A 144,179-nucleotide genomic window follows, 5' to 3' on the forward strand; every position below is an offset into this window, starting at 1 on the left:
CACTCAGCACGCACGCTGTCTCCGGGACAGTTCTACCGCCTTCCTCAATTCCTCTCAGCACAGCGCCACCTGCAGCTGCATCCACCGAACCACCTGCAGCCTGATTTCTACAGCTACTCTTGTGGAGGTATCTGGGGGTCTAAAAGACCCCAAACCCCTCCTCTGCACTTAAAAGCATTCAAAACGCTAAGTTTGGCTGTTTTGAATGCTGTACGTTTTTTTAATTCGGCGCCGCCAGTACCCGGAAGTGATGTCATGACATAATTTCCAGGTACTCGGCGGCGCCGAATTCCAAGAAATGGAGACCCGGTCAGACGACGTTGGCAGTGAAGGTAGGATTCCCGGAAGGCAGCGCGGGGGGGGGGGGTAATGTCCCCTCCCTCTCCTTGGAATGACAGCCGAGCGGCTTCTCAGCCGCAACGGTTGTCATTACAAGACAGCCGACCGTCGGCTATGGACACTGGTACTGGGGTGATGCCTCTAGCTGCAGGCATCACTCCGGTACAGCACTTTCTTGAAATATCGGTAAATCAAAATGCAGATTCCAATATATCGGGGAAAATGCATATCGGCCCCCGAAATATCAGAGTTGCCGATAATCGGTCGATCACTAATAAATATCTCCTAAACTTGCACAGTTAAGGAGATTTTTACTGTTTACTGCCTTGATAACGTCATTGGCGCATGCGCTCTGAAGGAACGGCCGCCCCTGTCGTTTCTTTAGAGCCCTGTGCCGTGATCAGCAGGTCCCACACGCATTTGCGGGAGTGGTGTCACGCGGCTCCAGCCAGTCACACAGCCGGAGTCTGCAAATCCTGAAGGAAGACGGGCGAAGATAGATGCGGGGCTTCTTTTGCAGGTACAGTGTTTTCAAAAGTATTCACCCCCTTGGAATCGTGTTTTATTGCCTCACAACCTGGAATTAACAGGGATATGCATCATTTAATTTACAGAACATGGCCACCACTTTGAAGATGTTTTTTTTTTTTTTTTGTTATTGTGAAGCAAACAGATAGGACAAAATAACAGAAAAAGTCAATGTGCATAACTATTCACCCCCCTAAAGTCAATACTTTGTAGAGCCACCTTTTGCGGCAATCACATCTCCAAGTCGCTTTGGATAAGTCTCTATGAGTTTGCCACATCTTACCACTGGGACTTTTGCCCATTTCTCCTTGCAAAACTGCTCCAGCTCCTTCAAGTTGGATGGTTTGCGCTTGTTAACAGCAATCTTTAAGTCTGACCACAGACTTTCTATTGGATTGAGGTCTGGGCTTTGAATAGGCCATTCCAACACATTTTCATGTTTCCCGTTAAACCACTCAAGTGTTGCTTTAGCAGTATGTTTGGGGTCATTGTCCTGCTGGAAGGTGAACCTCCGTCCTATCCTCAAATCCCACACAGAGTGGTACAGGTTTTGCTCAAGAATATCCCTGTATTTAGCTCCATTCATCTTTCCCTCAACTCTGACCAGTTTCCCAGTCCCGGCTGCTGAAAAACATCCCCCCACAGCATGATACTGCCACCATCATGTTTCACTGTGGGGATGTGTTCTTTGGGCGATGTGTTGACTTCTCGCCAGACATAGCCTTTTCTTTGATTGGTGAAAAGTTCAATTTTAGTCTCATCAGACCAGAGCATCTTCCTCCATACATTTTGGGAGTCTCTCACATGCCTTTTTCGCAAACTCAAAACTTGCCATTTTGTTTTTTGCTGAAAGTAATGGCATTCTTCTGGCCACTCTGCCATAAAGCCCAACTCTATGGAGCATACAGCTTATTGTTATCCTATGTACAGATACTCCAGTCTCTGCTGTGGAACTCTGCAGCTCCTCCAGGGTTACCTTAGGTCTCTGTGCTTGCCTCTCTCTCTCCCTGATTAATGCCCTCCTTGCCCAGTCCATTAGTTTTGGTGGGCGGCCGTCTCTTGGCAGGTTTGCTGTTGTGCCATGTTCTTTCCATTTGGTTATGATAGATTTGATGGTGCTCCTGGGGTTCATCAAAGATTTAGATATTTTTTTTTAACCTAACCCTGACTTGTACTTCTCAACAACATTGTCCCTTACTTCTTTACAGAGTTCCTTGGTCTTCATGGCAGTGTTTGGTTAGTGGTGCCTCTTGCTTAGGTGTTGCAGCCTCTGGGGCCTTTAAAAAAAGGTGTGTTTATGTAATGACAGATCATGTGACACTTAGATTGCACACAGGTGGACATCATTTCACTAATGTTTTCTATTTCTAAAAAATAGTTTTATGTATATATTTTTCTCATTTCACTTCACCAACTTAGACTATTGTGTTCTGATCCATCACATAAAATTCAGATTAACAAAACATTGAACTTAAGGCTGTAATGTAACAAAGTAGGTAAAAAGTCAAGGAGGGGTGAATACTTTTTCGAAGCACTGTAAGTGTCATATAATGTTCTGGAATGTGATGCACATTATGCCTTTACTTTGCAGGTAAGAAAAAAAAAGCAGTGTTTACTACCTCTTTAATGCATCTATAACATGGGTGTGCACGGGCACACCCTAATCACTACACCCCTCCCCCTTGGTGCCTCCTCCCCTACCTGGCAGTGCTGCTGGCTTCTCTCCTCTCCCTCTGGTTGCTGCAGGGGATGCTTCAGGATGGAGAGCGGGGGAAGGGGCTAGTAAATATGTAATTTACAGGCCCCTTCCTTTTCTAAATGAACACACTTACTGTGTCCATAACTGAAGCATAGTAAACAGTTTACTATGCTTCCATTTGTGAATGAACATGAAGCCACTCAGCACAGACAACTTCCCATTCATTCACTGCCCCATGCAGCTGAGTCTGCAGAGAAAGGCATGTGTCTTTTGAGCTTTGGGAGGCACGCCCTAATCCAATGGGGTGCGATCGGTGGTGCGGTGTGTCACTCTGACATACCGCATCTCAGATCCGGGTAAAGAGCCTATGACGTAGGCTATTTACCATGTGACCAGCTGTGTCCAATCACAGCTGGTCACATAGTAAATAGGAAGTGCCGTTGATCGGCTTTCCTCAAGTTTTGCTCCTAACAGGCGCAAGTAGAGGAGAGCCAATCGGCGGCTCTCCTGACGGGGGGGGGGTGTCTGTGCTGGTAATCAGAGCATTGATTACCAGTGCAGGCCCTTGGGGGATGCCACTAAAGCCACCAGGGATTGCCCACCCATGGCCACCAGGGATGCCAATCAGTGCTCAGGGAGCCTCATCAGTACTGCCCATCATTGCCATCTATCTGTCAGTGCTGCCCACCAGTGCCCATAATTGCCATCTATCAGTGCCGCCCATCATTGCTTATCAGTGCCACCCCATCAGTGCCTCCTCATCAGTGCCTTTCAGTGCGGCCTCATCAGTGATCATCAGTGCAGGAAAAAACATATTTTTTTACATTTTATAACACAAACAAAAAACACCTTTTTCCCCCATGGGTGACAAGGACAAGCAATTTGATTGGCCAGTTTTATTGGGCCTTTAATCTGCTTTTGTCCTTCTGGGTGACAGATAATGCCCCTTAGCCATGGACAGCTGCAGTCATAAAAACCTCCCGAAATGTAGTAATATGCATTCTTTGACTCCTAATTAGGTTGGCCCTCAAGACCCGAGGTGGTCTTTTATTAAAATTAACCTATCTGCCCCTTTGATGTAGAAGTAAACCTGGTTTGGTCAGTCTCTGTTTTGGTCAACAACGAGATCCTTTTGAAATGCCTAATTAAATAAATAACTATTCCCAAATACCAATGTGGCCTTACACAACGTTGCCTTCCTAATGATGTGTTAAATGGACTTGTCACCTGTCTGTCCTAGAATGTCTGTCTGTATGTGAACTCATCACAATAAATGTATGTGTGTATATGATATATACACACACAATATATGTATACATATAATATATATACACTAGGGCTGAACGATAGTCGATGTGATATCAACTATCGTTCTGCAGGCACGGGCGATATTCATATCGCCGAAGCCACGATATTTAGGCATTAGGCAGAGCGGGGAGAAGTCGGGACTCGGGGGGAGGAGGAGGACTTGCAGTGACTGCGTCCGTCCCACACTTCCCTCCCAGCTCTGCCTCCAGTATCCAGCCGACCATTACTCCGCCCTGCTCCGCCCATTGTCTCTCCTGGCTGCATCGGGGGCGGGATCAGGCTGTAATGTTTTTCAATGGAGAGACAATGGGCGGAGCAGGGCGGAGTAATGGTCGGCTGTTGACTAAGAGGGAGGGCTGGAGTATGGGGCGGATTGCATGGCGGCGGAACAGTGTTTGCAGCAGGAGATGTCCGGAGCATGGCGGAGGAGCACTGCGGGACAAAGGCAGCTACCGACAGCCCGCTTCCTCTACACTCTGGCTCCGACAGAAGGCTCAGGCGGGATAAGTTCTAGGAGTGTGGTGGATCCCCTGGCAGAAAGCTGAGCTCTGCTAACTGATCCCTCCTCCGGAGACTGTCTGGAGAAATATCGCGATATATATAGTTAAAAACGAAATATCGCAATATACTTTTTTCCCCAATATCGTGCAGCCCTAATATACACACACATAAAATGTACTACACAGAGGTGTGCGGGATTATGCAGCATGTCTGCAGTTTTCTGTAAAGCTCCGCACCTAAACTTCAAGCGGAACTCTGGGCAAAAATCTTTTTACATGTCGTTATTGCTCCTTTCCTACCTTCACTGAATGTTAGCCATCTTTTGGTTCACTCAGTAGTTGCTGTGAATTAGTCTGTTTATTTTTATATTAAACCGTTTAGAGCCCATTCACACTAGCGCGACTTGTGAGGCGACTTGTGTGCCCTCAAGTCGCCCCAAGTCGCTTGACATAACAGAAGCAATATTAATCAATGAGTGCCGTCTTAATTGGCACTACTGAAGTCGCTCCGACTTCAGAAAAGGGTCCTGTACTACTTTGAGGCGACTTGTATCCGACTTGTCCCAAATACTTCAATGGGAGTCGCCTCCTTATCTTAATTGAAGCGACTTGTTATCAGACTTTCCAGGAAGAAGAAAGAGATTAGCCAGGCATTCCCCACATTGCAGCCATGCCTATATGATATATATATATATATATATATATATATATATATATATATATATATATATATATATATATATATATATATATATATATATATATATATATATGTAATGGTATATATATATTCCATTATCTCTGCTTGGTCTGTGTAAGTGGCACTGGTGGACACTGATACGTGGCACTGGTGGGCACTGATACGTGGCACTGGTGGGCACTGATACGTGGCACTGGTGGGCACTGATACGTGGCACTGGTGGGCACTGATACGTGGCACTGGTGGGCACTGATACGTGGCACTGATATGTGGCACTGGTGGACACTGATTTGTGGCACTGATACATGGCACTGATATGTGGCACTGGTGGGCAGTGGCACTGTTGGACACATACGTGGCACTGGTGGACACATACGTGGCACTGGTGGGCAGTGGCACTGGTGGACACACACGTGGCACTGGTGGACACATACGTGGCACTGGTGGGCAGTGGCATGGTGGACACTGATACATGGCACTGGTGGGCAATGAGGAAATGAGTTAAAAAAAAAAAACAGAAAAGGGGAATTAGGTCACAACACATCATATTCTGATTGGCCAAATATAAAGTCGTCTGTCATATAAGTCATGCAAAATAATTCACAAGTCTCGCTGAAGTCGCGGTAAAATCGCGGTAAAAAGTCACTCCGACATGGGGCGACTTATGGTCGCAGCAGGGTGAACTGGCTCTAATTCCCAGTGGTTTCCTGTTTGTAAGATCAGTGGTTGCTATGCCTTGTTTCCCCCCCCCCCCAGCCACTGGCCTTGTCACAGCCCACTTGTAGTCCTTTTTCTTTTCTTCTTTCCTCACTAAAGTGGGTGGACTTGGGAGTCCTGGTCTGTACCGGCCACCAAGGCAGTGTCCTAAGAATTAAAATTGAATAGCTTAAGTGGCTGTAGGTGGGATTGCTATAATCCCTAATTTTGTAACCAAAAATTATATGCTCATTTGATGGGATTTTAAAGGCCATTAACCACTTGCTGGCCGCCCGCCGCAGTTTCACTGCGGCAGGCTGGTTCAGCTGCGCGAATCGACGTAGGGGTACGTTGGTTCCCATAGGGGTACGTCGGTTCCTGAACTCTTGCCCCCACGGCGGCGGGTGTATGAAAATATAAATCAGGGAGATCTTGGCTCCGTGATTTATATTTTCATAGACCCGCCGCCGCTTTTACATTTAGTAGCCGAGATCAGGGAAGTCACAGGGGTAGGAGCGGAGATGATTTCATGTTGCAGCCGAGATGTTTTAATGTAACCGCGGCAACAGCTGATGTGGTGTAACGTTACAACACACTACCGTGAAAATTCCCTACCCTCCGCAGCTTCGAGCATGCACACTGTTAAGCTGCTCAGCTGTTCAATGACGTAGGTGCACCGGAAGTGACGAGGGTAGGGTTTTTTCACGGAACACCGGTTCACATTTCTGCGATGCGGGAACGCTGCGAATATACAGCGTGTTCCCGCATCGCATCTGCACCCCTGGCAGTTCCTGCCATATGCGATACGCTGGGGGTGTCAATTAAAAGTTAACGACACCCCCAGATCAGATCGCATATTGCGATCTGAAAGTTCGCACAGAATCGGATCGCACTAGTGTGGACCACCATGCGATCCGATTCTGCTGAAGGGTCCTGTGCGAGTTGGATGCGATTGTGGTGCAAATTCATCCATACAAACTGTATGGCTGAATTTGCACTGCCCAGAGATCGCATGTAATTTTAGGAGCAGTGCGCTCCAAATTACATGCTATCTGTGATCACACAAATGTGAACCGGCACTTAGGCCCCATGCACACAGGGCGTCAGAAAAAACGAGCTGCAGAGCCACTTCTAACACCAGAAAAAAGCAGCTGTAAAAACGTGCTTTCAGTAGCTTTTTCCATTGGCGTTATTGCACGTTTGGCCACGTCGCTTTTAGCAGCGTTTTTTCTGCCTCCATTCAAAATCAATGGTTCCCTATGGGAGCCTATTGATTTGAATGGAAGGCGCATCGCAAGTCGGATCAGGATGATCCGACTTGCGGTGCGACTTGCGCTGTGAGAATCTTGAGGGGGAACCCCACGCCAAAATGGAAAAAAAATGGCGTGGGATTTTGAATGGAAAAAAAAAACGTATAATGTGGCTTAACGCACGTTAAGCAACGTTATTCAGCCTTTAGCAGCGTCAGACGTTTTTAAAGCTTGATGCTGCAACTCCAGAACGCACTAGTCCTGTTTTTTTTTTTTGCAGCTATTAAACGCCTATGCCACTTGGAGATCCTAAAAGCTCTATGTGTGCATGAGGCCATAGAATAACATGGATGGGCGTTCTGCAGCTGCAAAAAAAAACGTCTGACGCTGCTAACAGCAGCTGCAACGTTGTGCATGGGGCCATAAAAGAAGGTCTTATAAAAACATATACAATTTTGTGCATAAGAAACCAACAACAAATATCCATAATGAGTCTACCAATGAAAGGAGTGCAAAGAAGTAATATTCCCCAACTACTTGCTGTCCAGTTCCATTGAGGGTTGAAACAGCATTGATGTTTTCCAGTGGTCGGGAAATCCATTGCGTTTCAAAGTGCTGTATTGAGGCAAAGTCTCCATCATACACACCCACTTTGGGGCAACTAAAGAGCTCTTTTCTTGGCGAGTTTGAACTGTGCAATACATGCGGCAGAGTCCCACTTTTAAATAGTCTGCACTTTAGAAAAAATTCTGACACTGTCCATTGCTCTACTGCCCCACTGACACCATCCACTGGCCCCCTAAAAGCATTTTGGAAAAAAAAAAATACTAAAAATTAAGTTGTAAAAATAAAATAAAAATAAGGAAACGTTGACACCATCCACTGCCCTACTGACACCACACACTCTGTCTTATCTGATAGTGAGGATGCTTCCTCCACACCTGTAGCTGCGCACGAAAAGGTGCTGGTGGACGCACTGATTGTGTCTGTGCGTGAAACTTTAAAAATGGAGGATGCAGCTGAAGCTGCGGTGGAGATGGCTGTCCCCTTTGGCACTCAGAAGTGTTTCCTTATCCCTCCTATTTTCACAGATTTGACGCAACATAGTGGTTCCTAAATGCTTTGCAGTGAGGTACCCCTTTGAGGAGTCCCTCCTTAAAAAATGGAATGTTCCACCGATGATCAACCCCCCCCCCCATTTCCAGGTTGAATAAGGCGACTATGATTACGGTTGAGGAATCGCCAAATCGCCATCTTCTAAAGATTCAGCTGACAGAAAAGCGGAAACTGTAGCCCGCAGTAAGTTCACTGTTGCTGGTTCGGCGCTTACTTTACTATTGCCCTGGAGTTAAAGACTCTGACTGAGTGGGCTAAACTTTTGTGACCTGGAGGGTGAGCAGCTTCCCCCTGCCTTTGCTGAACTGGCGGACTAGTTGGTCCAGGGGCTGCAGTTTATCTGTGATGTCTCTTTGGATATGGCTCCCCATATTTCTAGGCTGTCCGTTTTGGCAGTGGTACTTAGACGTGTATTGTGGCATAAATGTTGATCTGCAGACCAGAGCTCTAAAAAAACCTTTGACTGATTTACCTTTTCAGGACGATCACCTGTTTGGGGTTTCCCTTGACGACATCATTAAGAGTCTCACAGGAGGGGCAAAGAGTACTTTTCTTCCGCAGGCTGGTAAGGGTAAGGAACCTTGTAGCAAACGTGGCCCATCCTCGGCTCACAAGAAGTTTTTTCTTCCTTCAGGATCCACCGACAATGGTTCAAAACCTTTCAAGTCCTCGGGAGGTTCCAAGCAGCCCTGGACTGGCAAGCCAAGAGCGGGATTCTCTTGCCCCACGGACAAGGCTCATTCAGCATAAAGGTGTGCCTTCACCCTTGCCTGGGGTGGGGGATGTCTTTCTTGGTTTCCGGGCCCGTGGACCTCCTTGGTACAAGATAAATGTGTCCATGAAGTGATACGGTCTGGCTACAAGATCAAGATTGTTTTTACCCTCCAGAAAGGTTCTTTCCTTCCAATGTGTGTCTGTCCTCAGACTGATTTGCAAGCTCTCCCTGGGGCGGTACAAGACCTGCTGCTTCAGGGATGTGATTGTCCTGGTTTTGGCCTCGGAACAGTTTCGGGTTTTTTATTGAAACTTGTTCACGGTCCAAAAGAAAGAGGGCAGGGTGTGTCCGATTCTGGACCTCAAGGCCCGGAACTGTCTTGTGCGGGTACAGGCGTTCAGAATGGAGTCCATTCGCACGGTGGTGGCATCCCTACATCAGGGGATTTTCTTGCCTCTATCTACATCAAGGATGCTTACTTGCACATTCCAGTATGTGCGCGGCACTAGCGCTTCCTCCTCTTTGCTGTAGGAGAGGAGCACTATCAGTTCGTGGGGTTACCCTTTGGTCTTGCTTCTGCTCCTTCGGCCTTCATGAAAGTGTTGGCCCCGGTTCTGGTGTTGCTATGTCAGCGGGGGATTGCAGTACTGGGCTACTTGGACGATCTCATCTTACGAGCGGAGTCTTGCGCTGCTCTGGTGGATGTGGATATCACTATACAGACCCTGAGGGAGTTCAGTTGGCTTCTGATTTACCAGAAGTCTGCTCTGCTTCCCTCCAGAAAATTGGATTATTTGGGTCTGAGTCTAGACTCCACTCTAGCCAGAGTGTTTCCTTCCTCCAAATAAACTCCAAAAGTTGCATGCTGCAATTCACTTTCTGCTGTCCAGCAGACAGCCATCCCCCCAGACTTGCATGCTGGTCACCTAATGGTATCTACCTTCAAGGCAGCTCTGTTTGCACAGTTCCATACAAGGTCCATGCAAAGGTAGATCCTGGTATGATGGGACAAGTGTCCGAAGTCTCTGGACAATCAGATCCAGCTGAGCCAGAAACCAAAGGATCTCTGGTCTGGTGACTTTGCTCTCTGCCTCTTTGATAGGGCAAATTGCTCCTCCCCTTTGTATTAGACAATGGTCACCACGGATGCCAGTCTGTCCAGGTGGGAAGGTGTCCTGGGTCGGAGCTCTGCTCAGGGTGTTTGAACACTGGAAGAGTCCAGACTGCCGATTAAATGTCTTGGAACTCTGGGTGATCAGTCTGGGCCTGGATCACTGGATGCATAGATTCCGGGGCTTCCAGTGCGGATTCAGTCAGGCAATGCCAAGGCGGTGGCTTCTAGCAATCACCAGGGCAGAACAAAGTGTGTTGGTAGCCCTGGAAGTAACCGGCATTCTCTAGTGGGCAGAACACCTCATTCCAGCCCTCTCTGCTGTACACATTCCAGGAGTGGAAAACTTGCAGGCAGACAACTGGCAGGCGGGACTATCTGTCGGCAGGCGTTGGACCAAGGGGAGTGGTTCCTTCATCTGGACATTCTGTTGGCGTCCTGGCTCAACAGAAAAGTTCAGAGGTTTGTGGCATGGTCACGGGATCCTCTGGTTGCCGCTACAGATGCTCTGGGGGCTCCGTGGCCCCTCCTCTCAAGCTTCTGCCAAGGCTCTTGTGCAAGTTTGAGGCAGAAGGGATTCCGGTCATTCTAGTGGCCCAGAGTGGCCTCGCCTGTTTTGGAACGCCCACCTGGTGCGGCTGGTCACTGATGTCCCTCGGAGACTGCCTTTCACTGAGGATCTTTTGTCCCAAGGGCCAATCTTCCATCCTGCTTTACAGTTGCTTGCTTTGACAGCTTGGCTGTTGAAAGCCAGGTGCTGAAAGACAGTGTCCTGGGTCAGTGATTCCTACACTGCTGAAAGCTAAGAAGCCTACCTTCTAGGAAGATCAGCCATTGTAGGTGGAAAGCATACATCTCGTGGTGTGAGTTGATTGGTGTTCACCCCTTTTTCAGTGGCTCGGATCTTGACCTTCCTTCAACGGAGTTGAGCAGAATTTGGCCTTGAATATCATCAAGGGTCAGTTGTCAGCCTTGCAATCTTCTTTCAATGACCCTTGGCCATGCACTCCCTAGTGCGTACCTTTAGTCAAGGGTTCGTCATCTGACTCCACCGGTGCATTCTTCCTTGGCATCTAAACTTGGTGCTTTCAGTTCTCCAGAAGCCTCCCTTTGAAAATATTTGAAAAAAGATTCCCCTGCTCACAATGTTTTTTTGGTGGCTATCACCGCTGCTGACAGGGTGTCGGAACTGGTGGCAATATCCTGTCGTACTCCTTACTTGGTAGTAGTCCATATAGATAAGGTGGTTCTTCACTCATGTCCGTCGTTCCTAAAGTGGTCTTTGATTCCCATTTGAATGAAGACATTGCGTTGGCTTCCCTGTGTCCCAGGCCCAAACATTCTAAGGAAGTTGTGTTGCATGCCCTGGATGTGGTTCGGGCGATTTGGGTGTATCTGGCAGCTACAGGCTTTTCGGAGGTCAGACTGAGGTCAGTTGTTTTTTGTTGAGCTCCTGGTACCTGATTTGCTATTTTTTGGCCTTGGGCTTTTTTTTATTGTCCCAACCCTCATGTTTTGGCACTGCTTTGGGACGTCCTAATGGTTCAAGAATCCTGGAGAGCTGTGTCTGTGAATGAACAAAAGAGAAAATGGGATTTTGACTTACCGTAAAAGGAAGCAGGAAGAATCGGATGGTCAATAGCAGGGGGTGATTGCGGCGGGTGAAGAGGGAACAATTACAAGATTCCATCTCTTGTATGTGTCTCCCTGCAGCTGCTGAAAGCCAGTGGGAGGGAGAGGAGAAGCTCGCTATCAGCAGCTGCAGGGAGAAACACACAGTAGATCGGTCCCACCCCCCTGGCCCACTGACCCCTCCTAGTCAGCATCTGCTTCTTCCTGCTGCCCTTCCTTATCTGCAGCTCTGCAGTTGAGACACCGTAACAGACAGTACCTCTCTGCTCTCCTTTCAAATGCCTGTCACATGGAGTGCAGAGCGATGCTGTCTGTTTCCTTTAGGTTAGGTGCAGGGCTGTGCGGAAAAATGGAGACATGATGTATAACTCTGCTCAGCTCCGCAAACATCACACCTGCGCTTTCATGTAAACCAGACACATTGGAAACAATTGTTTTCTATGTGTCTTGCAGAGATTTTCGCTTTTCTAAATATGCAGATCCTTGCATATGGTGTGAATGAAGCCTAAATGCCTAAAGATGCATATGTGTCCATAATGATGATTTATTTCCCCCTTTGTTTAAACGTAATTTACACACTTACAAACGTGTATACTTGCATTTACTGTGTAAGCGTATAAAGCACATGTTCTTCGATGCAAATTTTTGGATTCTGTAAGGCTCGGTTCACACTGGTGCGATGCAGGAACCCTGCAAATCCACTGAATCACCAAATCCAGTGAACAGCCACGCAATCTGATTCTGGCGCGGACCAAAAAAAGGGTCCTGCACGAGTTTGGTCCGAATGTTATGCAAATTCAGCCATACAGTCTGTATGGCTAAATTTGCATGGCAGACTTCGCATGTGATTTGCACAGCAGTGCGGTGCGAATCACATGGGATGTCTTAACATCGCTTTAGTGTGAATCGGCCCTTATGGATCTCAATGCAGTGTATGTTTACGCACCACACATACAGCAATGCCCCTGTGTTCAGATCATTAAAAGAAAACGTGGGATTTTATTCCTGTGTGCATGAGGCCTAGAGGTACTGATATCCACGTATAAGTCCAGATATTCAAAATAATATAATTGTGTTTTATTCCGTACTGTATAGAAAAGTTAGAACATTGCAATTTGCTATAGACCGTATCTAAACAACATGCACTAGTGGAGGAAAAAAAACACATTTTTTTTTTTAAACCATGACATTTATTGCAGGAGTTTTTTTAATTGTCAATTCCATATGGGCACATAGGAGGTAGCTATATTTTGAACACATTGCGCAATCAGCACCTTCAAGGGCCCAGGCAATCTAAGTCCTAACATATTAATATCAAAATATATTCACTTCAATTCAGCGTCCTTCTTCCTTCTTTTTTTTTTTTTTTTAAATGTAAAAAAAAAAAAAAAAGAGGTTATGCTAGCCATGCTTACGTGCTCTGTGCAACGCATTTGAACAGAAAGGTCACTTACTTCCTCTTCTAGCAGACCTGTTGGCTCTTCGCTCCTTGCAATTTGGGTGCTAAAGGAAGTACCCATGCAACACACACCAAGCAAGCTGCTCCCCCTTGCTCCTTCTTCATTTCAGTTGGAACAATGACAGCAGAAGCCTATGGTTGTGCTGCCCTCAGTTTCTCCTGTGCAAGCTAAAAATGGGTGGAGCGGTGCTGGAGCAGGATTCTGCCCCAGAGTGGTGACATGGAGCCAACTAAGTGTTTAAGGGTGGGGAGGAGGAGGTAGGAGAGACTTTAAAACCATTTTCAAAATTATAAAAAAAATACTGTGTACATAATGATTTTACTCTTCCTTAGAAAAAGTGTTGTAATCCAAAGAAAAGAAAAAACACTGTGTTCTCCCAGCCAGGGCAGCTACCCTCGCCCTCCCACCAGGAGAACACAATAGCTCTGCGGGAGAGATTCCTGTGGTTGCAGGAAAGAAAATCGCTCCATCTGTGGCTGGCTTTAAATCATGGTTGGATGGTTGCAGTTGTGTGTGTATCCTTACCCTTGCTTTGGAGATGCCCACTGCATGAGTGGTGTATTGTGGTGTATTGTGCTTGTACTTTTCTTACCCAGGCATACTCCTTCTTCAAACTATTTGGCCCCTTTCACATGAGAGATCTTATAGGGACCAGCGGTCTGTTTTTTAGCTAGATCAGATGTGACCCTCCATTCTCCTCTATGGGCAGTTGGATGTAAACAGACTTTTGTTTACGTATTTGTCTGGCTACCTCCAGGTCCCACCTGGCAAAAAAAAAAAACCCAGAAGGAGATCTGTTCCCCCTCCTTGGAATCAGAGGGCAGTCTGTCTGTTTACATCCGGCTGCCCATAGAGCAAAGTGGCTGTGTCCATGTCCCCTCTGCGTAAGCGGAGCAGACACGGACGTCTCACCCGGCCACTCTGTTTAGCACGGGCATCAGTGGATGGATCCCCTTCTGAGCAATACAGGATCCGGCCCATGTGAAAGAGGCCTTTCTCTTTCAATTAATCATTTTTGTTTAACCGTCAGATTGTCATTGATCATTTGTACCTGTTTGTTTTTTTTGTTTAGAGTCCAATTGAACCTTGAGTCTAACTACATTACACGTGCATCAAAACAAAGTGATCTGAACGTAAATCTCTCTTACAGTCCCTTTTTACACTGGGTGAACTCTGTCAAGTGGACATGCCTGCTCAGCGGGGGATCTGTCCACAGAGCAGGTGGATGACAGGCCCGTGTCTGCTCTGTGTAGCAGAGAGGACACGGACACAGCTCACTGTTCTCTATAGGGCAGTCAGATGGAAACGGACCGCCTATCCGTTTCCATCGGACTGTCGTCCGATCCGCTAGACTAATAGGGAATGGATCCCCATCCATCTGTTTTTGGCGGCCCGGATCGGATTACAACGGGTGTCAGCGGACACGTGTCCATTGACATCCGCCGCTCAATAGAGAGCAGTGGATGGTCTGATCGGTCCGTCAGTGTGAAAGGGGCTATAGAGAGCAAAGCTAGTGTGAACGAGCCCTTAACCACTTCAGCTCCTGACGATTTTACCCCCTTCATGACCAGGCCAGTTTTTGCTATTTGGCACTGCGCTACTTTAACTGGTAATTGTGCAGTCATTTAACGCTGTACCAAAACAAAATTTATATCATTTTCTTCACACAAATGGAGCATTCTCACCACTGGGTTTTTATTTTTATTTTTTGCAATGTAAACGAAAAAAGACTGAACATTTGGGAAAAAATAAATATTTTTTATATATATATATATATATATATATATATATATATATAATAAATTTATTTTTTTTTACTTTCTGCTAAAAAACATATTCTGAAATGTTTTTTTAAATTTTGTCTTTAACTTTTGGAAAACATTTATTCCATTGATTGAATTGCGTGAAAGTTATAGCACCTACAAACTATGGTATAGATACTACTGAGGGCTGTGATCAGTGACTTATAATGGGACAGCGATAGTGCGGCAGACAACCTGACACTAACGGACGCTGTGGCCTAACTGCCACTGACATCACCAATTCTAATAGTAATCGTAAAGCATTGAGGAATCGAATTGTTTCATTGACAGGATAATTGAATCGAATTGTGAGACCAGTGAAGGTGCGCGCCTTTAGTAGCCAGGCATTCCAAGAATTGGGGGTGGTTGGACTCTGGAAGATGTGACACCTAAGCACCTGCAGGTGCCTGCTATGTTTAGATAGCATTTGCTTTGGTTACAGTTTTGCTAAAAAGCAAAACTCTTTTTTTGTTTGTTTTTTGAACACCTGTCAGGTTTGTTTTGCTGTCTCTGGGCAATTCTATTACTAAGCCGGTAATTATACCATGTTTGTTATTTTAAATAACAAACACCTTTAAGTATATGGTCGATTTATGCCTTTTAGCTTGTTTGAACCCTCTTTTTCTACTGTATATAATGAGTTGCTCTTTTATTTTTTAAACTGTAAAGTTCTGTAGCAAGAGGTAAGTCTAGTACACAAATTTTGAGAGACGTCAGCCGGTTCAATAAAAACCGGCTTGTGTGTATGAACGTGCGCGCTGGAAAACCAGCGTCCGACCGACTCCCGATCAACCCTCTCAGCCAATGGTTGAGAGTGCTGACTGAAGGGGTGGGGGTGGGGGGCATCCCTCTGTCAGGACACATTAGCTCAGCAGGTGAGATTGCTGTACAAACATCGGATTGTTAGTACAGCAGCTGCGACCGGAGCAGTGCGTTTTTTTTTTCTTGGTTGAACGTAAAAAAAAAAATGGTGTGCACTAGGCTTTAACATGTTGTCTGCTGGCAGCACCTTGGAGAGACCAGACCAGAACACAAAGCAGTGGCCTGGCTCTCCAGGGGTTTGACATGTAATGTATTGTGATATGGTGAACTTACCATTTTAATGTTTTGTAATTAGCAGAAGGCCTCATGCACACAGGGTGTTTTTGCAGCCGCTTTTAGGAGCGTCAGACTTTTTTTTTTTGCAGGTTAAAAATTCCCCTCCATGTTATCTTATGGCCTCATGCACACACAGATGTTTTGAAGCTGTAAGTGGCATAGGCGTTTTCAAGCTACAAAAAAAACCCAATGCCAGTGCGTTCTGAGGACCGGCGTTACAGCTGTAAAAATGTCTGATGCTGCTAGAGGCTGCTTAACGTTGCCTATACAGTGTTAAACCACGTCGCACGTTTTTTTTTTTTTTTTTTTATGTCAAAATCAACGCTTCCCTATGGGAGGGCATTTATTTGAATGGAAGTCGCATCCAAGTCGGATCAGGATGATCTGACTTGTGGTGTGACTTGCGATCTAAGGATCTGGAGGGGGAACTACATGCCAAAATGGAAAAAAACAGGTGTGGGGGTCCCCCCCAGGTTCCAAACCAGGCCCTTCGGGTCTGGTATGGATTTTGAGGGGAACCCTATGCAAAAAAAACAGCATGGGGTCCCCCCCCCCCCAAAATCCATACCAGACCCTTATCCAAGCATGCAGCCTGGCAGGTCAGGAAAGGGGAGGGAATGAGCGAACAGCCCCATCCCCTCCTTCACCATACCAGGCCACACGCCCTCAACATGGAGGGGGAAGGGGTGGGTAGAAGCCACACACCGCTTCAGGTGGAAATGCCTTCAAAAATCCTCGCAGTAACATCACAAGTGCAGGGTGCAGGCTCAATGTGCAAGCCATATTGAACAAAAAGTGTCTCTGGACAGCCGCACTCCAATGCAAATATTTATTGAGAAGAGAATAAAATACCACAGCATTCAGAGGTACAATCAGACACTGACGCGTTTCACACTACTAACGGTGCTTAATCAGAGCTATAGTGTGCATTACTAAAACAAGTTATATGTAGATAACAAAAAGCTCCATAATGTGCATAATTCTTTGAAACTAAATCAGATGCACCTAATTGAACAAAAGACGACACCCACAGGCTGCTCAAACAATCAATGACCAAACAATTTAACCCCTAACTGGGTCGTCATTAGGTCACATATCACTTTGCTCTTTGGCAAACCCGGGATTGTATAAAAACAGAAATAAATGAAAAATTATAAAAAATGTAAAACTGTAAAGCCTGCTGCTTTTGTATATATATTTACTTCTGATATATAATATTGGGGATCAGATCACACAAGACTGCTGCTTTTGCATATACAGTAAAACCTTGGATTGCGAGCATAATTCGTTCCGGAAGCATGCTTGTAATCCAAAGCACTCTTATATCAAAGCGAATTTCCCCATAAGAAATAATGGAAACTCAGATGATTCGTTCCACAACCATTTATTCATAAGTCCTTCAGTTTATAGTCCATATAAAAAGATTATAGCATTGCGATAGGTTATATAACCATAAAATGTCCATCCATAAATAGCCCCTTCCACAAGGGGATTAGAAGCAAAATCCAGTAGGAGCTACAGAGTATCAAAGAGAAGAGAGGCGCCTCTAAGTGTAGCAATATGGTTCAATTTAATGAAGGTACAACATTTAGCAACTCACATGGTTAATGAATAAAACAGGCACATCTAAGTATGCAGGCATCCGGGGTAAAGCTGTCCACATGGACTATCTTCTGCACCACCGGCTGCCAGTCTGTAATCCTGACCGGGAAGACCACCCTGCAGTAAAGGGATCTGAAAGCGAGGGGCAGCATGGAAGGGATGACGTAGATGGCGGTGCGGAGGATGGTCTATGTGGACAGCTTTAGCCTGGATGCCTGCATACTTAGATGTGCCTGTTCCAATCATCAACCATGTGAGTTGCTAAATGTTGTACCTTCATTAAATTTAACCATATTGCTACACTTAGAGGCGCCTCTCTTCTCTTTTATACTCAGCTGTGACTTGAGGCTACTTGTATATCAAGACATCGCTTGTAAACCAAGTCAAAATTTATTTGAAAATTTTGCTTGTCTTGCAAAGCGCTCTTAAACCAAGTTACTCTCAAACCAAGGTTTTACTGTATTATATTTACTTCTGATATATAATATTGGGAAATGGCCTTGGCTGGGGATCACACATGACTGCTGCTGATATTAGTTTACTGCTGATATAAATATTGGGGACACTGGTCTGACTGGTCCCTATCTCTTCTCTTACCTTCTCTTCTCAGCTCCGTGTGGGACAGACAGCAGGGACTGACAGTGGCAGGCTCCTCTGCTCTGTGGGTGGAAGGAGGAAATGAATGATGTCATGTTGAGGTGCCATGCGCCGCGCGCAGCACCTCATTGGCTAGAAGCAGTGGCACCTGGCCTGGCACACTGCTGGCATCCAGGCCGCAGCCTAATCCTTTTTGCGAGCTGGATTGGCTGCGAACATCAACCAATCTGGATCGTGCACGCTCCCAGTCAGCACAGGTGACCGCGAGGCTCGCCTGCACTGCACACTTGCACAGTGACAGGCGGACACTCCACAGCAGTATGCCAGCGGAGCCGTGGAGTCTCCCGGTGCCAGCAATAAAATGATCATCCTGTGCACACAGGCAGAGCTGAAGGGGTTTGGGAAGCCGGACCGGGGTGCACCCTCCCTAGGCAACAGTGCGCCCCTAGGCGGCTGCCTAGTTTGCCTAGCGGGAGCGTCGGCCCTGCATACAGAGAGATGCATATTAATCAATATTATAAAGTGAAAATGTAGTCATCATTAACATAAAAATAAATACAAATGTAAACTTAAATACAGGCGCACCCTTAAATATTTCCATAGCCCAACCTGCATGCAGGAGGGAGAGAGAAGTGTGTGTATATGTGTATATATATATATATATATATATATATATATATATATATATATATATATATATATATATATATATATATATATATGAAAAGATTTATATATATGAAAAAAACCCTCTTTTCATGTTGATGAGGACAAGGGCCTCTTCCCAACAACCCTGGGCGGTGATTGTGGGGGTCTGCGGGCAGGGGGCTTATCGGAATCTGGATGCCCCCTGTAACAAGGGGGCCCCCCCACATGCGATCTCTGTGATCGCACTAATGTGAACCGGCACTAAGGGTCAGAGGATAGGCAATCCACCGATCCCATATTTTCTGAAATGTTTTCTTTTCCTATTCTCAAAGGTAAGCTTATATAGCGGAAGTGAGTCATTGGCCAGTTTTAACCACGGAGATCTTGTTAAAGATATTGATCCCTTCCATGATAATAGAGGGGACTTCTTTCCATAAAAGTAAAGAATACAGAGCAATCACCTAGCACTAGGCTCTGCTAGATCTGCATACACCCGCGACATGACGTTAGGGTCCCTCTTGTGCTGCCAGCCACGGAGATACCTGACAGGTAAGCCACCGATCCCGTTCCCCAATTTTTTTCCCCCCCACGGCTTCACTTCTCCCTCACCCACTTTTTACACCCAAGCACTCCACTTCGACTCTTCACTTATATTCCTCACATCACCTTACCCCTGCCATACAATACCACCTTATCCTCTGCTATCACCTCATGGCTTTGGCTCCCCCTCTTCCCCTTTCCCTCCCCCCCTCCTCTTTCCCCTCTCTTTTCCCCCCTTCCCCCAGGCCCCCCCTCCCCCCTTCCCTTTTCCCTCTCCCCCATTCCTTCCTCCCCCCCCTCCTACTTTTCCTCTCTCCCCCCTCCCCCCTTCTTTCCCCTTTTCCTCTTTTCGGTTCCCCCCCTCCTTCCTTCCCTTCCTCCCCATCCTTCGCCCCTTCCCCTTCTTTTCCTTTTCCTCCCCCCCCCCCATTTTCCTACCATTTTCCCTCTCCTACACTTTCCTCACTTTCACTTGGTCACTTCCCCCTCCTCACACATCTATCACACCAGCCCTTCTTACCTTATACAATATCACATATGCTTCTCATTATGGGTAGCCTACACGCTACACTTTGAATACTTTGTTATTTATATATACACAATAGGTATGGAAGGTCCCCCATCACATACACACTTACCTGCCATGGACTCCCCCCCCCCCCCCCCCCTCTGACTGCTGTCATACTGGGACCCTTCAGCTCCCGGGTTAGACGAGATGCACCGCTGCCCTACAGGAGTGTATTTTTGCTATTTGAGCTCCGTTGATTTGTGAGTATACAGTACTCCCTTTAGCTCCCATTTTTTGATTGAATCCTTTTATTCTAATTCCATCCCTACTGCAGACTTTAACATATCATTATTTTCTATAGAGATACCTTGAACGTATTGGTCTCTGAGGAAGGGAGATGTTGCTCCCGAAACGCGTCAGACCACAATGTACATTCTAATAGTATCAATTATGGTATTTTTCATCAAGAGGATACACCAAGATGCATACCTAAAAAGTTGTGAATATATCATTCATGTCATATGCCATTCATATTTGAGCCTTTGAGCCATATCATGTGTCTTTGAGCATATATTGCCATGTTCACAATGCAATAAAATGTTATGTTTTTATTCATATACTGTGCATGTCATTATTTCCAGCCACTGAGCACTACCTCATATAAAGTCCCACGGGCCATTTTTCTTGTTTTGATATATATTTAGGGATGGAGGAGTGCTCTGGATGAAACCAGACCATTACCCCTTTTTTACCCCTTTAGCACTAGAAGGGATGGCCAGATCCCCAAAGATTCCCAGTGGGCTTGTCTCTATTTGCATTTTCATGAATGTTCTTAGGGCCAGTTCACACCAAACCATGGTGCAGTAAAATTGCTTTCCATACGCGTTTCCCACACCACGTTCAAACCACACTGCACTTACGATCTGCTGCAGTTGTCAGGCAATGCTAACACTCCAAAAGCAGGTCACAAACGCAGTGCGTTTGGTTCACTGAAGCGCATGGTAAAGAAGTACCATTGCAATCCAGTTACTTTGCATTTTTAAAGTAATGCATGCACTACTTTTTGCTGCAGTCAGCGCAATTTCAGCTCAATCAAAAGAATGGGATGAAGTTGCGCTGCCCCAGGATTGCATGTGAATTGCACAGGAATGCACAGCGCGTCCCTGTGCAATTCCTGCTGGGAAACGGCCCTTATTGCAGATCCCATATTACTGTATTACCCAAACAAAATTCTGTAACACACTAAAACGTGCAGTGTGTGTTTGAAAAATCCTGCCTGCCAGATACATTCTACTGGCTCTTTTTTTATTACAACTAACCATTGTACAAAGATGAATTCAAACATTGATTGCAAGTGGCTGAATGCCTGCTGAAAGATGGCTGAATACCTGCTGAAAGATAATCCAATAATCTTTAGCACAGACATCCAGTTCCTAACAAAAATATTAATAATAAAAACATTGTATTTAACTTGTTGTCATGTAAGCATTCAAAGCATAGAAATATAAAGAGTGATGGCCACACTGCTTATATGTAGTCATCTAAAAGAAGCACCCCCAAAATGTTTTTCCCCTCTAGTTCTGACCAATGCTGTACCCCTAATATTGTACTCTATTAGAAGATTATGTTTCCATTTAGAAATGTTGAACTGCAGTTTCCGCTACTTAGACCAATCTTCCAGCAATCCCAAATCCCTTTTCATGTTACAAACATCTACAGGAATAGTATCTACAAGTACTGCTGCACACTCTGTTATCATTTTTTTGCCATTATCCCAAAAAAAACTCCATATCTGAAAATGATGTATATAGCTGGGACTTTCATAGGCACTAATTGACCAATATAGCATTATAACAAAATAAAATCGCAAGTTACTTTATTAAACACAAAGATAAAAACATGTAATCTGACCAATTTAACAGCATTGTTGTAGTGTGTTCTTGCACCTTTTACTAAATAGACACTAATGTTGATTTGTTGAGATATATGGGATACTGTATGTATTGAGTAATTTGTCTTTATTATTTTGATCTGCAGTCTTTGCTGTCATCCACCATGTTTGTCCTAGTTGAAATGGTGGACACTGTACGGACAACTCCTTGGCATTTTGAACGTAAACTAAATGACTCCATTGCAGAAGAACTAAACAAGAAATTGGCAAATAAGGTAAGCAGAATTGGGTTTAAAAAAAGCAAAATCGAAATCTTCATAAGTAAACATTTTTATATGACCTATTTTGGGTTTTGCATTCTGACAAATGATAGAACTGTTTAGTCATTCTTACTAAATTAATAAAGCAAATGTATATATCTAACCAGGCTACATACATTGTCTCTAATATACAGTAGCTCACAAAAATTAGTACACCCCTAATATTTTTGGAAATATTTTATTATCTTTTCATGTGACAACACTGAAGAAATTACACTTTGCTACAATGTAAAGTAGTGAGTGTACAGCTTGTATAACAGTGTAAATTGGCTGTCCCCTCAAAATAACTCAACACACAGCCATTATTTCTAAACCGCTGGCAACAAATGTGAGTACACCCCTAAGTGAAAATGTCCAAATTGGACCCAAAGTGTTAATATTTTGTGTGGCCACCATTATTTTCCAGCATTGCTTTAACCCTCTTGGGCATGGAGTTCACCAGAGCTTCACAGGTTGCAACTGGTGTCCTCTTCCACTCCTCCATGACTACATCACAGAGCTGGTGGATGTTAGAGACCTTGCGCTCCTCCACCTTCCATTTTGAAGATGCCCCACAGATGCTCAATAGGGTTTAGGTCTGGAAACATGCTTGACCAGTCTATCACCTTTCCCCTAAGCTTCTTTAGCAAGGCAGTGGTCATCTTGAAGGTGTGTTTGGAGTAAGGTGTGTTTGGAGTCGTTATCATGTTGGAATACTGCCCTGTGGCCCAGTCTCCGAAGGGAGGGGATCATTCTCTGCTTCAGTATGTCACAGTACATGTTTGCATTCGTGGTTCCCAGTGCCGGCAGCACTCATGCAGCCCTAGACCATGACACTCCCACCACCATGCTTCACTTTAGGCAAGACACATTTGTCTTTGTACTCCTCACCTGGTTGCCGCCACACACGCTTGACACCACCGGAACCAAATAAGTTTATCTTGGTCTCATCAGACCACAGGACTTGGTTCCAGTAATCCATGTCCTTTAGTCTGCTTGTCTTCAGCAAACTGTTTGCGGGCATTTTTGTGCATCATCTTTAGAAGAGGCTTCCTTCTTGAATGACAGCCATGCAGACCAATTTAAGGCAGTGTGGTCTGAGCACTGACAGGCTGACTCCTTCAACCTCTGCAGCAATGCTGGCAGCACCCATACATCTATTTCCCAAAGATGACGCTGAGCATATGCACTCAACTCCTTTGGTCAACCATGGCGAGGCCTGTTCTGAGTGGAACCTGGCCTGTTAAACCGCTGTATGGTCTTGGCCGCCGTGCCGCAGCTCAGTTTCAGGGTCTTGGCAATCTTCTTATAGCCTAGGCCAGTGATGGCGAACCTTGGCACCCCAGATGTTTTGGAATTACATTTCTCATGATGCTCAGCTACATTGTAGAGTGCATGAGCATCATGGAAAATGTAGTTCTAAAACATCTGGGGTGCCAGGGTTTGCCATCACTGGCCTAGGCCATCTTTACGTAGAGCAACAATTCTTTTTTCTCAGATTCTCAGAGAGTTCTTTGCCATGAGGTGCCATGTTGAACTTCCAGTGACCAGTATGAGAGAGTGAGAGCGATAACACCAAATTTAACACATCTGCTCCCCATTCACACCTGAGACCTTGTATCACTAACCAGTCACATGACACCAGGTAAGGAAAATGGCTAATTGGGCCCATTTTAGACATTTTCACTTGGGGGTGTACTCACTTTTGTTGCCAGCGGTTTAGACATTAATGGCTGTGTGTTGAGTTATTTTGAGGGGACAGCAAATTTACACTGTTATACAAGCTCTACTCTCACTACTTTACATTGTAGCAACGTGTAATTTCCTCAGTTATGTGACATGAAAAGGTATAATAAAATATTAACAAAAATGTGAGGGGTGTACTCACTTTTGTGAGATACGGCGGTATGTTAATAAACATGTGCTTGTATGTATTGACAGTCAAAATTACTCTGTTTGGTGTATCCACCATTTGCTGATGGAGAAAGCCAACGTTGTAACATTATTTAAAAAAGGGCCGAGACATGTATACCTGGAAACTACAGACCAGTCAGCCTAACAACAATAGTGTTTTGGAGCTATTGGAGGGGATGATAATGGATCATATCCAAGAAATTGCAAATGAAAACAGTATCATTGTTCTTGCCAGACCAACCTGTTAACATTCTATGAATAAGTGAGCTGCCACTTAGATAAAGGTAGGCCTGTGAACAGGGTATACCTGGATTTTGTGAAGGCACAAAACCGTCCCCCATAAATGTTTACTTTACAAACTGAGGTCTGTAGGCATATACCATAGAAAACTGGTTACAGGGGCATGTCCAAAGAGTGGTGAAAAATAGTAAGTACTCAGAATGGACTGATGTGGTAAGCAATGGACTGATGTGGTCTGTCCTGGGAGCAATTCTGTTTAATTTATTCAAAAACGATATAGAGGTTGGTATGAATAGCTCAATCTCAGTGTTTGCTGACAATACAAAGCTAAGCAGTGCGATAGCAAGATGTGGAACCCTTACAAAAAGACCTAAATAAAATAATGGGGTGGGCAACTACATGGCAAATGAGGTTTAATGTTGAAAAATGTAAAGTAATGCATTTTGATGCTAATAACACAAACGCAAGTTACTTGCTAGGGGGAGAACCTCTGGGGGAATCCAGGATGGCAAAAGATCTGGGGGTCCTAGTAGATGACTGGCTCATCAATGACATGCAATGCCAAGCTGCTGCAAGCAAAGCACAATATTAGCATGCATCAGAAAGGGGATATACTCCAGAGATAAAACAATCATTTTATACATTACCCTTCATGAATATAGGGTAAACCCCAAAACTCTTGGGTTTCAGTTACATTTTGACTATTGAAACCAGATTAAAAAATAGATATCTTTTGGTTTACAAGCATGTAGGTAGAAATACATGTTTGGAGACTACCACAATCCCATTACATAGTTTTTGTTCCAAAACAATTGCTCTAAATGGCTAAGGACTTGTAATACAATTTATTTGTTTCACAAAGGGTGGGAACTAGCTAGCTAAAGTTTCTTTGAAGTAAAATCTTGATTAAAATTCAAAATAGTTGTTCACATAGGCTCGTCTCTTCCAGTGTTCATTTGAGGAAAAGGCCGAGATAGCAATCTGTACAGCTGGAGGTGTAAATGGCATTTGAACAGAACATCTGTTACACAATAGGACTTCTAACCTATACATGCAATATATTTGCTTAATCATAAATACATGTTTGATAATCCTAAATAATTAATAAAGAAAATGGGTACTCCATTTACCCGATTAATACATTTAGAGACAACCATAATTGTTTTTGTTTTTGATAGCAATTGGTAATTTTATACATCAAAATAGCATTAATTTGATCATAAAATATAATTAATAGATTGCCGATGTCCTAACGTTCCATATCCAGATAATTGTTTGGTTTAGGAAAGATAGCTCTTCCCGGAGATGCAGCCTAACTTGTTGGGCAGTTTTCCTTTACCTAACTGTGAAGCTATTCATAGCTTGAACAAGTTGAGATCTTACAATAGTACTGGACAGTCTATCCAAGCTGAACTGAATGAATCCGTGCGTGGGTGAAAAAAAAAAAACTCCTCACCAATAGCAGGCAGCCAGCACTATACCCTGATACAGCTTATACCAACATAAGAATGAGTGAAGCACTACAAATAATAAATGCAAGAATAAAAAAAAAAAAGAATTGTGAATTCACACAGTGCATATGTTACACTCACATAAAATCATATGAAGCAGTTTTGGTCTTTATAACTATGGTGACAGTGCAAATGAACACTATCATATAATATGTACAAAACAGTATATCTAACGTTAAATATCTTTATCTTTGATATTATTCATTTTCTGGCTAGCTGCTTATGTACCTTAGAAAGTCTTATATATTTTTTTTTTTTTTTTTTTTTTCCAAATTCCTTTATTTGTAGCAAAGTTTCACATATGTAACATACATGGTTTTGTCAGACTACAACAACAATAAAACCGTTTATTACAAACCGTAAGACAAAAGCGTATAAAACAACCATATCATCTGGATAAACCTTTTCATGGGTTTACAGAGTATGTGATAAGTTTATATAGGGCAGGAGGCCCAAGGAAGTTCGGACCGATTGGTCTCTGACTGAGTTAATTATATGTTTGATTATATCATGCAAAGGGGGGGATAAGGAGTGGAAGAAGAGAGAGAGAGAGGAGGAAAAAAAAGGGGGGGGGGATTAGAATCTGGCAGAGAACGCTTCCCTTCTCCTGTAATTCGGGGCAGCCGCCGAGTTTGGGTGTGTGCGGCTGAGGGCCGGTGATACCTATAGGCAAGGTAGGCGCCCCCCTAGAGTGCAGATCAGTCGGGGGTGCTGTGCTGGCATGCTACTGGTGTGTTAAGCTCTGGAGCCAGCGATGTTTGTCCTCTGGGACTTCTGGCCGGGTTCAAAGGCGCAGATGCGGGCACGGGACCTGCGGACTGCGGCTGGCATGAGGAAGCGAGCCAGGGCCACCACTATTTGTCTTTAGGCCAGGTCCAGACGTGCACGTGCAGGCCTGCAGACCACGGCTGAGTAAATAGGTAGGGAGGCGCCACAATAATCTCCACCCTGCCACCTTCGTATACATGGGCAGGGCAAAGGGGGCGGAGACAGGTGGCGGAACCAAGGGGGACAGCAAAATGAGGTTTCTCCTAGGGTGTAAAAAATCCTTGCACCAGTCCTGCAGGTATGCCTCAGTGCCCAAGAAGTGTCGCCATGGCCTTCACTTGTCTCTAAAGCATTCTTCAGCATTGTGTAGGGTAGCAGTCAGCTCCTCTCATAAGGTGTATTACATTGATTTTGGAATACCACAGACCTCTAGTTGGTGGTTGGGGTTGTCTCCATAGTGCGAGTATACATGCCTTTTGCAGCGTTAAGTAACTGCATTGTAAGAGATTTTCTTTATTTCCGGAGGGGACCCTTTGGCAGGTGATGCAGGCACGCCGCTGGGTTGCCCTTTACATCAACAGACGTCAGGTGTTTTATAGTGGATGCCACCTCATCCTAGAAAGGCCCCAAAGCAGAGAAAGTCCAGAAGGTAAGGAACAATGTGCCCACCTCCAAGTTACAACAGAACTCAGTGGTTTTGTTGTCCATCTTATGGAGTAGGGAGGGTACTCTGTGCCATCTTGAGAGAATTTTGTAGCCAATTTCCTAATATTGGTTCGCTATGGAAGATGTATGAGCAAGCAGGAAAATTTTCTCCCATTGTTTAGGTGTAAGTTTTAGATTTAAGTCGGCTTCCCAGTGGCGGCGAAATGTCAGTTGTCACTCATCTACCGAGGCCATTAGGTAGCTGTAAAGCACGGCTGAGGTATATCTGACCGGTTCGCCTTTTCTACATAATGTTTCAAATGGAGTCAATGCCCGAAGGACATAGTTCACTTTCTGAAAAGACTGTAGAAAGTGTCTTAAGTTGGTTGGTGCTTAAGGCATCAAGGCGGGGTTCCGAGAGCTTGGATATATCTGCGAGGGATGGGATTTCCCCTGTGGCCATACGTCCACGACTTCCCTTGTTGGCACAATGCCCTAACCCTACTGTTGGTGAAGCTGGAGGTGAAATCTGGGTTGCCAATAATGGGCATCATAGGAGACGGTAACTTCGCTACAGTTGTGGAGCGGAAAATGGCTCTAGTCTCCTTCAAGGTCACGTCAATCAGGGGGTGGCTCTGTGTGTCCCCAGGGGGCAGGGAGGTAAGCCAAGGGGCTGACCTGAGGGGAACAGAAACATCCTCTATCTCCATCACTACCCACTGCTTAGAGCCTCTGTTGCGATGCCAATCCACCACCCTTGAGAGATGTACTGCATGATAGTACTTAAGCATATCAGGGAGGCCGATTCCCCCTCTATTGTTGGGAAGCGATAAAATCTGTAATTTTATCCTCAGGGATTTGTGAGACCAAATTAAGTCTCTGAAAAGGGACCGTAACTGTTTAAAGAAAGTAAAGGGAATGCTAACTGGCAGCGCCTGGAAGACGTATAGAAGCCTGGGGAGAACAGTCATTTTCAGGGAGTTACAACGGCCAAACCATGTCATGGTTAAAGAGTGCCACTGCTGAAGTTCCGACTTAAGTTCTTGGAGCATGGGTAACCTATTTGCCTCAAATAGGTTTGCAAGATCAGGTGTAATGTTTAACCGCAAGTATTTTATCGATTTATCCACGCAATGGAACAGAAAGAAGGGCTGCAAATTATGAACGTCATGGTCTGGGATTGTGATATGTTAGGCAGCGAGAGTTGTGGATTGGATACAAAAAAGATCAGGTCATCCACATACGCTGCTACTTTGTGATGTCCTGGAGGCTTCAGTATCCCGACTAATATTAGGGTTGCTTCTGATGGAGCAAAGAAAGGCCTCCAAGGTCCAGATGAAGATCAGGGGCGACAGGGGAAATAGGACAGGGTGGCATGCATGAAATGCCAGGCCACCCTGTCAAAGGCCTTCTCAGCGTCAGTGGAGAGCAGGAGGAAGGGTTGCCTCCGACATGTGTGCGGCATGAATTAGGTTAAAAGCCCTTGTTGTATTGTCTCTTGCCTCACAGGAAAGCACAAACCCCGCCTGATATAAGTGGATCCATTTCTGGAGATGTGGGAGAAGCCGGTTTGCCAGCACAGCACTTTGGCGAAGAGTTTCAAATCTACGTTGAGTAAAGCAAATTGGCCGGTTGTTCACGCACGGAGCCGGGTCTTTCCCTTCGTTATCGGTGAAAAAGAAGCTCTCAAAGTGACCACTGCCAACTGTCCGCCTCCAGCCAGGGAGTTATAGACGGCCATGAAATGAGAAATCTGCTTATCTGAGAAAGTGTGATAATATGCCAGTGTAAAACCGTCGGGCCCTGGGCTTCTGTGGTTTTGTCTGTCATACCAACTTGAGTTCTTCTGTGGTAATCACTCTTAAGGAGTTACTGATTCCTGCCGGGAGCGTAGGCATCCCTGAGGATCGTATGTACTCCCTAGATAACATCATCCTGTTTTCGGTAGTCTCAGGGGACAACTCGGTATGTAAGTTATACACACCCCTGTAATAATCACAGAATTCAGTTGCTATGGACCTGGATGTGTGAACCGTCATTCCCTGTCTGGTGTTAACGTGTGGGATAAAGGTTTTTTTCTTTGGTCTACATAAGAGTCTTGCAAGCATAGAGCCAGGTTTATTTGAGCATTCAAAACCGTGCCGTTTGGCCCAAGCCAGAGGCTGTGTGGTCTGTTGGTAAAGTAGGCCATTTAATTCCTCCCTGACCTTCAAGAGAGCCATATGATGGGCCTCTGCCAGAGATCTCTTATGTAAGGAATCCAGGGTGTGCATTTGAGCAAGCAGCTCATCAACTCGCTTGTGTCTCTCTCGCTTCTTCTGAACACCTATGTGGATCAGGGTGCCCCTGATCATGCATATGTGCGCTTCCCACATATGGATATCGGATTCTGAGTCGAATCCACATTCTCAAGGAAGAAGTCTGCGAGGGCCTTTTCGAGTTCAAAGTGAACTTCTGGGAGCTGTAATAGAGATTCATTCAATCTCCAGGTTGGAGGTCTGGATTAAGCCTCTCCCAACGTCAAGGTTAGGTGAATGGGAGCATGATCAGAAAAGGAGATGAGGTCAATTCGGGAGGAGGTGACGGATGACAAGTCTTTGTGTTGGATCATAAAGAAATCTTTAGGGTGCATAATTCTCCATTTGTCTACCAGGTTTAGCAAGGCCAATTCATATTTCAATCTTTTAAGGTGCGACTAGGAAATATGCGATGTGCCTGTCAAAACATCCATTAAAGGCTCTGAGGCAAAAGTAAAGTCCCCATCCATCAAAAAGGTACTCTCTTGGAAGTCTAATAAGATGGGGATCAATGGTCTAAGGAAATTGAGATGATCCGAATTCGGAAAATAGACATTAACCAGAGTAACTGTGATATTACCAATTTTCCTTTTCAGAAGCAAATAACGGCCCGTGGATCAGCCTGTTCCTCCAAAAGGTTCCAGGGAATAGTTTTGGCAATTAAAATGTTGACTCCCTTCGACCTGGAAAGAGGCGAGGGGGCGTGATACACCCAGGGAAAATCCCAGTTGTATAATTTAGGCACAGCTTCACACTTAAAGTAGGTATCATGCAAGAAGACCACCTGAGAGCGAAGCCTCTTCAGATCCAAAAGGAGCCTGGACCGTTTTTCAGGCGTGGCTAACCCCCGGATGTTGAGGGATGTGAATTTGATTCCGTGTTCAGGCCACCGAGACACAGAGGCCATGGGGGACACCATCCTGCCTGAAAATTTAAAAGGCAAAATGCAGCGGGAGACGTGCGGTTGGGGAGTCCTAATATATACACATCATGCACTGAAATAATCAGTTGGGCTCAAGGGACAACCCCGTGATACGTCACGAAGGACAGGGGCCCACTTAAGGTCGCCCCCATGAGTCCATGTAGAGAAATATTAACCACACCGTTACCTTAGCAAACGGCAACATGTACTATAACTATAATAACTAATGTATTCAGAGTCCATGTCCGCCCATGGGGACCTGCCACGTCCTCCTGTCAGTGAAATATGATGACCCCAGCATGGACATGGAGTCCCAGCAATCCCGTACACTGTGGCACAGTGATCAACTTAGAAGAAATAATGATACTCCGTTAAGAACAAAACTAACTGTGTGAATATGAATGCAGCGTGTATTTTTTGCATCCTGTTACCATTGTACTGCTGTGATGGTGATCACGTGATGCACTAGCCCCAGTGTCCCTGATCACGGCCACGCCAGCCCCGGTGTGCCTAATCACGGCCACGCCAGCCCCGGTGTCCCTGATCACGGCCACACCAGTACCGGTGGCGAAGATAAACGGCACTTCTTTGTTAACAAGTGATCAGCTGTGATTGGACACAGCTGATCACATGGGTAAACAGGCACGTCATCGGCTCTTTACCAAGATCGGGGTCGCGCTATGTATTTGCGATCGACAGGCTGCGCACCCCCGTGGGCGCGCGACCACGGTGAGACTGGGCGTCATCAGCCAAGAACAAGACGATCCCACCTGCTGCCATTTGTCCGTGGCTGGAGGTGGTTAATATAAGATGAACACTGATACACAGTGCTTTATGGGTTTGCTCTAAAGAGAGCAATAAAGAAGGTTTTTTTTTTTTTCAGACTCCCTTTTATTATACCATAGGGCTTTATGAACAGGATTAGGCAGGGAGTAGGAAGGAGGTATATGGGTAACTAACTCTTAGTACTGTGTGTAAATTTGTAGCATTATCTGCTGAGCTATGTACACAGGCTTTCAAGAAAAGCAGGTAGGGATAGATGACTTGGTAAATATTTGTTGTAGTTAAAGCGGAGTTCCAGTCATTTTTAAAGTTATTAAAAGTCAGCAGCTACAAAAAGTGTAGCTGCTGACTTATAATAAACACACTCACCTGTCCCACGATCCAGTGATGCACCTGCCCGAAGCCTCGCTCCTCTCCCTCGCCTTTTCCTGGCATTGTTATCACAAGTGTGGGCACCTGGATGTGACAGCTTGCAGCTTCACTGCCGGGTGCGCACTGCGCATGCGTTAGTCTTGCTGCGCCTAATCAGTTGCCGGGTAATCTTCTGGGACTTGTGACGTGTCCCAGAAGATTGCAGGGAGGGAGGGGGAGAGGAGGGCTTCCGCTCGATCTGCCTATGCGGCCCGAGCAGAAGTGGGAATGGGTACCTGTCAGAACTAGGTACTCTCTTCCCCCCCCCCCCCCCCCCAAAAAAAAAGACATGACAAATGTGACATGTAAGGGGGTAAGGAGTGCTTAAAGTGGAAGTTTCACTTTTGGGTGGAACGCCGCTTTAATAGCTGAGGTTTTATCATACCCTATTTTCCCATGCGAAATTTAAAAAATTGACGGACTGCATCTGTATTTGTACATACTGAATAGTGATATCTAAAATTGGTTCAGATATTGATTTATACAATGTAGTGAAACCTATTCTTTCTAGGTTGTATATAATGTGGGTCTCTGCATCTGCCTCTTTGACATAACAAAGCTGGAAGACTCCTATATTTTCCCTGGTGATGGAGCGTCTCACACAAAAGGTTAGTTCTTAGCATTATTATTTTGTGTTCTTGCCCTTCAGAAACCAAAATGAAGCATAGAATTATTTACTATTACATGAGTTTTATTCTACTGTTTTGTGTCAACTTAAGTTCACCTTACAAATTTAAGTTTGGACCTCCTAATTGGCCTTTAATATGCGGCATACAGTGCTTGACCAATGTGGCCGCGCATGGGAATGAAAAATCTATCCAAACAGAGTTTTCCATATTCTGTGGGAAGGATTGAAATTTGTTTGCATGTGGTTGCAATATCCAAGCAGAAACCAGTCGTAAACAAAAATACTGGCCAGTACATGCCACTTATGTCTCAACTCCTTTGGGCTAGTAATATGGCTCCTTTTTTTTTTTCGTTTACATTCTTTTTATCTACAGGGATGGTTGTTTTTATGTCCACCAAGATTCTGGGAGATGGGGAGAGGAGCTTAGAGAACAAAACAACAACCATCCTATTACAGGTAATGTGTGACATTGTAAACTCAAGGGGCTTAGTAGTAGTCGCAGATTCAGAGATACCTCAGTCTTAAAACCTTGGTATTTAAAGCCATGGTGTTTAAGTAAGCAACCATGAAGCAGGATGGTAAATCAGACGTTCAGAAGATCAGACAATCTGGAAGAGTCCACAGAGTGTCTGCTAGGAATCTTACCAGGTCAGTGTCAGAGAGTAGAGAGGGTATTAGCTGTGCTTTAGTCTGAGGTGACACAAATTTTTCTAGAGAAACCAGATCCAGTCTTGCTGGGCTATGAGGTGTAAGGAGCAACCATTCACATACTTTCTATGTGTGTATGAGGTGACCGTGCATGCACCATCCACAATGGGAGGAGCTATGCACAGTTTTAAATCTGGCATATTATTTTATTTGTGCATGGTAAGCTGGTTTCTACTAGAGCTAGTAGTTGCTGTAATGAAGCTGCGCATGTGAGTGTACGACTTTATTAATGTATTGTGAAGGTCCAGTTCATATAGATGCTGTTGGTGTGATAAGACCTTAAAGTATAAAGCTAATTGTTATCTTTTGTACTACCTAGTGGCGCTGTCCACGAAGTACACAACTTCCTAAAATACAGTTGTGCTCATAAGTTTACATACTCAGACAGAATTTACGATTTCTTGGCCATTTTTCCGAGAATATGAATGATGACACAAAAACTTTTCTTTCACTCATGATTAGTGTTTAGAGAATGGAAAGAAGGGATTGGACTTTATAGGCACCAGTATTAAAATTGTATATTCTTTATTGAAAAATTCACAAGAACACATTAATAACAAAAACACAAAAGAGGGATATAAAAAGACCAACATATATACATAGATTGCAATAAGGCGGCAAGGCCTCAAAACAGTTGTGCAAATCGCATAGCCTGTCAAGTCTTAATAGTTGTAACAACAATCACAAGTAATACAAAATGACCTGTGTTCATGAGGCGGCCCTGGAGAAGGAATGACCGTCTCCAAAAGGTCGTCTGTACAGAATGAATACACAGATGTTAGGTTGAATCCCAGCTGCCCTACATGTTTCGCTTAGCCTAGTAAGCTTCTTCTGGAGCATATGGTGAGAACAAACATCTGAGAGAGATTTCAGGTGAAAGAACCTTGTAATAAATCAAGCCTTAAAGGCTGGAAAGGATAACGAGGGGGGTCGGTACGCTGTAGTTGGAGCAGAGAGCCTAATAAAATTGCCAGGAATAACATAAGACAAGGTACTTCATGTAACATGAGTATAGAACAAAGTAAGGGCTCGTTGTTATGGGAGTCCGATCCCAAAATGGGATAGTGTAGAACGGCCGAATGGAGAGAAAGCCCCGGCCTGCAGACCCAAAACAAGGACAGGAGAGGTGAATACACCTCATATGCCTAAGACCCCTGTGTGTTCAGGCATGTATATGCTACCGCTACAGCGACCGTATGTATACCCCCCCCCCCCCCCCCGGATGGGGATACCGCCATTATTAATATACTCATGTTACATGAAGTACCTTGTCTTATGTTATTCCTGGCAATTTTATTAGGCTCTCTGCTCCAACTACAGCGTACCGACCCCCCTCGTTATCCTTTCCAGCCTTTAAGGCTTGATTTATTACAAGGTTCTTTCACCTGAAATCTCTCTCAGATGTTTGTTCTCACCATATGCTCCAGAAGAAGCTTACTAGGCTAAGCGAAACATGTAGGGCAGCTGGGATTCAACCTAACATCTGTGTATTCATTCTGTACAGACGACCTTTTGGAGACGGTCATTCCTTCTCCAGGCCTGCCTCATGAACACGGGTCATTTTGTATTACTTGTGATTGTTGTTACAACTATTAATACTTGACAGGCTATGCGATTTGCACAACTGTTTTGAGGCCTTGCCGCCTTATTGCAATCTATGTATATATGTTGGTCTTTTTATATCCCTCTTTTGTGTTTTTGTTATTAATGTGTTCTTGTGAATTTTTCAATAAAGAATATACAATTTTAATACTGGTGCCTATAAAGTCCAATTCCCTTCTTTCCATTCTCTCCACTTTGCAACTCAGGATGTGGCACCCTTAATTAACCCTCCCTTTTGTGCTCCTAGACACCCTGCGACCTAGGAGCGCACATACAAATCGTTTTGCATGATTAGTGTTTGGCTGAAGCCATTTATTATCAGTCAACCGTGTTTACTCTTTTTAAATCATAATGACAACAGAAACTACCCAAATGACCCTGATCAAAAGTTTACATACCCTGATTTTAGTCTGATAACATGCACACAAGGGGTTTGAATGGCTATAAGGTAACCATCCTAACCTGTGATCTGTTTGCTTGTAAATAGTGTGTATGTATAAAAGATCAATGAGTTTCTGGACTCCTGACAGACCCTTGCATCTTTCATCCAGTGCTGCAGTGACGTTTCTGGATCTGCGGGAAAAGGCAGTTGAACTGTATAAAAAGATGTCCAAGGAATTGAGAATGCCAATCAGCTCTGTTCAAACTCTAATCAATAAGTGGAAAATGAGGGGTTCTGTTGAAATCAAACCACGGTCAGGAAGACCAACTAACGTTTAAGCCACAACTGCCAGGAAAATTGTTCGGGATGGAAAGAAAAACCCACAAATAACTTCGTGTGAAATACAGGACACTCTTAAAACTTGTGGTGTGGCTGTTTTCAAGATGCACAAAAAGGAGGCACTTGAAGAAAGATGGGCTGCATGGTCGAGTCGCCAGAAGAAAGCAATTACTATGCAAATGCCACAAAGTATCCCGCTTACAATACGCCAAACAGCACAGAGTCGAGCCTCAAACCTGGCACAAAGTCATTTGGAGTGATGAGACTAAAATTTAGCTTTTTGGTCACTACCATAAATGCTACATTTGGAGTCAACAAGGCCTATGATGAAAGGTACACCATCCCTACTTTGAAACACGGAGGTGGATCGCTGATGTTTTGGGGATGTGTGAGCTACAAAGGCACAGGAAATTTGACCAGAATTGATGGCAAGATGAATGCAGTATGTTATCAAAAAATACTGGAGAAAAATTTGCATTCATCAACCCTGAAGCTGGGCATGGGACGTACTTGGACATTCCAACATGACCATGATCCTAAACACAAGGCCAAGTCAACCTATCATTGGCTACAGCAGAATAAAGTGAAGGTTCTGGAGTGACGATTTCAGTGTCCTGACCTCAATATCATTGAGCCACTTTGGAGAAGATCTCAAATATGCCGTTCATGCAAGACAGCCCAAGAATTTACAGGAACTGGAGGCTTTTTGCCAGGAAGAATGGGCAGCTTTACCATCTGAGAAGATAAAGGGCCTCATCCACAAATACCACAAAAGACTTCAAGCTGTCATTGATGTTAAAGGGGGCAATACACAGTATTAGGAACTGGGGTATGTAAACTTTTTTGACCAGGGTATTTTGGGTAGTTTGTTGTCATTTATAATTTAAAAAGAATAAACACAGTTGATTGGTAATAAATGGCTTCAGCCAAACACTAACCATGAGTGAAAGAAACATTTTGTGTTATCATTTATATTCTCTGAAAAATGGCCAAGAAATCATAAATTCTGCCAGGGTATGTAAACTTATGAGCACAACTGTATATTAGTCAGTACCCCATCTAATATTTTTGCATTTTACACCATGTTCTTTTTAATAGCTGATTTTGTGTTTACCACATTTGAAGTATTTCTGTGTTTTGGAGCTCTTGCTTTTTATGTGAGCATTTGATTCCATACCGGAGTATTTCAGAAAAGCAATGGTTCTTCTTTTTTTACATTAGTCTGAATAAAAGTAAAGTCTTGGTGCCCTAAAGGCATAATAATCTATGCCTCATTGCATTTTTTCTGTTCCTGTTATGATCCTGCTTTTCATGTTGGCTCCTAACTAGTAGTTGTGATTTTATTTCAGGTGGTACTATGTATTTGATATTATGTTTTATTTATATATATATACAGTAGCTCACAAGAGTGAGTACACCCCTCCCATGTTTGTAAATATTTTATTATGTCTTTTTTCATGTGACAACACTGAAGAAATGACCCTTTGCTACAATGTAAAGTAGTGAGTGTACAGCTTGTATAAGTGTAAATTTGCTGTCCCCTCAAAATAACTTGACGCACAGCCAATAATGTCTAAACTGCTAGCAACAAAAGTGAGTACACCCCTAAGTGAAAATGGCCAAATTGGGCCCAAAGTGTCAACAGTGTGTGTGGCCACCATTATTTTCCAGCACTGTCTTAAATCCTATTAGGCATGGAGTTCACCAAAGCTTCACAGGTTGCCACTCGAGTCCTCTTCCACAACTCTATGACGACATCCCGGAGCTGGTGGATGTTAGAGACTTTACGCTCCTCCACCTTCTGTTTGTAGATGCCATACAGATGCTCAATAGGGCTTAGGTCTGGAGAGATGCTTAGCAAGTCTATCACCTTTACCCTCAACTTCTTTAGCAAGACAGTGGTTGTCTTGAAGGTGTGTTTGGGGTCATTATCATGTTGGAATACTGCCCTGCGGCCAAGTCTCCGAAGGGAGGGGATCATGCTCTGCTTAAGTATGTCACAGTACATGTTGGCATTCATGGTTCTCTCAATGAACTGTAGTTCCCCAGTGCCGGCAGCACTCATGCAGCCCCAGGCCATGACACTCCCACCACCATGCTTGACTGTTGACTGTAGGCAAGACACACTTGTCTTTGTACTCCTCTCCTAGTTGTGGCCACACACGCTTGACACCATCTGAACCAAATACGTTTATCTTGGTTTCATCAGACCATGGGACATGGTTCCAGTAATCCATGTCCTTAGTCTGCTTGTCTTCAGCGAACTGTTTGCGGGCTTTCTTGTGCATCATCTTTAGAAGAGGCCTCCTTCTGGGACATCAGCCATGTAGACCAATTTGATGCAATGTGTGGCGTACGGTCTTGGCATTGACAGGCCGAACCCCCCCCCCCCCCACCCCTTCAACCCCTGCAGCAATTCTGGTAGCACATATACGTTGATTTTTCAAAGACAACCTCTAGATATGACGCTGAGCACGTGCACTCCACTTCTTTGGTCGACAATGGCAAGGCCTGTTCTGAGTGGAACCCATCCTGTTAAACTGCTGTATGGTCTTGGCCACTGTGCTACAGCTCAGTTTCAGGTCTTGGCAATCTTATTGCCTAGGCCATCTTTATGTAGAGCAACGTAATTTTTTTTTCCGCTTTCGTTCATTATGAACACAGCCTTATCTTCTTGACCATTGGGTTATGCTGCCCCCTTCAGGTGTAGGATACTAGGCCACTTAGCAGGAAAAAGATTGACTACGCTTATGAAGCAGTCCCAGGGGTTATACTCTCCATAGGGACTTAGTTTTTTTTTTTTTTTTGCCTAGTTCCTTGCTGGAATCTCTGGTCCTGGCGATTTTTTTTTTTTCTTTTCAAATGGAATTTTTTCCTATATTTTGTTCCTGGGAGAATCTACAATCAATTGCCGGACTGGGCGACGGACTGGATAATTTGGATCCAGAGGGTCCCCCCAGTCTGGCCAGCAAGCGCGTGCAAACTGTTGCTCCGTGCTAGATCGGCTGTGACATAGCCCCACTGACTGGGGGCTGGCCTGCGAGTTAAACATCTGGTGTGGACGCATATGACCTGGCCTCGGCCTGAGTCGGTGTGTTTCTCCTGGCCGACAGCACCCACATTACGATGGAGCGGTGGTCGGTCTGCAGCCGTGCCCACCCTGTTCCAGGTATGGTAAGCAGTTATCCCCCTCTACTCCTGGAGGGTTTTGGGGTGGACTGTGGGACCCAAGGTTCCCCCCCCCCCCCCAGCCCCTCTAAAATGTTGGTGATCACTGTGGGTCTATTGCCCACCCCCCCCCCCCCTCTCTTAAGGGGAGCTGGTTGGAGTTGCTGCTGACTGGGTTTTTCATGGTGGGGTTGAGCAGGGTTCCCTGCCACCCTGGGGGTTGGTGACTGGGGCAGGGATGTCCTCTGGGCTCCCTGCGGCGGTTGTTGCGCTGGGGGGGCGGATAGTTTAGTATTCGTGGATACGTGCCCCGCACAGCCGGATCCGGACAGAAATTTGGGCCATGGCTTTGCGGCCTACTAGTCGAAAACTACGTGAGGCGGCTCCTGTGAGGGTGGCTGAAGCCACTGCCTCCCGTTTGGGCATCCGCCCACCCCTCCACTGTTCCTGGGTGGTTGGCTCCGTTGGGGCTTGCATCCAAGCAGCTGGACGTCCATGAAAATTACAGCCTACGAGGCCATTGACCTCCTACATTGGGGGGGGGGGCGGCACCAGTGCGTTTAGCTTAAGCCCCCACTCTTTCTTTCGGCATCTGCCAAGCTGGGTTCTGTGCACTTGTGGTTGGGCCTCCCCAAAAATTTAGGCCGTGGCTTGGGACCTGCTAGGCCCTGTGGTCAGCATGGCACCTCCATTGGAAGGGGTGGCATTGTGGGGGTGCTTAATCTTTTTTAAAGGCAGTCTTGCCACCATTATTGTGTGGGGCATCTGCCTCTTTTAGCTCTGTGGGACCATCAAGGTACCCTGCCTGCGAGTCCGCGTCACGGCGGTTGACCCCCTTTTAGGGGGCTATTTCCTATTATGCTCTCCTTTTGGAGGGCTCGGAGGGTGACCCCCTTGTTTTTTTGCAAGGTCCAGTAGGTGGTCCATTCGTGGGCCCTTGGTTGGCGTCCACTTTGCGGGATCGCAGTTGGCGGCCTCCCCTAAATATGTTGATCTGGGTGAGTTTAATATATAGTGACCCTACTGGGTCTGCATCCACGCACCCTGAGTGCTCGGATAGTGAGGATGATTCCTCTGCTCCTATAGCTGCGCATGAAAAGACGCTGGTGGATGCACTGTTTGTGTCAGTGCATGACACTTTAAAAATGGAGGTTGCGGCTGATGCAGCGTCGGAGGCGCCAGTCCCTTTTGGCAACCACAGGCCCTCCAAAGCAGCGAGGGTGTTCCCGTTTCTGCTTACTGACAACATTATCACAAAACAGTGGGGTTCTTCAAATCGCAGTGTTTCCTAAGCACTTTTTCCTTGCAGTGTCCTTATGAGGATTAACTGCGTTTAAAGGTGCACTCAGTTTCCAGGTTAAAAAAAAGCTTCCTTCGTTCCGGTTGTGGAGTCCCCCGGCCCTTTAAATATCCAGCGGATAAGAGGGCGGAGGCTTTGCCCTGACATATGTTCGCTGTGGCTGGTTCTGCACTTAGGCCAGTATTTACTATTGCCCTGGTGTCGCAAGCTCTGACTGAGTGGGCTAGACTTTTATGTTGGGACTTAGAAGGGAAACTGCTTCCCCCTGTCTTGGCAAGCTGGTGGATCAGTAAGTCCATGGGCTACAGTTTATCTTTGATGCCTCTTTGGATGTGGCTCCTTTGATTTCTAGGCTGTCTGTATCAGCAGTGGTCCTTCGGCATATTATCTGGCTGAAATACTGGTCTGTAGAACAGACATCTAAGAAGGCCTTATCTGATCTCCCCCTTGTAGGGGATTGCCTGTTTTGGAGCTTCCTTGGATGACATTGTTAAGGGTCTCACAGGGGAGAAGAGTACTCTTCTTCGGCCGGCTACCAAGGGCAAGGAGCCCTGTTATAGACCCAGGCCATTCTCCTCGGCTCATAAGAGTTTTTTTTTTTTTGTCCCTCATGGTCTCAAGATAAGGGATCAAAACTCAGGGCCTCCACCGGAGGTTCCAAGAGGACCTGGTCTAGCAAGCCACGAGCGGGCTCTTCCAGACCTGCGGACAAGGCTGCCTCTGCAAGAAGGGGCACCCTCACTCATATCTGGGGTGGGGGGTGGGGGGAGACTTCATTGGTTTCCGGATCCGTGGACCTCCCTGGTATAGGACACATGGGTCCATGAAGTTATTCAGTTAGGCTACGAGATCAAGTTTGGTTTTCCCCTTCCAACCTGCATTTGTCCCAAGTATCAATTACGTGTCTCTTTGGGCTAAACAAAGACTTGTTTCTTCAAGGGGTGATTGTTCGGATTCGGAAAGTTTTCAGGGGTTTCTACTCAATCCTTTTTACGCTTCCCAGGAAGAAAGGCAAGGTACGTCCAATTCTGGACCTCAGGGCGCTAAGCTGCTTGTGTGAGTACAGCAGTTCCGCGTGGAGTCCATTCACATGGTAGTGACTTCCCTACATCAGGGGGATTTTTTCTTGCTTCTATCCACAGCAAGGATGCCTACCTGACACTTTCTAATATGTGCTGGTCACCATTGCTTCCTCTGTTTTGACGTGGGCGAGGAGCATTATCGGTTTGTGGCGTGGACCTTTGTATACGCCTCTGCTCCCTGGGTCTTCACAAAAGTGTTGGCCCTGGTGCTGGCATTGATTGAGTCAGTGGGGAACCACAGTACTGGGGTACCTGAACTATCTTCTGCGAGCGGAGTCTCCAACTGCTCTGATGGAAAACTGGAGATTGCTCTGCGAACTGCGAAGTTTGCTTGGATTCTGCACCTTCAGTAGTCTGCTTTTGGTTCTGTCAACCAAAACGGAACTGTTAGGAATGCTTCCTGAGCACACTGATGTGCTGTCATGATTCTGCAATCCAAAGGGTTAACCTAGAGCAGACTGATTGCAGTAATTGGCAAACAGGCTGCCTTATTTAAACAGCTCAGAAGCACTGTGTCTTCGCTGTCTTGTCTGCAGCTCTTCCTGTGTTCCTGAAGCCTGCTTCCTGTTACCTGTTTGATATCCGTTTGACCTTTGGCTTGTTCCTGACCTTGTTGACCTGCTGCCCGTCCTAAACCCCTGGCTTGTTTGACCATTCTCTCGGATCTCCCTTGTCTGCTTATCTGCCTTCGGATCTTGACCGGTTTCTCCCTTGGTGGGGCGACCCTGAGGACTGCGACCTGGTATCCACACGCAGCAAAGTCCATCCTCACCACTAGAGGCCCTGGCGAAAACCGGTGGATACTTAGATTCCGCACCTCAGGTTAGCCTGTGTCACTTACCTTGGGGGGTCCCGTCTAAGCTCCGCCCTCCAGCACCAGTGGGGCCTTCCTCTGCCATCAGGCTACCACTTGTATCCCTAACAGTACAAGACAGCCATGACGGAGCCTGCAAGAGAAGCCTCACCTTTGGAAGAGATCTGCCAACACCTCGCAACCCTGTCTCAAGCCGTAAAGTCGCTTCAAAACGGCTACACACAGCTAGAGGAACGGTTGCGCTCTACGACACTTCAGGGGGGTCCTCCTGTATTATCTGCTTCCTCTCCTGCTGCAGCACCCTCTGGACCTGCTTCTGGCCCTACCGTAGTGATGCTGCCACCAGAACCTCGAGTTCCTGCTCCAGAAAAATATTCCGGGGATCGCGGTAAATTCCGCGCATTTCGCAACGCCTGCCAGCTGTATTTCTCCCTGCAACCTCAAACCTTTTCTTTGGAGACCACCAAGGTGGGGTTTGTTATCTCCCTGCTCCTAGGCGAACCCCAGTCCTGGGCTCATCGGCTCCTTGAAGAGGGCAGCCCCCATTTAAACTCCTTACGGTCATTTTTTGAGGCCATGGCACAGCTCTATGATGACCCGCAGCGATCCTCCACCGCAGAAACTGCGCTTCATGTTCTTCAGCAGGGTCGCAGGCCCGTAGAAGACTACGTCACTGACTTCCGCCGCCTCAGTTCCGATACGTCCTGGAACGAAGCAGCACTCCGGTATCAGTTCCGTCTCGGTTTGTCGGAAGGACTGAAGGACGAGCTGGCGCGGGTAGGTGTCCCCGACGCCTTGGAAGATTTGATTTCCCAGTCCATTCAAATCGACCGGCGGCTACGGGAACGCAGAGCAGAACGATCTCCGCAGCAGTTCAGACCAGCCTGGACGCTACCAGTTGCTCCTCCTGCATACTTTTCTTCCGCTGGGTCAGCTCCTACCAACCCCGCTCCTGCTGGAGTCGCCTCAGATACGCCCGAACCTATACAACTTGGGATCATACGGCCTGCTTTGTCCCCGGGGGAGAGACGCCGTCGCCAGTTGGGTAACCTGTGCCTGTATTGCGGTGAAGCTGGCCACTATGTGTGCTCCTGCCCGGCAAAATATAATAAGTTCCTGCAGGCCTTACCATCCAGTTCTGTGGCAACTGTTACCAGTTCCTCCCACCTAGCCTTTCCTGTGTCATTACAGCTTCAGGAAGGACCCGTCCCAGTTACAGCAATCATTGACTCGGGAGCCTGCCGTTGTTTCATTGATCGCTCGTTCGCCCTGCAACATGGCGTACCTCTCCGGCTCAAGACCCAGGACCTCACCATCTTCCTGGCTGATGGCTCCCACATCAAATCCGGGCCCGTGACCCAAGAAACTTTTCCCCTTTCTATGGTCTCCTCCTCCGGCCATAAGGAACTGATTATCTTGGATGTTATCAAATCCCCCTTATTTCCCATTATCCTGGGATTACCGTGGTTGCAAGCACATAACCCACAAGTCAATTGGATCACAGGCACCATCCAGTTCCCATCTCTGTACTGCAAGAATTCCTGTCTACCCACTCCTCCTGAATTCCCCAAGACTCTGTTCTGTCTTGAATCTGAACCTGATGTATGTTCTGTGGTGCCCAAAGCATACCATGATTTCCTGGATGTATTCAGCAAACGGGGAGCAGAGACCTTGCCCCCCCACCGTCCATATGACTGCCCCATCAACTTGCTCCCAGGAGCCGAAATCCCGTTCGGCCGGATCTACCCACTTTCTGAACGTGAGCTGGACGTCTTAAAAAACTATGTAGACGAAAGTCTGAAGAAGGGGTTCATCCGTCCCTCTACCTCTCCAGCAGGGGCAGGTATCTTCTTCGTAGAGAAGAAGGATCACACTCTCCGGCCATGCATTGATTATAGGGATTTAAATAAAGTTACTATTAAAAACCGTTATCCCCTTCCTCTAGTCCCCGAACTCTTTCAGAGACTCAGATCTGCCGTCTTGTTTACTAAGCTGGATCTTCGTGGGGCGTACAACTTGGTGCGCATCCGGGAGGGCGACGAATGGAAGACTGCTTTCCGCACTAGATTCGGACATTTTGAATACCTGGTAATGCCATTTGGCCTTTGTAATGCTCCTGCCACGTTCCAACACTTTGTGAACGACATCTTCAGGGATTAATTGGATATCTTCGTCAACGTATACTTGGATGACATCCTAATCTTCTCAACATCCCTAGAGCAGCATCGCGAGCACGTTCGAAATGTCCTCGGTCGCCTTCGCCAGCATGGTCTCTACGCCAAGGCCGAGAAGTGCGTTTTTGAGCAGAACAGTATCCCGTTTCTGGGGTTAATAATTTCCACAGATGGAATAGAGATGGATCCTCAGAAGGTCTCTGCCATTCTGGACTGGCCACCTCCATCAGACAAAAAGGGAGTACAGCGCTTCGTTGGCTTCGCCAATTTTTATAGGAGGTTCATTAAGGGGTTCTCCAACATCATAGCCCCTATTACTCACCTTACTAAGAAGAATGTCCGCTTCCAGTGGACCCCAGAGGCTCAGTCCGCCTTCTCGGTTCTTAAAAAACATTTTACCTCTGCCCCTATCCTGAGTCACCCGGATCCTGCCTTACCCTATCTCCTGGAGGTAGACGCATCGGAAGTTGCGGTCGGGGCAGTCATCTCCCAAAGACAGGGAACTAAAGACTTAACTCACCCAATAGCCTTCTTTTCCCGGAAACTCTCTCCTGCGGAGAAAAATTATGATGTCGGGGACCGGGAACTCCTGGCTATCAAAGCCGCTCTCGAAGAGTGGAGATATCTACTGGAAGGAGCATCACACCCGATTCTTATATTTACCGATCATAAGAACCTTGAATACTTAAGATCTGCAAAACGACTTAGACCCCGCCAGGCCCGATGGGCACTCTTCTTCTCCAGATTCTCGTTCCATATTACCTATCGGCCCGGGTCGAAAAATGTCAAACCGGATGCCCTGTCCCGGATGTTTGATAATCCTAAAGAAGATTTGGTACCTGACACTATCCTGTCAGAGAAAAACTTCCTGCTCCTGCTCACTAGCCTGAAATCCCATCTTGAGCAAGCCTCTGCCAACATTTCCGGTCCTCCTGGGATACCCCTGTCACGCAAGGATGGTTTGTTGTGGGCTAAGGACAAAATCTTTGTCCCAGAGGGAGTCAGAGTTTCGGTTCTAGCTGCCTGCCATGACCACCCTCTGGCTGGCCATTTTGGCGTTCATAGGACCCTTGACCTCATGCAACGCACCTTCTGGTGGCCTGAAATGGAAAAAGACTGCAGAAGTTATGTGTCTTCCTGTGTTTCTTGCTCCAGGAGTAAAACCACCAGAAGTAAGGCGTGGGGTCTCCTCAGACCACTCCCCATCCCTGACCGGCCCTGGCAAACTATCGCCATGGACTTTATCGTGGAACTTCCACCTTCGGCCGGGTGCTCCGCCATTTTTGTGGTTGTAGACCGGCTTACTAAGATGGCCCACTTTCTACCCCTCAAAGGTACCCCCTCTGCGAAAGAAACTGCAGAAGTCTTTATTAGGGAGATCGTGCGACTCCACGGGGTACCCAAGAACATTATCTCGGACAGAGGGGTACAGTTCACGTCACGCTTTTGGAGGGCCTTGTGTAAGCTACTAAAAATTGAATTATCTATGTCTTCAGCTTACCACCCGCAGACGAACGGGCAAACGGAGAGAACGAACCAGACCCTGGAACAATATCTCCGGTGCTTTACCACCTTCGTCCAGGACGACTGGGTAGCATTACTACCATTTGCGTAATTTGCCTTTAATAATTCACGACATTCTGTCACCTGCCAATCTCCCTTCTTTGCCAATTATGGATTTCATCCTTCCTTTCTGCCCGACTTCCCATCTGATTCCGGAGTGCCCGCAGTTCAGGTCACCATTGGCTTCTTCACGAGTAACAACAAACTTCTGCAGGACACCTTGGCCAAGGCTCAGATAGCATCCAAAAGAATCTTTGATGGGAAAAAGAGGGGAGAACTGATTCTCCAACCAGGTGACCAGGTCTTTTTATCCACAGCTAACCTCCGCTTGGCATGCCCATCCAAGAAGTTGGCTCCCAGGTTTATCGGCCCATTCCCCGTTAAAAGAAGACTCAATGCCGTGTCCTATGAGTTATCCTTACCTGATACCCTACGGATCCATCCTGTGTTCCATGTCACTCTTTTAAAACCCGTAGTTCCCGACGCCTTCCCCGGCAGAAGCCCTGGACCTCCGGAACCAGTGATGGTGGATGGCGACATGGAGTACCAAGTTGAGGCTGTACTTGATTGCCGGAAAAGAGGTAACCAGCTTCAGTTCCTTATTAAATGGAAGGGTTATGGGCCGGAAGAGAATTCATGGGAACCTGAGAGTAACATTCATGCCGGAGACCTGATCCAGGCGTTTTTTCTTGCCCATCCTCAGAAAAGCAGTTTGTTGGGCACCCGGAAGGTTGCCTTTAAGGGGGGGGCAATGTTAGGAATGCTTCCTGAGCACACTGATGTGCTGTCATGATTCTGCAATCCAAAGGGTTAACCTAGAGCAGACTGATTGCAGTAATTGGCAAACAGGCTGCCTTATTTAAACAGCTCAGAAGCACTGTGTCTTCGCTGTCTTGTCTGCAGCTCTTCCTGTGTTCCTGAAGCCTGCTTCCTGTTACCTGTTTGATATCCGTTTGACCTTTGGCTTGTTCCTGACCTTGTTGACCTGCTGCCCGTCCTGACCCCCGGCTTGTTTGACCATTCTCTCGGATCTCCCTTGTCTGCTTATCTGCCTTCGGATCTTGACCGGTTTCTCCCTTGGTGGGGCGACCCTGAGGACTGCGACCTGGTATCCACACGCAGCAAAGTCCATCCTCACCACTAGAGGCCCTGGCGAAAACCGGTGGATACTTAGATTCCGCACCTCAGGTTAGCCGGTGTCACTTACCTTGGGGGGTCCCGTCTAAGCTCCGCCCTCCAGCACCAGTGGGGCCTTCCTCTGCCATCAGGCTACCACTTGTATCCCTAACAGGAACTATCTGGAGTCGGCCTCAGCCAGCATGTTTCTTCCTCTGGAAAAACTCCAGACATTGCAGGAGGCAATTCAGCTTCTGTTGTTCATCAGATGGTCATCCCCCTGGGCTTTCCATGTGGGTGCTGGTCCTGAAGGTGTCCACCCTTGAGGCAGTCTGTTTGCACAGTTCCACACAAGATCTCTGCTAAAGAGATTCTGGTGAAGTGGGACAAGGATCCACGGTCTCTAGAGATGGCAAGTATTTTCCTGGCGGCTCGGTAAGCAGCTGGCATTCTAAGGTGGGCTGACCGGTTCGCTCCACCCCTCTCAAATTTCTGCCACAACTCCTGTGCAGGATCAAAGCAAAAAGGATTCCGTCCAGACTGACCTCGCCGGTCTTGGTATGCCGATTAGGTACGGCTGGTCACCGATGCTCCTTGGGGACTTCCTCTCAGGGAGGATCTGCAGTCCCAAGGACCAATCTTCCATCCTGCTTTACAGTTGCTGGCTTTGACGGCTTGGCTGTTGAACGCCAGGTGCTGATGGATGGAGGTTTGTCTGAGTCTGTGATTCCTACGCTGTTGAAAGCTATGAAATCTACTTCTATTAAGATCTACCATTGTACATGAAAGACTTGCATTGCGTGGTATGAATCTCTTGGGGTTCATACTCGCTTCTTCTTGGTGGCTCGAATCTTAATCTTCCTTCAAGGGGGGGTTGAACAGAAATTGGCCTTGAGTACTATTAAGTACCAGGTATCGGTTTTGGTGGTCTTTTTCCAACGACCTTTGGCCCCACACTCTCTGGTGCATACCTTTCTTCAGGATGGCTGACATTCGGTTCCTTCAGTGCGGGCTCCGTTGCCGCCCTGGGATCTTAATGTGGTGCTTTCAGCTCTACAGAAGCCTCCCTTTGAAAATATTCGGGAGGTTTCCCTGCTTGTGCTACCCCAGAAGGTGGCCTTTTTTGGTGACTACCACCTCTGCACGAAGGGTGCCCGAACTGGCGGCGTTATCCTATTGTTCACCTTATTGGTGATTCACAAGGATAAGGTGGTGCTTCACCCCTGTCTGTCATTCCTTCCTAAGGTGGTCTCTGACTGTCATTTGAATGAGGACATTGTTACCTTCCCTGTGTCCCAGGCCAAACATCCGAAGGAAATTGCCTTGGATGCCTTGAAATGGTCTGGGCAATTAGGATGTACCTGGCAGCTACAGAGTCTTTAAGGAATCAGACTCTCTGTGCTCACGGACGGCCCTAACAAAGGGTTGTCTGCTTCTTCTACGACCATTTCCAGATTGATCAGACGGTGGTTCAGGGCTATTGCATCAGGGGTCAGGTTTTCTTTCCCTGTCAAGGAGCACTCTACTAGGACGCTTAGTGTATCCTGGGCTTCCGTCATCAATAGTCAGTGACGCAGGTTTGCAAGCCATCTGGTCGTCGCTGCATACTTTTACAAAATGTTTATAAAGTGGATGTGTCGGCATCTGCGGATGCTTCTTTTGGCCGCAAGGTTTTGCTGGCTGCTGTCTAGATGACCTTGTCCTCTTTGAGCGTGTATTTTTTTCAGGTACGCTCCAGTTGTTTATGGTTGAGCTCCATGTTACCTGGTTGGCTATGGTTAACCTTGGGAATTTTTGTTCTGCTTTTTTCCCACCCCTCAAGTTTAACACTGCTTCGGGACTTCCTGAAGCTGTGTCTGTCAATGCATGAAAGAGAAAATGGGATTTTTGACTTTCTGTAAAACCCATTTCTCTGATGTTCATTGACAGACACAGCACCCACCCCTCTGTGGGGTACTCCTCTCTTCTGATACTGCTTGTAACAAAACTAAGTGCCTATAGCTTAGAGTGGGTGTATAACCCCTTGGGCCTGCCCATAGGCATAGTCAAGCTTTTTCCTGCCTAATGTCCCACTCCTGTAGGGGGCAGTATAACCCAATGGTGAAGAAGAATCGGGGGCTGTGTCCGTCAATGAACACCAGAGAAATGGATTTTATGGTAAGTCAAAAATCCCATTGTTTTTTTCTATGTCTCTAATGCTGTGTTTTTGTCTTTGTTCATTTCAGTTCATTTCCGATATGTTGTATTCCATCCTTTTCTTGATGAAATCCTGATGGGAAAGATCAAAGGCTGCAGCCCAGAAGGTGTACATGGTGAGTGTGATAGTGCCTTACTGTCCAAAATATGCAAAAATATATGATTTGATTATGACTAAATAACGGTTGATATACTGATGCTTTGATTGGTGTCCTTACAATACCTCAACATTTCATGTCATTTTTGCTGGACTAAACATTGCTGGACCTGTATTGTGGAAACTTTACCCAAAAACAACAAGCCGAGGGCAAAACATTAGTCTGTATTGCTTGTGGTCTCTTTGCCGCTGTTTTTTTTTTTTTTTTTTTTTTTTTTTTTTTTATTCTTCAAAGCTGACTTATCATGCCTTATTTTGCACTGTCTGTATGTGGAGGCGGTCATCTTGGTAGAGGCAAGGCTTTGCTTCCTCAAGTCAGAGCTGCCCCATGATAACTGGAGAACCAGTAACTGGTGGGGACATATTTAAGATGCAGCAGGAGAGGTGTGGGAAGCATTGATCAACAGAATGAATGAAGCCGTAGAGGGTTATGCATGCCATGCAGGTCTTTGGGTACATACAGTCCTGTGCAAAAGTTGTAGGCATTTGTGGAAAAAAATAATGTAAATTAAGTGCTTTCAGAAATAGAAGTGTTAATAGTGTGTTTTTTTATCAATTAACAAAATGGAAAGTAAATAAACAGAAGAGAAATCAAATCCAATATTTGGTGTGACACCTTTTGCCTTCAAAACGGCATTAATTCTGCTAGGTACACTTGCACACAGTTTTTGAAGGAACTGGACAGGTAGTTTGTTCGTAAATATCATGGAGAACAAATCACAGATCTTCTGTGGATATAGGCTGCCTAAGATCCTTCTGTCTTTTAATGTAATCCAAGACAGACTTGATGTTGAGATCGGGGCTCTGTAAGGGCCAAACCATCACTTCCAAGACTTCTTGTTCTTCTTTACATTGAAGATAGTTCTTAATGACATTGGCTGTATGTTTGTTGTCTTTGTCCTCCTAGAGAATACATTTGGGGCCAATCACACGCCTTCCTGATGGTATGGCATGATTGAGTATCATGCCATACCATCAGTATCTTCCTGTATTTCTCAGCATCAAGGACACCATTGATCCTGACCAAATCTCCCAACTCCATTTGTAGAAATGCACCTGCTGCCATTTTTCTTTACCCCAGTTCCTATGTTTTTTCATGCGAAGGGCATAGAAGCAAGGCTAAGCAACTGAACTTTGCACGAAAACATAGTTGCACGGTACTGTATATCAGCAAGCAGTGCAGTAGAAATGTTGTCAAAACTCACTCAAAATCGTCTGAAACCAGTTTGATTCCTTACACTAGTAGATTGTAGAAGTGTTGCTGGCACTGTGTACAGTTTTTTATCAAGCATTAGGAACAAACCCAGAACAGTCACTGTACCCAGATAATTCAATCACTGTACTCAAAAAGCTGCCACATGTCGTCTTGGATGATTTGCTCTACACAGATGGCACCTGTCAGAAATAATTGTACACACACTATGCAATCTGCCACTACTTTTCAGATCTTGTTACTTTGTTACTTTGCTTTGCACCGACCCAGTCTGTGTTGACTATAATTTCATCAGTTACAGACCAGCAGCACAAGGATCTGCTCATCTCTGCTTTCTTATTCTATTGTCAAGGCTGTCAGCATATGAACTGAATGGCTCTGTGCACTGATATTTCCCCCCTCATGTCAGCCCGGCTATACAAGGGCTGCAAGTGGCTAACAGGTCACGTTGTTATGGCGTCCCCTGGCAGGAGACACAGGTTTTATCCAAAGCTGTAAATGACAGCTGGTCTTTACTAGAGTTCCTGATTGTGAAGGTGGTCCAGAAACCATATTGGTTTTCTGTTTCAATGGTTTTTATAGATTTTTTTTAAAAAGAATCATAGTAAATTTTAGGACTATAATATCATTGTATACATCCACATTCTGGAAATATAGCTGGGAGAACTAGAGAAGAAAAGCACCTCAGAGTTGCTACAGATAAGCATCACAAAGATGTATGCCCGACATCAAATAATAGCATGAAAGTATAAAGTCTAAACCATAGTGGTTTTCTTTGCTGCAAGCTACCACCAGATCATGACACGTAGGATTGCCCCACCAAGGGTTAGCTGGAAAAGAACTGCTGTGGTGCCTGTACACAAAGGGAGCCGACGGGGTGCTGTTCCAGAAAACATCACATTATCCTCACTTTGTATTCCTCTCCAGATCCCTCAGCCATGATGCAAGTTTTGGACTGCCTCTTGGTCCTTGTCCACATATGATGCTTGGCCTCTAGGACTGAAAGAACTGTAATCCAGTGAATGAAAGGGGTAGACTATGGAGAAATTGGATAATTTAAAGCTAGACTTCCTTCTGACAGAAGATTAGGTGGGTTGTATCTGTCCTTGCTATAAATTCTACAGCAGTGTGAGAAACTCAGTGTGTGCAGTGAAATCAAAGTAAGCAATTTCAATACAGGAGAGTAGCCTGTACGACTGAAGGTAGGGTTTGAGTTCAGCTTAGAGGCATGGCTGCATTAAAACAGGCTATCCATTTTAAATGGGCTTGCAGCATTTTAGTGTATTAGAAAATGCACCTGTTATTACTAGTAGTGGTGATTTCTAAACTGTTCAAAACTGAAATGTAATTCATTATTTGGTATATTTAGCACCTTATTCATTTATGTACAAACTAAAAAAGGAAACCCTTTTTTACTTTTTTTTTGTTTTCTTTTTAACGAAAAGGAACAATCTATAAAAAATCTATGTGAAATTTTAAAAAAATGCACCAGACTCTTTTTTTTTTTTTTTTTTTGTTTTTTACTTTGCACAGACTTTACACATCTATGCTTTGGGTGGCATCGAAAACACACAGCCAATCTAGCGTTGAAGTAATGCAGTAAGCTGTGCACTAGTGTATATGGGTCCAAAAATCAAGCAGATTTGGTTATGGTTAACATCATTCCTATCCTGGTACAATCTCATTTTTTATTATGGAAGCGTAATAAAAATGTGTTGTCTATGTTAATATTTTAGAGTTGTAATATATGCCAACATTTGGTTAATAAACTACAAGATACACTCGAAGACTGGTATGCTGTTTTAAAGGCTTATTCTTCAACAAAACTCTTCTGGAAGAAGTGAGACTACTATTTCATGTAACTGGCAACTTAATGTAAATATCCTGTCCCAGGGGAAACCATCTTTTCTTGGTGTGAAATGATGTGTCATTTAACAAGACGCTTGCATTATTTTGTCTGTGAGATATTCCAGAGCAGGCAGGATAATAACTCGCTGTTCTCCTTTGTAGTGTCTCTGGGATTTTTCGATGATATTATTATACCTCCAGAATCCTTGCAGCAGCCAGCCAAATTGTATCCTTTACATAAAATTTGTATAAATGTTTAAGTGTATTGCCTAAAGGATAACTCTAGCGCAGTGCTAAGTGTGTAATGTTTGAGACTGGGTAAAGGGCTATTTCGTTTCTCCTTCCAGACTTGTGATTAGGCATTTGACAGAACCCATCCTACGTTCTTCCATGTCCACCATCTTTCACTGTTTGTAAATGTATTACTGAGGAGATTTTTTTTTTTTACCATTATTGTAATAGGGAGTCTTACGACATAAGCAGAAGGTTGATGACAAGCAGCAGTATATTTTGGAGAAGGTCGGGTCAAATTCACATCTGACTACAGTGTTTTATCTAGAATCCTTCTAAGATTATTTTCTTTTTTTCTTTTCCCTGATATCTTTTTGAGATTTTACAGTTCAATAAAAACAGTAAAAAGAAAAATCACAATTAACAAAGCCTATGCGTTGTACAAAACTCCATAAGGTCATAACAATGCATAATAACATACAACTATAGTGCAAGAAAAATGATTGACCGGTGAAAATATGACCCAGAATATGAACTGCAATCATTAGGAGATGGCAAATAATATCAGAAGAAGGCAGATCCTTAGCATGTGATATTGAGTGCATGTGATACAACGTACAATATTGCGTACAAAACATAAAACCTGAGAAAAGAGTTCCTGGGTAAAGATGCCCACAACAAATATAGGAGATGACATCCAGGTGTGCAAAGGAAATTAGGCTGCATAATGGGGAGGCCCATAACTCTATGTGTATCATAAGCAGCAAGAGGGTCCAATCTAGTCTAATTTGTTGGGGGAGGAGAGTATAAAACTAGCCAATCATATATGCCTATAAATTCTCAGTCATCAGGGATTTCTTTGGAATAATACATCCAACCCATCCACACATCCCATAACTTATCCAGCTGGTTTCTAACCATACAGTGGCGAAAACATTTTCTCCTTCGTTCATTAACGGACACAGCTCCTGTCATTCTTGACCATTTGGTTATACTGCCCCCTACAGGAGTAGGACACTAGGCAGAAAAAACTTCTAGCTACACCCATGGGCAGTCCCGGGGGGTATACTCCCTTTCCCTGCTATAGTAGTCACTCAGTTTTTTTCCTGCCTAGTCAGGAGTGATGACCTAGTTCCTTGCTGGGATCTTTGGTCCTGGCAACATTTTTTAGATAGAACATTTTTTCCTTCTGGATTTTTCCTGTGAGATCTACTATCAACTTCCGGACTGGGTGACGGGCTGGATAATCTAGATCCAGTGGTCACCCTAGTCTGGCCAGCAAGCGCTAGGTTGGTTGCGACATAGCCCCACTGGTTGAAGAGTCCCCGGCCTGTAACCACTTCCCACCCAAGGACATGCCCGTACATCCTTGTGTTTGAGTTTTTTACCGGGATGATGCATCATCCCGGTACCGTTATTTGCAGCCAGTAATTCTCTGCAAATTAGAAGTGATCCGAGTGGCTAATTGGCCGCTCGATCACTTCTGTGGGAGGGGGTCCCGCCGCTATCCCGCCGCCGCCTCTCCTGGGCTCTCCAGTCCCATCAAACTGACGTAGTTCCCCTCTCTGTAACTCTGGAAAACTGGAGTATTCGTCACTTCCAGTTCCACCCCTTTGTTTACCTGGCCACCAGCGGCCAGACTGATCTCGGTCCGATCGGCTGCATGTGAGGCCATATGAAGGATTTAGGGTCTAATAGACACCAAATCTCTCCATAAAGAGGACCTGTCACAGCCCATGCTATCACAAGGGATGTTGTTCGTCCCTTGTGATAGCAATAAAGTTTGTAAAAAAAAAAAGAAATTTAAAGTGCCCCCGTCCCACCGTGCTTACGAGCTTATGCGAACACATAGGTTACTCCCGCAGGCATATGTAAAGGGTGATTGCACCACACGTGAGGTATTGTTGTCAAAGTCCGAGCGAGAGCAATAATTCTAACACCAGACCTCCTGTGCCACTCTAAACTGGAAACCTGTAAAGGTGTTTAAAGCGTCGCCTATGGAGAATTTTAAGCACCGTAGTTTGCTGCTATTCCACAATCAGATATAATTTTAAAGCGTGACATGTTGGGTATATTTATTTACTCAATGTAACATCTTTCACATTATACAAAAAAATTGGGCTAACTTTACTGTTTTGTTTTTATTCATGAATGTGTTTTATTTCCAAAAAATGTTGTTTTGAAAAACGCTGCGCAAATACCGTGTGACATAAAAAATTGCAACACACACCATTTTATTCTGTAGGGTCTCTGCTAAAAAATCTATATATATGTTTGTGGGTTCTAACTTCTAAGTAAATTTCTAGCAAAAAAAAAAGGATTTTTACATGTAGAGCGAAGTGTCAGAAGAAGGATGGGAAGGAGATGGTTAAGCTCCTTGACTTTGGGCCCCCATGTGCACGGAGGCAGTGAAAAAGTCTCACACGTGGTATCCTCATACTCTGAAGGTCTAGCAGAATGTGTTTTGGGGTTTAATTGTAAGTATGCCTATGCGGTTTGTGAGAAACAATGGGTTAATTACAATTTTATATAAAAAAACAACAAAATTGAATTTCTTTGTTTCAAAAAACTCACCATGCCTCTTACTAAATACTTTGGACGCTCTACTTTTCAAAAAGTGGTCATTTGGGGGAATTTGTGCTGGCCTGGCATTTAAGGGCCTCAAAAAAAGGATGAGCAGTTGATCAGTCAGTACATCGGGACTGATTACCCAGTTGCCTACCTTCAGCATCTTGCATACGTCCATAAAACCCCCTCCTCTGTACGCAGGGCATCTCTTGTAAGCCCTGCAGTTTCTGTTCTCCCTCTACTCCCTTCCATGCACAGCCCCGTGCAACCTGCTTTCTGTAGAAGAATGAGCTAATCACCGAATTTTTCAGGGGTGCCTTGGCAAAATGCAATGGGAGGAAACAAGGAGCCGCACAACTGGGTGGAGATGCAAATCATAAAAGTCCAAATTTTATTGAGATCCAAAGATAAAAACACATCCAATGTGTGACCACAGCAGTCGGAGACATGGAAAAAGCACGGCGCTTGACGCGTTTCACGGAATCTACCGCTTAGTCGTAACCATGCTTAAACAATGCAAAACAATGTTTTAAATAGAAAAATTTCATCTCATGTGCACCTCCCAGATCTCACTTTATTAGGCACACACAGCTGTAGATAGTAATCCCCAATTAAGGGCACACAGACCAGCAGAAATTGTTTGTATGTTTTAAACAGAAAAAGAAAAACTGCACCAGATGCATGAACAGAAAATATATATACATAAAATAAAATAAAGTAGAAACATATGTAATGAGTGAAATGAATATATAAAAAACATATATATACATCTGGTGTAGAGATGAGACCCAAGACAGGGGAAATAGAATAGACCAAGAAAATGAAAAAATTAAATGAAGGTAATGAAAGAAATGGGCAGTGAGTAAAGCCTAAAACAATGTGATGAATTATACCCACATATATACCAAAAATATATATATATATATATATATATATATATATATGTGTGAAAACGTATATCAATATCGTATAGCCCCATACATTGAGGGACATGGCCACAGCTGTATGTACAGGCAAAAGTCGATCCGAAAGGAGCCATACATCTATAATCCGACACTAAAAAGGTGTATATACATAGAATTCTCAATGAAACAGATGCATAAATATGGAATATATTGTCCACGTGTAAAAGAATTATATATTGAAAAATATGCAAAGAGATATATATATAGCAAAAAAGTTATTCACGCAGCTGTATAAATATATGAATAAAGACATGTACATACATACATTCTATATATAGAATATTAATACGGACAGCACGCATATCCAAACACATATGGATCGAAAAGTGTGCTTAGAACATGCCATATGTAGGTCTATATATATCTAAACAAAAAAAAAAAACCTAAAAGAAATGGCAAATATAAAAAAGCGTTTAAAACCGATGGCAAGAGTGATCCTATCAATCTTACTATCCCATACAGTTTAGAATTTAATAGGATTAAACATATCATCAATAAACATATTCCTATCCTGTATGGTGATAAGGATTGTGCCAAAATCCTAGAGGGGGGAGTGAATATTGTAGCCAAAAGGGCTAAAACACTAGGAAATCATCTTTCCCCTAGTCTCTTTACTAGCACCAACAAAAAGACGTCTGAAACGTGGTTGCACTTAAAGGGCAACTTTAAATGTGGTGCTAGGGACTGCATTACTTGCCCCCATATTTTGGGTGGAGATACTTTCAAATCCTCCATTGAAAATAAAGTATATAAAATCGATAAGTTTTTCAATTGTAACACCTCATTTTTAATTTATCTTATCACCTGTAGGGAATGTTTTGTCCAGTATGTAGGTCTCACGACACGCAAACTTAAAGATAGGTTCAGAGAACACCTAAGTGATGTCAGATTGCGGAAATCCACAAATGTGGCTCGACATTTTAATTTGGAACATGATGGTGACCTATCTTTAATATCGGTACAAATAATTGAACGTGTCATAGCCCCTACAAGAGGGGGGGATGTGTTCCGCCTTCTGTGTAAGAGGGAAGTTTTCTGGATTCACAGACTCCAGACCCGCTTACCTGGGGGTTTAAACTTTGAATGGGATGTCACCCATTTTTATACACAAGAATGATTTAGATCTTGGGGTGTATGCATTCCATTATTGGCATGCATGCATCTCTTTTTCTTTTCTATTATTGATCGGTCATTTTGTGTCTTCTCACTCTTTCTAGTTTTTTCTTTCTTCCCTTTTTTCTTTTTCTTTTTCTTCCCCTGTTTTCATCCCTCTCACTTTCATTCTTTTTTCTTGTGCGCATTGTCTACTCCATTTCTTTGGGATTTAGTCTATCTAGCCCAGCTAAGATATCCTTTATTTATAGACAACACATGTAATGGACCATTCAGTTGGTCCTTGTTTATAGTTATATGTATGTTTTACAATATCGAGGATATTCCTTTTATCATCTACAGATGTTTTACAGATACGTTAATACATATATATGTGATGTACTATTTGTAATGGAATGTATTTGTCCACGTGTGCATATATATTTTTTGCTTTCTATTATAGCTTAAATTGATGATATAAATAGCTTGTAATTATGGGCCAATCTTACGGGTTCAGACTTTTTATATTTGCCATTTTTTTTAGGTTTTTTTTTGTTTAGATATATATAGACCTACATATGGCATGTTCTAAGCACACTTTTCGATCCATATGTGTTTGGATATGCGTGCTGTCCGTATTAATATTCTATATATATACATTCATTATTCGTTTGATCATTATCAGGCGACAATATGAATTTATAAGCGATGTCCCGCACATACACGCATGTATGTATGTATGTACATGTCTTTATTCATATATTTATACAGCTGCGTGAATAACTTTTTTGCTATATATATATCTCTTTGCATATTTTTCAATATATAATTCTTTTACACGTGGACAATATATTCCATATTTATGCATCTGTTTCATTGAGAATTCTATGTATATATACCTTTTTAGTGTCGGATTAAAGATGTATGGCTCCTTTCGGATCGACTTTTGCCTGTACATACAGCTGTGGCCATGTCCCTCAATGTATGGGGCTATACGATATTGATATACGTTTTCACACATATATATATATTTTTGGTATATATGTGGGTATAATTCATCACATTGTTTTAGGCTTTACTCACTGCCCATTTCTTTCATTACCTTCATTTCATTTTTTCATTTTCTTGGTCTATTCTATTTCCCCTGTCTTGGGTCTCATCTCTACACCAGATGTATATATATGTTTTTTTATATATTCATTTCACACATTACATATGTTTCTACTTTATTTTATTTAATGTATATATATTTTCTGTTCATGCATCTGGTGCAGTTTTTCTTTTTCTTTTTCTGTTTAAAACATAAAAACAATTTCTGCTGGTCTGTGTGCCCTTAATTGGGGATTACTATCTACAGCTGTGTGTGCCTAATCAAGTGAGATCTGGGAGGTGCACATGAGATGAAATTTTTCTATTTAAAACATTGTTTTGTATTGTTTAAGCATGGTTACGACTAAGCGGTAGATCCCGTGAAACGCGTCAACCGCCGTGCTTTTTCCATGTCTCCGACTGCTGTGGTCACACATTGGATGTGTTTTTATCTTTGGATCTCAATAAAATTTGGACTTTTATGATTTGCATCTCCACCCAGTTGTGCGGCTCCTTGTTTCCTCCCATTGCTGCTGTCCTGGATTGCGCATCCTTGCTTGCACCTGTGCTGGATGTGCTTGGGATTACCCCCTCACCGGAGCGGTTCGCCTTCTCCCTACACGTTTGCCTTGGCAAAATGCCTAAAAATTGCCCAAAAATTGTATACAAGCTGGCGTGTAGATGAAGGCTGCCTTTTTAGTTACACTAAGTCACGGGTTTTCATTGTGCACCATTACAATCTTCTAGCTACTGGCGTCCTAACGAGCAATGACATCATCAGTTGATAAGGAGGATGTCAGTGAACTGCAAAGCATACTTGTTTGACCCTCACCTGCCCCCCTCCATCAGCGTTGGGGGTGACATTAGCTGAGTGATGGAGAAAAACTGAGGGAGAAGAGAAACCTTAAATACTAGTCAGTACCAATTTGCAAAAGTGTATTTGCTTTGGAAGACTAAATCACCTCTAACGTTGGGTGTCCCTACTTGGACTTGTGGATGTTGTTGCATTATGTAAAACTATTAGGCTCCATGTACACGGGACGCTGGAAATGGCCGTTTAGGAGCAGTTGGGCGTTTTTTTCAGAAGCCCCTGAACGCAGCTCCATGTTATCTTATCTGTCCATGTACACATGGTCGTTTACAGTCATTTGCAGGAATGTTTTTTAGAACGCAATTATTTGCTTTCGAACGTGTGTTTCCCGGCGTTTCAAATGCAAAAACGCGATCGAACGCGATGCCCCGCGTTTAGCGTTCGCGTTTTTCCATTTTAAAGGGGAATCATTTTTTTGACCTCTAGGAACGGTTCTAAACGCAAATGCCCGCTAAACGCGGGTACAAATGCGACCGAACGGACGTTTCAAATGTCCTAAAAAATACCACCATTCAAAGGGACTTTTAACAACGTCCCGTGTACATGGAGCCTTAGAATGGCTTTTTCATTTTAGAATGGGATACCTCAAGACTGTCCATTTTTAAAGGGTTCCTTGAGTTAAAAAAAGTTTGAGAAACACTGCCATAAACTCGCACTCACAGGTTGAACTCAACAGACTGATATCTTTAGTCAACCTCCCCAACTACTACAGTATGTAGCCCACAGGTTAAAAAAAAAATTGTTGATTTGGTTCAAACTTGAATGCAAAAAAAACACAAAAGTAACACTAACTTTAAATACATTTGGAGAAATACAAAAACACGTCACACTATGGTTGGCTAACTTTGCTGAATGCCAATGTGCAGAGTAATGACAGGAGTCTAGTTTAACCACTCAAGGACCAGGCCTATTTCTGACATTTGCTTACAAGTTAAAATCTGTTTTTTTTGCTAGAAAACTACTTGGAACCCCCAAATATATTTTTTTTTTTTCAGCAGAGACCCTAGAGCATAAAATAGAGATTGTTGCAATACTTTGTCACACCGTATTTGCGCAGCGATCTTACAAACGCAAATTTAAAAAAAAAAAAAAAAACATTTTTTGGAATTAAAAAATAAGAAAACCGTAAAGTTAGAAAGTTAGCCCAATTTTTATTTATAATGTGAAAGATAGTCATGCCGAGTATATTGATACCTAACATGTCAAGCCACAAAATTGCGCACGCTCGTAAAATGGCGAAAAACATTGATACTTAAAAATCTCCATAGGCGACGGTTTAAACATTTCTACAGTTTACCAGCTTGGAGATCTAAGGCTAGAATTATTGCTCTCACTCTATCGATCACGGCGATACCTCACATGTGTGGTTTGAACACTGTTTATATGTGTGGATGCGACTTGCGTATGCGTTTGCTTCTGCGTGCGAGCTTGAGGAGAAATGGGGCGCTTTAAATTTATTTATTTTTTAAATTATTTTACCTTTTTTTTTTTTTTACACTGTCCCTTTTTAAAAAAAAAAAAAATGTTGATCACTTTTATTCCTGTTGCAAGGAATGTAAACATCCCTTGTAATAGAAATAAGCAGGACCAGTCCTCTGTAATGTGAGATCTGGGGTCAAAAATACCTCCGATCTCACATCTACCCTTAAAAGCAAAAAAATAAGTACATTTAGGGCCCTTTCACACGGGCGATCCGATCAGATCCGCCTTTCAGTTTTTTAGGCGGATCTGATTGGATCCTCCATGCAGCTCTGTGGAGCTCTACCTCCGCTGACACCCGCTGCCATCCGTATCCGATCCTGTCCGTGAAATCTGGACGGATGGAAACCCTATTTTTCCATCCGTTCAGTGATCGGATCGGATGAGAGCAGACGGGCGGTCCGCTCTCATCCGATCCCCCATAGAGGGCAGCGGGGGCTGAGATACCTCCCTCTCCGCTCTGCAAGCGGAGACGGAGCTGTCATCCGCCGGCTCAGCAGGGATCGGCGGATCGATCCCCGCTGAGCAACACGGATCCGCCTATGGAGGCGGACCGTGTGAAAGAGGCCCCAAAGGACCAGGAAGCAGCGGGAGAGGGGTGGGCACCTCTCCTGCCCACCATAAAAGTGATCCAGCGGCGAATCTGCCACTTGGGGACACTTTTATGTGAAAGAGGACCGCTGGCCACGTATAAAAATACTGGGGTTATGGCAGCTATCTGCTGCCATAACACCGGTATTTAACATCAAAAGAGGGACGTAAATACGCGGCGGGTGGTCCGGAAGTGGTTAAAGAATGATTTGGGTTGTATTTAACATAATATTTTAAAAAGTACTTGGTTCTTACAGTGAAGGTTTGCATGTATTTTGGAAGTGTCAAATTTGAGGCATAGTATTATCTTGTTTACCTCCTTGATGTAGATTTGAGTAGGTAATGGGAGTGTTTCTGTGATTACACTTCTATTTTTAAAGTATAACTGTCTCTATAAGAAGCAAATCCAACAGGAGCAGCATGTAAAATAGGTGAAGCACAGCTTATCTGACACACCTGAGGGCAAAGGTTGAACACTCTGCTAGCTAGATAGACTGCTTCTGTGTGATTTGTTTAATGTTAGTTACAGAATAGCTTTAACAACTTCTGGACCGGAAGGTTTTACCCCCTGAATGACCAGGCCATTTTTTACAATACGGCACTGCATTACTTTACCTGACAATTGCGCTGCCGTGCGACGCTGTACCCAAATAAAATGAATGTCCTTTTTTTTCCCCCCACAAATAGAGCTTTCTTTTGGTGGTATTTGATCACCTCTTCAATTTTTTTTTTTTTTTTGAGCTATAAACAAAAAAGAGCGACAATTCTGGGGGAAAAAAACAATCTTTTTTTTACTTTCTGCTAAAAAAAAAAAATTAAAAATCTAATTTTTTCATCATTTTAGGACAATTTGTATTTTGCTGCAATACCTTAGAACAAAGCCCTGCAGCCGCGCCCACACGCCGCTGACCCGGCCGAAATCTTTCCCAGTGTTTCTTCTGGGTTCGAGAGCTTGGGGCGTGGGAGCTGCCGGTTATGGCACTGGCCCTGAAGAAATGGCACGGGCGGCTGTTCCTTTAGAGCCGATGACGTAATCGATGCAGTATACAGTAAATGTCTCCTAAACGGTGCAAGTTTAGGAGTTATTTACATTAACCATAGGTAAGCCTTATTATAGGCTTACCTATAGGTACAAACAAACAAGGGGAGTTTACTTCCTCTTTAGGTTAACTTGCTTTTCAGCCCCTCTAAACATTACTTTAACTAACATTAGACTTTTCCTCGAGATAACCACTTTTTTCAGTGGCCATATGTAAAATGGGCAGAGCTTATTTATATATGATGTCCAGCACAGCTGATCTAGGCAGAGCTTATTACTCGGCTTGGGCATAACATTTTTTTAAATTCAATTTTAGATTTTGTTAGAGTTGGGAAGTTTTCCCAAATCGCAATGAGGCTTTAATTGCTTTCTCTGTCTCCTTTGAGGTTGTGCTTTACTTCTGTTCTGGTAGCAGGTCATCAGATAAACAGGCAGTCCTTTCTCCAATGGGGATAGAGATGACAATAAACCCTTTTCAGAATATTTGGGAGAATTTAAAGTTTTTACAGCATTTGTTTCTTTTTGTCCTGATGACCCCCCTTCCCCCTATTTAAAATGTGAAATGTTAATACACAGTATTTTGTGCCTTCACTATAGCCACCCATCACAACCTGCAGTTCCTTTATCATTTCAAATTGCAGAAATCTTAAAATGTTTTTATTTGCCCTGACCCTGTTTACTTCAGCGATGAGGCAGAGCAGGTTTGGGTATGGGAGTATGAAACCGAAGAAGGAGCTCATGATCTATACATGGATATTGGAGAAGATATTCGATTTCGAATGGTAGACGAGACCTTCATAGATACATCACCTACTGGACCAAGCTCTGCAGATGCTTCATCCTCCACAGATACTGTAGAGACACAACGCAAGGAGGCGCCATACACATTAGTGGTAAGGGCCATTATTCTGAAAGTATCAGACAGAATGTTTTAAAGTGTATATATTAATTTTACATTGTATTTTAATTATTTCTAGCCTAGTAGTAATTTGAATTGTCTTGCAGTATGTAAACTTTGAAGATACCCACACAATTCTGTTACGCATATTCACTATGCAGGTAGGCACTGCTGTATCACAAAAATCAGAGCCTCTCTTCTGAACGATAGCGTTGCTTAGAGGTGGAGTTTCAGCATACAGTAATCACTTCTTGCAGTCAGCATTGTACCATGTCATATGTAGTCCTTAGAGATTGAAAGTAAGCAGCAGCAGAGCAGCTGAAAAGCATGTTAGGAAATCCAGGAAGTTGATGAAAGAGATGGTCAGCAGATAGGCAGCACTCACAACATAAAAGGACATTTTTACAAGTAAGCTTTTATTGGTTTATCAAAAACACCTATATGTGTTGCTATTGCAATGCTGATGTTAGAAAATGAAAGTGTATTCTGTGACCATAACCTTTTATTGTGCCATCTCTTCAGGACTTCGGCATTTACTGGTGAACTTTTTATGTTACACTTTTTATAATATACCAATATAAGCTATATTTACTTAGTGGTTTTGTACATTTTTTTTTAATTATGGTCATTGACAAGTTAAAGGCCGGTAACCACTGATGGCAGGGACCTAAAGACCAGACCCCTGCTGGTTTAGACCCTTAGATAATGGGAACCCAAAAGGTTACTCTTGTTGACCACCTGTGTATTCTGACCCTCATTTGTAGCAACAGAATTTCCGAATATACAACATACACTATAGTGTCAAAAGTATTGGGACGCCTGCCTTTACATGTGCATGAACTTTAATGGCATCCCAGTCTTGGTCTGTAAGGTTCATAATTGAGTTGACCCACTCTTTGCATCTATAACAGCTTCAACTCTTCTGGGAAGGCTGTCCACAAGGTTTAGGAGTGTGTCTATAGTAGTGTTTGACCATTCTTCTAGAAGCACATTTGTGAGGTCAGACAAGAAGGCCTGGCTCGCAGTCTCCACTCATGTCTTTATGGACCTTATGGATTACCTTACCTTACCTATCCTTATGGATAGCTGCAAAGGATGGGCCAACTCAATATTGAACCCTACGGACGAAGTCTGGGATGCCATTAACGCTCATGTGCGTGTAAAGGCAGGTGTCCCAATACTTTTGACAATATTGTGTATTTTTTCTAGGCATGTGAATTTATAAATTATTTGACTAGTTTGTATTTCAAATGAGAGATACAATCTTGTCATATAACCGGATCCACAATAGTTTTAGACTTTTTTTTTTTTTTTAAATCTGTCAGTTTTCCTTTTAATGGCGTAAAGTGTGAGATTTTCGGTGTGAGAGAAAAGCTTTTGGTTGGTTGCCAGGGAATGGAGCTAGCAGGGATTTCCATTGAAATTCATGCCTATTCTAGGGGATAATCAGTAGGCAAGATAGTTACATAGTCTAGTAGAAAAAAGACTCAAGTCCACCTAGTTCAATAAAAGGGGGGAAAAAAAATATACAATCCTATATACAAATTTCTATAACCACAGTTGATCCAGAGGTGGGAACTGAAAAGGTAAAAATTGTAGGAGGTACAATATTTGGTTCCCAGATTCTTTTTTACAGAATACATTCTGAGACACCATAATATTTTAGGGAGGAATCTTTTGCCAAGTTTTGTATAAAGAGTGTTTAGTAAAGGATAGTAATTGCTTTAAATAAGGTATGTCTGTCCCCTGTATTCTAGCAAGTTTGTTTTGCCAGGAAAATTATGTATGACGGACAACAAATCAGATGCTGGTATGTTAGTCAGTCATGTTGATTGAGAATCCTCAATGGATCATAAAGTAGGTAATTTTAATATTGAGCAGGATATCTTAAGCAAAAAAGCATTCATTTATGTTTCTGCTGCCTATCTGATCCCACTGACATACCTTCATTAGTTTTTATTTTCTAATGGTTCTATAAAGCAATAAAAAAAAAAAAAAAAAAAATGTCACTCCTGGTGGTGTCAGTATTTTAGAGGGGGAGATAGAATACTCAGTAATTGAATTTTACGCACCCCCAAACCAAAGATATAATGGAAAGTCCTTGGTCCTGCAGCCTCCTGTGATAGTACACCACAATAACTAGGAGGCTGAGGGACCAAGAATACAGAGTGGCCCGAAGGCATCATTGGGCTGACTGTCTGAACCAGTCAGCCCAAAGAGGCAGCTAGCTCCCTTCAGTGAGGAGGACCAAGATGGCTGCGTGGATCGCAGCAGGACAAAGTTGGATTTGCTGGGTGGGTGGGTATGTGTTTTGAAGAGGGTAAGGGAAAAAGGTGGAAGAAAAAAAAAACCCTTCCCTCCTAAGAGTAAAACAAATGTTCATGCTGAAGCACAATTTTGCGACTTTGACATACATTGGTAAAACTGTACATATAATCACAGCTACTTTGTGCATCGAGGTGAATTGATTATACCTTGTTTTTTCAAGACAAATTGGGCTTTCATTTGGTGGTAAATGCAATGAATATCTCCTGATTTTTATTTTTTATTCTCAAAGAAAAACTTGTCCAAAATGGTAAAAAAAAAAATATTTTTCTCTTTTGTTCATTGACAGACACAGCTCCTGATTTTTCCTAACCATTGGGTTATACTGCCACCTACAGGAGTAGGACACTAGGCAGGAAAAAACTTGACTACACATATGGGGGCAGTCCCAGGGGGTATGCACACACTCTCAGCTATAGGAATTTTCTGCCTAGCCATCTCTGGTCCTGGCAATTTTTTCTTTTTAAATGGAATTTTTTTTCCTCTTTTTATTATTTTGTTCCTGTGTGATCTACAATCAAGTGTCGGACTGGGTGACAAACTGGATAATCTAGATCCTTAGGGTCTGACCAGTGAGCGTGTGCTAGGTTGGCCGTGACATAGCCCCACTGGACGGGGGCTGGCCTGCGGGTTAAACATCTCGTGAGGGTGCATACGAACTGGCTTCGGGCCTGAGTCGTAGCATTTCCTCCTGGCCGACAGCACCCACATTACGATAGAGCGGTGGTCTGCCCGAAGCGGTGTCCACCCTATTCCTGGTATGGAAAGTAGCTATCCCCCCCTCTATTCCCGGAGGGTTTTGCGGTGGACGCGGGTCCCCCGGGTTCCCCTCCTTCCCCCCAGCCCCTCTAAAATTTTGGTGATCTCTGTGGGTCTTTCGACCCCCCCCCTTCCCTGGGTGAGGATATGAGCTGGCTGTTGCCACATGCTCTTAAGGAGGGGACTGGTTGGAGTTGCTGCTGACCGGGTTTTCCTAGTGCGCAACGGGGGTTCCCTGCCACCCTGGGGATTGGTGACTAGGACAGGGATGTCCTCTGGGCTCCCTGCAGCGGTTGTTGGGCTGGGAGAGCAGATATTTATGCATGCGCAGGTATCGCCTTACGGGGCCGGATCCGGCTGAAAATTTAGGCCGTGGCTTTGGGGCCTACTAGTCGGTAACTATGTGAGGCGGCACCTGTGAGGATGGCTGAAGCCACTGGCACCCGTTTGGGCATCTGCCCTCCCCTGGGTGGTCAGCTCCGCGGGGGCTCGAGTCCAAGCTGCTGGGCGCCTACAGAAATTTAGGGCGCAGCCTGCAGCCTACTAGCCCATGCGGTTGAGTCGGGCGCCTCCATTAGGGGGCGGTCCCAGTGCGTTTAGCTGAAGCCAGCCCCCACTCTTCCATTTTGGCATCTGCAGGGCTAGGATCTATGCATTTGCAGCTGGGCCTCCACAAAGATTTAGGCCGTGGCTTGCAGCCTGCTAGGTCATGTGGTCAGCTTGGCGCCTCCCTTGGAAGTGGTGGAGTTTTGGGGGTGCTTCAGTTTTTAATAACAGCCTTCCCGCCATTATTTTGTGGGGCACCTGCTCCTTTTAGCGCTACGGGACCATCAGGGTACCCTGCCTGCGCGTCTGCGTCACAGTGGGTGGCCCCTTTTAAGGGGGCCCTCTATAGAGGGCTCGAAAGGCGACCCCCTTGTTTTTTTTGCGGGGTCCAGTAGGCGGTCCATTTGTGGCCCTTGGTCGGCGTCCCCTTTGCGGCATCACAGTTGGCAACCTCTCCTGATTGTTATGTTTTCCGGGTGAGCTTAGTATATAGTGACCCTACTGGGTCTGCGTCCATGCACCCTAAGTGCTCAGATAGTGAGGATGTTTCCTCTGCTCCTCTAGCCACGCATAAAAGGCGCTGGTGGATGCACTGTTTGTGTCAGTGCATGACACTTTAAAAGAGGAGGTTGCGGCTGATGCTGCTTCGGACCCTTTTGGCACTCACAGGCCTTCCAAAGCGGCGAGGGTGCGCTTTTTGCTTGCGGTGTCCTTATGAGGATTAACTGCGTTTTTAAAGGTGGATGGTCCCACCTGCAGTGGGCACGTCGGTTTCCAGGTTAAAGAGCGCTACCTTAATTACGGTTGAGGAGTCCCCGGCCTTTAAATATCCAGTTGATAAGAGGGCGTAGGCTCTGCCCCGCCATATGTTCGCTGTGGCTGGTTCTGCACTTAGGCCGGTATTTACTATTGCCCTGGTGTCGCAAGCTCTGACCGAGTGGGCCCAACTTTTACACCGGAACCTGGAGGGGAAACGGCTTCCCCCTGTCTTTGCAGAGCTGGCAGATCAGTCGCTCCAGGGGCTACAGTTTATCTCTTGCATGCGGCTCCTTTGATTTCCAGGCTGCCTGTAACCGGGGTCCATTCTCCTCGGCTCAGAAGAGGTTTTTTTCGTCTCTCAGGGTCTCAAGACATGGGATCAAAAGTCAGGGGCTCTACCGGAGGTTCCAAGAGGACCTGGTCTGGCAAGCCATGAGCGGGCTCTTCAGGACATGCAGACAAGGCTGCCTCTGCATGAAGGGGTGCCCTCACCCATTTCTGGGGTGGGGGGATGTCTTTGCTGGTTTCTGGATCCATGGACCTTCCTGATAAAGGACACGTGGGTCCACAAAGTTATTTGGTCAGGCTACGAGATTGAGTTTGGTCTTATCCTCCGGAAAGGTTCTTCCCTTCCAACCTGCACTTGTCCCCAGATAACTTACAGGTCTATTTGGGGTAGTGCAAGACTTGTTCCTTCAAGGGGTAAATGTTCCGATTTCGGAACGTTTTCAGGGGTTTTTACTCAAAAACTTTCCCAGGAAGGATGGCAAGGTACATCCTCAAGGAGCTAAACTGCTGGTGACCATTCACACAGTAGTGGCGTCCCTACGTCAGGGGGATTTCTTCTTGCTTCTATCGACATCAGACTCCTACCTGTACATTCCAATATGTGCTGGTCACAAATGCTTCCTCCGTTTTTTCCATGGACGAGGAGCATTATCAATTTGTGGCGTGGACCTTTGGTCTCGCCACCGCTCCCTGGGTCTTCACAAAAGTGTTGGTCCTGGTGCTGGCATTGTTTGAGTTAGCGGGGGTTCGCGGTACTGGGGTACCTGGACGATCTTCTGAGAGTGGAGTCTCCGACTGCTCTGATGACAACTGGGGATTGCTCTGCCAACTCTGAGGGTGTTAGGTTGGATTCTGAACCTTCAGGAGTCTGTTTTGGTTCGGTCCATAAAAACTGGACTATCAGAGTCTGACTCTAGACTCCGCCTCAGCCAGAGTGCATCTTCCTCTGGAAAAACTCAGATATTGTAAAGGCAATTCAGCTTCTTTTCAGCAAACGGTCATCCCTCTGGACTTGCATGCGGGGGCTGATGGTGTCCACCCTCGAGGCGGTGCACAGTTCCACACAAGATCTCTGGTGAAATGGGACAAGGATCCACAGTCTCTAGAGGTCGCCTCCTTCTCTGACACTGTACTGGACTGTTGTCACTGCGGATGCCAGCTTGTCCGGGTGGGGAGGTGTCCACGACACAGATTTGTGCTCCGGGGGTCTAGACTCTTCCGATCAGTGTACTGGAACTTTGAGTAATCAGATTTTGTCTGGATCATTGGACAGTTTGCCTTCAGGGGTGTTCAGTACGCATTCAATCAGACAATGCCATGGACTATGTCGATCACCAAGGGGCGCAAGAAGTGCCCTGGTGGCTCGGGAGGTAGCCGGCAGTGTTCCCTTTAAGGTGCGCGCGTGCGCGGTCGCGCAGTGGAAATTACGTCCCGCGCAAGCACCTAGTTAGACGGCGCAGCCGCAGACGGAGCGGCCAGGGAGCAGAGCGTGCACCCCGAGAGCACGCCCATCGTGTGACAATAGCGAATGAAAATTCGCTATTGTCATACGGATCCTCCTCCTGGCCAATCAGGGAGCGGGTCCTCCCGCTTCCTGATTGGCCGAAAGGCCAACTTCATGCCATTGGCCGAGGAGGAGGCGCCGGGACTCGGGAGGATGGAGACGCGGGAAGCTGGAAGCCGGGGACTGAAGACAGAGTGCCGTGACCGTCCGTGAGGTAAGTGCACGGGGTCGCGGGGGGGCATTGCTGTGGCACTCTGCAGTTTATTGGGGGCATTGCTGTGGCACTCTGCATTTTATTGGGGGCATTGCTGTGGCACTCTGCATTTTATTGGGGGCATTGCTGTGGCACTCTGCATTTTATTGGGGGCATTGCTGTGGCACTCTGCATTTTATTGGGGGCATTGCTGTGGCACTCTGCATTTTATTGGGGGCATTGCTGTGGCACTCTGCATTTTATTGGGGGCATTGCTGTGGCACTCTGCATTTTATTGGGGGCATTGCTGTGGCACTCTGCATTTTATTGGGGGCATTGCTGTGGCACTCTGCATTTTATTGGGGGCATTGCTGTGGCACTCTGCATTTTATTGGGGGCATTGCTGTGGCACTCTGCATTTTATTGGGGGCATTGCTGTGGCACTCTGCATTTTATTGGGGGCAATGCTGTGGCACTCTGCATTTTATTGGGGGCAATGCTGTGGCACTCTGCATTTTATTGGGGGCAATGCTGTGGCACTCTGCATTTTATTGGGGGCAATGCTGTGGCACTCTGCAGTTTATTGGGGGCAATGCTGTGGCACTCTGCAGTTTATTGGGGGCAATGCTGTGGCACTCTGCAGTTTATTGGGGGCAATGCTGTGGCACTCTGCAGTTTATTGGGGGCAATGCTGTGGCACTCTGCAGTTTATTGGGGGCATTGCTGTGGCACTCTGCAATTTATTGGGGGCATTGCTGTGGCACTCTGCAATTTATTGGGGGCAATGCTGTGGCACTCTGCAATTTATTGGGGGCAATGCTGTGGCACTCTGCAATTTATTGGGGGCATTGCTGTGGCACTCTGCATTTTATTGGGGGCATTGCTGTGGCACTCTGCATTTTATTGGGGGCATTGCTGTGGCACTCTGCATTTTATTGGGGGCAATGCTGTGGCACTCTGCAGTTTATTGGGGGCAATGCTGTGGCACTCTGCAGTTTATTGGGGGCAATGCTGTGGCACTCTGCAGTTTATTGGGGGCAATGCTGTGGCACTCTGCAGTTTATTGGGGGCAATGCTGTGGCACTCTGCAGTTTATTGGGGGCAATGCTGTGGCACTCTGCAGTTTATTGGGGGCAATGCTGTGGCACTCTGCAGTTTATTGGGGGCAATGCTGTGGCACTCTGCAGTTTATTGGGGGCAATGCTGTGGCACTCTGCAGTTTATTGGGGGCAATGCTGTGGCACTCTGCAGTTTATTGGGGGCAATGCTGTGGCACTCTGCAGTTTATTGGGGGCAATGCTGTGGCACTCTGCAGTTTATTGGGGGCATTGCTGTGGCACTCTGCATTTTATTGGGGGCATTGCTGTGGCACTCTGCAATGTATTGGGGGCATTGCTGTGGCACTCTGCAATGTATTGGGGGCATTGCTGTGGCACTCTGCAATGTATTGGGGGCATTGCTGTGGCACTCTGCAATGTATTGGGGGCATTGCTGTGGCACTCTGCAATGTATTGGGGGCATTGCTGTGGCACTCTGCAATGTATTGGGGGCATTGCTGTGGCACTCTGCAATGTATTGGGGGCATTGCTGTGGCACTCTGCAATGTATTGGGGGCATTGCTGTGGCACTCTGCAATGTATTGGGGGCATTGCTGTGGCACTCTGCAATGTATTGGGGGCATTGCTGTGGCACTCTGCAATGTATTGGGGGCATTGCTGTGGCACTCTGCAGTTTATTGGGGGCAATGCTGTGGCACTCTGCAGTTTATTGGGGGCAATGCTGTGGCACTCTGCAGTTTATTGGGGGCAATGCTGTGGCACTCTGCAGTTTATTGGGGGCAATGCTGTGGCACTCTGCAGTTTATTGGGGGCAATGCTGTGGCACTCTGCAGTTTATTGGGGGCAATGCTGTGGCACTCTGCAGTTTATTGGGGGCAATGCTGTGGCACTCTGCAGTTTATTGGGGGCAATGCTGTGGCACTCTGCAGTTTATTGGGGGCAATGCTGTGGCACTCTGCAGTTTATTGGGGGCAATGCTGTGGCACTCTGCAGTTTATTGGGGGCAATGCTGTGGCACTCTGCAGTTTATTGGGGGCAATGCTGTGGCACTCTGCAGTTTATTGGAGGCAATGCTGTGGCACTCTGCAGTTTATTGGGGGCAATGCTGTGGCACTCTGCAGTTTATTGGGGGCAATGCTGTGGCACTCTGCAGTTTATTGGGGGCAATGCTGTGGCACTCTGCAGTTTATTGGGGGCAATGCTGTGGCACTCTGCAGTTTATTGGGGGCAATGCTGTGGCACTCTGCAGTTTATTGGGGGCAATGCTGTGGCACTCTGCATTTTATTGGGGGCATTGCTGTGGCACTCTGCATTTTATTGGGGGCATTGCTGTGGCACTCTGCAATTTATTGGGGGCAATGCTGTGGCACTCTGCAGTTTATTGGGGGCAATGCTGTGGCACTCTGCAGTTTATTGGGGGCAATGCTGTGGCACTCTGCAGTTTATTGGGGGCAATGCTGTGGCACTCTGCAGTTTATTGGGGGCAATGCTGTGGCACTCTGCAGTTTATTGGGGGCAATGCTGTGGCACTCTGCAGTTTATTGGGGGCAATGCTGTGGCACTCTGCAGTTTATTGGGGGCAATGCTGTGGCACTCTGCAATTTATTGGGGGCAATGCTGTGGCACTCTGCAATTTATTGGGGGCAATGCTGTGGCACTCTGCAATTTATTGGGGGCAATGCTGTGGCACTCTGCAATTTATTGGGGGCAATGCTGTGGCACTCTGCAATTTATTGGGGGCAATGCTGTGGCACTCTGCAATTTATTGGGGGCAATGCTGTGGCACTCTGCATTTTATTGGGGGCAATGCTGTGCCACTCTGCATTTTATTGGGGGCATTGCTGTGGCACTCTGCAATTTATTGGGGGCATTGCTGTGGCACTCTGCAATTTATTGGGGGCAATGCTGTGGCACTCTGCAGTTTATTGGGGGCAATGCTGTGGCACTCTGCAGTTTATTGGGGGCAATGCTGTGGCACTCTGCAGTTTATTGGGGGCAATGCTGTGGCACTCTGCAGTTTATTGGGGGCAATGCTGTGGCACTCTGCAGTTTATTGGGGGCAATGCTGTGGCACTCTGCAGTTTATTGGGGGCATTGCTGTGGCACTCTGCAGTTTATTGGGGGCAATGCTGTGGCACTCTGCAATGTATTGGGGGCATTGCTGTGGCACTCTGCAATGTATTGGGGGCATTGCTGTGGCACTCTGCAATGTATTGGGGGCATTGCTGTGGCACTCTGCAATGTATTGGGGGCATTGCTGTGGCACTCTGCAGTTTATTGGGGGCATTGCTGTGGCACTCTGCAATGTATTGGGGGCATTGCTGTGGCACTCTGCAATGTATTGGGGGCATTGCTGTGACACTCTGCAATGTATTGGGGGCATTGCTGTGACACTCTGCAATGTATTGGGGGCATTGCTGTGACACTCTGCAATTTATTGGGGGCATTGCTGTGGCACTCTGCAGTTTATTGGGGGCATTGCTGTGGCACTCTGCAGTTTATTGGGGGCATTGCTGTGGCACTCTGCAGTTGATTGGGGCAAGCTGGTCACTCTGCATTGACGTCCCCCCCCCCCCCCCCCATTGCTCAATCTAAAGGTTTGCGCTCAGAAATTTTTTTATTTGCTCAGCTCAGTAAAAAATTAGAGGGAACATTGGTAGCCGGTATTCTAAGGTGGGCAGAATGATTTGTTCCAGCCCTCTGCTGTACACATTCCAGGGTTGGAAAATTGGCAAGCCGATTATCTCAGTCAACAGGCATCGGAGCAGATGGAATGGTCTGGTCTATCCATCCAGAGGCTTTTCATCAGCTGTGTCCATGTGGGGTACTCCCGAGGTGGACCTGTTGGCCTCTCGTCTCAACAGGAAGGTACAGAGGTTTGTGGCACGTTCTCGGGATCCTCTAGCTCACACCACTAATGCCTTCGGGGCTCCTTGGAGCCAGTATCGTCGGATCTATGCATTTCCCCCTCTCAAACTTCTGGATTCTGGTCATTCTAGTGGCTCCAGACTTACCCCGCCGGTCTTGGTACGCCGATCTGGTACAGCTGGTGGCCGACACTCCTTGGAGACTTCCTCTCAGCGAAGATCTGCTGTCCCAAGGGCCAATATTTCATCCTGCTTTACGGTCACTGGCTTTACCGAGTTGGCTGTGGAAAGCTAGGTGCTGAAGGCTAGAGGTTTGTCTGTGATATCTACGCTGTTAAAATCTACTAGAAAATCTACCTCTAGGAAGATCTACCATCGTACTTGGAAGACGTACATTGCGTGGTGTCAGTCTCTTGGGGTTCACCCTTGTTCCTTATCGGTGGCACGGATATTGGCTTCCCTCCCACGGGTTGCGCAGCGCCTTGAGTACCGTCAAGGGCCAGGTTTCAGCCTTAGCAGTTTTCTTTCAATGTCCATTGGCCACACATTCCCTGATGCGCACCTTTATCCAGGGAGTTCAACACTTGGCTCCTCCAGTGCGTTCTCCATTGCCGTGGGACCTCAATTTGGTGCTGTCTGTTCTTTAGAAGCCTCCCTTTGAAAGCTTATGGGAGGTTCCTCTGCTTACGTTGTCCCAGAAGGTGGCCTTTTTGGTGGCCGTTACTTCTGTGCGCAGGGTGTCGGCGCTGGCGGCGTTGTCTTGTCGTTCACCTCATCTGGTGGTTCACAGAGATAAGGTGGTTCTTCGTCCCTGTGTATCGTTCCTTCCAAAGTTTGTCTCTGATTTTCATATAAATGAAGACATTGTGTTGCTTTCCCTGTGTCCCAGGCCTAAACCTCCTAAGCAAGGAAATTTCCTTTCCTTTTGATGTGGTTTAGGCAATCGGGGTGTACTTGGCAGCTACAGAGTCTTTTCGGAAGTCAGACTCACTGTTTGTAATCATGGATGGATCTCGGAAAGGGTTGGCCGCTTCTGCTGCGACCATTTCTAGATGGATCAGACAAATGGTGATTGAGCCTATTCCGTTAGGGGTCAGGTTCCTCCTTTCCCTGTTAAGGTGCACTCTACTCGGGAGCTTAGTGCCTCCTGGGCCTTCCGTCATCGTGTGTCAGTGTGGCAGGTTTGCAAGGTGGCCACCTGGTCGTCTTTCCCCCCTTTGCAAAGTTTTATAAGGTGGATGTGTTGGCATCTGCGGATGCTTCCTTTGGCTGCAAGATTTTGCAGGCTGCTGTTTAGAGGACCTGGTCCTCTTTAAGGATGTATTGTTTTTTTTCAGGTGAGCTCCAGTTGTTTATGGTTGAGCTCCATGTAACCTAGTTAGCTACGGTTTAGCCTTAAGAATTTGTTCTTGCTGTTCCTACCCCTCATGTTTGACACTGCTTTGGAACGTCCCAACTGTCAAGAAGATAAGGAGCTGTGTCCATCAATGAACAAAAGAGAAAATGGGATTTTTGACTTAACGTAAAATGCATTTCTCTGATGATCATTGATGGACACAACACCCACCCATCTGGAGTCAGTTTTCCTCTGACACTGCTTGTAACAAAACTGAATGCCTATAGCTAAGAGTGGGAGTATACCCCCTGGGACTGAACATAGGTGTAGTCAAGCTTTTTCCTGCCCAGTGCCCTAATACTGTTGGGGGCAGCATAACCCGACTGTCAAGAAGATAAGGAGCTGTCGGTCAATGAACATCAGAGAAATGGATTTTTACGGTAAGTCAAAAATCCCATTTTTTTTTTCTACATAATTCTTTTACTTCAAAACACATGTTTTTAGACATTAATTGTTTGTTACCCTCTAGGGTTCCATAAGTGAGCCAGGCCTGGGCCTTCTTTCCTGGTGGACCAACAACTAAACAAAGGAAGTGGCACTTATATAAAAGTACTAAACTATCCAGAAAGTTGAAAACCCGATGGTATCTCAGATGTGGGCAAAGAAGACTTCGCCAACCAAGACACTGAGGAAAACCTGAAAAGGATGCTGAAAATAAGCTGTTAGGATCTGATGTTAAATATAGCATAGAACCATCTACACTTTGTATTTTGTAGTACTTCCATTTCAGGTGTGGAAGTACATGAAAGACTTGAAAGATATGAATGTTTGATTTTCTTTCTTTTTCTTTTTTTTTTTTGCAAGTATGAGGTGGAAATAAAACTACTTGAAAACCATCAGTCTTCCCTCTGCATATTAGATTTTATGATAAAAACCAACAGGTGAACTAAAGACTTCTGCAGTTTAGATCCAACAAACTTTTAAAAATCTTACTGTTAACAGTAAAGTTCTAAAAAAATGTGGTTATAAACTTACAGCAGCTGTTAAATCTCCAACAAGGTCAATGCATATGGTAAATCCCCAACTTTTATCAAACACATAATGAACTTATAATAATAAAAGCATATAATTTACACTCAAATTGAAAAACGGGCCTCTCTGTTCCCATGCATATTTGTATATGCTGTTCCTGTGCCAATGTATGTTCCTGAGGGGAGGGAGAGCTGGGAGCCAGCCGTGCTGCACCCTAAGAAGCTGTGTGGCTTGCGTGGATACGACATGATATAGTCATATCCATGGCAATCCGCACAGCTTTATCAGGTGCACACTGCTCCTCCTGAGCAATTTGCTGGTCTCTCGACCTCCAGCGCCTGCCAGCTTCATGCTACTAGCATGGCCGACTCTCTCCCCCCTCACAACATACAGCAGGGCTCAAAATTTCAAGTCCTGAGCCTACTAGCCAGACTTTAAGAGTTACTCGCCACCAATAGCCCCACCCAACACCTGCCTCACCCCTCATTCTGTCCCTAAACATGCCCTCGTAAATTATCTCATGAAATTACACTGTTAAATTGTAATTGTAAATTGTGTTTTTTCAGAATTAAGTTACAAAAATATTAACAACCTCCCCTCTCTAGCAAACCTATGCCTCAGATTCAGACCTATGCCTCCAATTACCCCCAATCCAGCACATCTATGCTTTCAACCCCACCCCTTCCTCCCAGGACACCTCTTGTTTAATCCCTAATCATAACAATGCCTCCAACCCCCTCAAGCACATGTACTGCTTACAGTCACATCACAATGTCATTATTGTTACCTGCAGCAGCAGGTCAGGCATTAGTGCACACTGAGGACAGACCGAGATGGGTTGAGCCCGCCTACTTAGGACTGCCTTGCCGACGACTGCCAGGGGACCGCCTCACTCCTTAGATGTGCTGCTGTACAGTTCACATTGAAATACCCGCGCTGCGAGCCTTTGCGAGGTGGGGGGACGCTGGTTATATATTCCTGGAACAGCACAGTTGATGCTGGATGCCTTGCAAAAAAGGTGGGACAATTAGCAACCAGTACGGAATCCCCGGCAATAGGCTGGGGATTCAGACTTTACTGCCGGCCCTTTCCATACTCGCCCTCAACATATTTCCACTTGCCAGATGCGAGCAGATGAGTGGACATTTTGAGGGCTGATATACTGTACAGTTCATGGGCACAAAGTGCGGAAAGGAAAGCAGAGTAAATGGCAAAAAGTGGGGCATGTACCAAGGTCTGTTGGAGGAGAATGTTTACATCAAAGGGTTCAAGATTGTGTTGGACGCTTATGGTGACAGGTTTGGAGCATCTGACTGCATAAGTGTGCAAGGGGGTGGTATCACAAGGTTTTGAGGCTAGTTTTGTAACAGGCCAACAGATGGCAGCACAAGGCTACACACACAGTCTCAGGGAGCACCGACTTTTCAGTGTGCCAAGACATTGTCATGTGTACATTAGTATCTGTGCAACTGGTGCTATTCTGACCATGTGCATTACCACGTCTTCTATTTCATCATGAAAAGCAAGTTAGAACAAAGAGCAAATGTGAAATTCTACATGAAACTGGAAAAATCTGCCACAGAGACATTTGACATGATTCGGAGCACTTACGGCGATGCTGCAATGAGTCGTTCAAGGTGTTTCCGCCTTTGAAGAAGCGGAAGAACATCACTGGAGGATGACAAGAGATCAGGAAGCTCTGAAGATGTCGAAAATATTCGTCCCCACAGCACGCTGACAGAGTTCTTGGCAGAACTCGGCAGTGTTCCTTCTGCTCCTGGGTCTGCAGCCTGGGGACACCTCAAACTCAAAACACCTTGAACGGCTCATTGATGCATCTTTGCAGAATTTCTTGTTTGCTCTTTGTTCTAACTTGCTGTCCATGATGAAATAGTAGGCGTGGTAACGAACATGGTCTGAAAAGCACCAGTTGCACAGCTTCCGAAGTACACAGGTCGATGTCTTTTGGCACACTGACTTATGAAAGTTGGTGCTCTTGTGACTGTGTATGCAGCCCTGTGCTGCCATCTGTTGGCGTGTTAAAAACTAGTCTTGAAATGTGTATGTGTGTGCATATATATATAATATTATTTTTTTTTTTTTTTATCTGATTAATAAAAAGGTTGCACTTCTTTGCTTTTCTTGTACAGATTGGATTGTTTAGTTATGAAGTTTTTAGCTGGAACATAGTGGGATTATTAGTATACTGGGACTTTTCTGGTAACACATTCTGGATATATTAATGGCATTCAGATGCAGTACTTCCATATCAGTTGGTGCCTGCATTATGCTGAAGTGTGGTATCATATCCTACACAGTATATATATACACTGCTCAAAAAAATTAAAGGAACACTTTTTAATCAGAGTATAGCAATTATACTCCTGGGATATTGATCTGGTCAGTTAAGTAGCAGAGGGGGTCGTTAATCAGTTTAGCTGCTTTTGGTGTAATGAAATTAACAGGTGCACTAGATGGGCAACAATGAGATGACCTCCAAAACAAAAGCGGTTTTACAGGTGGAGGCCACCGACATTTTTTTCCTTACTCCTCTTTTCTGACTGGTTTTCACTAGTTTTGCATCTGGCTAGGGTCAGTGTCACTACTGGTAGCATGAGGCGATACCTGGACCCTAAAGAGGTTGCACAGGCAGGCCAACTCCTTCAGGATGGCAGATCGATACATGCCATTGCTAGAAGAGCATTGAGGAGATTCCAGGAGACAGGCAGTTAGTCTAGGAGAGCTGTACAGGGCTGTAGAAGGCCCTAATCCATCAGCAGGATCGGTATCTGCTTCTTTGTGCTAGGAGGAACAGGATGAGTACTATCAGAGCCCTACAAAATGACCTCCAGCAGGCCACTGTTCTACAAGCTGTACACTCACTACTTTACATTGTAGCACAGTGTTATTTCTTCAGTGTTGTGACGTCAAAAGATATAATAAAATTATTACAAAAATGTGAGGGGTGTACTCAGTTTTGTGAGATACCGTATCATAGAGAATAAATTAGAGTGGGGCAGCAGGATTTTCTTGGTACAAAAGACATTTACAACATTTTGTTGCAATCAATTTTTATTGCATACAAATACAGTATGTAAAAATGGTCCATCAAGACAGAAGGAATACAGAAATACAAAAAGACAGAGATAAATCCATCTTGATGGCTCCTACACCCCCACTAGGGGAGCCACCTCTACCTGAGAAAGTACTCCAGGAGGATAGTGTTGGTGTGGGCCGTCAGCCTCTCAACAAGTTGCCTGCTTATCAGGAGAGTACAGAGGGGAAAACACCTAAAACTAAGAACAGAAGTATGTATAAAATAATCATAAAGGTTACATATCATACAAGTCTTTTGGAATACATTATTAGTCAGAGCAATGTGGGGGCACTCACCCCAAGGTTTACACGTAGCTTTAAAACAGCCGCAGAGGGGTATCAAGGAAAAGGACCGCGGGCGAGCACGGGAGCAGATACACCAGAGCGATTGGAATTTCTTTATACATATATGTGTGAGTCTATAGATTCCACTATATTGCAAACCATGTTTCTCTTACGTCCTCCGACAGTCGCCGCCCCTTCCCAAGTCTTCACCAATGGGTATTGACCTTTGCTCCGCAGGAGTAGCTAGGCACAAGATTTGTTAATAACAAAAGCTTTTAGCATAGACACACCCCTAGGGGCTGTCCCCTTAGTTAATACCTCCCTGCACCAGCATTCCCAACTCAGTTTGATCTTGCCTAGCTTAGGAGTAGCAGGCTTTCCTGTGCTGGGGCTTCAGTCTCAGCCTTCTACCCTGAAAAAAACGTCTGTGAATTCACTGAAAACAAGATGGCCCTCAGAGCTCCCACAGACCCAGAAAGATCAAATATAGGCACCAAAGACACATTATATTGGTGAAAAAATTAGGTATATATTTATTAAGGCACTTCTACCCTTTTTTTGATTTTATTTCAAGTATTTTTTCTTTCTTTACTAGCTGTTATTTTGTCAGCTTTAGTTTAGGGATCTTCGGATGAAGATGATCATGCGGAGCTGGGTCTCGGACTGGCCGCCCTGGATCCCAGGGCTGAGGGCCAGATGGATCCCCAGCCTGCCATCGAGCGTTCAGCTATGGTTCGCCCTGGCGCCATGAACGACCCATCCCTGTTCGCTGCAGGGATGCTGCCTGTGAGGTGGCTACCTCACTGGACGCCATTCTGCGGTCTCGTGCTGCAGTCCATGCGTCCTGGCTGCGGCACTCCCTGTCATCCTGATAGCGGTTTGTCGCTTGAGACGGCTCCCCATGCCATCCGGTACGGTAAGCACCTTCTGTGTGGGGACCATCTGTGTGGGTGTCAGTCTGTGGCTGTGTGTACCCCCATGTCTGTGTACTATGCGGGCTCCCTGTCAGATCCCTGTATGGATGCATGCCTTGGTGGGCTGCGAGGGGGGGGCCCTCCCGCTCTGCTGTGAATTCTGTGGGGCAGATTGGACAGACATGCTTGAGCGGCGGCCGCTGTTGCGGCCCGCCATTTTTTTGCAGAAAATTGCTATGGACGGCCCTGTCCCTATACAGCGCTGTGTTTTGGCGCCGATCGCCGCCATTTTGGCGGGCCGCGCTCGTTCGAGCACATGTCGGCGCCATTTTCTTGTAGCCTCAATCCCTCAGCCGAGCGGCCATTTTTGCGGAGCTTTCATAGGCTATATAAGTCAGCCGGTTATTGCATCACTTCCTCTTTCTCTGGGACAGCGATCGGTGGCAGCAGCCTGTTTGTGCTCTCTCCAGGTTTTTCCTTCATTGTCCTGTCTTTCCTTGCTCAGTGTTCTCTATCCCTGCGGGATCGGTGCATACAGTAGTGTATGGTGGGCTGCGCTCGCCGTGGTGTTAAAGGGACAGTACCCTTTTTTTCCTTTCATTGCTGTGGGCATGGATTCTCAGGATAGCAAGTTTCCCCCCGCCCTGGTGGGGGACCAGGGGGCTGCTGCACCCCCCGAGGGGGCTGATCTGGCCACAATAGTGGCATCATTGGTGTCTCAGGTGCATATGCTGATGGCTGAACGATCCGCAAAAAGGGCCAGGTTATCCATTTCCTCTGAATCAGAGGGTGATGTGGCTGGCGTGCCCTTCTCAGGGTCTCGCTCATCTCTGGACCTCATGGGGTCTGAGGGGGAGGCGGAGGTGGAAGGGGTTGATGCTTCTCCCCCTGGCTCGCCTGAAGAGCTTGCACTCATGGATGAGCTGATCGCCTCCATTAAGGATACTTTGCATTTGGAGGATGAGCCCACTGCTCCTGCTAGGGTGTCCTCCTTTGGGACACAAAGGACCCGCAAACCAGCGCAGGTTTTTCCCTGCCCTGCTGAATTTCACCATACTGTTAATGAGCAGTGGCGCAATTTAAGGAAGCCCTTTACAGTGCCGAATAAGTTTAAACTGCTTTATCCATTTGCGCCATCCACCGACGAGCGTTGGTGTGTGGCGCCTCAGGTGGATCACGCGGTAGCCGTTTTAAACAAAGCTACTGCGATTCCTTCTGAGGATACCCCGGTTTTCCGGGACCCTACGGACAGGAGGCTGGAATCTCTTGCCCGTCATGCCTATATGGTTGCTGGTTCTATGCTAAAACCTATTTTTGCTTCGGTTATAGCGGCCCAGGCGGTTGCCGATTGGACGAAGGTGCTCAGGCGCACCCTGGTGGCTAATTCGGCTCCGCCTACCACATTGGCCATGGTGGATCAAATCCATCAAGGCGTCATGTACTTGTGTGATGCGGACTTGAATTTGGCTCCTTTGGCTGCACGCCTGTCTGGCGTGGCGGTGCTCAACCATCGCCTGATATGGCTGAAGAATTGGTCCGTGGACCAATCTTCTCGCAAGACGTTGGCGGATTTTCCCTACGTGGGATCTCGCCTTTTTGGCGAGGCTTTGGATACTCTGATTAAGGTGTTACTGGGGGCAAGAGTACTCTCTTACCCCAGAATCCCAAGCACAAATCTTTCCGTGGCAAACGGAATTCCTCGTTTAGGCCCTCCCAGGGGTCCTTTCGTGCCTTTCGGTCACAATCCAAGGGCAAGCCCTTCAAGGGCCAGGGCTCCCAGAAGAAGCCGTGGGCGGGTAAGCGAAAATCCGGCCAGTCCGGTTCGACAACCCACGCCAGTTCCGCCTGAAGGGGCGCCCTCACCCGTTTCTGGGGTGGGGGGACGTCTGCGTGGTTTCCTCCAACCTTGGCTGATCCGCATTCAGGACAGATGGGTTTAGGAAATCGTGCGATCTGGTTACAAGATTGAATTTCTCTCTCGGCCGGCGGGCAAATTTTTTCCCTCAAATCTTCAGCTGTCTCCGTGTAATGTTCTGGTACCTCTGGTACCCTTATTCCACTTTCCAATTCAGTGTATGCGTCCCACCATTCTCTTCTGGTAGGTGCGCATACACCTTTAAGACCGATGCTGTCATCACTGAGCGCCGCAGAGCGGCTATTTCAACCGCCGGCGTTCTCACTCACATGTTCGTTCAACCTGCCTTGAAGCTCATATGCTTACAAGCGTACCTCGCTGTCGGAACCTCGCTGCTGATCTCTGTATCCCGCTACCGGATCACTCGCTCATACCGAACCTCTCTACTACTGCTTGCTATTAGTGATAAGTACCCCGCAGGGGAATCCTCCATAACCTTCCTACTAAGCTTACACTATCTAGCTCTGCATATTAAGGACTGTTACTATCATCTGCACTATTATTTAGATTGCTAGCTCTTGAGCCTACTAACATCTATCCTTGCACTGGGTTAGTCTCTCCTGTATGTCATCTGCTATCCTACCACCTACTACCATACATGATTGCTAACCTATCTGCATCCTACCTGTTACCATCTATACTCTCATGAACATTTCTCTCAAGTGCTGTTCACCTATTGTCACTGTTCATACCTGTCTCTTCAGCTCATCACCACTATACTGCTATATACATCTATCACTCCAGGAACATCTTATTGAGTGTGTATATTTGTATGCCGAATCAGACAGACCACAGTGATGAGTCTTGGGAGTTGGAATTGGTATTTCAACGTATCTCTACATGACTGCTGAGTGGAGTTTTTCTGCAGCTGCAAATCCATCTTGTTTCAGAAAACGCAGGAGCGTTTGCAGGATCTGCATCTGGTGGTGCGGGACCTGCGGGCCCAAGGAGTGGTGGTTCCGGTGCCTCACAGGGACAGATTTCGGGGGTTTTACTCCAATCTGTTCACTGTGCCCAGAAAGGAGGGCAAGGTGCGTCCGATTCTGGATCTGAAAGCTCTGAATCGCTTTGTGTGGGTTCGCAAGTTCCGCATGGAATCCCTGCGTTCAGTGGTGGCTGCCCTGAGTCCGGGGGAGTTCATGGCCTCCATCGATCTGAAGGATGCGTACCTACACATCCCCATCTTCGAGGGTCATCAACGGTACCTTCGATTCGCCATTGCGGAGGAACACTACCAATTCGTGGCGTTACCTTTCGGTCTCGCTTCGGCTCCGCAGGTTTTTACCAAGGTGCTGGCGCTGGTCCTGGCCCTGTTGCGGGCACAGGGCATTGCGGTCTTGGGGTATCTGGACGATCTCATACGGTCCAATGCCAGCCAGAGCCTGATGGCCGACCTGTCCACCACGGTGCAGACGCTGCAAGAGTTCGGTTGGACCATAAACATTCCGAAGTCGACTCTGTGTCCTTCGGTTCGCCTTCCCTATTTGGGGATGGTTCTGGACTCTGTTCAGGCGAAGGTTTTCCTTCCAGAGGACAAACTCCGGACGCTTCAGGACGAGGTCTGGGCCCTCGGGGACAACCAAAGCTCGTCCCTCCGGACATGCATGAGATGTCTGGGGTTGATGGTCTCGGCCTTCGAGGCGATTCCTTTTGCCCAGTTTCACACGCGGGGTCTCCAGGCGGAGATTCTGGCCAAGTGCTACGGGCCTCCGCAGTCCTTGGATCTGCGGACCTCGTTGAGTCACCGCACCAGACAGAGTCTGCTGTGGTGGCTCCAGTCCCCGACGGTGTCGGGGGGCAAGTCTTTCCGTCCGTTGTTGTGGACGGTAGTCACCACGGATGCCAGCCTGTCGGGCTGGGGTGGTGTCCTGGGCGTTCTGTCCGCCCAGGGGACTTGGTCGGAGGAGGAGTCCTCCCTTCCGATCAACGTTCTGGAATTGCGAGCGATAAAGCTTTGCCTTCGGCATTGGTCGGAACGGCTTCAGAGCCGTCCAGTTCGGGTTCAGACGGACAATGCCACCACGGTGGCCTACATCAACCATCAAGGGGGCACCAGGAGTGCCCGAGCGGCTCGGGAAGTGGCCGACATTCTGTCTTAGGCCGAGACGCACGTCCTGGCGATAACGGCAGTTCACATTCCGGGGGTGGAGAACTGGCAGGCGGACTATCTGAGTCGCCAGACCCTGGACCAGGGAGAATGGTCCCTTCACCCGGATGTCTTCCAGATGTTGTGCGCGAAGTGGGGTTCCCCAGATGTGGACCTGTTCGCATCTCGTCTAAACAACAAGAGGGAAAGGTTCGTGGCAAGAACGCGTGATCCTCAGGCGGATGCCTCAGACGCGTTAGTGGCGCCCTGGCATCAGTATCGTCTGATGTATGCCTTTCCACCGATTCAGCTGCTGTCCAGGCTCCTTCGCAGGTTAGCCTCGGAACCGCACACGGTGATTCTGGTGGCACAGGACTGGCCTCGCCTGTTTTGGTACGCAGACCTCGTCAATCTGGCAGTCAACGCTCCGTGGCGCCTGCCGCTTCGGGAAGACCTTCTGTCTCAAGGGCCGATATTCCATCCTGCTTTACAGTCGCTGGCTTTAACGGCCTGGCTGTTGAAAGCCAGGTCCTGAAGGACAGGGGTCTCTCCCCTGAGGTCATTCCCACTTTGATCAAGGCTAGAAAAGCCTCTTCGGGTAAGATTTACCACCGTACTTGGAAAGCATACTTTGCCTGGTGTGAGTCCAGGGGGTTTTCCCCTCGCTCATACTCGGTGTCCAGAGTGTTGGCTTTCCTCCGAACTGGAGTGGACCAGCATTTGGCGCTGGCCACGATTAAGGGCCAGATTTCTGCGCTGGCCGTTCTTTTTCAGCGCCCTGTGGCGTCAAACTCATTGATCCGCACCTTTTGTTCAAGGGGTGCGCCATTTGGCCCCTCCTCGGAGGGAGCCTTTGCCTCCGTGGGACTTGAACCTGGTTCTGTCCGCATTGCAACATGCTCCCTTTGAAAAGATCAGGGAGATCTCGTTGCCTCTGTTGTCCAAAAAGGTGGCCTTTTTGGTGGCAATCACGTCGGCTCGCAGGGTGTCGGAGCTGGCGGCTTTGTCCTGCAGCTCTCCCTACTTGGTAATCCACATGGATAAGGTGGTCTTGCGACCTAACCCGTCTTTTCTGCCGAAAGTGATCTCGGATTTTCACCTTAATGAGGAAATTATCTTGCCTTCGCTCTGCGCAGCCGAAGCCGAAGCATCCTAAGGAGGTTGCCTTACATTCCTTGGATGTTGTCCGGGCGATCAGGGTTTACCTGTCGTCCACTGAGCCTTTTCGCAAGTCGGATTCCCTCTTTGTCCTTCCTGAGGGACCTCGGAAGGGCATGGCGGCGTCGGCCGCGACTATCGCCAAATGGATTAGACAAACCATTGTGCAGGCCTATGCCTTGAGGGGGAGGGTTCCTCCCTTCCCTGTAAAAGCGCACTCTACCAGGTCTTTGAGTACGTCTTGGGATTTCCGGCATCAGGCTTCTGTGGCCCAGGTGTGCAAGGCGGCGACTTGGTCGTCCGTTCACACCTTCTCTAAGTTCTATAAGGTGGATGTTCAGGCATCGGCCGATGCCTCCTTTGGCCGTAAAGTTCTCAGTGCGGCGGTGCCTTAGGGACCCTTGTTTTTGGGTCCTTGGCTGTTGGGGTGTTTTACCCCTGGGTTACTTGTTTTTTCCTGGGTTGTTGCTCCTGTTGAGAACGTTTTCCTGTTGCCCAGTTGGTTCTCTTACTGTGGTAAGGTTCCTTTCTCTGATGTGGGTACTGCGTTGCTTTTTCTGCGGCTGCGTCTCCCACCCCTCAGGTCTACACTGCTTTGGGACATCCCATTGGTGAAGATTTGGGAAGGGGCGGCGACTGTCGCAGGACGTAAGAGAAAACGGAATTTTTGTAAAATCTTACCGTAAAATTCCTTTCTCTGAGTCCTCCGACAGTCGCCGCCCCCCGCCCCTCTTTTGGGGTTTTTGTGTACTCTTACTGCTATGCTACCAAACTGAGTTGGGAATGCTGGTGCAGAGAGGTATTGACTAAGGGGACAGCCCCTAGGGGTGTGTCTATGCTAAAAGCTTTTATTAACAAATCTTGTGCCTAGCTACTCCTGCGGAGCAAAGGTCAATACCCATTGGTGAAGACTTGGGAAGGGGCGGCGACTGTCGGAGGACTCAGAGAAAGGAATTTTACGGTAAGATTTTACAAAAATTCTGTTTTTATATAAGTGGGAGCAGAGTACTTACCAGCACACTAGTATTTGGAGCTTTAGTTGATCCTAATTCTGGCAGCAATGAAATACATAGGCCAGTGTTGGACCTCGAGGAGTTGTAATAAATCTGTTTCCAAGGTGCATAGCTCACAGTATAGATTTCATAATGTATGAATAGAGTTGCTTAATAGTGTAACATACCTAGATGTATATAGGAAAATGGCATAGGAATGATATCTCTGCATCACAGAAATATTAAATATACCCCGTGCGTAAAAATCACAGGGGTTAGGCATACACACAGACGCAAGAAGCAGTATAACTTACCCCAAAGCCCGTTCAGCCAGTGGATAGCTAATAAAGTGTCATGAAAATTGGCACAAAGGGGGTGAATATATCATGGGTTAATTGCTGCTCCATCCCTGATTAATTGAAAACCAGATGCATCTACCATGGGACTTTGTTGCAGCAAATAGGACTGAAACTAAATTTTTTTTTTATATAAGTAGAAAATGTTTATTTTACAGCAGAATAAAATATGTCTAGTCCATACAAGCAAAGCCCTGGCCTAGTATTAAGTATTCTGTCATACTCTCCTGACAGGGAGCAGAATTATATATATATATATATATAAAAAGAATAGTGCACACATGCAAAAGAAACTACCAAATTTGAAGACAATCCATAAATAAAAAATGGGGATTTGGTCCCACCATATGGCCATATAGTGCTCAAGCCCACCACTGCGTCAAAGTACCCCATTATCAGTGGGTCCTACACTATCCATGAAAAAGAGATGAATCCGGCCTTTCTAACCCTTGGAGATAATACTCCTTGCTGGGAAAGATGTGCAAATGCACTACAGGGGACTCCTCCTTTATCTACTTGATAGTGGACACTGATAGAGTACAGGTGTGTGTGGGGGGTGCTCAACCTCGGTAGTCTGGTCAGACTGAATACATGATAAACAAGCAAAAAATTTGGGGGAGCATACCTATGTATTTCTAAAGCTGGTGCAGCTATGAACCAAGAGCCATGTTTATTAAAAAAGAATAGCGCACACATGCAAAAGAAACTACCAAATTTGAAGACAATCCATAAATAAAAAAATGGGGATTTGGTCCCACCATATGGCCATATAGTGCTCAAGCCCACCACTGCGTCAAAGTACCCCATTATCAGTGGGTCCTACACTATCCATGAAAAAGAGATGAATCCGGTCTCATATATATAATCTAATAGTTGCATACCCACCAAAATGTTGCAATGCATTTTGTCTGCATTCAGTCTTCCTCAGGGTATAATGAGGTAGAGATGTTCAAACATAAATAGACCAGATTAAAACAAAAAATAGTTACAGCACAACTTGTGGGACCCAATTATGGATGGTAAGTTCAAGAAACCCGCAGGGGTTCAGGAATGGCCAAGCAGAGGCAAACCGCGTGAGTCCAACCATTTTTGGGACATTTCGGTGGTTATGCAACTATTAGATTATTTATATATATATATATATATATATATATATATATATATATATATATATATATATATATATATATATATGTCATCTATGCTCCCTGTTAGGAGAGTATGAGAGAATACCTAATACTAGAAAACGATTTTGATTGTAAAGACTAGACATATTTTATTCTGGTGTTAAAAAACATTTTCTACATTTATAAAAAATATATTTTGTTTGAGTCCTATGTGCTGCAACAAAGACCCATGGGAGATTCCTCTGGTTTTCAATAAAGTGTCATGATGGCAGAGACATGGTCATAAACCTGCCCAAGGCCATAACCTGTTGTAAAAGGTAACTGATGCTAAAAAACGTCAACCACCCGCCCGGCGCTAAAATATATATAAATCAGTGTAAGGTATAAAGAAATAAATATATCTACTCAAATCATGAATAAATAGTAAATAAAATCATGTAGATAAAATCATGTAAAACATGTCACTCTGTGCATCCTTTTAATGCACTAGCTGCCACTGTAAACGTAAAACTTGCAAAATCAAATGTATAATAATAGCCCAATCTGTGCGTCTCAGTTCGTTATATCATACATTCAGCGGCGCTTCAGCACACACAATGTATGTGTGCAAGTATATTAGTCAGTTCCTGCAGTGCTTCAGAGCCTGCAATTGCAAACTAGTCCCAACTCCACAGGATGTGCAGTCACAGCCAGCAAAAAGATTTCTCCTCTGATGTTCAGCACCAGTGATTGTACACACAGTATCACTAATCCTTCACCACACCGACTGTGCACCCCTATGAAGTGGCCACTCACCGAATTGCCCTTGAAATATCGCCTTTATGCATAAGCTGCATGAGCCCTTGCTTCTAGTCGGTCTGTCGTCTCTTAGGCACGTCCAGATCCTATCCGTCCACCAGGGGTCACTATCAGGCTGTATATCTCCTCAGTGCAATTTGTAAGCAAACGACATGAAGCAAGAGAGTAGTGTAATACTGTTTCGACTTTATTAATTAAATAAAACTTCCCTCCCCTTCAGCGTATATGCTTACATTTCAATCACCCTTTGCACGCATATCATAAACACAGAGGCTTTGAAAGGTACCGCCGCTCGCCGACCGCGAGCTAGTCCCTGCTGTGGATTACAGCGCTCCTGCGGCTAACAGGCGAGATCCAGAACAACAGCGGTATCCTCCCTTCGTCTCCTCAGCAGCAGCGTACGTGCATCCTGACCGGTTTCGTCTGGTAGACTTCAACAGAGGACTAACGTGCGCTGCTGCAATCAAGATTAATGTATGCAGCCGGAGGACCTCCCTCCCATCATGATTGGTTTACACCACTGATGGGTTCAAACACCTCTTCATTGCCATTACCTGGCCTGAAGGAAATTCAATATGGACATACCATAGAATCATTTTCTAAATACCGGAAAAACAAGATTAATCGATACAAAACAAAGTTTAATACCGCTATTAACTCTCTTATTACTGCAACCAGTATCTGAATGGGTATTCCCCGGGTTTGAATCACACAGAACCCCAGTTTTTTTCAGATTGGCCATCTTTGCCCGATCTGAGCATGTATGTTCAAAATTTCCAAACCTATCGATTTGTAAAAATTGGTCATGGAGTTCTTTCTACCCCTAATTCTACATGCCATCTTGCCCTATCCGGATGCATACATCTTAAGTACTACTAATATTTAAAACGGTTATGCTAAAATCGATATAACCAAAATTTGACACAAAAATAAACCTACAGCACCTGGTATTCCCAGGTGGTCTCCCATACAGGTACTAACCAGGCCCGACCCTGCTTAGCTTCTGAGATCAGATGAGATCGGGCATGTTGAGGGTGATGTGGCCATAGGTAAAATGTAAAGTGCATTCTAATGGTGAAACCATCATGTATGACCACTGTCATCAAGATGTCATACTTATTACATAATTAGCACATGTCATGTAATTTCTGATATGTTTTAAAACCAGTAAATGTCAAATCTTAAATAAATCATTTCATAAATAGTAGATACATAATAAATAAATACATTAACTTCATAAATAATAGGTACAATTCATATGTTGAGATTACAAGAAAATGTTGTTCATAGAGGCCAAATCGCAAATATAATATATAAAATTCGCTCTAAAATATCTTAGTCCATAACCAATGGTACTAAAGGTTAAAATATATAAAAAATAAAGGCGTGTTGCCATAAGGAATCAATGGTCGAGGCATAATCGTAAATTCGAGTAAAATTGGAGAAGGATAAAAGTATATATAAAATTTTGTATATAAAAATCTATATATAAAATGGAATCCATAAAACGTCCTGTCTAAAAAATATACTTAATAGTTGCTTAAAAAACAGTTCAGGTCAACTTCTATATTTAACCCGTTGGGCGCCAAGGAGTTTGTCTTGTAAATCCATTCAGTTTCCTTTTTGGACAGTTCTCTTACTCTATTGCACCCTCTCCAGTTGCTTGGCATCTTTTCTATACCCCAAAATTTCAGTGCTGAGGGGTCTTTATCATGCTTTTCCCTGAAATGTAGTGGGACACTGTGTTCCTTGAAGCCTGTTGTTATTTTATAAATGTGCTCAGAAATCCTGATGCCCAATTTTCTCTTTGTTCTTCCTATATACAACATACCGCAAGGGCACTCCATTCCGTATACCACGTGGGTCGTGATACACGTGATACACTCCTTTATTTCAAAGGTCTTCCCATTTGCTCCTGAAGTGAACTCCGTTAGACCCCGAAAGTGTGTATTCACTTGTCTGCAAGCCTTACACCTTCTGCATGCGTGAAATCGAGACAAGTTCCAGAACATCTTTGGTGGTCTGGGAGGGTCCAAAACTTTCCTCACCACTCTGTCTCCAATAGTGGGAGCCTTTTTGTATATAAATATTGGGTTATCCGGAATCACGGGGCCCAGAACCTTATCAAGCTTCAATATTCCCCAGTGCTTTTTCATGATAGATTCAAATTCCCTGAACTGGACATTATAATTTGTTATGAAGCCCCATTGGTGCGATTCATTTGGAATCTTATTAGTTGGAGCCAGGCAGGACTCATGTGAAACCGCCAGTACTTCTTTCACTGTCTCCTCCAGTACCTCCGGTCTGTATCCCTTATCGGTAAATTTGTCTGTTATCATGCGTGATTGTTCCAAAAAATCCTCCTCCAAGGTGCAATTCCTCCTTATCCTCAGCAATTGCCCCTTGGGGATGTTCCTTAGCCAGCACGGGTGATGGCCACTGTATACTGGAAGATAGCCGTTTCTATCTGTAGGCTTAAAATACGCCTTAGTGATGATCCGTCTGTTTTCGATCCGCACAGATACATCTAGATAGTTAATTTCTTTTTTGTCCCATGTACATTCTAATTTGATGTTGTGTTTATTTATATTTAAATGCTCAGTGAACTCTGCTAGCGATGTCTCTGTACCAGCCCAAATAAAAAATAGGTCGTCGATGTATCTTTTGTAGAAGACCAGCTGCTCTTTTCTGTGGGCATATATACTCCTATCTTCCCACTCGCCCATAAATAGGTTGGCGAGGCTGGGTGCATATTTTGCACCCATCGCCACACCTTTCTGCTGCGTGAAGAATTGTCCCCCATACCAGAAATAGTTGTGGGTTAAGCAAAAGTCCATAACTATCCCCAAGAATTTTTTCTGGGTATGTGGTATGTCCTCTCTCTTACTCATTGCCCAATTGAGGGCTAGTAATGCATCCTCGTGCTGGATAATCGTGTAGAGAGATGCTACATCAGCTGTTACAAGATATATCTCAGGGGCATCAGGCAGAGTTAGATTGTCCAACAAGGTTAAAAATTCCTTCGTATCTTTCAAATACGCTTTTAATTCAACCACACTTTTTTGAAGGAATACATCCAAGTATTCCCCAATTCTTGAGGTCACTGATCCCATACTGTTTACTATCGGTCTTGCTGGAGGGCAAGACTGATTTTTGTGGATCTTCGGGAGCGTATATATGGTAGGTACGCGATTAAAACTAGGGAATAAATATTTTTTCTCCTTCATAGTTAAAATGCGTTCATTAAAACCAAATTCAACCAAATTGCACAAATCCCTTCTATACATCAATGTGGGGTCCTTAGGTAAAATCCTGTACGTGGTGACATCATTAAGCATGCCTATCAGTTGCTCGTGATAGAATTCTTTCTTTAAAATAACCACTCCCCCTCCTTTATCTGCTGGTCTGATCACGACCTCTTTTCTGTTTTCTAGGGCCTCAATGCCCTCTTGTATGTATTTAGGATTGGCATTCCTTATTGGTTTTATTTTCTCCAAGTCTGTCGTTATTAATTGTTTAAAAACCTCGATGTTGTGGTTGGACGTCTGTGGAGGATTAAAAAGCGAATTGTTTTTGAGTCCACTATTAACACTTGTTGTTGCCGATGGGACAATATTCTCCCGATTTTTACCTGGGTTTATATTCAAGAAATACTTCTTCATATTCAATTTTCGTGTGTATTTTTGAATATCCATGTAGACATCAAATTTGTTTAGCAACTTTTTAATACCGCATTTGAGTCCCGCATTTAATACGTTGATTTCTTTTTGGTTCAGCTCTATTTCAGCCAAATTATAAATCCATTTTAATCCTGTCCCAGCCTTCTTTTTTTGGATTTTTCGTCCAGCTCGGCAGCCCCTACTTGTTGATTGTTTGTTGGCATATACTGGTTTGTTGGTTGTGGGCCGTAGTCCCTCATGTCTCTGGGCGCTTCCCTGTTCCAGGGTCGACCCCTCCATGGTCTCCCTCCTCGTCCCCGACCCCTCCCCCTCCACCTCTCCATAAAAGAGGTGGCCCCTCAAGACGGGCTTGATGATATTGATTCTATGACTGAATGGTTGGATTTTTTCAACCAATCGGGTCTTAAATTACAAGAGTTAGTACTGAAGAGAAAACGTAAGAAAATGTTGTATCTGGAGGCAAAAATTGCAGATTTACAGAAGAAATTAGAGGCACATAAAGACACACCATTAGTGACAAAATTCAATACAGATATTAAAAAACGATTGGAGAAATTGGACAATGATACCCAGAAGAAGAAAGTTAAGAAATATCAGAGGGATATTAACGATTTCAGGAACAAGCAGATATATTTATGGCAAATTCCAATGCAGGAAGGGGTGAATGATACTGAAGTCAGATGGACTATGGATGATGAGGGACCATCAACTAGTGCAGGTCAGATGAAAGAAATGGCCAAAGTAAGTACCCCCAGGAAAAATAATTGGCAGCAGGCCAAAAACGCATGGAAGAAGCCCAAACCAGCGAACACTGTGAACACCATCAGGCCAGGTGGCCCTACATCACAGCAGATAAACAAGGAGGGCACCAGAAATGGAAAAGAGGGATTCCAGCATCATACCCCGCAGAGGGTACCAACTATGAATAGATTTGAACCCCTCTGGAGGCAAAACGAACAACAAGGGAATGGTTTCTGTCCTTTTTTATGGAGAGGTGGGAGGGGGAGGGGTCGGGGACGAGGAGGGAGACCATGGAGGGGTCGACCCTGGAACAGGGAAGCGCCCAGAGACATGAGGGACTACGGCCCACAACCAACAAACCAGTATATGCCAACAAACAATCAACAAGTAGGGGCTGCCGAGCTGGACGAAAAATCCAAAAAAAGAAGGCTGGGACAGGATTAAAAGGGATTTATAATTTGGCTGAAATAGAGCTGAACCAAAAAGAAATCAACGTATTAAATGCGGGACTCAAATGCGGTATTAAAAAGTCACTAAACAAATTTGATGTCTACATGGATATTCAAAAATACACACGAAAATTGAATATGAAGAAGTATTTCTTGAATATAAACCCAGGTAAAAATCGGGAGAATATTGTCCCATCGGCAACAACAAGTGTTAATAGTGGACTCAAAAACAATTCGCTTTTTAATCCTCCACAGACGTCCAACCACAACATCGAGGTTTTTAAACAATTAATAACGACAGACTTGGAGAAAATAAAACCAATAAGGAATGCCAATCCTAAATACATACAAGAGGGCATTGAGGCCCTAGAAAACAGAAAAGAGGTCGTGATCAGACCAGCAGATAAAGGAGGGGGAGTGGTTATTTTAAAGAAAGAATTCTATCACGAGCAACTGATAGGCATGCTTAATGATGTCACCACGTACAGGATTTTACCTAAGGACCCCACATTGATGTATAGAAGGGATTTGTGCAATTTGGTTGAATTTGGTTTTAATGAACGCATTTTAACTATGAAGGAGAAAAAATATTTATTCCCTAGTTTTAATCGCGTACCTACCATATATACGCTCCCGAAGATCCACAAAAATCAGTCTTGCCCTCCAGCAAGACCGATAGTAAACAGTATGGGATCAGTGACCTCAAGAATTGGGGAATACTTGGATGTATTCCTTCAAAAAAGTGTGGTTGAATTAAAAGCGTATTTGAAAGATACGAAGGAATTTTTAACCTTGTTGGACAATCTAACTCTGCCTGATGCCCCTGAGATATATCTTGTAACAGCTGATGTAGCATCTCTCTACACGATTATCCAGCACGAGGATGCATTACTAGCCCTCAATTGGGCAATGAGTAAGAGAGAGGACATACCACATACCCAGAAAAAATTCTTGGGGATAGTTATGGACTTTTGCTTAACCCACAACTATTTCTGGTATGGGGGACAATTCTTCACGCAGCAGAAAGGTGTGGCGATGGGTGCAAAATATGCACCCAGCCTCGCCAACCTATTTATGGGCGAGTGGGAAGATAGGAGTATATATGCCCACAGAAAAGAGCAGCTGGTCTTCTACAAAAGATACATCGACGACCTATTTTTTATTTGGGCTGGTACAGAGACATCGCTAGCAGAGTTCACTGAGCATTTAAATATAAATAAACACAACATCAAATTAGAATGTACATGGGACAAAAAAGAAATTAACTATCTAGATGTATCTGTGCGGATCGAAAACAGACGGATCATCACTAAGGCGTATTTTAAGCCTACAGATAGAAACGGCTATCTTCCAGTATACAGTGGCCATCACCCGTGCTGGCTAAGGAACATCCCCAAGGGGCAATTGCTGAGGATAAGGAGGAATTGCACCTTGGAGGAGGATTTTTTGGAACAATCACGCGTGATAACAGACAAATTTACCGATAAGGGATACAGACCGGAGGTACTGGAGGAGACAGTGAAAGAAGTACTGGCGGTTTCACATGAGTCCTGCCTGGCTCCAACTAATAAGATTCCAAATGAATCGCACCAATGGGGCTTCATAACAAATTATAATGTCCAGTTCAGGGAATTTGAATCTATCATGAAAAAGCACTGGGGAATATTGAAGCTTGATAAGGTTCTGGGCCCCGTGATTCCGGATAACCCAATATTTATATACAAAAAGGCTCCCACTATTGGAGACAGAGTGGTGAGGAAAGTTTTGGATCCTCCCAGACCACCAAAGATGTTCTGGAACTTGTCTGGATTTCACGCATGCAGAAGGTGTAAGGCTTGCAGACAAGTGAATACACACTTTCGGGGTCTAACGGAGTTCACTTCAGGAGCAAATGGGAAGACCTTTGAAATAAAGGAGTGTATCACGTGTATCACGACCCACGTGGTATACGGAATGGAGTGCCCTTGCGGTATGTTGTATATAGGAAGAACAAAGAGAAAATTGGGCATCAGGATTTCTGAGCACATTTATAAAATAACAACAGGCTTCAAGGAACACAGTGTCCCACTACATTTCAGGGAAAAGCATGATAAAGACCCCTCAGCACTGAAATTTTGGGGTATAGAAAAGATGCCAAGCAACTGGAGAGGGTGCAATAGAGTAAGAGGACTGTCCAAAAAGGAAACTGAATGGATTTACAAGACAAACTCCTTGGCGCCCAACGGGTTAAATATAGAACTTGACCTGAACTGTTTTTTAAGCAACTATTAAGTATATTTTTTAGACAGGACGTTTTATGGATTCCATTTTATATATAGATTTTTATATACAAAATTTTATATATACTTTTATCCTTCTCCAATTTTACTCGAATTTACGATTATGCCTCGACCATTGATTCCTTATGGCAACACGCCTTTATTTTTTATATATTTTAACCTTTAGTACCATTGGTTATGGACTAAGATATTTTAGAGCGAATTTTATATATTATATTTGCGATTTGGCCTCTATGAACAACATTTTCTTGTAATCTCAACATATGAATTGTACCTATTATTTATGAAGTTAATGTATTTATTTATTATGTATCTACTATTTATGAAATGATTTATTTAAGATTTGACATTTACTGGTTTTAAAACATATCAGAAATTACATGACATGTGCTAATTATGTAATAAGTATGACATCTTGATGACAGTGGTCATACATGATGGTTTCACCATTAGAATGCACTTGACATTTTACCTATGGCCACATCACCCTCAACATGCCCGATCTCATCTGATCTCAGAAGCTAAGCAGGGTTGGGCCTGGTTAGTACCTGTATGGGAGACCACCTGGGAATACCAGGTGCTATAGGTTTATTTTTGTGTCAAATTTTGGTTATATCGATTTTAGCATAACCGTTTTAAATATTAGTAGTACTTAAGATGTATGCATCCGGATAGGGCAAGATGGCATGTAGAATTAGGGGTAGAAAGAACTCCATGACCAATTTTTACAAATCGATAGGTTTGGAAATTTTGAACATACATGCTCAGATCGGGCAAAGATGGCCAATCTGAAAAAAACTGGGGTTCTGTGTGATTCAAACCCGGGGAATACCCATTCAGATACTGGTTGCAGTAATAAGAGAGTTAATAGCGGTATTAAACTTTGTTTTGTATCGATTAATCTTGTTTTTCCGGTATTTAGAAAATGATTCTATGGTATGTCCATATTGAATTTCCTTCAGGCCAGGTAATGGCAATGAAGAGGTGTTTGAACCCATCAGTGGTGTAAACCAATCATGATGGGAGGGAGGTCCTCCGGCTGCATACATTAATCTTGATTGCAGCAGCGCACGTTAGTCCTCTGTTGAAGTCTACCAGACGAAACCGGTCAGGATGCACGTACGCTGCTGCTGAGGAGACGAAGGGAGGATACCGCTGTTGTTCTGGATCTCGCCTGTTAGCCGCAGGAGCGCTGTAATCCACAGCAGGGACTAGCTCGCGGTCGGCGAGCGGCGGTACCTTTCAAAGCCTCTGTGTTTATGATATGCGTGCAAAGGGTGATTGAAATGTAAGCATATACGCTGAAGGGGAGGGAAGTTTTATTTAATTAATTATTAATTATTTAATTAATAAAGTCGAAACAGTATTACACTACTCTCTTGCTTCATGTCGTTTGCTTACAAATTGCACTGAGGAGATATACAGCCTGATAGTGACCCCTGGTGGACGGATAGGATCTGGACGTGCCTAAGAGACGACAGACCGACTAGAAGCAAGGGCTCATGCAGCTTATGCATAAAGGCGATATTTCAAGGGCAATTCGGTGAGTGGCCACTTCATAGGGGTGCACAGTCGGTGTGGTGAAGGATTAGTGATACTGTGTGTACAATCACTGGTGCTGAACATCAGAGGAGAAATCTTTTTGCTGGCTGTGACTGCTCATCCTGTGGAGTTGGGACTAGTTTGCAATTGCAGGCTCTGAAGCACTGCAGGAACTGACTAATATACTTGCACACATACATTGTGTGTGCTGAAGCGCCGCTGAATGTATGATATAACGAACTGAGACGCACAGATTGGGCTATTATTATACATTTGATTTTGCAAGGCCATAACCTGCCTAGAGATAAAATATACATGCCTCAATATAGTGATGCAAGCTGGTGTGTGTGTATGTATGTATGTATGTATGTATGTATGTATGTATGTATATATATATATATATATATATATATATATATATATATACCAGCATATATTGCTCCATATTCAGCCAAGCACAATAATGGTAGAATAAAATATCCCTGTGGAAGGAGGGTCTGTCCATGTGTGTCCACTGCCATATTAACATTGCCAAAAAGTGGCCCTTACAGTATATGACGCTCCAGCCCTAGGATGCTCAGTCAGTGTATTGCGGAAAACTCCAAACTCCAGTAACTCTCCAGCAGCAATAATTGGAGATTTTGACGTGTTGGCTGTTTTCACAAGAACATTGACAGCATATAAACTACGGTACACAGCGAATTGGCTATTTTGATTGGACACTAGGTAAGGAGGAAAAAAGTGTTCTCCACCTTGGAGGCGGCCATGTTATTGGTTAGTAGTGGGTGGACTAACAATGAGGAAAAGCCTTCAAGAAATGGTAGAAAGCTCAAGGAATCATTCAAACCAGGTGGCAATGTGGCGTTGAGTTCTACAATCCAGCGTGCCTCGCGTTGTAGAAGCGTTTTGTTCCAGTCACCCCCTCTGGTATTGGGGTGTTTTCTGTCCAATATAAGAAATTGGATGTGGGGGAAGTGACTTGAATGAAAGTCCCTGACATGTCTGCCCAAGGGTAGATCGGGGTTTGCCATTTTCATGCTCAACAGATGCCTGTAAGCTCTGTCATGGAATTCAAGTTTTGTTTTGCCAACGTAAAAAACCGCCGCAGGGACAGAGTAAAAGATAGAACACCCCGGCTGTCTTGCAGTTGGCATAATGTCTGGGTTTATATTTTTTGCCATTGGGTAATATGATGTTGGCCCTGGTGCACATGTACTGGCAATAGGGGCATCCGCCGCAGCGAAAGGTTCCTGGGCGTTTACAGGGGTCTTTCCTGAATTCACTGGTGTATTCGCTGTGGACCAGAAGGTCTTCGAGCAATTTGGTTTTCCGGAAGGTGATGGCTGGGTAATTTTGTATATGTGGGCTGAGGGTGGGGTCAATTATGAGTAAGTGCCAGTATTTCTGTATGATCTTCCTTATTTTGTCGTGTTGTTGAGTGTATTTGGAGATGATACGCAACGTATCCGGTTTTGCCTTGTTGGACTTTTTAGAAATCTTGGGAAATAATAAATCGTTTCTGGTTTTGGAAACGGCACGTTTAAACCCTTTTTTGAGGCAGGTGTTGGTAGCCTTGTCTCAAGAGTCTATTTCTTAGTTTGTTGGCTTCTGTTTTGAATGTTTGTTCGTCTGTGCAGTTCCTGCGGATCCGAAGATATTGGCTGTAAGGAATGGATTTCAATAGTGGTGACGGATGTGAGCTAGTGGCGTGGAGGATGGTATTGCCAGCTGTGGGTTTGCGATAGATAGAGCTTGTTAGTAGGCCTGTTGTGTCTTTATGGATTGTGATAGCCACAAAGTTGATGGTATCTTGGTGACAACACATGGTAAATGATAAATTGAACAGACACACACTCCTCACACACGCTCTGCTCAGCTGTTACTGATTTCCCCGCGCTTTCCTCTTGCAGCACAGCACCACCTGTTGTTCACCTAAACACACATGTATATGCGTCAGTCGGCATGGATGACCATCCATATAAAATTGATCACATACACAAGGAGGTCCGGTCGTCAAAATTTTCTTTGGGCCGAGGTCCAAAACTGAAGTCTGTGCTATGACTCAGAAAGATGGGCAAAACAAAACGTGTCCATCAGCGTTGCTCTTAACATAAAATATGCCCATTAGAGTGCCCCTTAACATAAAATGTGTCCATCAGCAAGACCCTTAACATAAAATAAGGGGCACTCTGATGGGCACATTTTATGTTAAGGGGCACTCTGATGGGCACATTTTACACATTTTATGTTAGGGGGCACTCTGATGGGCAAAACAAAACGTGTCCATCAGCGTTGCTCTTAACATAAAATATGCCCATTAGAGTGCCCCCTAACATAAAATGTGCCCATCAGCGTGCCCCTTAGCATTATATTTGCCCATCAGCGTGACCCTTAACATAAAATAAGGGGCACGCTGATGGGCACATTTTATGTTCGGGGGCACTCTGATGGGCATATTTTATGTTAGGGGGCACTGTGATGGGTACATTTTATGTTAGGGGGCACTCTGATGGTCAAAACAAAATGTGTAAATCAGCGTTGCTCTTAACATAAAATATGCCCATTAGAGTGCCCCTTAACATAAAATATGCCCATCAGCGTGACCCTTAACATAAAATATGCCCATTAGAGTGCCCCTTAACATAAAATATGCCCATCAGCGTGACCCTTAACCGCTTGCCGACCGCCGCACGACTATTTACTGCGGCGGTCAGCCCCTCACAGGCAAAGCGACGTAGGGCCTGTGAGGGTCTAGGGAGCTCCCGCGCGGTCACGGGCCCCCCCCCCGCGCGCGTGTGCCTGGCGGATTTGATGTCTGCCAGGCACCCGCGATCGTCCTTTACATCGGGAGAAAGGCAGGCGGCTGGTGGTGATCATACGGTTCTACTATGTAGGACCGTTGATCACTGTTCTTACACATCAAGCCACAGCCAATCACAGTTAGAATAACGCCCCTAGGGACACACTTAACCCCCCCTCTCAAAAACAAGTTAACCCCTTCACTGCCAGTGCCATTTTTATAGTAACAGTGCATATTTATAGCACTGATTACTGTAGTAATGTCACTGGTAACCCCAAAAGTGTCAAAAATGTCAGTCAAGGGTCCGATCTGTCCGCCGCAATGTCTCAGTCCCGCAAAAAAAAAAAAAAAATCGCAGATCGCCGCCATTACTCGGTAAAAAAACAAACAATAAACATGACAAAAATCTTTCCCTTAGTTAGTAAACGCAATAACTTTTGCGCAAACCAATCAAAATACGCTTTTTGCGATTTTTTTTTTTTACCAAACATATGTAGCATAAAACAAATTGGCCTAAAATGTTAAAAAAATTTGATTTTTAAATTTGGGGGGGGGGGGAATTTCATATAAAAAAAAATGTGAAAAATATTGTTATTTTTGCAAAATTGTCGCTCTTTTTTTGTTTATAGCGCATGATCAAAAAATCGCACAGGTGATCAAATACCACCAAAAGAAAGCTCTGTTTGTGGGAAAAAAAGAACGTCAAATTTGTTTAGGTACAGCGTCGCACGACCACGCAGTTGTCCGTTAAAGTCACACAGTGCCAAATCGCAAAATAGGCCCTGGTCAGGAAGGGGGTAAAATCTTCCGGGGCTTAAGTGGTTAACATAAAATAAGGGGCACGCTGATGGGCACATTTTATGTTAGGGGGCACTCTGATGGGCATATTTTATGTTAGGGGGCACTCTGGGCACATTTTATGTTAGGGGGCATGCTGATGGGCACATTTTATGTTAGGGGGCACTCTGATGGGCACATTTTTTTTTTTATGGGGCACTCTAATGAGCACTACAAAATATGCCCATCACTTTAAAAACCTCTCATCAGCTTTAAGTACAGCTTTGAAATTGGGGACCACATTGCTTTTTCCCCTTGTGCTCCACATACCTGGAGCCAGTAGTTGAGCCAGGAGCCGCGAGCAGCAGGGGGCGGGGCGCGCACATAATGTCACACCCCAACTCGCTTCCCGGCTGAATGGGAGCCGCAGTCAGGAGCAGGGGGTGGGGCGAGCGCATGACGTCTCGCCCCTACTCGCGGCACGGCAGGACACCGGCTGGGAGTGAGCCGGGAGCCGCAGTAAGGAGGGGGCGTGGCGCACACACAGCACGTCACTGGTTGCTGGGACACCTGCGGTCCCAGCAAACCAGTGACTGATAACAGGAGGCGGCCTCGCGGTCCGGGCGGAAGCATCGTGCGGGCCGTCATTTTAGTGACGGCCGACATACACAATATGTGTAGATAATATGGTGATGTAAACACCAAACAATATTAGCCCACACATACCGAATCCAAGTAGAACAAGTCATGTCGTATTATTATATTGGAAGTAAATAAACAATGGAAACAATACTGGCAATAATAGCTGCAATTGACACCTATCAAAAAGCTCACATATATACCCGATGTAAACATTTACCAACAGAGGCCAACAATATTGAATTAAAAATAAAAATAAATGTAACACCCAGTAAGAGTTATAGGGACGTCAGTGTAAAGTAACAAAGCACCTATATAATGCAAATTGAGGTTTAGGGGCATAAAAACCAGACCTAGTATAGGATGTACATTATAATTTATAAAATATTGCATGTCAAGAACATACGCTAGTATGGAATCCAACCAAACAAAACAAATCATAATATTCATAATAATGTGTAACGTCCCATTCAAAATTCAAACCTTTGGGAAGTCTAGTCTGGAGTTTAAATATCCCAAAAAATTCTCGCTTACAAAGAAGACGAAAAGTATTACCCCCTCTAAGATTGGCTCTGACCCATTCTATGACCTGTTTTTTAACCAAGGAGAGATCACCTCCATGTACTTGATTGAAATGGCGAGCAACATTGGTGGACTTATTTCCCCTTAAGTCACTTAAATGTTCACGGAATCTTTCTTTATATTTACGAGTGGTGCTCCCAACATATTGAATAAGGCACACTTTACAAGTGTTTAGGTAAATCAGAAAATTGGTATTGCAGGTGAAAAATGAATTGATGTTGTATGACTTATCACATACCGAAGAGCGAAAAGTTTTGCCAGACAAGATGTGAGAGCAACAGGAGCAATCTCCCGTGCCACATTTGAAATTGCCTTTGAATTGAAGCCAAGTAGAGGACTGGGATGTACCTCTATTGGGCAAGAAAAAACTGGGCGACAGGTAATTGCCCAGTGTCTTCGTGCACTTGGCCACTACATTGACCCCTTTATCCAGAATCTTGGCACATACAGTGCCTTGCGAAAGTATTCGACCTTTTGCCACATTTCAGGCTTCAAACATAAAGATATAAACCTGTAATTTTTTGTGAAGAATCAACAACAAGTGGGACACAATCATGAAGTGGAACAAGATTTATTGGATATTTCAAACTTTTTTAACAAGTAAAAAACTGAAAAATTGGACGTGCAAAATTATTCAGCCCCCTTAAGTTAATACTTTGTAGCGCCACCTTTTGCTGCGATTACAGCTGTAAGTCGCTTGGGGTATGTCTCTATCAGTTTTGCACATCGAGAGACTGAAATTTTTGCCCATTCCTCCTTGCAAAACAGCTCAAGCTCAGTGAGGTTGGATGGAGAGCATTTGTGAACAGCAGTTTTCAGTTCTTTCCACAGATTCTTGATTGTATTCAGGTCTGGACTTTGACTTGGCCATTCTAACACCTGGATATATTTATTTGTGAACCATTCCATTGTAGATTTTGCTTCATGTTTTGGATCATTGTCTTGTTGGAAGACAAATCTGCGTCCCAGTCTCAGGTCTTTTGCAGACTCCATCAGGTTTTCTTCCAGAATGGTCCTGTATTTGGCTCCATCCATCTTCCCATCAATTTTAACCATCTTCCCTGTCCCTGCTGAAGAAAAGCAGGCCCAAACCATGATGCTGCCACCACCATGTTTGACAGTGGGGATGGTGTGTTCAGGGCGATGAGCTGTGTTGCTTTTACGCCAAACATAACGTTTTGCATTGTTGCCAAAAAGTTTGATTTTGGTTTCATCTGACCAGAGCACCTTCTTCTTCCACATGTTTTGTGTGTCCCCCAGGTGGCTTGTGGCAAACTTTAAACAACACTTTTTATGGATATCTTTAAGAAATGGCTTTCTTCTTGCCACTTTTCCATAAAGGCCAGATTTGTGTAGTATACGACTGATTGTTGTCCTATGGACAGAGTCTCCCACCTCAGCTGTAGATCTCTGCAGTTCATCCAGAGTGATCATGGGCCTCTTGGCTGCATCTCTGATCAGTCTTCTCCTTGTATGAGCTGAAAGTTTAAAGGGACGGCCAGGTCTTCGTAGATTTGCAGTGGTCTGATACTCCTTCCATTTCAATATTATCGCTTGCACAGTGCTCCTTGGGATGTTTAAAGCTTGGGAAATCTTTTTGTATCCAAATCTGACTTTTAACTTCTCCACAACAGTATCTCGGACCTGCCTGGTGTGTTCCTTGTTCTTCATGATGCTCTCTGCGCTTTAAACGGACCTCTGAGACTATGACAGTGCAGGTGCATTTATACAGAGACTTGATTACACACAGGTGGATTCTATTTATCATCATTAGTCATTTAGGTCAACATTGGATCCTCACTGAACTTCTAGAGAGAGTTTGCTGCACTGAAAGTAAAGGGGCTGAATAATTTTGCACGCCCAATTTTTCAATTTTTATTTGTTAACAAAGTTTGAAATATCCAATAAATTTCATTCCAGTTCATGATTGTGTCCCACTTGTTGATTCTTCACAAAAAATTACAGTTTTATATCAGTATGTTTGAATCCTGAAATGTGGCAAAAGGTCGAAAAGTTCAAAGGGGCCAAATACTTTTGCAAGGCACTGTATGTCATCATGATATAAGATAGGTAAATATTTTAAAACTATCTGTTTAATTTGAACAAATTCCTGGCTAAAGGGAATAGCCAATGTCATAGAGGGTCATTGATGTTCCTTGTTGCTTTTAGTGTGCTGTCTCGATCTCTTGTTTTTGGCTAGAAGGTCATCCCTGTCCCTATTAAAAGCCAGACGATATGCTCTATCCAGGGTCCACCTTAGATAGCCACGAGCCAAAAAAACGATTATACAACAATTTGGATTCTTCTATAAAGGTGGATATTTCACTTCAAATCCTGCAAAGTCTCAGGAACTGGCCAACTGGAATACCCTTAATTGTATGAAATGGATGACTAGATCGGGCATGAAGAAGGCTATTACCAGCCATAGGTTTTCTAAACAAATGAGTGACTGCTTTGCCAGCATAATGCTCTAATGTAACGTCTAGGAAGTTTATTACATTGTGATCGATTTTGCCTGTAAACACAAGATTGCAAGTGTTGTCATTCAGATAATCTAAAAAGATACAAAATTGACATCCTTATGACAAACAAAGATCAGGTCGTCAATGTAACGAAAATACAGAGCGATCTGATCTGTGGGACCTCCCCCTCCAACCCATGTAAAGGTTGGCTAGGGAGGGTGAGAACTTGGCTCCCATCGCTGCCCTGCATTCCTGGAGAAAGAACACCTCGTCAAACAAGAAAAAATTGTGTTCCAAAAGATACCCCAAAACCTCAAGAATAAAGACCTGCAAAATATCCGATGAATGAGTATAGCTCTGCAATGAGTGTTTAATAGCGGTAAGGGCTAGATCATGGTGTATAGAGGAGTATTGTAATGTTCTGGTACCTCTGGTACCCTTATTCCACTTTCCAATTCAGTGTATGCGTCCCACCATTCTCTTCATACACCTTTAAGACCGATGCTGTCTTCACTGAGCGCCGCAGAGCGGCTATTTCAACCGCCGGCGTTCTCACTCACATGTTCGTTCAACCGTCATGGTTGGATCGTCCCTGTCTGAAGTCGGCATGCCAGATGTTACTCGCTCCTGTATCTCGCTACCTGAACTTGTTCATATCTGATCCTGTGTCTCGCCACCCGATCACTCCCGGCATGCTGCTTTCACCCTTCACTCTTCAACCTGCCTTGAAGCTCATATGCTTACAAGCGTACCTCGCTGTCGGAACCTCGCTACTGATCCCTGTATCCCGCTACCGGATCACTCGCTCATACCGAACCTCTCTACTACTGCTTGCTATTAGTGATAAGTACCCCGCAGGGGAATCCTCCATAACCTTCCTACTAAGCTTACACTATCTAGCTCTGCATATTAAGGACTGTTACTATCATCTGCACTATTATTTAGATTGCTAGCTCTTGAGCCTACTAACATCTATCCTTGCACTGGGTTAGTCTCTCCTGTATGTCATCTGCTATCCTACCACCTACTACCATACATGATTGCTAACCTATCTGCATCCTACCTGTTACCATCTATACTCTCATGAACATTTCTCTCAAGTGCTGTTCACCTATTGTCACTGTTCATACCTGTCTCTTCAGCTCATCACCACTATACTGCTATATACATCTATCACTCCAGGAACATCTTATTGAGTGTGTATATTTGTATGCTGAATCAGACAGACCACAGTGATAAGTCTTGGGAGTTGGAATTGGTATTTCAACGTATCTCTACATGACTGCTGAGTGGAGTTTTTCTGCAGCTGCAAATCCATCTTGTTTCAGAAAACGCAGGAGCGTTACAAGTATATACTGGAGACATCACAGGTGAACCAAGCAAAGTGATTTTTCCATTCAAATGAATCCATGGTTTCCAACAGATGATTGATGTTTCTCAAAAAAACCTGGCAAATTCTGTACTATGGGTAGTAATTGGCCATCCAACCATTCCCCCCAGACGTTCGTTCAGGGACCCAATCCCAGAAACAATGGGTCTACCCAAGATTGGGTCGGTTCCCTTATGAACCTTTTAGGAGGTGGTGGAAGGTGGCCAAAACAGGGCAATCTGGGACCAATATATCAAATTCCTTGGGAGTAAATGCCCCCAAACTGGCTCCCTTCCCTACAAGTGATGTTAACAAAGTCTTATATTTTCTAATAGGCTCACTTTTGAGAATAGAATAGTTTTTTCTTTCAGAGAGCTGCCTAATTGCTTCATTGTAATATGTAGCTGTATCAAGAACAACTACAGCTCTTCCTTTATCAGCTTTGCGTATCATAATGGATGTGTCCTCCATCAGAGAACTCAAGGCTGTTCTCTCTTCCCTAGTTACATTATCATTTCTAATGTGTAGGATTGCTAGAGGCTAGAGAAAAAAGATTGCATTCAATCATTGATATCTATCCATATCCGGACTGCGAGACTGAATTGGATAGAAGGACAAGGGCACCTGAAAGGTAACCCGCCGAGTACCTTCATCCACAGTCTTGCAGTCCGGAATTGGAGGTCCCTCTGTTGCCATATCCTCCATATCTGTAATGGCACACAATTCTCTAAATGAAAAAGAAGAAGAATCTGTATCACAATCAACCAAAGTACCAGTATGAGGTATGTCATTCTGAGTATTGAAAAAAATGTCGATGTAGGGTTAAACTGCGTACAAACTTGTTAATATCTAGAATGGTATTGAAGGGGCTGGAATACGTTCAACTGTTATATATTCAGTGAGTGTCGTTTTTTCCAATATGCCTTAATTTCCTTCGTCATAAGATTCTAGTTTTTGAAATAACATTTTGACAGAACCAGAACCATCATCCATATTGTGTTTAAGCACAGATTGTGCATGATTTCTCAAGGGATTATTTTCTGGATTTCTAAAAGTACGACTGACAACAGATTCACCTGTGTCCATGATGTAGTTCCAAAATCCCAATATAGGGAGAGTCACAGTCTATGTAAAAATTAATATAGTAATTGATACAAGTTCAAAGTTGTAAAGCAAACTCACCAAGCTGGCACAAACGGTGAAACAACTGAACAATGATGGACAAAAAGCCGTTCAGGTGTGTGTAATGAAACCCTGGAAGTCAGCTTTTTGTCCATCATTGTTCAGCAGGATATCTATCTATGTGATAGAAAAAAAGTGCGCTGGAAAATCAGAAAAGCTGCAACCTTACAAAATTATTATGCTGTGAAAAATGTGTATCAGGTGCGCTAAACTGTTCAGTAATAGGTCCAATGTGTACATATATTGAAAGATCAACAAAAAATAGTGATATATATGAAGACAAACCTTTCCACAAATAGGATAAACAAATTGACAATCAATCAGGTTTGAAAACAAAGTGACAAACAATCTATTGTTCAAAAAAGTGAGTCCATAAATGCAAAGTAAATGTCCAAAAACATCAGAATCAGACTTGCAAGAGGGCAGAGTTGTAAAGATGAATATCAGCCCATAATTTAGTTTTCTTTTCTTGGCCACCGGGGGGACTACATCTAAAGGACCAGAGCTTAAGAGATCCATCAATCCCAGGGAATATGACCAGCTGCTAATGCAGACATCATACACCTTTCCTTGCCTGCAGTTATTTACCATTTGGTAAGAGGCTGACCTACTCTTTTTTGGAGAGAAAGTTTGGTGGGTGTTTCTGTCTTTCCTGGCATTATTTTGGATCTGATAACACATACGCCCTTGTGTTATCTCTATCTGGTAAGGGGCATATCCGATCACGGTGGAGGCTTCACTGCTCACATCTATTTTGGATTTTGCACCTTTGGAGTTTTTCACATGCATGTCGGTTTGAACATGTTTTTGGACATTTACTTTGTATTTATGGACTCAATTTTTTGATCAATAGATTGTTCGTCACTTTGTTTTCAAACCTGATTGATTGTCAATTTGTTTATCCTATTTGTGGAAAGGTTTGTCTTCATATATATAACTATTTTTTGTTGATCTTTCAATATATGTACATATTGGACCTATTACTGAACAGTTTAGAGCACCTGATACACATTTTTCACAGGATATCTATCTATGCCTGTCAAAGCAGCTTGTTTTGCAGCTTTCTCAACATAGAAATTTCCTTTGACATGTTCATCAGTAGACAACTTTTGATGTGCTTTAACTGAGCAAAAGGACAACTGATTTGGTTTGCTCTTTCCTATCTGTTCTATTTCCAAAAGAACCTGAGCATGTTGAAGTGGTTTAATTTGAGAATCAACCATGCCACTCATGAACCATATAGAAAGATACAGTGTGAGTGAATGAACTACATATGCACTGATCCTAAAAATATTCAGTGCTCTGTCTTCTGGCTGTAAAACACACAAGGCAGCCTCAAGTTCAGCTCTTTGTGCTGACGTATATCCAGGAAGTTTATATTGTAACAAAAGTTGCTGATCGGGAATCCAAACAGCAAATCCCGTTACATACGCTCCATTGTGCCAATATCTGGCGTCATCTATATAAAGTATGTACAAGGAATTCCCTCCTGGTAATGTCCACTAAAAGGTAAGAGAGTGACTTTTTCATGTTCAATTACACAATCGTGGCCTTCACATTGCATAATTTGAGCCATGAAATATTTATCTCCCACTTCAACTGACAAGCCTTTCTCTTCAAAAATCGAATTGCCACTGAGCGAATCTTTGTGAATTAACATCCCTTGTTTTTCCTTGTAATAACACCCTTAGTGTAACATGAGGTGTTTGCAAAACAAGTGGTGCAAAACCCACAATGTGTCTGACCTGTAGCATTGTCCATTGTACTCCTAATCGTCTCAATGGATGTCAATAACCAAGAATAAAATGCGGTAGGATGTAATTTAGTATCCAAGCCTGGATACGGTTTTGGCCATTTTTGTAAAAGTACTGATGACATTTTCTCATCACCCACATACACTTGAATGTAACATCTACATTGATCAAAAACACTAAATTTATAAGGGCTCTCTTTAGGTCTTCAAATGATTGTAGGTCTTCTGTTATTAAAAATGACTGCCATGTGTTTTTCGTAAGCCTTAATAATTCATAAAGAGATTTTGCTCTTTCTGCAAAGTTCTCTATGAATTCTCGAGAAAAGTTGACAAGGCCCAAAAACCTTCTTAGAGTAGTTACAGTAGTAGGCAATGGTACCTCTTGAATAGCTTTTATTCTCTCTTCCATAGGTTTTCTTCCATTGCCAGATATTGTAACAGCCAAAAACTTCCCTTCTGATTGCATGATTTGAACTTTGTTCAAACCCATTTTTAATCCGGCCTCCTCTAATGCCGTACAAACATTAAAGAGTATGTCATAATGTTCCTTTTTTCTGAAGCCTGGATAAGAATGTCATCAACATATTGGAGCACCTTATCATCATATTGTAATGGATCCAAAACTTGAGCAAGAGCTTGGTGAAAATAGGTGAACTACAAAACCCTTGAAATAATAATTTGTTTGTTGTCAAATGTGAAACCAAATCTCAGAGCAGATTCAGGAATTATTGGTACGCTAAAGAACCCGTTTGAAATATCAAGGCAAGTGAACACTGAATAGTCACTTCGCAACTGAGCCATGATCTCAGGGGCACTAGCAACCAAATGAGCTGCTTGAGGTGTATACTCATTAACCATTTGCAGATCTAAAAGCAAATGCCATGCCCCCGATTTTTTTCTTACTGCCCACACCGGGGAGGAACAAGGAGAATTGCCTTCCACTATTACTCCTTGCTCTAATAATTCACTGATTGCCTCTCTAATATGAAGTATAGCATCTGGCGGTAACTTATATTGTCTCTGGTATGGAGGCAATTCATCACCAACAATGTGGACAGTTATGTTCATTTTTCCACAATCTGTGTTTTTCTCTATCCAAAGCTTTGCAAACATTAGTTGCAACTGACTCTTCAACTCACTGACATTGACAGTTAAAACAGAAAAGATGTCATCCCTGGGCTCTGAAAAAGGAATCACTTCATAAACACTTCTTTGTGAATCTTTCCACAAAGTAAGGTTAATTAAGTCAACAATGCAACCAAGGGAACTTAGCACATTCATGCCTAAAAGTGTTTCACCTGGCCGGCTTGTGACAGACAATACAAAAAGGAATACAAGATTTCTTTGTCTGGGACTGGTGCTCTGTTTTAAATGCCAGTTATACTGCAGCTACATCTTCTTCAGTAAAACCAGTTAACCTCATTTTCTTATCAGAAATAGGTTTCAATTAGTGGCTGCAACAAGAGACTGCAGCCCCTGAATCAATTAAATATTTTCACATTTCATACCCTCCACTCTTTCTTCAACAAAAGGTCTTCTATCCTTTCCCAAAAATAAAGAAGTAAGGAAAGTTAGAGGAGTGTGTGTCACACCTTTATTTTTCTACATTACAGGGAGTGCAGAATTATTAGGCAAATTAGTATTTTGACCACATCATCCTCTTTATGCATGTTGTCTTACTCCAAGCTGTATAGGCTCGAAAGCCTACTACCAATTAAGCATATTAGGTGATGTGCATCTCTGTAATGAGAAGGGGTGTGGTCTAATGACATCAACACCCTATATCAGGTGTGCATAATTATTAGGCAACTTCCTTTCCTTTGGCAAAATGGGTCAAAAGAAGGACTTGACAGGCTCAGAAAACTCAAAAATAGTGAGATATCTTGCAGAGGGATGCAGCACTCTTAAAATTGCAAAGCTTCTGAAGCGTGATCATCGAACAATCAAGCATTTCATTCAAAATAGTCAACAGGGTCGCAAGAAGCGTGTGGAAAAACCAAGGCGCAAAATAACAGCCCATGAACTGAGAAAAGTCAAGCGTGCAGCTGCCAAGATGCCACTTGCCACCAGTTTGGCCATATTTCAGAGCTGCAACATCACTGGAGTGCCCAAAAGCACAAGGTGTGCAATACTCAGAGACATGGCCAAGGTAAGAGGCTGAAATAAGAGCACCACTGAACAAGACAAACAAGCTGAAACGTCAAGACTGGGCCAAGAAATATCTCAAGACTGATTTTTCAAAGGTTTTATGGACTGATGAAATGAGAGTGAGTCTTGATGGGCCAGATGGATGGGCCCGTGGCTGGATTGATAAAGGGCAGAGAGCTCCAGTCTGACTCAGACGCCAGCAAGGTGGAGGTGGAGTACTGGTTTGGGCTGGTATCATCAAAGATGAGCTTGTGGGGCCTTTTCGGGTTGAGGATGGAGTCAAGCTCAACTCCCAGTCCTACTGCCAGTTTCTGGAAGACACCTTCTTCAAGCAGTGGTACAGGAAGAAGTCTGCATCCTTCAAGAAAAACATGATTTTCATGCAGGACAATGCTCCATCACACGCGTCCAAGTACTCCACAGCGTGGCTGGCAAGAAAGGGTATAAAAGAAGAAAAGCTAATGACATGGCCTCCTTGTTCACCTGATCTGAACCCCATTGAGAACCTGTGGTCCATCATCAAATGTGAGATTTAAACGGGAGGGAAAACAGTACACCTCTCTGAACAGTGTCTGGGAGGCTGTGGTTGCTGCTGCACGCAATGTTGATGGTGAACAGATCAAAACACTGACAGAATCCATGGATGGCAGGCTTTTGAGTGTCCTTGCAAAGAAAGGTGGCTATATTGGTCACTGATTTGTTTTTGTTTTGTTTTTGAATGTCAGAAATGTATATTTGTGAATGTTGAGATGTTATATTGGTTTCACTGGTAAAAAAAAATAATTGAAATGTGTATACTGTATATTTGATTTTTGTTAAGTTGCCTAATAATTATGCACAGTAATAGTCACCTGCACACACAGATATCCCCCTAAAATAGCTAAAACTAAAAACAAACTAAAAACTACTTCCAAAAATAGTCAGCTTTGATATTGAGTTTTTTTGGGTTCATTGAGAACATGGTTGTTGTTCAATAATAAAATTAATCCTCAAAAATACTCATTTGCCTAATAATTCTGCACTCCCTGTAGATTCTAAGCCTCTGGAAGGGTTAACAGACAAGCAATCTGTTGTGCTTTGTCCTACAACACAGATGGGAGCTGTCATGGGGTAACTAACTAAGATCTGTAACTGAATCTGTGCTTTTCTGTAGGGGTTAGTTGTACATTCCTTAAATGTCACATATTCTTCAGAGGGGGCAGAAGGTGGTTTATTACTGTCAGTCAAACCTGACACCCTTTGAAGCCCACTATACTGTTGGTAGCTTTCTTTTTGATCGTTTTTGACAGATTTTGATTGTACATCTGCCAAAAAGCGAGTACATTGGCTTTTAAAATGACCTTCCTGGTTATAGTAAAAGCAAAGGCGCCGTTTCCTCCTCTCAGAACTGGCAAAATGGGGCCTGCCCATATACCAATGGCCAATTACCGGTTGGCCAATTACCCGAGAAAGAGTCCTTCCCCTACAAGAGCCCCCTCCGTTACCAGAAATTCCTATTGCAAGAACTTTTAACACTTATTAGACTATTAGAAATGTCAGGCTGAGCAACTGTTTATGTTTTTAATATTTGCTGAGTAGCTTTAAGTAAATTAGAATAATCTGCTGCCTTTAATTTGATAGCCAAGTCTAAATTTGGAATCTTTTCTAAAAATTGTTCGATCATTAAGTAATCTTCAGCGACCAGATCTGTTGGGTTTTTATTAAACACCAGGCACTTTTCCATTTATCAGCGATCGATTGTCGTCTTTAGAAACCTTAAAAGAGTCTAGTAAGGCTACCCTCAGCATTATGAATTTGTAGTGAAATGAAATGGTAGTGCGAAGGAAGATATGAGAGGAAATACTGTTCTATTTCAGCCTCATCTTGTATTTGCAGTTTAGACATAACATTTTCAAAAAATACCCTTTTTTTCATCAAATGATGGGATCCTTTTAAGTAATTTTAATCTATTGAGAACCCCAGTAGACGGTTCTACTGTTTTAGATTTAGGAGTAGAAAACAATTGGCTATACTCAGAATCTTTTTCATCATGTTTAAAGAGTAACTCCACTTTTTTTTGGGGGGGGGGGGGGGGGGTAGCAAATAAAGAAAAGACAATATAGTGTAAAAAAAATTGTGACACAAATCATATTGTAATTGAATGTTATAAAAATTACCTTTCCTTTTCAATCTGCGGCTGTCATTTTCTGAAAATGCAATGCATCATGGCTACCAGGAGCTGCTCTGTACACAGAATGCGTACTGACCACACCCCAGAAACATAATTTCCTGCTTGTGTGATTGGCTCACCAATTGTCCCAGAAGTCTGCCTAAGATACAAGTAAGATTTCTGGCATCCCCTGCAATAAATCCCTCACATTGTAAAGCGCTACGCAAACTGTTGGCGCTATATAAATCCTGTATAATATAATAATAATAATAATAAAAATGTAATTTTTGGTGAGATACTCCCAATAGAAACTCATCTAAAGGGATGCCGGCCCAGCAGTTTTCCTTATTAGTGCTCTGCAGCTGACAGATATATATGAAACCACTCCCATTTGACCCACTCAGCACACAGGGACTTAGGCACTAAGTTGAGGACTAGGACCTCCAAGGTAGTATTTTCCGAAATACTACCTGTACCTCGAGCCACACCAGAGAGGCAGCGGGAGATTAGGGAAGTTAACGAGTGGCTGAGGAGCTGGTGTAGTAAGGAGGGTTTCGGGTTCCTGGAGAACTGGGCCGACTTCTCAGTCGGTCACCGGCTCTTTGGTAGGGACGGATTGCACCTAAATGGGGTGGGTGCAGCCGTACTGGGTGAGAGGATGGCCAAAAAGTTAGAGGGGCTTTTAAACTAGGGAATGGGGGGGAGGGTACAGATGTAGAATTAGCCAGTGGAAAGCAAGTTTCAGAGGGCAGAAATGGGGGCATTAGCGGTAGGGTGTTCGGAGCTCCTAAACCCAGGGTGGGTACGGGGAAAAATCAAGAGAGCAGCCTAAAAACATCAAATGAGGATAAATGTAACCGATCAAAATTACAAGGCTTGTATACCAATGCCAGAAGCCTGGCCAACAAGATGGGAGAGCTGGAGCTGCTGATGTTTGAGGAGGACTTAGATTTTGTGGGGATAACTGAGACTTGGTTTGACAGCTCTCATGACTGGATGGCGACCATTCAGGGGTATTCCCTTTATCGCAGGGATAGAGAGGGTAAAAAAGGGGGAGGGGTATGTCTGTATATTAAGAACAGTATACAGGTAAATATGAGGGATGATATTAATAATGGAGCTATGGACGAGGCAGAATCCCTATGGGTAGAGCTTCAAAGGGAAGGCACGGTGGGGAAGGTAATATTGGGCGTATGCTATAGGCCCCCCAACCAGAGGGAGGAGGGTGAGGCGGACCTCATGTTACAGATAGGATTGGCAGCAAGGATGGGAAATGTCATTATAATGGGGGACTTTAATTATCCAGATATAGACTGGGCAGAAGGAAACGCACACTCAGCCAAGGCTCGGCAGTTCCTAAATGTTTTGCAGGACAATTTCATGGGTCAGATGGTGAATGCACCAACAAGAAACAATGCGGTACTTGACCTACTGATTACCAACAATACAGACCTGCTCACGGATATAGAAATACGGGACAACTTAGGGAACAGTGACCATAGGTCAATTGGTTTCAGTATTAATTACAGTAATAGGAAACACAAGGGTAATATAAGGACACTGAATTTCAAAAGAGCCAATTTCCCTAAACTGCGCTCGCTGCTAGAAAATATCAAATGGGATAGAACCCTGGGAACAAAGAACACGGAGGAAAAATGGGAGTGCTTCAAGAGCATACTTAACAAGGGGGTGGGCCAGTGCATTCCACGGGGAAATAAATTTAAAAGAGCAAAACTAAACCCTGGGTGGCTAAACTCCAACATAAAAATGTATATTAGAGCTAAAGAAAAGGATTTAAAAAAATACAAGACTGAGGGGTCATTGGCAGCATTTAAGCACTACAAAGAGTGTAATAAGAAATGTAAAGACGAAATCAGGGCGGCTAAAATAGAACACGAGAGACATATAGCGGAGGAGAGTAAAAAGAACCCCAAGAAGTTCTTTAAGTATATAAACAGTAGGAAAGCGAGGCCAGAGCACATTGGCCCCATAAAAGATGATAAAGGAAAAATGGCCACAGAGGACAGAGAAAAGGCGGAAGTGTTAAATAATTTCTTTTCTTCAGTCTTCACAAAGGAATCGGGGGGCTACACGAACCTTGCTTGTAAGGCCGAACTAAATAATACACCTCAGGAAGTGCCGCCATGGCTAACAGAGGATAGACTTAGAGCTAAACTAGAGAAACTTAACATAAATAAATCCCCAGGACCGGATGGCTTGCACCCGAGGGTTCTTAATGAGCTCAGCCAGGTGATTGCCAGACCATTATTCTTGATCTTTAAGGATAGTTTACAGACGGGTATGGTGCCAGCTGATTGGAAAAAAAGCCAACGTGGTACCAATATTTAAAAAGGGGCCGAGATATATCCTGGGTAACTATAGGCCGGTCAGCCTAACATCAATAGTCTGCAAAATTTTGGAGGGGATGATAAGAGACCACATACAAGACTTTAGTAATGAAAACGGTATTATAAGTAGTAATCAGCATGGATTCATGAAAAATCGTTCGTGCCAAACCAATCTATTAACCTTCTACGATGAAGTGAGCTGCCACCTAGATAAAGGTAAGCCGGTGGATGTGGTGTATCTGGACTTTGCAAAGGCCTTTGACACCGTTCCCCACAAACGCTTACTGTACAAACTAAGGAAGGTAGGTATGGACCATAAGGTGAGTACCTGGATAGAGAACTGGCTCCAGGGGAGAGTACAGAGGGTGGTGATTAATGGGGAGTACTCGGATTGGGCGGGGGTGGAAAGTGGGGTCCCCCAGGGTTCTGTCCTGGGACCAATCCTGTTTAATTTATTCATAAATGATCTAGAGGAGGGGATATCTAGTACAATCTCAGTATTTGCAGATGATACTAAATTAGGCTTGCCAATATCTTCTATGCAGGATGTGGAAACCTTGCAAGCGGACCTGAACAAAATAACGGGGTGGGCAACTACATGGCAGATGAGATTTAATGTTGAAAAATGTAAAGTAATGCACTTGGGGGGCCAGAAACCAGAAAGCAAGCTACTCACTAGGGGGGAAACCTCTGGGTGAGTCTAGGATGGAAAAGGACTTGGGGGTACTGGTAGACAACAGGTTTGGCAGTGGCATGCAATGCCAAGCCGCCGCAAGCAAAGCCAACAGAATACTGGGTTGTATAAAAAAGGGGATTCACTCCAGAAATAAAGAGATTATTCTCCCGTTCTACAAGACTCTGGTCCGGCCACATCTGGAGTATGCTGTCCAGTTCTGGGCACCGGTTCTCAGGAAGGATGTGCTGGAACTGGAGAAAGTCCAGAGAAGGGCAACAAAAATAATTAGGGGAATGGAGGAAATCAGCTATGAGGAAAGACTACAAGCACTGAACCTATTCTCTCTGGAGAAGAGACGATTGAGGGGGGATATGATATCAATGTACAAATACTGTACTGGCGACCCCAGCATAAGGAACAAACTATTCAGAGAGAGGAGATACAATAAGACACGTGGCCACTCACTAAAACTTGAGGAAAGGCGGTTTAACCTTAAAGTGCGTAAGGGGTTCTTCACTGTAAGAGCGGTAAGGATGTGGAATTCTCTTCCACAAGCAGTCGTATCAGCAGGGAGCATTGATAGTTTCAAAAAACTATTAGATGGACACCTTAAAGACCACAACATACAGGGGTATACAATGTACGGTTAAAAGCAAACACACACACACACACATCATAGGTTGAACTGGATGGACTGATGTCTTTTTTCAACCTCACTAACTATGTAACAGGCACAGAGGAACAAACAATGATTTCTTCAGAATAACAAAAATATGAATCTGCAACAAAGTTTGTTACAATCCTTGTAATGTACATAGATCACCCAGAGGGGAATGTTTTTTCTCAACAAAAGTGGAGTTACGCTTTAAACTCAAATTGTAAACTTTGTAAGATTCCCTTAATTTCTGTTTCCTTATCCCTCCAATCTTTTAAAGCTAGTTGTAAAGCTTTTTGTAATGTTTTAAAATAATCCGCTTGTAAAGCTTCAGATTCACTAGTTTTTTTCCATCCATTTACAGTATCTAATTTGCATACAGTTCTTTCCACAATATCAATCAATGGATTCTCCTGAAAGCTTTGCTCTGCCTCCTGTAATTTTTTTAGAATGACCATGTGTAACAACACATATTTTCTTTTGGCTTTCAGGGCTTAAATATTCATGAAAAGATAACAACAATTTACATGCTGCAATAAACTTAGTTGATTCTTTGCTAAACATTTTGTTGTCAACACTCTGGCACTGATCAATAAACCACAGCATGCTGGTATTCCATATATGGAATGAATCAGGTCCTGATAATACAAGATTCTGTTTATACTTTTGAGCTTGAGATGTTAACCATTCCATTTTATTTGCTTCTATGAACAAATACACTCACCCCTGTTAAGAGTGACAGTCCTGTGCGTACCTAAAGAAAAACGAGATGAGTAGTGTCTTTTTCTTTTACCTTTTGTTCTTTCTTTTGTACTTCTGCCTTCATTATTCATAATCTGAATTCCAAACTTGCCTCATCGCAATGGAACATCTGCCGGGTTACCTGCAATGGTGAGCTTTAAAAATAATGTGAAGCCTAAAGCCTCGTACACACGTACTGTCGGCCGTAAATATTCGGCCGACGACCGATCGGCCGATTGTAGGCTTGTTAGTATGATGCTTCCGACAGCCGACAGCGCATTTTCGGCCGAACAGAATCTGTCGTGCAGGCATTAAAATTTTTGTTGGCCAACACCAGAACGGCCGATTGTTCGCCAGTCAGTACAGAATTCAAGCCGACAATCAGCAGAATTGCAAGACAGGGCATGCTCAGAGAAGAAAAAACACAGGGAAAGTTAACCATCACATGACATCACTTCTGCAGTCGGCAGACAAAATTCTTGTGTAGTCTTTTGCACTTTTCAGCGGACAGGACAGCCCTGGACAAAAGACGGCGGATCTGTCGGTCGACGATCGGTACGTGTGTACGAGGCATTAGTCCCGTTTATAGCACTATCATCCGGCCTCCAACCCGATATCCTGTGAGAATGTTTCACATGTCCAGGCTACCAGCTTCCTCTGGCAGGGACTATAACCTTGGCAGAAATCTTCACTTACGTAACATCACGCTTTTACTTAACCGGAAATCCTCCAGGATCCAAAAATACTTGGAGAACACTGTCCAGATAGTAGCTGTCCTTCTACCTCTAGCTGGGTCTTTTTTTTTTTCTTCTCCTTTCTGAACTGCAAGCTGTTAAGAGGTGAGAAACAGAGACAAAAAAAACCTCACCCCTGGTAGCAGGATCATTAACTGGAGTCAAAGGGTAATATACGTCATCCAGGTCTGCATTCTCCACCAAAGTATTCAAAATAGAATTCTCAGCTGTCACGATACTTCAGGAAAGTTGTTTATTTTCCTAAAGTAAAGTAAAACATACGGAACAGAACAAAGCAGAAAGGTTTCACGCATTAAAAGGAGAGAGAGATGTTACATGTCTTCAGAGTGTAGGATGTACTTTTCTCATCTCTGCTTGATCTGTAGATATAGTTGTCTTTTATACTATATGTAAAGAAAAGGTCAGCAAAAAGTGTGTCCCAAGAAGGTAGCAATTTATAAAAGTAAAATAAATAACTTAAATATAAATATAAAAGTAACACCCACTCTTGCATATATGGTTTCAGTCTATAGTAAGACACATAACTCCACCCAACATACTGACATAAGGTACATAAATAAATATACATACATAGCAAAATGGCTTCTCTGTCCTTGAAATAAACATATTGAAGTAACCTTCAAAACTAACATTACATTATGACATATATATATATATATATATATATATATACTGTATTTCATAGACTTTTATCATTCAAACTCTAAATCTCTATCCTCATAAAAAGAAATTAGATTTGTTTGACAACTTCTATCTTTCATAAATCCATGCTTTCAATTTCTTAAAATATTTTTTTCCAGCAAGAACTCATCTATGAGGTCTTTTATTAAACCCTCCAGTATCTTCCCAACTATAGAAGTTAAACTAACAGCTCTATAGTTGCTTGGTAAAGACTGATCCCTTTTTAAATATAGGCATCACATTGGTCTTACGCAAATCCAGTGGTACTATGTCAGTCATTGAAGAGTCCCTAAAAATGGGAAATAATGGCTTTTAAATGACAGAGCTCAATTATTTAAGGATCCATGGGTGTATGCCATCTGGTCCAGGTGCTTTATTCACTTTTATGCCATCGAAATATTTCTGAACCATATCAATTTTGAGCAATTATGAATCATTTGGGGCTGTGTCAATACCATCCCCATTATGAATATGTTTGTATACACAGAGCTGAAGAAGGTATTTAATAAATTTGCTATTTACTGTTAATATATTTGAAGAATTTCTTTGGGTTAGTCTTACATTCTTTTGCAATCTGTCATTCATTTTGTTGCCTTGATTTCCTTTTTACATATTTTGTTATATTCTTTGTAACATTTATTTAAACGATGATAATGTTCCTTCATTTTAACATTTTTTAAGGGTCTTTTCTTATTATTTACAGCTTTTTTAACTTTGGCTGTGAGCAACATAGGTTTTATTTTTAGCCTTTTAAACTTATTGCCCATAGGAATATATTTTGCAGCGTGTTCACATACAGTCTTTTAGAAGAATTCCCATTTCTGTTCTGTGTTCATCAATGCCAGTATTCACTCCCAGTCTAAGAAATGGAGAGCAGCCCTCGTCCTTTGAAAATGTGCTCTCTTAAACTTAAGTGTTTTTATCTTTCCAGTATGTGCTTGTTGTTTACAGCTAACATTAAAAGAGAAGTATAGGTTTGGGGTATTTTTTAGATTATACTTACCTAGGTGGATGCAGCATCGCTCCGATGCTGCATCTGTCCCCTGGCGCCTCTACACTGAGAACCGAGTGATCGAACATTGCCGACCACTCAGTTCTCACAGCTCCCCAAGCAAAGAGCTGCTGTCAGTCAGCAGCTCTCTGCTCTACTCCCTCCTTGCTCATTGGAGCGCTGAGCTGTGGAGGGACGGGGAGCAGCTGGCCCAGGCTCTCAGCGGCTCGCTAAGAGGTTGAGCTGGGTGTTGGTCCAGGCACCTGGCAGATCCAGACTTCATTGTCACCATAACGCGGTGCCTGGATTGACTTCTGTGACTTCAGTCCCCTCTCTGCTGAAAACGGGTCACAGCAGTGCAAAATGAATTGCACTCCTGTGATCCATAGCAGAAGTACAGCCAACTGAGCTTTGGCTATGGTCACTACTGCCTAGATGTTTTTTTTATATGAACATTAGTAATAAGCTATGCATGATTTGAGATTACCAGGTCCAGCAGATAATCTTTCCTAGTCAGGGCCTCTATGAACTGTACCATAAAATTGTCTTGTAATAGGTTCAAGGGGGGTACAGCCCATATACTTGTAAGGGGCCCGAGCGTATGGACGGGCCCAGCGAGGATGGGAAAAGGCAGGAGTGGGTGCAGAGGTGCTCCGTGACTGCCCTGGCTTTGAGTGTGAGTCGGCAGCTGCTGCTTCTCCGTGTCATTGAGTTCACATTGGGCTCTTTGCTGCCACCTCTGGCTACTTCCTGCATTTGCACTCCTCGTGTGTGCTGCCTGTACTGTATCCCGGACTGCAGCTCCTCTTTGTGTCACAGACACATGAGGAAAACAAGAGCTGGGGCTAGGAAGACCACCTTACCAGTAAGTGCTGTTGTTGTACGTGTGCCTGTGTGAGTGTACATGTCTGTGTGTGTACATGTGTGTCTGAGTACGCGTGTTTGCATGTCTGTGTGTGTTCATGTCTGTGAGTGTGTGTGTGTGTGTGTACACGCGTGTGTGTACATGTCTGTGTGTGTGTACACGTGTGTGTGTGTGTGCGTACACCTCTGTGTGTGTGTCTGTGTACATATCTGTGAGTGTACACGTGTCTGTGTGTGTGCGTACATGTCTGTGTGTGTGTGTACGTGTGTGTCTGTGTGTGTGTACATGTCTGTGTGTGTGTGTACATGTCTGTGTGTGTACATTTCTGTGAGTGTACACGTGTCTGTGTGTGTATGTGTGTGTATGTGTACATGTCTGTGTGTGTGTGTGTGTGTGTGTCTGTGTGTGTCTACATGTCTGTGTGTGTGTGTGTGTGTCTGTGTGTGTCTACATGTCTGTGTGTGTGTGTGTGTGTGTGTGTGTGCGTACATGTCTGTGTGTGTGTGTGTGTGTGTACACATGCGTGTGTGTGTGTGTGTGTACATGTCTGTGTGTGTACACATGTGTGTGTGCGTACACCTCTGTGTGTGTGTCTGTGTGTGTGCGTACATGTCTGTGTGTGTGTGCATACGTGTGTGTGTGTGTGTACATGTCTGTGTGTGTGTACGTGTGTGTGTGTGTGTGTGTGTGTGTCTCTGTGTGTGTGTACATGTCTGTGTGTGTACATGTCTGTGTGTGTACATTTCTGTGAGTGTACACGTGTCTGTGTGTGTCTGTGTGTGTGTGTGTGTGTGTACATGTCTGTGTGTGTGTGTGTGGGTACATGTCTGTGTGTGTGGGTACATGTCTGTGTGTGTGTGTCTGTGTGTGTCTACATGTCTCTGTGTGTGTGTGTGCGTACATGTCTGTGTGTGTGTGTACATGTCTGTGTGTGTGCATGTGTGTGTACACGTGACTGTGTGTGGTGTGTGTTCATGTCTGTGTGTGTCTGTATATGTGTGTGTGAAATATATACACGTGTGAGGGGGGCTGAGTGCGTACACGCGTGAGGGGCGCTGAGTGTGTACACGTGTGAGGGGGGCTGAGTGCGTACATTTGTGAGCGGGGCTGAGTGCGTACATGTGTGAGGGGGGCTGAGTGCGTACAGGGGTGAGGGGAGCTGAGTGCGTACAGGGGTGAGGGGAGCTGAGTACGTACAGGTGTGAGGGTTGCTGAGTACGTACAGGTGTGAGGGGGGGCTGATGCGTACAGGTGTGAGGGGCGCTGAGTGCGTACAGGTGTGAGGGGTGCTGAGTGCGTACAGGTGTGAGGGGGGCTGAGTGCGCACAGGTGTGAGGGGGGCTGAGTGCGCACAGGTGTGAGGGGCGCTGAGTGCGCACAGGTGTGAGGGGGGCTGAGTGCGTACAGGTGTGAGGGGCGCTGAGTGCGTACAGGTGTGAGGGGGGCTGAGTGCGTATACGTGTGAGGGGGGCTGAGTGCGTACAGCTGCTGAATTGGGATCTTTTTGGACAAAATATAATTCCTTACTGTTAAATCTTGATGGCACTGATGACTTGAAATAGAACTTTCATTTTCATATATTACGTTGTAAGAGTGTTAAAATTAAAGTGTGCACCGCAGGACTCACTGTTATGGCTAGTGGGTGGATTCCGTGGGATGGCCCATTGGCAGGCCCTGCTGAATGTTGGTGGTCAGGCCCGGGGGGGCTCGGGCCTAAAGCTGTGTAAGGGGCCCCACAATTTCTGATGGCTGCCCTGAATAGGTTCATACATTTTTGCCACTGTTCCTGCTGTGCTATTACTTGATTCAATTTCTGGGTAATTAAACTCCCCCGTTATTATCACTAGCCCAGCCCTTGCAGCCCTTTCTATCTGTGTAAGGAGCTGAGTCTCTATCTCCTCATTAACACTGGGTGGCCTATAACAAACTCCAATGATTACCTTTGTAGTACGCACACCCATGTGCAGTTCCACCCACAATGCCTCAGCCTCCTCACAATCCCTATCAACTAGGTCCTCATTCACACTCACTTTGCGATCACTTACATAGAGACAGACACCACCTCCTTTCTTGTTTACCCTGTCTCTCCAAAGAGAACATAACAAGGAATATTAATAGAAGAATAGAAGAATGAAGCCACAATTTAGCAATACCAATTAAATCATAGTTCTCTTCATGCACCAAAGCTTCCAACTGACCTATTTTGCTTGGCAGACTTCTGGCATTGGTAAACAAACACTTAAATTTACTGTCACATTTTGCACACATATTTTGCATATTTTTTATTTTTGTACAAATAGTACCATTTCTAATGGTTGATTGTAACATGGGAACCTTGTTATCACCTGCAATCGCCCTCCACCCATCTTTCCCCATTCCACCAACCAATAGGGACTGACCCCTGTCTGACCCGTCTGCTCCATTATCATCTAATTCTCCCTCCCTCCCCCCTCAATCCTAGTTTAAATACTCCTCCGGCCTTCCCATAAACCTCTCCCCAGGACAGCAGATCCCCTTCCATTTAGGTACAAACCATCTCTAGCATATAGGTTGTACCCCAATGAAATGTCAGCCCAGTGCTCTACAAACCCAAATCCTTCCCTCTTACACCAGATCTTTAGCCATGCATTCAGTTCTCTAGGCTTCCCCTGTTTTTCCTGTGTTGCATATGACACTGACATATGACAGGCAATATTTCACCTCGGAGGTTCTTTCCATTCAACTTGCTACCTAGTTCTTTAAATTTATCCCTAACGAGCCTCCTCCTTCCATGTATTCTGTCATTGGTTTCAGCATGGACCAAAACAGCAGGGTCATGCCCAGCTTTTCCCAGTAATTTATCATCCCAGTCTACCAAATGCAGAACCCTGGCACTAGGGAGACAGCAAACCATTCGTTTAGAGGCGACTCTGGAGGCAAATTCTATCATCATTCCTTTTGATAAAAGAATCCCCCAAATACCACCACCTGTCTAGGCCTACCTACACTACCCTCCCCAACCCTACTGGATGGGCTGCTCTCTCAGCTGTTAGGGGCAGCAGTGACATCTAGGGTTGCCACCTCTGAGCTTGCCACCCCCTCATCTTCACCCAATTTCACCTAGGGTGCTCAAACCCAGGGCTAGCCTTCTTTTTCTGTGAGCCTCTACCACTCACTACAGTATCCTATCTTCCTACCTGATAATTCTGACTTACCCCTCTACCCTCTACCTCAACCCCATGAATCACCTGCTCAGTGGGCAGAGAACACCTTTAAAGGTTGCCAGTTCTGTCCAGTGTTTCAATTTGCTCCTCCAGATCTCTAATGTGAGCTTCCACAAGGGCAACCCACTCACATCTGTCACAGCAGTATCCATCCTGGAGCTGTTGCTCCATTGTTGTATACATGCGGCACACTGTGCACTGCACAAAACCTTTAGCCTTGCTAGCATTAATGATCCCAGTTACAAAATTAATATTGCTAACAGCGGGTGAGAGAGAGAGGGGTGAGAGACATGGGGGGGGGGGGGGGGCTGAGAGACAGGGGCGCTTAGAGACAGGGGGCTGAGAGACTAAGGAAGTGAGAGAGAGAGGGGAGGGGTGGCTGAGAGACGGTTCGACTGAGAGACGGGTGGAGTGAGAGAGAGGGGGTGAGTGTAAGAGAGAGGAAGTGGATGAGAGAGAGGGGTGAGAGACATGGGGGGGCTGAGACACAGGGGCGCTTAGAGACAGGGGGCTGAGAGACTAAGGAAGTGAGAGAGAGAGTGAGAGGGATGGAGTGTGAGAGAGGGGGGGGTAGAGTGTAAGAGAGGGGGTAAGAGAGAGAGAGGGGAGTGAAAGGGGGGTTGAGAGAGAGGGTGAGTGTAAGAGAGAGGGAGGTGAGAGAGAGAGGGGGGGCTCAAGGATGAGCAAGCTTAGAAATTAGCTCTGCAGAAAGTTATATAGTAGCTGGAGCACCTGTGATCAATCAACCACTCCCCTTAATTAGCAGACTTCTGTTCAGCTTGGAAGATTGTGAACCTGTTCCAGACCTTGGAGTAAATAGCGTTTGTGCTTCTGGAACCTTATCGGGATTGAAACACTTCCAGAGGACGGCCCAAGTCCCCCAATCTTTTCCTCTCAATTTCCAGTCCATCCTGGGACAGGTGTTGTGGAAACACTAGTAGCTGAAGTGCTTGGTCTGGACTAAGTTCCATGGCTAGGGTAAACACAAGGCCTGTGGCCTGCTATCACAGTGAGACCCTCAGACAACAGTCTTCCCTGAAACGTCATGACCAAAGGCAGTAGAGGAAAGGCATCTTCTAGGTGACCATTCCTTGAGTTAATGAGGGTAGCAAGAGATGCACCTTGTGAATTGATGGTGATGCAAACAGGTACAAATATTGAAGGAGGCAATATAGCTGATATGGGCAAGATCTTCCAATTAATCACTTAACCTCCAGAAAATTTACTCCCAGCATGACCAGGCCATTTTTTGATTTTTGGCACTGCGTTACTTTAACTGACAATTGCGCGGTCATGCAATGCTGTACACAAATGAAATTGATATCAGTTCCCCACAAACAGAACTTTCTTTTAGTGGTATTTGATCACTACTGGGTTTTTTTTTTTTTGCGCTAAACACGAAAAAAGACCAAAAAATTTGAAAAAAACAAAATTTTTTACTTTCTGCTTTAAAACATACCCAATAAAAAAATGTAAAATATCAAATTTCTTCATAAATTTAGGCCAATATGTATTCTGCTACATATTTTTGCTAAAAAAATCCCAATAAGCATGTATTGAGTGGTTTGCGCACAAGTTATAGCTTTTACAAACTATGGTATATATACTGGAATATTTATTTATTTATTTTTATACTAGCAATGTCAGTGATCAGTGACTTATAGCAGGACTATGATAGTATGGCAGGCAATCTGACACAATCTGACACTAACTGACACTTTTGACACTTTGTGTGACACTAAAACAGTGATCTTTGCTAAAAACATACACTGCCACTGTACTAATGACACTGGCTGGGAAAGGGTTAACATCTAGGGCGATCAAGGGGTTAAATGTGTGCCTAACAGTGCTTGGTGCATTCACTGTGTGCCTTTTTTTTTTTTTACTAGGGATTGTGCCAATTTATGTTCCCTGCTTTGCAGGGAAACAAAAACCAGCACATTCCTGCTGACAGGATAGAGTTCTGTATTGTTTACATTCACAGAGCTCTGTCCTGTCATCCTCTTTGCTGATCAGTGGGTGCTGGCGTTCAATCATTGGCCGGCACCTGATAATCAGCTTGTGCTGTGTCTAATAACAGCACAGCCGGCATGCTGGCCACTTGTCCCCTACTTGGAAGTGCTGGATTATATACTAGATACGTGATCCAGTGCAGGAGAGCTCCTCTGCTGCCGTACTCCTACGTGAGATGGTTGGCAAGAGGATAAACACCCACTCATTAGGAACCAAAAACACCTGGTGCGACAATCCCCTTCGGCATCCTGGATGCCCAGAAGGTATACTGCCTGTAGCCCCTGAAGACTGCATTCAGTCAGGGACATAATAGTTCCATTTCTTTTGGAACCTGTCGTCGTTTCTCTTTTGTTTCTGAATGTATGACTGCTGATGTGGTGACCTCATACAGAATAACCAGTGGAGTCCGAATGTGAGGCGACAGCGCACATAGTGTTATCTCAACTGCTCAGATTTTCTGCACGTTGAAGACTACCAAGTCTGACAGGAAACTCCACCTGTGTTGCGTTTGAGATGACTGCAGGTGGTGATCCACCCTGTAGCACTGGCATCACTGGTGACAATGATCTAGGATAATTTACCTACTAGGCAGGACCAAGTGAGGGTCCCTTGACAAACCCATCACCTGAGGCTCCTGTGCATCTGAGGAGAAGCACTTTGAATCAGCTCAAGGTCTGCCTTCTGTGTTGCAAAAAGGAAATTCTTTGGAATGTCCACATAATCCAGTGGGCCCTGGGTAGCATAGGGATGCAAGACAGCATCGTTTTCAGGAGGACTCTGCTTTGGAAAGCTTACAACTGCTTGGCAAATTCTAAGAAGGAGGAGAAAAGTGCTCGCTTGAGCATTGAACTGGGCCTGCGTATCAACGACTAGTCAGGTCTGCACCAACTGTCTTGACACCTCCTATCCAGCCAAAACTCCTCAGGCTGGCCAGAAGAATCCTCTTTTGAAGTAGCAGGTCATCTGGACTCTGAGCCAACAGTAGAATACCATCCAAGTAATGATGGATTCAAAGCACCCCCATTTCTTCAGAAGGGCCACACAGAGAATATGACCTCCAGAAAGGTCTTCGGGAGGTAGAGAGCCCTGAAAGGAAGACACATGAACTGTAAATGTCCATCTCCCACTGAGACTCAGTTATTTTAAATTCAACTCCGGTATCTGGTCTTTGTACGAGACACAGAGTAGAATAAAAGCCTGTAAATCTTCCTGAGGGAGGACTTAGAATCATTCCCCATTGCAGTCATAAAATATTGATGTACTGAGAGAGGAATGTGCTATTCTCGTCAGGATGAAGAAATGTTTTGGATTGTGATTTCTGAACCACCAAAAGTAATCTAGTTTTACCGTAGAAGGCACCCACAGATCACATTAAATGGGCTTTACTATCTGTGTGCACAGTGTTAGCCACCCTGGCCCACACCACACAAGCCTGGGGGGGTCTCCCTCCAACAGGACTCCTGTAGGGAATGAAGGGATTGAAAAGGACTATGGCTGTGCGTCCTTCAGAAAGGTGCCCCTGCACACCCTTCCATCCGCTCTTGAAATTTTTCATTCTGGAAAATAGATATTGAGTCCTGGAATGTTGAGTGGGCCAAACTAGCAGACAGAACTCACTGGAGTCTTAACCTCCTATGAGGAGGAAGGGCAGACTAACCACCGATTGCTCTTAAAATAGCACTTAGCATTGGGACATGTAACTTTTAATTTGTTTTAAACATTGTTATACAGCAATCAAGAGCCAACTGCGAGCACCATCCATCAGCACAGGACATCCAGGGTTGAGAAGCAGTGAGTCGCTTGAAATAGTCACAACTTCTGGTCAGAGGGGAAAAAATTGTCATCATACAGTGATACATACAGTACTTATGAACTTCATTGTCACTGGATGCAGCACTGCCTTAGGGGAACATTGATAACAACAAATGCTACTTCATCCACAAAATCTACCTCTTTACCTTTCTATTCATTGGGGAGTATGGAAGGCCGTACCTTTAAAATGTGAAGTATGTTTTCATATTAAAGGCAGTCATCTGGGACATCCCATTCCATTCATAAATGCCCTACTGAATAACTGGACCCAAGAGACACTTAAAACTTGCTTAGCTTCTTCAAGGAGAATGATTGACCACTTCCTACCTCTAGTAGTGGCGACCATTCAGGGGTATTCCCTTTATCGCAGAGATAGAGAAGGTAAAAAAGGGGGAGGGGTATGCCTGTATATTAAGAACAGTATACAGATAAATATGAGCGATGATATTAATAATGGAGCTAAGGAAGAGGCAGAATCCCTAAGGGAAGGCAAGGTGGGGAAGGTAATATTGGGCGTATGCTATAGGCCCCCCAACCAGAGGGAGGAGGGGGAGGCGGACCTCATTTTACAGATAGGATTGGCAGCAAGGATGGGAAATGTCATTATAATGGGGGACTTTAATTATCCTGATATAGACTGGGCAGAAGGAACCGCATACTCAGCCAAGGCTAGACAGTTCCTAAATGTTTTGCAGGACAATTTCATGGGTCAGATGGTGAATGCGCCGACAAGAAACAATGCGGTACTTGACCTACTGATTACCAACAATACAGACCTGCTCACGGATATAGAAATACGGGGCAACTTAGGAAACAGTGACCATAGGTCAATAAGTTTCAGTATTAATTACAGTAATAGGAAGCAGAGGGGTAATATAAGGACACTGAATTTCAAAAGAGCCAATTTCCCAAAACTGCGCTCGCTGCTAGAAAATATCAATTGGGATAGAACCCTGGGAACAAAGAACACAGAGGAAAAATGGGAGTGCTTCAAGAGCATACTTAACAAAGGGATTGACCAGTGCATTCCAAAGGGAAATAAATTTAAAAGAGCAAAACTAAACCCTGGGTGGCTAAACTCCAACATAAAATGCATATTAGTGCTAAAGAAAAGGCCTTCAAAAAATACAAGACTGAGGGGTCATTGGCAGCATTTAGCCCCGGTTCACACTTGTGCGTGTGCGGGGTTCGCATGTAATGTCGGAGCGCACTGCTCCGACATTACATGCGATCAGCTGTGCGGTGCGAGTTTAGCCATACAAACTGTATGGCTAAATTCGCATCGCTCCCGCAGCAAACACGCACAGGAGGCATTTTTGCAGCCGCATCAGGATCGGATCGCACAGCGGTTCACACTTGTGCGATCCGATCCTGTGCGAACTGCACGATCGCACTGCGATATGCGATCAAACTGGGGGTGTCGTTAAGATTACATTGACACCCCCAGCGTATCGCATATGGCAGTGTGAACTGCCGGGGGTGCGTGTGCGATGCGGGAACAGGCTGCGAATTCGCAGCCTTCCCGCATCGCATATATGTGAACCGAGCTTTAAGCATTACAAAGAGTGTAATAAGAAATGTAAAAACGAAATCGGGATGGCTAAAATAGATCACGAGAGACATATAGCGGAGGAGAGTAAATAGAACCCCAAGAAGTTCTTTAAGTATATAAACAGTAAGAAAGCGAGGCCAGAACACATCGGCCCCATAAAAGATGACAAAGGAAATATGGGCACTGAGGACAGAGAAAAGGCGGAAGTGTTAAATAATTTCTTCTCTTCAGTCTTCACAAAAGAATCGGGGGGCTACACGAACCTAGCTTGTAAGGCCGAACTAAACTACATACCTCAGGAAATACCGCCATGGCTAACAGAAGATAGACTTAAAACTAAACTAGAGAAACTTAACATAAATAAATCCCCGGGACCTGATGGCTTGCACCCAAGGGTTCTTAAAGAGCCCAGCCAGGCGATTGCCAGAAGAAAACAGAAGATGTTTCTGGTGCAAAATACATCTCACACATGCATGAGCCTGGACATGCCATAACAAAGATGGCCACCACACGAGGCCCTCTGCTCTGCACAGTGCATCCATTGACGCCATAGCTGGCCCTGAGACTGAAAACAGCCACAAAACCTGGACCAGATCATGCACACAAGCCGATCACAAGAAAAAACACAGATGGAAAGAAAAAACTGCAGACAAAATAAAAAATCCAAATCACTCCCAAAAAGGAAAAAGGACAAAGACTAATAAAGGTAGAAAAAAGGGATAGCACAAACCTGGGGGAATAAACAAAATGCATTAACTCCAGCACCAGAAATTAGCTCAGGTGTGCAGAGAAACACATGCATCATGGACTCCAGTAACCAAACTCCAGCTCAGGTGTGCACAGAAACACATGCATCATGGACTCCAGCAACCAAACACCAGCTCAGGTGCAACCAATCACCAGCTCAGGTGCACCACATGAGGGTCTGACGTCTCTAGTTAGAGAACTCCTCAGCCCCAAAAGACCACCAGAAGGGGCTCCCCTAGGGTTGCCAGTTTAAAACTAAGCGCATATTAATGACACAGGTTCTGTGGCTGATTAAAGTGGTAATTAAACTCAGTGCCTTATCTGCATTAAGTTAGCCTCAGAACCTGTGTAATTAATGTGTTCGGTTTTAAAGGGATGGGGTGGCAACCATAGGCTCCCTACTTTGTTGGTGCATTTAGCAACCTAAGATGTGTCATTGCGCCTGGGAAAGGCTCAACCCAGACGTACTCCAACTAAATTGGCAGGTAGGGATTTATCTCAACATCATGGTCTTGCGTGTATCCTGTAGATCTTGAGGACAAAACGGAGAATGGGGGAGGTTGCTCTAGCTTTCATTTTATAGATGTAAACAGGTCCTGTGGGTGGATATAGGGGTGGTTCTATATCACATGTACAGTATGCTGGCATATTTGCGTCATGAAAATTATTTCAAACCTTTTATTTATATATCACTATGACAACTTAAGTTCCCATCTATTGTTCAAGAATCATAACAAGCCATTGTTTGCCTAAGCTGGGGCGACAACTGACAGGCATGTAAACAAACAGCGTATGAACATGTAATGAGTAACAGAACAGGAAACTGTTACCAGGACCATAGAGGACCATGTTAAGAATTAGGCAGATATCACAGGCTATAATACTCTATTCCCTCGAGGACAGCAATCTACAGTGCCTTGCGAAAGTATTCGGCCCCCTTGAACTTTGCGACCTTTTGCCACATTTCAGGCTTCAAACATAAAGATATAAAACTGTAATTTTTTAGTAAAGAATCAACAACAAGTGGGACACAATCATGAAGTGGAACGAAATTTATTGGATATTTCAAACTTTTTTTACAAATAATTAAGTTAATACTTTGTAGCGCCACCGTTTTGCACATCAAGAGACTGAAATTTTTGCCCATTCCTCCTTGCAAAACAGCTCGAGCTCAGTGAGGTTGGATGGAGAGTGTTTGTGAACAGCAGTTTTCAGTTCTTTCCACAGATTCTTGATTGGATTCAGGTCTGGACTTTGACTTGGCCATTCTAACACCTGGATATGTTTATTTGTGAATAGGGTTGAGCGGACACCTAGATGTCCGTGTTCGACGGGTTCGGCCGAACTTTAAAAAAAAGTCCGGGTCCGTGTCCCGGACTTTTACCGAACTTTTCCCGGACACCGAACCCCATTGAAGTCAATGGGGACCCGAACTTTAAGGCACTAAAATGGCTCTAAAACACCAAAGGAAAGGGCTAGAGTGCTGCAAATGGCAGCAAAACGTAATTAAGAGCATGGCAAGTGCTCTGCAAACAAATGTGGATAGGGAAATAACTTAAAACAACAAAAAAAAACAGAAAAATAAAACAATGTTCTTCTTCATCTCTGAAGGACGAGGCCCATATGGAGTAGGAGGGAGGTTGAGGTGGTGGTGGATGTGGCGGTGACATAGGCGTGCGCACAGGGTGTGCTGGGTGTGCCTGGGCACACCCTAATCACCTAGGGCACATAGCATTGCCAGTGAGGAGATGGGAAAGATCTCCCTGGGACCTGCTCTGCTCTATTTCTCCTTGCCTACAGGTACATGGCCCCGATACATTACTCTCCCTGCTGGCAAACACATGCATGTGTATTTCAACTTTGGGGTGCACACCTTAATGCAATAGGCTGCGCACACCTATGGGCGGTGTAGGTGGAAGCGGCGGTGGAGGAGGACCAGGGCCGGATTAACAGCATCATGGGCTTGGTGCTGAGGATTTTGAAGGGCCTTAGGGCCGTGCCTTGCCATGCACCCAGAGGAGGAAGGGTGCAGCCATGCATGCCTAATTCAACATGGGATGCTGTCTCTGAAGCCCATAAACACATCCATGCATCGCCAACTGTCCCTCCTTGTCCGGCCTTCACGCTGTGTGGGGAGGTTCTGAGGGTGCTGCCTGGGGAAGCGAGCATAGAAGCCAGACTTCTGTGTTTACAAGTGACAGAAGAGCGGTAACAGTGAATATGGCCAACCCGGGGCCTATATAAAAGGTAGGGGCCTGGAGCTGCAGCTCCAATAGACCCTACATTAATCTGGCCCTGAGGAGGAGGACGAGGTAGCCAACACTGCTTCTTTTCACAAATTTTAAATGAGGGTACACCCCAAAAGAGTGAGAAAGAGCAAAAATGGAACAATGGGTGGGTAAGGTCGGTATCCATTGCTATTCTGCATAAGGTACGGAAAAGTCCCGTGGGATCCATGCCTGGTTCATTTTAATGAACGTGAGCTTGTCCACATTGTCTCTGGACAGGCGGCTGCGCTTGTCTGTTATAACGCCCCCAGCCGTGCTAAATACCCGTTCAGATAATACACTGGCTGCAGGGCACGCCAGCACCTCCAAGGCGTAAAGGGCAAGCTCAGGCCATGTGCCCAATTTGGAGACCCAGAAGTTGAAGGGGGCAGACCCGTCATTCACTACATGTAGGCGTGTGCACACATACTGCTCCACCATGTTGGTAAAATGCTGCCTCCTGCTAAGACGTTCCATCTGAGCTGCTGGTGCTGCTGTTTGTTGTGGCGTGCTGACAAAGCTTTTCCACATTTCGGCCATGCTAACCCTGCCTTCTGAGGTGCTGGCGGTGCCCTGGTTGCGTTGGCGACCTCCTCCTCCTCCTCCTCTGCCTTGTGCTTCCACTGTGGCCCCGCTGTCAGATGGGAATGCCAGCAGCATGGCGTCTACCAGCGTGCGCTTGTACTCGCGCATCTTGCGATCGCGCTCCAGTGAGTGAATTAAGGACGGTACGTTGTCCTTGTAACGGGGATCCAGCAGCGTGGCCACCCAGTAATCAGCACAAGTTAGAATGTGGGCAACTCGGCGGTCGTTGTGGAGACACTGCAGCATGTAATCGCTCATGTGTGCCAGGCTGCCCAGAGGCAACGAAAGGCTGTCCTCTGTGGGAGGTGTATGGTCCGTGTCCTCTGTATCCCCCCAGCCACGCACCAGTGATGGCCATGAGCTGGCCTGGGTGCCACCCTGCTGTGAACATGGTTCCATCTCCTCCTCCAGCTCCTCCTCCTCCTCATCCTCCTCATCCTCCAGAACTGTGCCCCTGCTGGACAATTGCGTCCCTGGCGTTTGCGTGTGCAGGAACCCACCCTCGGAGCCCCTTGCGAATGACTGCCCTGAAAGCCTTGGAAATGTTACCTCTTCATCCTCCTCCTCCTCCTCATCCTGTGCCACATCCTCTTCCATCATCGCCCGAATTGTTTTTTCAAGGAGGCATAGAAGTGGGATAGTTAAGCTGAGAACGGCGTCATTGCCACTGGCCATGTTGGTGGAGTACTCAAAACAGCGCAACAAGGCACACAGGTCTCGCATGGAGGCCCAGTTATTGGTGGTGAAGTGGTGCTGTTCCGCAGAGCGACTCACGCGTGCGTGCTGCAGCTGAAACTCCACTATGGCCTGCTGCTGCTCGCACAGTCTTTCCAGCATGTGCAAGGTGGAGTTCCACCTTGTGGGCACGTCACATATGAGGCGGTGAGCGGGAAGGCCGAAGTTACGCTGCAGCGCTGCCAGGCGAGCAGCAGCAGGGTGAGAACGCCGAAAGTGCGCACAAACGGCCCGCACTTTCTGCAGCAGCTCTGACATATCGGGGTAGTTTTTAAGGAACCTCTGCACCACCAAATTCAGCACATGCGCCAGGCAAGGGATGTGCGTCAAACCGGCTAGGCCCAGAGCTGCTATGAGATTTCGCCCGTTATCGCACACCACCAGGCCGGGCTTGAGGCTCGCTGGCAGCAACCACTCATTTGTCTGCTGTTCCATGCTCCTCCACAACTCCTGCGCGGTGTGTGGTTTGTCCCCCAAACAGGCAAGTTGTAAAACTGCCTGCTGTCGTTTACCCCTGGCCGTGCTGAAGTTGGTGGTGAAGGTGTTACGCTGTCCGGATGAGGAGGCGGTAGAGGATGAGGAAGCGGAGTAGGAGGAGTTAGGAACAGGAGGCAAACTGAAGCGCCCTGCAATCCTCGGTGGTGGAAGGACATGCGCCAAATTGCTATCCGCCTCAGGCCCATCCGCCACTGCATTTACCCAGTGTGCCGTTAGGGAGATATAACGCCCCTGACCGTGCTTACTGGTCCACGTATCCGTAGTTAGGTGGACCTTGGCACAGATGGCGTTGCGCAGTGCACACCTGATTTTTTCCCCCACTTGGTTGTGCAGGGAAGGGATGGCTTGCCTGGAAAAGTAGTGGCGGCTGGGCACGACGTACTGTGGGACAGCCACCGACATAAGGTTTTTAAAACTGTGCGTCTCCACCAGACGGAATGACAGCATTTCAAAGGCCAATAATTTTGAAATGCTGGCATTCAGGGCCAGGGATCGCGGGTGGGTAGGGGGGTACTTCCTCTTCCTCTCAAGTGTTTGGGAGATGGAAAGCTGAACGCTTCCACGGGACATTGTGGAGATGGTTGTTGGTGACCCAGGTGGTGGTGTTGCTGACAGATCGTCTGTTTGCGGGGTGGCAGGTGCCGGTATCACTACAGATGTGGCTGGAGCGGCCGAGACTGCAGCAGAAGAGGAAGCAGGATGAGCCAGAGACGTTTCTTGGTTTTGAAGGTGTGTACTCCACTGCAGCTCGTGCTTTGCACTTAGATGCCTGATCATGCAGGTTGTGCTCAGGTTGAGAAGGTTCATGCCTCGCTTCAAGCTCTGATTGCACAGGGTGCAAACCACTCGTGTCCTGTCATCAGCACATTTTCTAAAGAACTTCCACGCTAGAGAACTCCTTTGAGCTGACTTTGGTGCGCTCGTTCCCTTGCTGCGTTGGGCAGTAGCGGGCGTAGTGTCTAGGGCACGGCCGCTCCGCTTCTGCACCCTGCTCCCTCTTCTGCTGTGCTGGTGGCTCTGTGCGACCACCGCCTCTTCCTCCAAACTACTCAGTTCACCTGCATGACGTTCATTCCATGTGGGGTCGAGGACCTCATCGTCCTCCACATCATCTTCCACCCAGTCTTCACCCCTGCCCTCCTTGTCGGTCTCCACAATGCTGAACGCCGCAGCAGTTGGCACCTGCGTTTCGTCATCATCGGAGACGTGCTGCGATGATCCTTGCATGTACTCATCTTGAGGAATAAGTGGTTGGGCATCGCTGCACTCAATCTCTTCCACTTCTGGGGCAGGGCTAGGTGGATGGCCCTGGGAAACCCTGCTGACAGAGTCCTCAAAAAGAATAAGAGACTGCTGTATGGCTTGGGGCTCAGACTGCTGGCCTGATTTGCAAGGGGGTGAGGTGAAAGACGGTTGGACATTGGCTGCAGGTGCCAACTCTGACCTTTCTGCAGTAGACTGGGTGGGAGACAATGTGAAGGAACTGGAGGCACTGTCAGCAGCAAACCAATCTACTATCGCCTCAACTTGTTCTGGCCTCATCACTTCTAGGGGCGTTTGATGCCCTACCAAATACTGATGCAGGTTCTGTCGCCTACTCACACTTGAGGAAGGTGTTTCACTTGTGCGTGTAGCTGGCACAGATCGACCATGTCCTCTCCTTGCAACAGGAGCTCTACCAGCAGCACCACGACCCAGGCCACGGCCCTTATTTGACGGTCTCCTCATATTTCTGTAATTTAAGATCTTGCCCTAGAAAGGTTTTTATTGAATAGCGGAATAGAAAATATGATCCAAAAAAAGTGTATGTATATCACACGTACACAACCACACTAGGCCCCAATTACTATTGTTTGTACCCCTAAAAGGCTAGATGAGGAGTAGGGGGAGTATGGAACAGGCAGCACCCTCAAACCTTCAGAAGTATGAGATGAACCCCAACAACTTGGAAAGGTGGATCTCTCTCACACGTACCAACACAGACTATCCCCCAATTTAACTGATCCCCAAAGGTTTTTGATTAAATAGCGGAATAGAAAATATGATCCCAAAAAAGTGTATGTATATCACACGTACACAACCACACTAGGCCCCAATTACTATTGTTTGTACCCCTAAAAGGCTAGGAGTAGGGGGGAGTATGGAACAGGCAGCACCCTCAAACCTTCAGAAGTATGAGATGAACCCCAACAACTTGGAAAGGTGGATCTCTCTCACACGTACCAACACAGACTATCCCCCAATTTAACTGATCCCCAGAGGTTTTTGATTAAATAGCGGAATAGAAAATATGATCCCAAAAAAGTGTATGTATATCACACGTACACAACCACACTAGGCCCCAATTACTATTGTTTGTACCCCTAAAAGGCTAGGAGTAGGGGGAGTATGGAACAGGCAGCACCCTCAAACCTTCAGAAGTATGAGATGAACCCCAACAACTTGGAAAGGTGGATCTCTCTCACACGTACCAACACAGACTATCCCCCAATTTAACTGATCCCCAAAGGTTTTTGATTAAATAGCGGAATAGAAAATATGATCCCAAAAAAGTGTATGTATATCACACGTACACAACCACACTAGGCCCCAATTACTATTGTTTGTACCCCTAAAAGGCTAGGAGTAGGGGGAGTATGGAACAGGCAGCACCCTCAAACCTTCAGAAGTATGAGATGAACCCCAACAACTTGGAAAGGTGGATCTCTCTCACACGTACCAACACAGACTATCCCCCAATTTAACTGATCCCCAAAGGTTTTTGATTAAATAGCGGAATAGAAAATATGATCCCAAAAAAGTGTATGTATATCACACGTACACAACCACACTAGGCCCCAATTACTATTGTTTGTACCCCTAAAAGGCTAGGAGTAGGGGGAGTATGGAACAGGCAGCACCCTCAAACCTTCAGAAGTATGAGATGAACCCCAACAACTTGGAAAGGTGGATCTCTCTCACACGTACCAACACAGACTATCCCCCAATTTAACTGATCCCCAAAGGTTTTTGATTAAATAGCGGAATAGAAAATATGATCCCAAAAAAGTGTATGTATATCACACGTACACAACCACACTAGGCCCCAATTACTATTGTTTGTACCCCTAAAAGGCTAGGAGTAGGGGGGAGTATGGAACAGGCAGCACCCTCAAACCTTCAGAAGTATGAGATGAACCCCAACAACTTGGAAAGGTGGATCTCTCTCACACGTACCAACACAGACTATCCCCCAATTTAACTGATCCCCAGAGGTTTTTGATTAAATAGCGGAATAGAAAATATGATCCCAAAAAAGTGTATGTATATCACACGTACACAACCACACTAGGCCCCAATTACTATTGTTTGTACCCCTAAAAGGCTAGGAGTAGGGGGAGTATGGAACAGGCAGCACCCTCAAACCTTCAGAAGTATGAGATGAACCCCAACAACTTGGAAAGGTGGATCTCTCTCACACGTACCAACACAGACTATCCCCCAATTTAACTGATCCCCAAAGGTTTTTGATTAAATAGCGGAATAGAAAATATGATCCCAAAAAAGTGTATGTATATCACACGTACACAACCACACTAGGCCCCAATTACTATTGTTTGTACCCCTAAAAGGCTAGGAGTAGGGGGAGTATGGAACAGGCAGCACCCTCAAACCTTCAGAAGTATGAGATGAACCCCAACAACTTGGAAAGGTGGATCTCTCTCACACGTACCAACACAGACTATCCCCCAATTTAACTGATCCCCAGAGGTTTTTGATTAAATAGCGGAATAGAAAATATGATCCCAAAAAAGTGTATGTATATCACACGTACACAACCACACTAGGCCCCAATTACTATTGTTTGTACCCCTAAAAGGCTAGGAGTAGGGGGAGTATGGAACAGGCAGCACCCTCAAACCTTCAGAAGTATGAGATGAACCCCAACAACTTGGAAAGGTGGATCTCTCTCACACGTACCAACACAGACTATCCCCCAATTTAACTGATCCCCAAAGGTTTTTGATTAAATAGCGGAATAGAAAATATGATCCCAAAAAAGTGTATGTATATCACACGTACACAACCACACTAGGCCCCAATTACTATTGTTTGTACCCCTAAAAGGCTAGGAGTAGGGGGAGTATGGAACAGGCAGCACCCTCAAACCTTCAGAAGTATGAGATGAACCCCAACAACTTGGAAAGGTGGATCTCTCTCACACGTACCAACACAGACTATCCCCCAATTTAACTGATCCCCAGAGGTTTTTGATTAAATAGCGGAATAGAAAATATGATCCCAAAAAAGTGTATGTATATCACACGTACACAACCACACTAGGCCCCAATTACTATTGTTTGTACCCCTAAAAGGCTAGGAGTAGGGGGAGTATGGAACAGGCAGCACCCTCAAACCTTCAGAAGTATGAGATGAACCCCAACAACTTGGAAAGGTGGATCTCTCTCACACGTACCAACACAGACTATCCCCCAATTTAACTGATCCCCAAAGGTTTTTGATTAAATAGCGGAATAGAAAATATGATCCCAAAAAAGTGTATGTATATCACACGTACACAACCACACTAGGCCCCAATTACTATTGTTTGTACCCCTAAAAGGCTAGGAGTAGGGGGAGTATGGAACAGGCAGCACCCTCAAACCTTCAGAAGTATGAGATGAACCCCAACAACTTGGAAAGGTGGATCTCTCTCACACGTACCAACACAGACTATCCCCCAATTTAACTGATCCCCAAAGGTTTTTGATTAAATAGCGGAATAGAAAATATGATCCCAAAAAAGTGTATGTATATCACACGTACACAACCACACTAGGCCCCAATTACTATTGTTTGTACCCCTAAAAGGCTAGGAGTAGGGGGGAGTATGGAACAGGCAGCACCCTCAAACCTTCAGAAGTATGAGATGAACCCCAACAACTTGGAAAGGTGGATCTCTCTCACACGTACCAACACAGACTATCCCCCAATTTAACTGATCCCCAGAGGTTTTTGATTAAATAGCGGAATAGAAAATATGATCCCAAAAAAGTGTATGTATATCACACGTACACAACCACACTAGGCCCCAATTACTATTGTTTGTACCCCTAAAAGGCTAGGAGTAGGGGGAGTATGGAACAGGCAGCACCCTCAAACCTTCAGAAGTATGAGATGAACCCCAACAACTTGGAAAGGTGGATCTCTCTCACACGTACCAACACAGACTATCCCCCAATTTAACTGATCCCCAAAGGTTTTTGATTAAATAGCGGAATAGAAAATATGATCCCAAAAAAGTGTATGTATATCACACGTACACAACCACACTAGGCCCCAATTACTATTGTTTGTACCCCTAAAAGGCTAGGAGTAGGGGGAGTATGGAACAGGCAGCACCCTCAAACCTTCAGAAGTATGAGATGAACCCCAACAACTTGGAAAGGTGGATCTCTCTCACACGTACCAACACAGACTATCCCCCAATTTAACTGATCCCCAGAGGTTTTTGATTAAATAGCGGAATAGAAAATATGATCCCAAAAAAGTGTATGTATATCACACGTACACAACCACACTAGGCCCCAATTACTATTGTTTGTACCCCTAAAAGGCTAGGAGTAGGGGGAGTATGGAACAGGCAGCACCCTCAAACCTTCAGAAGTATGAGATGAACCCCAACAACTTGGAAAGGTGGATCTCTCTCACACGTACCAACACAGACTATCCCCCAATTTAACTGATCCCCAGAGGTTTTTGATTAAATAGCGGAATAGAAAATATGATCCCAAAAAAGTGTATGTATATCACACGTACACAACCACACTAGGCCCCAATTACTATTGTTTGTACCCCTAAAAGGCTAGGAGTAGGGGGGAGTATGGAACAGGCAGCACCCTCAAACCTTCAGAAGTATGAGATGAACCCCAACAACTTGGAAAGGTGGATCTCTCTCACACGTACCAACACAGACTATCCCCCAATTTAACTGATCCCCAAAGGTTTTTGATTAAATAGCGGAATAGAAAATATGATCCCAAAAAAGTGTATGTATATCACACGTACACAACCACACTAGGCCCCAATTACTATTGTTTGTACCCCTAAAAGGCTAGATGAGGAGTAGGGGGAGTATGGAACAGGCAGCACCCTCAAACCTTCAGTATGAGATTGTGTTCACTGTACCCCACAAAGATTGAGTTCACTGCACCCCACAATGATTGTGTTAACTGCACCCCACAAAGATTGTGTTCACTGCACCTCACAAAGATTGTGTTCACTGTACCCCCCAAAGATTTTGTTCACTGCACCCCACAAAGATTCTGTTCACTGTACCCCACAAAGATTGTGTTCACTGCACCCCAAAAAGATTGTGTTCACTGCACCCCAAAAAGGATGTTGTTCACTGCACCCCAAAAAGGATGTTGTTCACTCCACCCCAAAAAGATTGTGTTCACTGCACCCCACAAAGATTGTGTTCACTGCACCCCAAAAAGATTGTGTTCACTGCACCCCAAAAATGATTTTGTTCACTGCACCCCAAAAAGGATTTTGTTCACTGCACCCCAAAAAGGATGTTGTTCACTCCACCCCAAAAAGATTGTGTTCACTGCACCCCAAAAAGATTGTGTTCACTGCACCCCACAAAGGATTTTGTTCACTGCACCCCAAAAAGATTGTGTTCACTGCACCCCAAAAAGGATGTTGTTCACTGCACCCCAAAAAGGATTTTGTTCACTGCACCCCAAAAAGATTGTGTTCACTGCACCCCACAAAGGATTTTGTTCACTGCACCCCACAAAGATTGTGTTCACTGCACACCAAAAAGGATTGTGTTCACTGCACCCCAAAAAGATTTTGTTCACTGCACCCCAAAAAGATTGTGTTCACTGCAGCCCAAAAAGATTGTGTTCACTGCAGCCCAAAAAGATTGTGTTCACTGCAGCCCAAAAAGATTGTGTTCACTGCAGCCCAAAAAGATTGTGTTCACTGCAGCCCAAAAAGATTGTGTTCACTGCAGCTCACACACAGAAAAATGGATGTGGATCACTGACACCTGCCTATCTCCAATCCCACACCACACAGCAATATCGATTGTAGTTTGTAGAACACAGTTTCCCTAAAATTCAGCAGACTCTGTCCCTAACAGGATTGAGAAGAGATCGTAGATCAGGATTGAGTGCAGATTCACCCCACCCCCCACACAGCAATATCGATTGTAGTTTGTAGAACACAGTTTCCCTAAAATTCAGCAGACTCTGTCCCTAACAGGATTGAGAAGAGATCGTAGATCAGGATTGAGTGCAGATTCACCCCACCCCCCACACAGCAATATCGATTGTAGTTTGTAGAACACAGTTTCCCTAAAATTCAGCAGACTCTGTCCCTAACAGGATTGAGAAGAGATCGTAGATCAGGATTGAGTGCAGATTCACCCCACCCCCCACACAGCAATATCGATTGTAGTTTGTAGAAGACACTGACCCTATATAATTCAGCAGACTCTATCCCTAAAATGCCTACAACTCGCCCTGCCTAAACACTCCGACCTGTCCCTCAATTCTATCCGGACACAAATGTTTTTTTCCTGCCTATCTTTCCCTAATCAGCAGCCAGCACGTTGATGTGTGCTCTCTGTCCCTGAATCTAAGCAGCATAATGACGCCGCTGCGGCTGCCTCGAACTTATAAAGACTTGGTCACATGCTTCAGACGGCCAATCACAGCTACTGAGACATTTGCAGGCATGGCTGGGATGGCTTAAGGCACACCAGTTAAACGATTGTTGATTGGCTGTTGAAAGCCCGCCATGAAAAGAGCGCCAAAGCATGCAAAACCCGGAAATAAAACGACCGAACACGGATTTTTACCCGAACATACAGTAAAGTGTCCGTGTCCGTGTTCGGGTACAAAAAATCCAATTATTCGGTACGAACACGAATAATACAGTCCGTGTTCGCTCAACACTATTTGTGAACCATTCCATTGTAGATTTTGCTTTATGTTTTGAATCATTGTCTTGTTGGAAGACAAATCTCCGTCCCAGTCTCAGGTCTTTTGCAGACTCCATCAGGTTTTCTTCCAGAATGGTCCTGTATTTGGCTCCATCCATCTTCCCATCAATTTTAACCATATTCCCTGTCCCTGCTGAAGAAAAGCAGGCCCAAACCATGATGCTGCCACCACCATGTTTGACAGTGGGGATGGTGTGTTCAGGGTGATGAGCTGTGTTGCTTTTACGCCAAACATAACGTTTTGCATTGTCGCCAAATAGTTTGATTTTGGTTTCATCTGACCAGAGCACCTTCTTCCACATGTTTGGTGTGTCTCCCAGGTGGCTTGTGGCAAACTTTAAACAACACTTTTTATGGATATCTTTAAGAAATGGCTTTCTTCTTGCAACTCTTCCATAAAGGCCAGATTTGTGCAGTATACGACTGATTGTTGTCCTATGGACAGAGTCTCCCACCTTAGCTGTAGATCTCTGCAGTTCATCCAGAGTGATCATGGGCCTCTTGGCTGCATCTCTGATCAGTCTTCTCCTTGTATGAGCTGAAAGTTTAGAGGGACGGCCAGGTCTTCGTAGATTTGCAGTGGTCTGATACTCCTTCCATTTCAATATTATCGCTTGCACGGTGATCCTTGGGATGTTTAAAGCTTGGGAAGTCTTTTAGTATCCAAATCCGGCTTTAAACTTCTCCACAACAGTATCTCGGACCTGCCTGGTGTGTTCCTTATTCTTCATGATGCTCTCTGCACTTTAAATGGACCTCTGAGACTCTCACAGTGCAGGTGCATTTATACGGAGACTTGATTATACACAGGTGGATTCTATTTATCATCATTAGTCATTTAGGTCAACATTGGATCATTCAGAGATCCTCACTGAACTTCTGGAGAGAGTTTGCTGCACTGAAAGTAAAGGGGCTGAATAATTTTGCACGCACAATTTTTCAGTTTTTTATTTGTTAAAAAAGTTTGAAATATCCAATACATTTTGTTCCACTTCATGATTGTGTCCCACTTGTTGTTGATTCTTCACAAAAAATTACAGTTTTATATCTTTATGTTTGAAGCCTGAAATGTGGCAAAAGGTCGCAAAGTTCATGGGGGTCAAATACTTTCGCAAGGCACTGTATATTGATAGCCTTCATATCAGGAATGAAGGGAGAAAGGAGGAAACAGGGAAAGGGAAGAAAAGAGAGAGAAAGAAGAGAGAAGAGGAAAACGGCCCCAAAAGAGGGTACCACGGATGCGGGACCCATGCAAACAAGGTTTAAAGTCTACCATAGTTAGTCGGGGGCTGGGACGGTAAAGAATAACTTGTCCCGGTTCCCAGATTTTCCAAAATTTTGCATGTGAATTCCTCACATCTGCTCATTAACCATCAGAGTGGTCATTCTGGTTTTCACCCCCTGGAAGGCAACAGCTGGGGACTTTCAGGGATGGGCAATGGTCTGCTTGGCAGAAAAAAAGGGTATGGGTCCAATATAAGAGAGCCAGCCAGGCATACTTTCAGACCATCACATGGAATAACGTCTGCAGTAGGCAAAAGACTCTGGACCAGAAGCCGAACAAACTTGGGCAAGACCACCATATATGTAATAAATCCTCACGCTGACCACATTTCCGAAAACATCCATCATTGCTTCCAGGATAAGCGTGGACAAGCCCAGCCAGGAACCAGTACCACCGCAGGAGGTTCCATCTATTTTTTTTACATTTACTTTAATGCTTGTTGCTTGCTGCAGTTCCTAGACAGAACTAGTTTTATTCCATTTACCTCCTCCTTTTCAAGTAATTTATTGCATTTCAACATAAAGTCACTTCTGTTTTTTTAATCAATATTTTTAATGAAAGCTATGACAAAAATATGTGTCAGCTTAAAATTTTCCAATGAGCATTGGGATGTCATACTCTTTTTTGTCCACTAGAGGGACCTACAATACTGTGTATGCAGAACTTATGTACCATTGTCTTTTATTTTGTCTAATGATCCTGATACATTTACAGTATGAATTCCCAAAAGCAACTATATTTTATATAGAAACAAAAAATATTTTTCAACCTAGTGGGAATTAGAGCTGCTACTAGATTTTATATATGAGAGCCCCTCCACCTCGATTTATCTGCTTATTGTAAACCTTTATTTTTTTAACAATAACATTTATTTGTTTACCTAGTAATTGGAATGTTTTTATGATTGTTAGTGGATTGTTTACCTTTTTTGCATACCTCCCAACGTTTGAACTAGACAAAGAGGGACAATTTTAAAAGGGTTTGCATGCGGTGGAAAAAAGGGGGTGTGGCCACAGGTATGGGTTAAAGATTTACACACAACAGCTTTTCAAATGAATCGCACTTAGCACTGTAAAATTTACACCAATATGGACGGAAACACATCCTAGCAGATATTGTTTATTGATAAAATTATTTATGTATTTGTTTAGTTATTTTCACGTTTTACCACCTCTGCTCCAGAAG

The 144,179-nt window shown here is 44.8% G+C and overlaps 1 protein-coding gene across 1 annotated transcript; it reads left to right on the forward strand.

Annotated features, from left to right (window-relative positions):
- Nucleotides 1-21,865: 21,865 nt before the first annotated feature.
- POLR3H (RNA polymerase III subunit H) lies at nt 21,866-75,144 on the forward strand. Its single transcript, XM_082265119.1, has 6 exons — nt 21,866-22,015; nt 32,042-32,138; nt 48,632-48,718; nt 51,983-52,046; nt 62,431-62,638; nt 74,808-75,144. The coding sequence occupies exons 1-6, from the start codon at nt 21,905-21,907 to the stop codon at nt 74,859-74,861; spliced, it is 621 nt and encodes a 206-aa protein (XP_082121245.1). The 5' UTR covers nt 21,866-21,904; the 3' UTR covers nt 74,862-75,144.
- The last annotated feature ends 69,035 nt before the right edge of the window (nt 75,145-144,179 follow it).

Source organism: Pelophylax lessonae (assembly GCF_965119305.1).
Source record: "Pelophylax lessonae genome assembly, chromosome: 8".
NCBI classification, from domain to species: domain Eukaryota; kingdom Metazoa; phylum Chordata; class Amphibia; order Anura; family Ranidae; genus Pelophylax; species Pelophylax lessonae.

Excerpts from the sequence above, each read along its gene's own strand:
- POLR3H (XM_082265119.1), top strand. The coding sequence starts at position 21,905 with ATGTTTGTCCTAGTTGAAATGGTGGACACTGTACGGACAACTCCTTGG. Across the intron at positions 22,016-32,041 it reads ACAAGAAATTGGCAAATAAG|GTTGTATATAATGTGGGTCT; the intron begins GTAAGCAGAATT and ends TATTCTTTCTAG. Across the intron at positions 32,139-48,631 it reads TGGAGCGTCTCACACAAAAG|TTCATTTCCGATATGTTGTA; the intron begins GTTAGTTCTTAG and ends TGTTCATTTCAG.